Genomic DNA, 121,896 nt, shown 5'->3' with positions numbered 1-121,896 from the left:
CAATTTTAATTTCTAAACATGGTTTAGCCATACTATGAAGTATTATGCAACTGTCAAAAAGACAACATTTATCCTTTTATTGACTTCAAGGGATGTCCACATATTAAGTGAAAACAAAACATCAAAAAAAAAATCCACGTTTGACCTTGTACACACAAGCCTAGAAAACCTCCTCAAAGGATCAGGGGCGGTTAAGTGACAGAGGTGGAGAGCGTATTTTCATGTTTTTCTTATTACATCTTAATATTCTTCGATTTGTTACAATTTGTACGACTTACATAAGAAAACAAACTCAAGTAAAAGTGAGAAGAAAATCTAAACCTAACAGTGTTTGCCTACTGAGCCCTTACACAATAAACTTAGCTATTTCTACCATCAGGTGTTGGGGGTGGAAGAGGCGGGGCCTACACGGGCCACGCCTCCCTTACCCTGCCAGTCGTTTCTCACGTGTGCCCTGGAAGGCTCTGCTTTGACGCACGCGTACTCGCCTGAGTTTTCCCGGCCTTTGAGGGGCGCCCTGCGGCTTTGGGTTTGACCCCGTCAGGCTACCGTCGTGGCGACCGGAACGGCACCTCAGGTTTGCTTCCGGCGTCTTTTTTTGCTTCCCCTTCCCTCCCTCACGCTTTTTCCCCTCCCCCTGCTCCCTTTTCCCTTCGGTTTCGTTCTTTCGTACCGAGGCGGACCCCTGACTCGTGAGTCTGGGGTCTGGTTGGTGAGAAGAGCCATCGTAGCTGGCAGCAGGGAGGTGTGGGAAACACTGTTAATTGAGGTATTTGGAAGGGCTTGTCTGGAATGTTTTGTTTGTGGTAGGAGGTCGGGCGAGGGTGGGAAGGAAGTCTTCCCTGAGAGACTAGCGGGGGCGGGGTTGAGCCGGGTCTGCGGGTGGGTGGGACGCACCCCTAAAATGGGTAGTGGGGCGATGTGTGGGCAAAAGGAAAATGGAGGCGGTGAGAACTGGCGCTGGGGTCGCACGGCACCCTGGCATCAGTTTTGCTTTAACTGATCATAAAAGCAGTTAAAACCAATATATGGGGGGTATTTGAATTGTCGAGTTTAGGTAGCCACATTTTATTCCCAAATTGCTTTATTTCTCTTTATTTGGGGGAACCTCTTTGCTGCAAGCTTTTGTGTGCTTAAGTAATGTAGATTTCTTAAAACGTAAATTTCCACATGAAAGCAAAGTAATGCAAGGGGAAAAGTGAAAAAACAACGAATCAGTGAGTTACAGACCAAACCCTCCTCTCCAGGTGGGGATATGTGCTTAAATTAGGCATAGCGTGCAAATAAAGATTTATCTCATTAGTCAGTTAACGCAAGTCACAGAAATATTTTCCTCAAGAAAAATATTTTCCTCAGTTTCCTAAAACATTATTTTCGGTAGCTCCATGTTGCATAATATATGTTCTGCAGGCCCTCTCAAATTTTGCATTTTATTCAGGCCTACAGTCTATAGCCTACACGAGATGAGAACACTACAAAATCTTCACATTCAGATACTGGAGAATGGGGAGAGAGAACATGGAATCAAACTTAACTACGTATATTTGAATAACAAGTAGCAGAGTAGGGATGAGTTTTATTAGGGGACTGAAATTCTCTATTGTGGCTTTAATAACTCCAAAAGTAATTTTAGTTTCCTGCTCCATGTAGAGGACAACAGCATGTCCTCCCTCCCTGGGTGCATTGGTTTGGATGCAGCAACCGCTGCAGTGGAGTCTGAAGAGATTGCAGAACTGCAACAGGCAGTGGTTGAGGAGCTGGGTATCTCTATGGAGGAACTTCGGAAGTTCATCGATGAAGAACTGGAAAAGATGGACTGTGTACAGCAGCGCAAGAAGCAACTAGCAGAGTTAGAGACATGGGTGATACAGAAGGAATCCGAGGTGGCCCATGTTGACCAGCTCTTTGATGATGCATCCAGGTAAGAACCATATGGGAAATAGGAAATCTATCCATTGGCAGACATTTTTAAAGTATAATTGTTTGTGACATTTTGCACTTTATACTTTACAAGGTATAGATGTGTAGAACCTTACTCTTCCTCAAAGGTTAGGGGCCAAAATCTGACCTCACAAAAGCACCCATATATTATATTCATTCATCAGAGGCTAATATATGATCAGCAGTAGGGGAGTCCCAAGTCTTGAGTCCCTTTCCCTTCTTTTAGCCTTCACTCTACTTCAGAACACTTGTTTTGTTTTCTTAGTAGGCTCATCTAGGGAATGCATATTGTAAAGATCTGCTGTTTTATGTAACTATGAAGCATTAATAAGTTCCTGGACCCCGATTTCTACTCCAACCTGTAGAAGGTTTGTTTCTGAAGTCCTAGTTGTCACTTAGAACACATTTTCAAATAACAAGGTAATTACCTCCCTCCCCATCCCCAAAAAATAAAGTTAGGAAAAAAAAAAAACAAGGAAAATAATGAGGATAAGTTGAAAGGACCGTGCTTTGGGCTTATTTTTGATTTTTGAAGAGCTACTCTAGAAACCACTATTTAAACTTTTTTTTAATGGGAAAAGCATTTTAAATTCGAAACAGACACTTTGGAATATGTCTGTTTAAATTGAAGCCAGTGTATACTTAAATACATACAGAAATTCTAATGGTTTTTACATCTGCTTCTGCTGGCTTTAACCTTTTTTACATGTGTTCCAATATTAGGGCAGTGACTAACTGTGAGTCTTTGGTGAAGGACTTTTATTCCAAACTGGGACTACAGTACCGGGACAGTAGCTCTGAGGATGAAGCTTCCCGGCCTACAGAAATAATAGAGATTCCTGATGAAGATGATGATGTCCTCAGTATTGATTCAGGTAAGAGATGAGGCTACGGATAGGAAAGCCTCAGGACTGATGAAGTTGAAAAATCGGAAGATGAGCAGACAGGAGATAAAAGAAGAGAGGAGAAACCATCCTCACTAACTCCATATTCCAAATTCCAAATTGTTGGCCTTGTCTGTTACAGAAAAAAATAGAAGTTTGTTAGCATTGTAGATTTTCCCTATCTGCTACTTGCTGATTGAATTATTCTCCTTTCTCCATTCTGTGTAACCTCTATTCTGAATTCCCTTGCTTTTCTTTATAGGTGGCATTAGCCCCTACGTATGTATCTCAAAAGAGTTAATTTGGTTTTGTCTATTCTTTAATAGTTTTTTAAAGTATAATTTACATACTGTAGAATTCACCCACTTTAAGTGTACAATTTGAGTTCTAGTAAATTATTTATACTGTAGTGCAATCTTCACCACAGTCCAGTTTTAGAGCACTTGCATCACCCCAAAATGTTTCCTCGTGCCTGTTTGTCATCAGTCTCCATTATCATCCCTCACAACCACTGATCTGCTTTATTTCTCTAAAGTTTTTGCTTTTCTAGAAATTTCAAATAAATAGAATCACAATATGTCATCTTTTATATCTACCTTCTGTCATTTATCATAATGTTTGTGAGGTTCATCCATATGGTTGCATGTATCAATAGTCTGTTCCTTTTTTGTTGAATGATATTCCATTGTATGGCTGTACCACATGTTTTTATCCATTTCTCAATCTATAAACATTTGGGTTGTTTCCAGTTAGGGGCTATTATGAATAACGCTGCTATGAACATTTGTGTGTAAGTCTTTATGTGGACTTATGTTTCACATCTCTTGGATATTCCACCTAGGAGTGGAATTGCTAGGTCTTAAGGTAAGTGTATGTTTGAGTTTTTTAGAAACTGCCATTCTGTTTTCCAAAGTGGCCATACTCTTCTACATCCTCATTAGCAAAGTATGGGGGTTCCAGTTTCTCTATGTCCTTGTCAGTGTTTGATATTGTCAGTCTTTTATTTTAGCCATTGTAGTGGATGTGCGGCAGTATCACATTGTGATTATAGTTTGCATTTCTCTAGAGACATTGAGCATCATTTCACATACTTATTTGCCATTTATATATGTTCTTTGGGGAAATATCTATTCAAATCTTGTCTTAAAAAAATTGAATTGTGTTTTTATTACTGACTTAGAAGACTTACTGTATTTTAGGTACAATTCATTTATCAGATCTACTTTACAGACATTTTCTTCCAGATGTAGTCTTTTCATTTTCTTAATAGTATCCCTTAAAGAATAAAAATTTCAATTGAGGGTGGTTCATTTGTTTTGCTCATGGGTATCCAGTTGTTCCACCACCACTTGTTGAAAAGACTATCCTTTTGGTACCCTGGTCAAAAATCAGCTGGCCATGTATTTGAGGGTCACATTGATCTAAATGTCTATGTTTATACCAGCACCACACTGCCTTAATTACTGTAGCTTTACTGTGAGTATTAAAAATCACTCAGTGAAAGTTCTCAAAATTCATTTATATTTGTACATAATCCAAATAAATTTTAAGATCAGCTTATCGGTTTCTACCCCTCCAAATTTTTTTTTAAACCTGCTAGGATTTTTAATAGGAACTGTATTGAATCTAAAGGTCAATTTGGGCGTACTGCCTTTTTAACAATTACTGAGTTTTCTAATGCTTGAACATGATACATCTCTCCTAAGTATGTTATTCTTTTTTAAATGCTAATGTGAATGAGATTTCTAAAAATTTCATTTTAGGATTGCTTGTTGCTAGGATATAAAAATGTAGTTGATTTTGTGTGTTGATCTTGTAGCTTGTGACCTTATTAAGTTTACTTATTAGTTCCCGAAGTTTTTTGTGAATCCCTTAGGATTTTCTATATATTAGCCTATACTATCTGCAAATAAAGTCATTTTGCTTCTTACTTTCTAATCTGGATGTCTCTTTATTTTTTTCTTGCCTTATTGTACTTGATAGAACCTCCAGTATGATGTTGAAAAAAAGGTTTTGAGAGCAGACATCCTTGTTCCTGATCTTAGGGGAAAAGCTTTTGATTTTTAAGTATTACTTATAATGTGAGCTGTAGGTGTTTTGTAGATATCCTTTATCAGACTGAGGGAAGTTTCTTCTATTCCTAGTTTGCTGAGAGCATTTATCGTAACTAGATTTGATTCTAGATTTTGTCAGCCACTTTTTCTGTATTGTCCTCAGATAATCATATGGCTTGTGTCCTTTATCCTATTAGTAGGGTGTATTACAGTAATTATTTTTTGTACGTTAAACCAACCTTCTGTTCCTGGATTACCCTCTCTCCTCCAACGAACTTTGTCTTAGAGTATAATCCTTTTTATATGTTGCTGTATTGGATTTGCCAATATTTTGTTAACAATTTTTGAACCTATGTTTATGAGGGCTGTTGGTTATAGTTTTATTATGATGTCTTTGGCTTTGGTATCAGGGTAATATGGGCCTTATGATTTGGAAAGTGTTCCCTCCTCAGAGTGGTGTGGAATAGTATTATTGCTTCATTAAATGTTTGATAAATTCAGCAATGAGACCATCTTGGCCTGAACTTTTCCTTAATGGAAAAAAAAAATTTTAATAACCTTTTTAGTTGGAATTGTTTTAGATTTACAGAAAAATTGCAAAGATAATAGACTTCCTGCATACCTTTCACCAGTTTCTTCTAATGTTAATACGTTACCATAGCTGGGAGTGGGTATAGCTCAGTGGTAGAGTGCATACTTAGTATGCACAGGGTCCTGGGTTCAATTCCCAGTACCTCCATTTAAAAAAAAAAAAAGGTTACCATGTTATATATTGGTCAAAACTAAGAAACAAACGTTGGTGCATTACTCTTATTTAGACTCCAGACTTTATTCAGTTTCTGGACTTTTTCTGTTCCAGGATCCAATCCAGGATATCACATTGAATTTATTGTGGCGAGGTTTTTAATTACTGATCCATTCTTTTTACCTGATATGTGTATTTAGATTTTATATTCCTATTCAGGTTAGTTTTGTTCATTTGTGTCTTTTTAGAAATTACTCCATTTCATCTAAGTTGTCTAAATTATTGCCATAAAGTTGTTCATAGTATTCCCTTATAATCCTTTTAAATTTCTGTAGGTTCTGTAGTGATGTCCCTTTCATTCCTGATATTGGTTATTTGGATCTCCTCTTTTTTTCTTGATTAGTCTAGCTACAGGTCTATCAATTTTTGCTCTTTTACAAGGAACCAGTATTTCGGTTCATTGATTTATTTTCTGTACCGTTTTTCTGTTTTCCATTTCATCAGTTTCATCAGATCTTTATTGTTTTCTTCCTTCCACTTTCTTAGGTGTGATTTGTTCTTTTTCTAGTTTCTTAAAGTTGAAGCTTTGACTATTGATTTTAGACCTTTCTTCCTTTCTAGTATAAACATTTAAAATTATAACTTTGTCTCTAAACATTGCTTTGCTGCACCTTATAAGTTTTTATACATTTTATTTTCATTTTCATTCAGCTTACACATTTTAATTTCCTTTGTGATTTTTTTTCTTTGACCTTGGGTTTCATTTTTTACCAGGCTCTCCTGGGTCCTCTGTACGTATGCAGTTTAGCAGTCACCTAAGAATATATAGAGAACTTACCAAAGCCTGTCTGTGGCTCTCTCATTTTTAGAATCTCCTTGTTAAGTGTCTGACTGGTTTGCTGCTTACCCTAAGCAAGAGCTGCAGCCTCAAAGCTGCTTATTGTGTCATGGCTAGCTCCTCAGTGGTAAAGCTACAGTTTTTGCCTGGCAAGCTGGAGGTAGAGCGGGAATGGGAGCTGCCCCTGGGAAGAGATCCGTAGACTCCCACCTTTGTTACCAGAAACTTCAGAAGTTTTACAGGAATAAATCCTTCTCAAGCTATTGTTTGCCTTTGTTCAATTTCCAGTGCCCTGAAATGATTGTTTTTGATAATTTTCTAGCTTTATACTTATTTTCTGCATAGGAGAATTGTCCAACCTTTTCATATCACTCTTTTCATATACAGAAGTGCTGTAGTTTTGCGTATCTTTGAACTGTGGAAATGGAATCCTAGACTCTGTGTGCATTCTTCAGTGACTTCTTAAACATCATGCTGATGTGTGATGCTTGGTTCAGTTGCTAGGGCAGTATGGTTTTCTATTGTGTGGATATGCCACAGTTTATCTAGTCTTCTAACAGTTGACATTTCATTTCTTTTCAGTTTTGTTGCAATCATAAATAATACTCCAAACATTCTTGTACATGATTCTTGATGCACATGTACAAGAATCCTTTTAGGTTATATACTGTAAGAGTAGAGCTGCTAGTTCTTAGGATACAGAAATTTCAACGTTACTGGATAATTAATGGCCAAACAGCTTTCCAGAAGTGGTTGTGCCAATTTATATTTATACCACCAGTGGATGAGAGTGGCCTATGTTCCACATTCTTGCAAACACTTCTTGTGATTTTCAAATTAATTTCCCTGACTACTAATGAATTGAGAGTCTTTTCATGTGTTTGTGAGTCATCTGTAGTTTTTCTTTGAAATGTCTATTCATGTCTCTTGCTCAATTGTTATTTGTCTTTTTTTGGTTCATAGGATGTCTTCCTATTATTCCTATAATTATGTTGTAATTACTAGTCCTTTGCAGTTATGAATTGTACATATCACTCCAAGCTTATGGTTTGTATTTACTTTTTATGTTATTTGTGAATAAACAGAAGTTCTAATTTTAGCACTTTCTTTTATGGTCATTGCTTTTTGTATCCTTACTGCCCTGAGTCTAAAGATCTTCTTCCTTTGAAAGTTTCCTTCTGCCTTTGAAAGTGTCACAGTTTTGTCTTTCACATTTAAGTCTTTAATCCAAATGGAATTTATTTTTTGTGTAGTATTTGAGGTATTTTCTTTTCTCATATTTGTTATTAAACAATTTTTCAGCATCATTATTGAAATGAGTTCCCTCATGATTTACATTGCCTACTCTATCATAAATTATTTCCTTATGTATATGTGAGTTTCTTTCTGGACTTTTCTTTCTGTTTCATTGATCTTTCATTTCTTCCTTTGTCAGTTCTGTCCAATCACTGTGGCTTTGTAAATGTTTATATCTGCTTTTTCACATGTTAATTTTTTCTTTTTAATTGAAGTATAGTCAGTTACAATGTGTCAATTTCTGGTATACAGCATAATATCCCAGTCATACATATACATACATATATTCGTTTCCATATTCTTTTTCATTAAATTTTTTATTATAAGATACTGAATATAGTTCCCTATACTATACCAAAGAAATTATTTTTTATCTATTTTTATATGTAGTAGTTAATATTTGCAGATCTTGAACTCCCAAATTTATCCCTTCCCACCGCTTTCCCTGATAACCATAAGATTGTTTGCTATATCTGCAAGTCTGTTTCTGTTTTGTCGATGAATTCACTAGTGTCTTCTTTTTTCTTTTTTTAGATTCCACATCTGAGTGATAGCATATTGGTATTTTTCTTCCTCTTTTTGGCTTCATTCACTTAGAATGATGATTTCCAGTCCCATCCATGTTGCTGCAGATGACATTATTTTATTCTTTTTTATAGCTGAGAAATATTACATTGTATAAACATACCAGAACTTCTTTATCCAGTCATATATCTGTTAACTCTAGTAACCTCACTTTCTTAATTCTTTTTCACCTGTTGAGCTTATATTTATATTTGAGAGTTAACTTGTTATGTTCCCTACTTCTTCCCCCACCAAAAAAACCCAAAACCATTAACATTATCAAAAGATCAATTTAGGAATAATTGATAGTTTCATAGTATTTAACTCTTCCACAGAAAAATCATTTATTTAGTCCTTAACATTTTTTTTTAGTAAGGTTGATTAATTTTCTCCACAGAAAGCTTACACATCTTTTGTCAGATTTATCCCTAACTACCATTTTCAGTAGCCACAAAAAATATCTTTTTTAAAAACTACATTTCAGAGGGGAGGGTATATAGCTCAAATGGTAGAGTATATGACTAGCATGCACAAGGTCCTGAGTTCAGTCCCCAGTACTGCCTGTAAAAATGAGTAAATGAACCCAATTACCTCTCCCTACAAAAAATTTTTAAAATTTAAAAAATAAAGTCACCTAGAAAATGTAAAGAAAAAATAAATATTAAAAAAACCAAACTACATTTCTAACTAGTTGTTGCTGGTAGACATGTGGTTGACTTTTGCATGTAGATTTTTCTATCTGGCTATCTTACTAAATTTTATTTCTATGATTTCATTTAAGTTTTCTATGTAGACTATCAACTAAAAATAATTGCAGTTTTTCCTCCTTTGCTTATGGAAAATAAGTCTTTTGTTTTTCTTGTCATATTCATATTAGTATAACGTTAAATGGGAGTGATGATGGTGAGTTTCCTTGTCTTTTGGCTTTCTTTAAAGGGGATGTTTCCACCTTACACTGTTTAAGCTGATTGCTTGTTACAGGTTTTGGAAGCTGTCATTTGTCAGTTTATGACACTTGTGTTCTAAGTTTTCTGGGAGTTTTTATCATAAGTAGATGTTGATTTTATTGAACATGCTTTTTACATCTAGTAAGATGGTTATGTGAATTTTTCTTTAAATCACTAAGTTTTCTACTATTACACTAACCTTATAGTCCTTGAATGAATCTAGCTTGAATATGATATCTTTTTTAAGCATTGCTGGATTTATTGTGCTGATATTTAGGATTTTTGCATCTTCACTTCTATAACAGACATAGGCCTATAACTTTTTTTTTGGTACTACCCTTCTGTGAATTTAATATTGAGATTTTGTTGGCCTTACAGAACGGAATATGCAGTATTTCTTCTTTAATTCTTGGGAAGTGTTTGCAAAATTGCAATTATCTGTTTCTTAAGTGATTGAATTTGCCTGTGACACCATCTAGATTTCTGTTTTCTTTGTGCAAAGCTTTTCTGTTTCTTTGAGTCAGATTTGGTAACTTGTAATTTTCTAGTCATTTGTATTTCTTACGTATTCAATTTATTGGTATAAAGCTTCTGCTTATATTTTTAGCAAAGTTTAATATGTAATTCAGAGCTTTCATACAGTTGATCACTTTGAACTAATGTCTTCTATACTCTCCTACACTCCCTCTGAACTGTTCCACATGTCTTAACTTGATGACTTAGAGTTCTGGAGATGGATGATGGTGATTGTTGCACGATGACATGAATGTACTTAATACCACTGAACTGTACACTTAAAAAATGGTTAAGATGGTAGATTCTATGTCATGTTTATTTTGCCACAATAAATAAAAATGGGGAAGAAAGAATCAAGATTTATAGGCTCTGATAGGGAATATTTTCTTAGATACATTAAGTGTGAGGATAACAAGCAACATAAAAAATGCGTATTGAGTATGAGTAAAAGGAAGAAGGGGGCTAGAATACGTATGTACACTTGCAGAATATCTTTGGTTGCAAAAGATACTCTTAATATTGGTTATTTCTAAGGAGAGTAATTAGAAGTAGGGGTGGGAGGAAGACTTAATTTTCATTGTGCCCTTTTATAGTGTTCGAATTTTTTTACCACATGTGTATATTTAAATATATTTTAAAAGTAAAAATAAGAAGTCCCACAAGATTAACAGCTGTCCTTCCTCCTCAAATATAGAACGTGTGTTTTGAAGCCTTTTACAGTTGTGGAGTTCTGAGATAGCAGATGTTAATCATATGCCATATTCACAGCTCTTTGAGGAATGTGTGCACATGCACAGGTGTGTGTCTGTATTCTCTCCGAGGTTGTGTTCATATCAAATAAATAATTTTATATCCTAACTTTTAAAGCTTAGTATGTTATTAGCATTGACTTGTATTATTGAAGATTCTTTATGAACTTCATTTGGATCTGTTATAGTTTATTTAACCATTTTGGTTTTTTAGGTCATTTACATTGGTTTCCATTTTCGTTTGTTCCATATTTATTCCTTGCTACCTTTTCCCCCAGTTTTACTGAGATAGTTAGCAAATAATATAGTATTCGTTTACGGGGTAAGACATAATGGTTTGATACGTTTGTATATTGCAAAATGATTACCACCATTTCAGGGGAGGGTGTAGCCTCAGGGGTAGAGGGCGTGCTTAGCAAGCTTGAGGTCCTGGGTTCAATACCCAGTACCTCCATTAAAAATAAATAAATAAACCTAATTACCTCCCCCTCAAAAAAAAATTTACTAAGAAGTTACCACCATTGCCAAATGCATGTTATAAATCTCTAAAACTGTACTGTCCAGTAGAATAGCCACTATCCACATGTGGCTGTTTAAATTATGTGAAGTGTGAAGTCTAGTATTTTCCAGAACGTATAAAGAACTCTTAAGATGCAAGAATAAAAAAGACAAATATCCCAGTTGAAAAAAATGGGCAAAAGATTTGAATAAATGTTTCTTCAAAGATAATGTGTAAACTGCCAATAAATATATGAAAAGATGTTCAGCATTATTAGTCATTAAGGAAATGCAAGTCAAAACTACTTCATATGTATTAGGATACCTATAATAAAAAAGACAGTAATAAGAGTTGACAAGAATGTGAAGAAACTGGAACCCTCTAAATTGCTGGTGGGAGTGTAAAATGGTACAGCTGCTTTGTTGGGGCTTTTTTTCTTTTTTGCACCTCTGAACTAAGTATAGTCATCTTGGACAAGTCTCAGTTCCTCAAAAGTTTACCTTATGGCCTAGCAATTCTACTCCTAGCTGTACACCTGAGAGAAATGAAAACGTATCCCCACATAAAAACTCACATACAAATGTGCATATCAGCATTATAACAGCCAAAAAGTGAAGACAACCCAATGTCCATCATCTGTTGAATGGATAAGGAAAAATATAATATATCCATAGAGTGGAATATTACTCAATTATAAAAAGGAATGAAATGCTGATAAATGCTGCAACATGGATGAATCTTATATGAAGCACCACATATAATATGACTCCATTTATATGAAATGTCCAGCAAAGGCAAATCTATAGAGACAGGGATAGGAGGGAGGGTGGAATGGGGAGTTACTGCTAATGGGTGTTTTCATCACCCCAAAAAGAAACCCCTTACTCATTAATGGCGTTTCTTTTCGGGGTGATGAAAACGTTCTGGAATTAGATAGTAGTAAAGGTTATGAAGCTTTGTGAATATACTGAAAAGCCGCTAAATTAAATGTTTCAAAAAGGTAAATTTTTGGAGTGCAAATTATACCTGAATTTTTTTTTAAAAATTTTTTAATGAAATGTAAAATTCATTTCCTCAGTTGCACTAGCCACATTTCATGTGCTTAGTAGCCAATGTTAACAGATTGGACAGTACAGATACAGAACGTATCTGTCATAGCAGGAAGTTCTGTTGGACAGCACTACTCAGGATTAAACATTTTTGCCTAATTCATTAACCACAATTCATTTTTCAAATCATTCAAATAACCCATAAATATTGTTATGAGAATTCAAATATTTGAAAACCCCCAAATACCGTAGACTATCACCTGTCCCAGCACTTTATCCCCAGGTAAGCACAGCCATCTGTTTGCTGTGTATTTTTTTGGATGCTTTTGGTATTTGTACATAGATATGTGTACCTAGATCTAGTTTACAGTTGTTACCAATAATGTTTCCGTGATAATGCTTTTAAGTAGCTTAGTTCTTGATTTCTTGGAAATTCTTATGTGTAAGTCTCTTATACTCAGAGTTTTTCTCATCCATAGGGGATGCTGGGAGCAGAACTCCAAAAGACCAGAAGGTGAGTTGGGATGGGTAAGAGAAGGTTGAGAGATAAGAATATGAAAATGAGAGAAACTTTTGGCCTGACCATTCAGTCAATTCAGCCATCAACATATAATCATTTACCCTGCAAGCCCTGTGGGTTGCAGTCTTCTAACAGATGTTATAAGAATGCAAAAGTTCCTTATAGATGCAGGCACTGAGTGCTGTGTGAGTGTAGAATTTGGCAGTGATCGACTAGGTGAGATTAATCAAGGAAAGCTTCCTAAAGCCAATTTCTGAACCAGATTTGTAAGAAAGGGCAGTTCTGCCTGATAAAGTAACAAGCTTTTAAACAGAATTCATTCTATTTTTCTTTCTTAAAAGGCAAGTTCTTCCTGTCAAATTATTTCTAACCTATTTTACTATTTTAACACTTGTTTCCCTCGTCCCCTTCCTTAACAGCTCCGTGAAGCTATGGCTGCCTTAAGAAAGTCGGCTCAGGATGTCCAGAAGTTCATGGATGCTGTCAACAAGAAGAGCAGTTCCCAGGATCTACACAAAGGTTAGGGTCAGGAGGTACCTCAGTACAGGTGGGGCTGGATTCATACAGAGATCTCATGGCTAACTGGCTTTGCTTTAGCATTTCAGAGTCTTTCTCCACCTCTGTTGAGTTCTTTTTAACACTGCAAGTTTTCTTAGCTATCTCCTTAAGTCTTTTTGACTCCTGGTTTTCCACTGTGTGATGGTTTTATCCAAGTATATTTTTAGCTCCATGCTCATGATTTCTTCTCCCAGATGGGAGTTAGAGAGAGGGCCATAACTCAGACTCTTAAAAGAGGTCTAAGGGAAGCTTTGTTTGTAGAATGGGTCTGTTAAGAGATCCCCCTCAGGAAAATGTTTTATAAATGCTACATGGCATTTAGTGAGTGATAGTTAATGTTGTTATTGATAAGGAATTGGAAATATTTTTTTAAAGTGAGATGGTCCTGAATTGCATGTGAATTTCAATTATTCAGGTTTTTCCTTTTAGCATAAGTAGCTGTCAGCTGTGTCTTACATTTCTGCCTGTGGCCAAGAGAGCCGCAAAAGTGGCTGAGGATCAGAGATTACCCCATGTGCCCCAGTAACCCAGTACCGTCTTTGTATTTCCATTCTCTCCCCAACCTGTGCCGTATCTCTTTAGAGCAACTTTACTTTTTTCCTAGGAACCTTGAGTCAGATGTCTGGAGAACTGAGCAAAGATGGTGACCTTATAGTCAGCATGCGCATTCTGGGCAAGAAGAGAACTAAGACGTGGCACAAAGGCACCCTCATTGCCATCCAGACGGTTGGTATGTTCAAGCTAAAGGAAGAACTAATGAAAGACAAGCTGCAGGTCTCCATTGCCGATTGTTTCTTTTCCCCATAGCCTTGCCTTTTGTCTCTCAAATAGCAACCAGGATTTACACAGAAACTGATGGTTTTTTTAAAATGTTTGTTTATCTTTCCCTTTTACTCAGGGCCAGGAAAGAAGTACAAGGTGAAATTTGACAACAAAGGAAAGAGTCTACTGTCAGGGAACCACATTGCCTATGATTACCACCCTCCTGCTGACAAGCTGTATGTGGGCAGTCGAGTAGTGGCCAAATACAAAGATGGGAATCAGGTCTGGCTCTATGCTGGCATTGTAGCTGAGACACCAAACGTCAAAAACAAGCTCAGGTACCTGGACAGAGGGTGGTAAAGAGAGTGGAGGCCGGGAGCACAGCACCTGCCCTGTTCAAGCTATAGCCCAGATCTCACAATTAGCTTTTGTGTTCTTAGTCCCCAGTGGCCAGAAACCCTTTGTCTTTCTTTGCCACAGGAGTCATGTGGATGATTCTTTTTTTCTGCTCTCCCCACTTTTTTTTTCCTTTTCTCAAGGAGAAAACTAGGGAAAGAATCAGCAAGATTGATTAATGGTTAGGGGAATAGAGAATTCAGGTAGAGGGAAGAAATGGAGACGAGTATTTTTCGGCAGAGTAGGAATCTGATAGTGTAATGAGGATAAACAGCTTTTGGAAAAGTGGGAATATATTGGTTAGATTAAGGGAGAATTCTGAACTCTTGGGGTGGGAAGAAAGAGTAGTAGAAAGGAAGTAGTGCAGTGGCACATCTTCCCTGGAGTGTGTTCTGTTTATGGTCCAGAACAGTGGAAGCTATGAAAAGGTAACTTCTGTAGGTCACGTTAAGTAACGCAGCCCCCTGATCTTTCTACCGCCACTCTTTCCTTACAGGTTTCTCATTTTCTTTGATGATGGCTATGCTTCCTATGTTACGCAATCTGAACTGTATCCCATTTGCCGGCCACGTGAGTGTCCTTCCTTTCTTCCTTCATTCTGTTTCCTCTACTACCTTGTATTTCTTCTTAAGAGAACCAGTTGAAAAGCCCTAATGTTCATGGTGCTTTAGTATCAAAGAGCATAAGTTTGATTAAATGTCCTTTGAGAAATAGTTTTATTTGCTCATCTTGAGTACTAGGTCTTTGCAGCCAAAGAGTGAGACAACTAGAAGGTCATGACTGATGCTCGTAGATGTGTTTTGATTTCATTCCTAAGTGATTTAAGTTTGAGAAGATGTTACTTCTTTCTTAGTCTCATGCTTAGTCTAACATTTGTATAAGTCTGTAGTCTGCACAGTGCTTTCTGCAGAAGCTGAGTTAGATCGGGGCTTCATAGTGTCCACTATGCTTGCAGCTCTGGCTTAGGGACAGACTCCTACAGAAGCAACTGTTTTTAATTGCAGAAGAGTCAACTAACACTGCTGTGTTTCCACGTAACCTGGCAGTAAATACATTCAGGGTCCCTGATAAGCCTGATAGATTTGAGAAGGAAGGGCAGGTTTTTTTTTAATCAGTTTCATGGTGCTACCTGATCTTTTCTGATCTACCTTTAGACTTACATCAAGTTAGCAAGAATTTCCACTTGACTCTATCTAAGAAGAAATACCCATTTTTAGAAATGAGTGACTCACCTATGTTTGCATGTTGCTTATTTAATATTTACTTGGTTTGTTCGTACATTGACACATGAGGTTCAGTACTTTTAAACGGTCTTGGTTTTGCTTCCCTTGAGGTTATGATTTCTTCATTTATTTTTTCTCTCCCTCCCAACTTGAAAAATACCAAACATCTCCTTGCCAACCATTTTTCCCTATCAAGACATGCCCTACCTGCCCTCTCTCAGTCCTGCTTCTTCCTTGGGACAGTGAAAAAGACTTGGGAGGACATAGAAGACATCTCCTGCCGAGACTTCATAGAGGAGTATATCACTGCTTACCCCAACCGCCCCATGGTGTTGCTCAAGAGTGGCCAGCTTATCAAGACTGAGTGGGAAGGCACGTGGTGGAAGTCCCGCGTTGAGGAGGTGGACGGCAGCCTAGTCAGGATCCTCTTCCTGGTACTCTTCTTGCCTGGAGTTTCGGAGGCAGGGGTCTGGGTGGGACTTGGGAGCCCGAGAGGCAATAGTGGGATGATTTTGTAGCTACTCCATAGTTTTTCTCTTTCTTACCCTCTTACCTGTTCTCACTATTTTAGGTCAAATTTTGCTTTATCTTTTTTTGTTCCTCTGTGAGTGGTTGTTGAAAATAAATTCCCTGAATTTAATTCCAACACTAATCTGCATGATGATGTTTTTGTTTTTCTCTCTAGGAGTATCCACGATGCATTTAGGTACAGAGAAGGCAGCTATTCTGTTAGCCCAGGGTTAGGGCTTTGGTAGCAGAGTGGGGCAAAAAAGAACGGTCAAGGAATTGGAGGTCTTGGTGATCTTTCAAGGCCGTTAAACTCTTAGACCTCCTGTGCCTATCCTGTCCTCACCTCTCCTGCCTTTCTTAGAATTATGTCTTCTCTGAGCTATCTCAGCCCTCTGATCCTGAGGCCTTATGATCCTTGGTACGCTCTTTATACTCATTATAAACATCTGTCCCCTGTAATTTTTTAGACAAGGATTACGGTTTTGGTTTTTTTTAATATTCTTGATTCCTGTCTTGGAGCCTGGCACATAAGTTTATCGACTAGATTAAGGATTTCAGGACTCATCAGCGAGATTTTCCCCAAGGGAGACAGTGTGTATTCTTCAGAAGTGGCAGGATAGATTCTGGCCTTTAGCCCATTTCCCCCAACCCTTCTTTCCTCCCAATCCCTCAAGGATGACAAAAGATGTGAATGGATCTATCGCGGCTCTACACGGCTGGAGCCCATGTTCAGCATGAAGACATCCTCAGCCTCTGCACTGGAGAAGAAGCAAGGGGGACAGCTCAGGACACGTCCGAACATGGGTATGCCCTGAAAGATACCCTAGGGAGCAAAGAAATCGACAAGCCAGCAAAGGGATTTACGTACAGTGACTGTCCTTTGTTCGCCAGGATGACACTACTGACTCACTGGAAACAGGACACATGCCCTGAGTAGTTTCCAGTAGTGGTGATGGATCTGTGGTGCTGCCTCCACACACAGTGGTTCTTAGTTCTAAAAGCCACATAAAAATATGAAACAACTGGCTTATGTTAGGAGTATTGGTGATTGTAATTACCTCTGTTATCCTCAGGAGAATTATCTGCTGTATGTGTTATCTGTGGTCAGTTTTTTTTTAAGCCCAAAACTGTTTCTGTTTTTGTATGTTCCTGGCATACTTTCCGGTTAATTTTTCCTAACAACATTAGTTGATCAAAGAATGCATTTTTGAAAAATTTCACCAAACTATAACGTAATTAATGTAAATTGTCTGAGGCAGGAAGGTAAAATCTATGCCAGTATTCCCATTCATTGGTTTAAATAATGAGATCTAACAGTCTTAGCACTTGGTCAAAATCTTTCCATCGTTGTTTGTTCATATTACATAAATAGAGGATCAGGTGTATCATGAATATAAATGACACAGCTCTTCTCAATGGTCGATTTCCTTTTTTCTATAGGTGCTGTGAGGAGCAAAGGTCCTGTGGTCCAGTATACTCAGGATCTAACCAGTACTGGCACCCAGTTCAAGCCAGTAGAACCTCCACAGCCTACAGCCCCACCGTTGCCACCTACCCCACCCGCCCCACCTGCCCCACCTGCTCCACCTCTGTCCCCCCAGGCAGGTGACAATGAGTGAGTGCTATTCCTTCTCTTTTGCCAGTTTCTTTCACATTGTATTTTCTGTATCCCTTACTATATGATCTCTCATCTAGAAGCTTGGAAAGCCAGCTTGCCCAATCTCGGAAGCAGGTAGCCAAAAAGAGCACATCCTTCCGGCCAGGATCTGTGGGCTCTGGTCATTCCTCCCCTACATCCCCTGCACTCAGTGAAAATGCCCCTGGTGGGAAACCTGGGATCAATCAGGCGTATAGGTGAGAAAATCTCAGGCTCTCTTTTGGGGCCTTGGCAGTGTGGACTGAGTGGTCACTGTATAGGGAGGTTCCTTGGTGACAAGGGGCCTAGTTAAGATTGTGATCATAAAGAGTTTGGACTTGAGAAGAAAGCTTTAACCCTGGAAGTTTCCAAGAAACAGAACGTAAAAATAATTGAATTAGAAACTAGGTGCCTAAAAATACAGAATCACCAGAAAGTTATTTGCTAAAACTGCTCATTGAATGTGGTGTCATCATCAGTACAATAGAAAGGAAACTCTGTAGCCTCATTCTTTGAATCACGGGAGTTAGTAAGGACACTTACAGGACACGTAGCAGGAAAAGCAAGCGTTGGTAGGAAACTGGACTCTACCTCCATAATTCACAGGCAAAAAAAATGTTAGGAAAATGTACTCTGTTGAAATAAAGATACTGTCAGTGATGAGTAACCATGGTGTTTCATTGTCCAGGTTTAGTAAGGCAAGGGGAAATCTGACTTTCTTATATCGTCTTTAGCTTCAAGAATACAGCCTTTTGAAAGATTAGAGAAGTGGCTTAGCCAGCTGCTGGGCTGATTATACAACAGAGAGGTCCTATTGCCTTATCTGATCTCTTGCATCTCATTTGCAGATCACCTTTAGGCTCAACACCCTCTACCCCAGCACCCCCGGCTCCCCCAGCACCCCCAGCACCCCCAGCCTTCCATGGCATGCTGGAGCGGGCCCCGGCAGAGCCTTCCTACCGCGCCCCCATGGAGAAGCTTTTCTACTTACCTCACGTCTGCAGCTATACCTGTCTGTCTCGAGTCAGACCTATGAGAAGTGAGCAGTACCGAGGCAAAAACCCTCTCCTAGTCCCACTACTGTATGACTTCCGGCGGATGACAGCCCGGCGCCGAGTCAACCGCAAGATGGGCTTTCATGTTATCTATAAGACACCCTGTGGACTCTGCCTTCGGACAATGCAGGAGATTGAGCGCTACCTTTTTGAGACTGGCTGTGACTTCCTCTTCCTGGAGATGTTCTGTTTGGATCCATATGTTCTTGTGGACCGAAAGTTTCAGCCCTATAAGCCTTTTTACTATATTTTGGACATCACCTATGGGAAGGAAGATGTTCCCCTATCCTGTGTCAATGAGATTGACACCACTCCCCCACCCCAGGTGGCCTACAGCAAGGAACGAATTCCGGGCAAGGGTGTTTTCATTAACACAGGCCCTGAATTTCTGGTTGGATGTGACTGCAAAGATGGGTGCCGGGACAAGTGAGTTGGTAGGGGAATTGCTGGCCCTACCTCCAACTTTCTTATGATTCCCTTTCTTTTCATCCCTTCCTTTGCCTTGTATCAGCATTTCTTCCCCCCTTTCCTCACCTTCCTTTGTGGTTTTGTTGTTGGTACCCTAGCACCCTTTACCTCCTCCCTCGACTGGAGCTCCTGCTGTCAGGCCTCCATGAAAGCTATGAGAGAGAGGCCGAGGTCTGACATGCCCCACTGCATAACCCTGGGCATTATGTGTCTTGTCTTTCTTCCTCTGGTTCTCCTTTCCCTTTACTTCCCTCCATCCTGTTTCATTATCTATCTCTTTATCTTACTCTCACTCTGTCTTTTTTTACTATCTTCTCTTTTCTCATTTACATGTATGGGAGAAGAAAAAGAAATTTCACTACCCCGTCCCCATCCTTTTATTTAGTAGTGCTTCTTGTCTCTAAAGAAAGCCTCACAGCTCTTGCTGTTGTACTTTTCTGTTTTACACAGGTCCAAGTGTGCCTGCCATCAGCTAACTATCCAGGCCACAGCCTGCACCCCAGGCGGCCAGGTCAACCCTAACTCTGGCTACCAGTACAAGAGACTAGAAGAGTGTCTGCCCACAGGGTGAGTAGCCAGGGGAAACTGAAGCCCCTCAGAGACCAAACTCTTTTTTTCCTGTGCTTGTGAGAACCATCAGAATTCTAAAAACTGGAGCCCAAAATAGAATAACTGAAACAGACATTTTATCAATTAAATCTTAATTACTGAATTCTCAGCACTGTTCCCTTCTTGGGCTTTCCTTGAAATGAAGATAGATAATGACTGAATAGTATGTAGCAATTTTTGAATTGCAATAAAAGATGATCTTAATTTCATAGCTGTATGAATATCCTTAACAGATTGTGGTTTACTCTGGCAAGTGAGATGTGTTCAGAGAGGAGAGGTAGACAGGGACCTGATTATATAGGATTTTGTAAATCAGAATAAAAATAAGAATGAAATTCATGATGCGATAGAAAGCCTTTAGAGAATTTTAAGCAGGGAAATGATGTGATCTGCCTTTTAAAGATTACTGTGACTTCTCTATGAAAATTAAGTCTCTAGGGAAGCAAAAGTAGAATTCGGAAGACCAGTTACATAATTTCAGGAATCTGGGTGAGAAGTGGTGGTTGCTGGGGCTTGTACTAGGAGGAAGATGGCAGTAGAGATGAAAGAGGGTAGACTGAGGATGCATTTGGAGGTAGAGCTGCAGAACTAGAAAGGCTGACTGTGGAATGGGAGGGAGGGAGCAGAAGCAAGGACAAGTCCTAAATTTTACACTTGAGCGACTAGGTGAATGTCTGTGCTTTTTACCGAGATGGAAAACTAGACCTAGAGTTGCAGGTCTGAGTGAAATTCTGCTGCTTTTCTGGCCGTGTTAAATTCGAGGTGCCTGTCAGGCAACCCAAGTAGGAATGTCAGGAAGGCAGTGAGATTTCTGGAGAGAAGTGTGAGGACTGGACATAAGGAATTAGGAATCATCAGCACCAGAGTGATACTCAAAGGCTGGATGGGTTCATCTAGAGAGAACATTGATACTGGAGAAGAGGAGGGGCCCTCAAGTAAGCCCTGGGCTCTCCGCCTAGAGATGGAGCAGAGGAGGTGGAGCCAACACGTGAGACTGAGAAGAACAGGTCAGGGAAAGAGAAGGACAATGAAACGATATCATGTGGTAACTCGGATATATATGAATGTGGGGGCTAATGAGCTTAGTGCTCAAGATACATAATTAACGGGGAGAGCAAAAGAGGAGAGAAGCATCAGTGAAATAATTCAGATGTTTTCTCATAATGAAAGGGTCTCTATTTCCAAATTGAAAGGGCCAGTCAGGTCCTAGCATAATGAATGAAAACACATCCCCGCTAAAGCATTTTGATTGATCATTGTGTCCACAGAATACTGAGGACAAAAAGAAAATCTTAAAAACTTGTAGAGAAGAGTAGTAGACCATAAAAGATAAAAATTCATGGTCACTTTGGCCTTCTCAAGATAGCATTGGAAGCTAGATGGCAATTAAGGGCAATTGTATTCAGAATTCTAAGGGAAATTATTTCTAACCTAGAGTTCTGAACCCAGGAGAACTGTCAGCTATGGGTTAAAGTAGACTAAAGACACTTTTTGACATGAAATACCCCCAATTTTTCCATTATTTCTCTTCTCAGAAAATTACTGGAAGTGGTTAGTAAAATGAGGGGGGAAAAAAGTCAAGAGCCAGGAAGGCATACTGATCCAGGAAAAAGAGGATCCAGCTCAAAAGAGGAGTGAGGGGAATCCCAGAGATAGTGAAGTGAAGGGGGCTTCCAGGCTGACAGCTGTGCACCAGGTGTAGAGAACAGACAGCAGTGTGAGAGCAGGTCAGATTTACTGCAAGAGACTTCTGGGGAAGGGGGCTGGATAGAAAACCTGATGTGTCTGAGTGTCTTCAGAGGAGGTTGAGACCACCAGGGAAATCAGGACATGGATTTGTGCTGAATGCGTATTAAAAACTAAGGGAAGGAAAAGTTAATTATTAGCTTTAGTTGCGTTGTATCCTTTATGTTTTCATTATAAACAAAAAACTAAATCTTGTAACAATGTTTAGATTTGATAATGCTGGGTAGTAGATGAATGTTCATTATATCTTCTTTCCTTGTTTGTAATGTTTCATAAAAATATTTTCAAATACCACAAATAGGTCACTCCCCTGCTTGAAACTCTTAGCTTCCCATTACATTTTGGGTTTTATTCTCTTATTAATCTTGGATCAGATCAAAAGACAGTGTACTGTCTGGCCCCTTCCTATCTCTCTCCTTCCAAAACTGTTCCAAGCGCACTGATACTCTTCAGTGCCTGGACTCGGCTCACGCAGTGTTTGCCAGCCTGCCTCGAGAGCCTTTGTACGTACTGTGCCCTCTTCTTGGCATTCTTCCACTACTGTTTGCATAGTTATCTTCTTTAACCTTGAGCTCTCGGCTTAAATTTCACCTCCTCAGGGAGACCTTTCCCGGTCACTCTAAAACTAGGTCGTTTTCACTCCTTGAATTCTTGCATTGAGCATTCTGTTTGTGTCCTTTGTAGTATGTGCAGCAACTTACATTTACTTTGTTAACTTGTTTTTGTTTCCTTTTGCATTAGAATGCAAGCTTCATGAGGGTAGAAACTTTGTTTCTCTTGCTCACCATTGTATCACCAGCAGCTAATTCACCCAGTGTGTGGCGCGCGGTAACTACTCAAGACATTTTGTTGAGTAAACGAGTAATAGTATAGCTACTCTGAAAGTGTCCTATGGTGGTGATTAGACCTGAGTTCAGGTTCTGGCCTTGTCCCTTCCAGGCTGATTCTGTATCAGCAGTCGACAGAGGATATGAGTGCTAATGCCTTCCCAACCCCAGTGGGGTCTTAAGGGGCCTGGCAGAGGTGTTTCTTGGTATGGTACTGGCTGCACGGTGTGTTTAGTTTGTGAACGCTTATTGAGCTGTAGACTTACACGTATACTTCTCTCTGTGCATATTATGCTTTAGTATTTCCTTAAGTCAAAAAAAGATCTTTATAGGACTGTTTTGAGGATAGAATAAGAGAATGTATGTAAAGCATTGACATAGTGCCAGACACAGTGTATAAATGCCCAATAAATTGAAGCTGCTCTTACCATCTTCGTCCAGAGGGATTTGACTGATGTCATCAACTAACTGCTTGTACTGTTGACATCTTTCCAAAAGCAGTTGTCTTCCCTTAAATTTACACACCAGGAAAAAAGAAGCAAAATCCCAACACTGAGTAGATAGAGCAGAAACACTGATACCCGAAAATGAGTTTTCTCGGTGTAACTGTGTCGTCTTCCTTTAATGTTGACGTTTGCTAGATCTGTCTGATTAACTTCGGTAGTTTATTTTTTAAATAGTTAAGCTGTACCTTACTTAAACTAGACAGAATGCGAACTCCCCAAGAGGAGAGATGATGGTCTTTTCCATTATTGTGTTCCCAGTGTCTAGCACAATTCTTGGTGTCTAATAAATGTTCACTGAATAAAAGAATGAAAATCATTTTTATAAAAGCAAAAATCCCATGAACTTTAGTTCGTTTCTCCTCTGTAGTCCTTTTCAGTATCTGTTATGTGGGCTTCTGCTTTTCTTCTGTATCTTTCTTTTATGCATCTGTTTCTACAGATTGACATAGCCTGTCTGCTAATTTTAATGGCTTTCGATCTGTATTCGTGTCATAGTTTGCTTAGCTTTTCTCTAGGTGTTAGACAGTCTGGTATTCAGCGTTACTAACTGTGGTGGTGTAAACATCTGTATCAATCACCCTTCCCTCTTCTGAGTTATTTCTTTGGGCTATATTCCCAAATGAATCAAAGAGCATAGACAGTTCAGTAAGTCTGCTCATTTAGATCATTGCCTAATAAATGACGATACCTTAAGAATCATAACAGTTCTGTGGATATTAATGGATACTCTAGTGGTCATGTTAGGATTGATTTTTATTGTGACCTTCTCCCAGGGTTTATGAATGTAACAAACGCTGCAAATGTGATCCAAACATGTGCACAAACCGGTTGGTGCAGCATGGACTGCAGGTTCGGCTGCAGCTCTTCAAGACCCAGAACAAGGGCTGGGGTATCCGCTGCTTGGATGACATTGCGAAAGGCTCCTTTGTCTGTATTTATGCAGGTTGGTGATGAAATGAAAGGGTTGCTTTCTGAGGTTAGGACATGGTGGGAAGTTGAGTCAAAGACAAGTTAACATTAGAATAAGATGCTTGACATGTGAACTGGGAGAAAGAGGAGGCCAGGATTTTCTTTTGTAAAGAACATGAGTGACGTGCCTGTCTGGGTGGATCAGGAAGGGGCAAAAGTGCTTCATGAGGACGAGAACGAAAAGGGATGAAATTGTGGACATGATGCTTCAGAGGAGAGACATGATAGTAGAGTCCAGTGTATCACTTTTTCCTACATCACTCTACTCCACCCGGAGATCTTTTAGCATAACTCAAAAACTCTCTTTAGGTAAACAAAGTAAAAAGGAAGAATGGGAAGGCAGAAAGGGCAAGATTTAAAGCTATAGTGAGCTCCCCTTACTCTCATAGTTAAGACACTAAGGAGGAGGTACTGTCACACAGAAATGAGAGACCGTGATGGAGGTGATTTGGCTCTCTGTGCTGGTAGGCTGCATATTGATGGAATGAACCTTGTTCTTTCAATCTGGGAGGCCTTTCTCTTCATTTCCAGGCAAAATCCTGACAGATGACTTTGCAGACAAGGAGGGCCTGGAAATGGGTGATGAGTACTTTGCCAATCTGGACCACATCGAGAGCGTGGAGAACTTCAAGGAAGGATATGAGAGCGATGCCCCCTGTTCCTCTGACAGCAGTGGTGTAGACTTGAAGGACCAGGAAGATGGCAACAGCGGTACAGAGGACCCCGAAGAGTCCAATGACGATAGCTCAGATGATAACTTCTGTAAAGATGAGGACTTCAGCACCAGCTCGGTGTGGCGCAGCTATGCTACCCGGAGGCAAACCCGGGGCCAGAAGGAGAATGGAGTGTCTGAGATGCCTTCCAAGGACTCCCGCCCCCCCGACCTTGGGCCCCCACATATTCCTGTCCCTCCACCAATCCCTGTAGGTGGCTGCAATCCACCTTCCTCTGAAGAGACACCCAAGAACAAGGTGGCCTCGTGGTTGAGCTGCAATAGTGTCAGTGAAGGTGGCTTTGCTGACTCTGACAGCCGTTCATCCTTCAAGACTAGTGAAGGGGGGGAAGGCCGGGCTGGGGGAGGCAGAGGGGAGGCTGAGAAAGCCTCCACCTCAGGGCTGGGCTTCAAGGATGAGGGCGACGTCAAGCAGGCCAAGAAAGAGGTAAGCAATGGCAGGGAGCTCTGAGAACTGTGACTTCTGTGTAACTTCGGTTCAGTAACAAACTTCATGCCATCTCACCATGAGTCTTCACATGTACATTATTTACTTGATGGCTATTTCTGTGGGAAACCTGATTAATATCCCCCCTCTACCCCGCACATTCCTGCTGTTTGTTTAAAGAACCAAATTATTTTAAAATCAGCCTGCTGCAGGGAGAATGTCTGATTCATTCCAAAGCGAAGGGTTTAGAAGTAATTTTTTAAATTGCTATTTCATCACTGCTTTCTTCTATTGTAGTAGAAATACAAATAATTGGCTTTACATACATTTTTAATGACGTTGAAACTTACCACGTTACAGGTGGTGCCGTATCCCTCGTCCTTGTAAGATTCTGCTCATGGGATTTTCCGTGAATGTGTTCTAATGCCCTGTCACTGGGAAGTGTTCAAGACCCCTCCCAAGGGGGCTTCTTGATGAAAATGATTGTTACTGTCAAGTTGCAGAGGAGTTTCTCCACACACACCCTGCTTTAGTGTACCTCTCACTGGCTGAGGTCTTTGGAGGTCATTTGAGATGCAGACGTTTAACATGTTGATCACCCCTGTGGATCGAGTGCCCATGAGGAGACATGACTATCACCCAGATCTGGGTGACGTGGCGATCAACGTGTTAACCCTTCACTTGTTCTCTTTTCCAGGACCCTGATGACCGAAACAAGATGTCAGTGTAAGTGCCTCTTTTTTTTTGACCTGTTTCCAAATCTACCTTCTCTCAAGCCTACAAAAGTAACCTAAGAAACAGCCAATAACCCGACCCCTCTCATGTCTTCTTCTCTCATCAGAGTTACTGAAAGCTCTCGAAATTATGGGTACAATCCTTCTCCCGTGAAGACTGAAGGACTTCGCCGCCCACCAAGTAAGACTAGTATGCATCAGAGCCGACGACTCATGGCCTCTGCTCAGTCCAATGCTGATGTAAGTGACCTTTCTCGAGCTGTACCTCACCCAGTCTTCTGTTTTATTCAGAGTCTGAGCAAAGGAACGCTGTCCTTAGCTCGAGTCCTTCACCATAATTACTGTTAGGTCTTTCCTTGTTTCTTTGGCCTTGACTTCTTGCCTCATTTTCCTTCATCCAACATCTGATCTTACTCTAGTCTAGCTCCTTCCTGCCTGACCATAGGCAGGACTCAAAGGGGCCCCCTCCATTTACTCTTCCTTCTTTTCACCTTCTGCCTCCCCAGGATATCCTGACGCTGTCCAGCAGCACAGAAAGCGAGGGGGAAAGTGGGACCAGCCGAAAGCCCACTGCTGGGCAGACTTCAGCCACAGCCGTTGACAGTGATGATATCCAGACCATCTCCTCTGGCTCTGAAGGGGATGACTTTGAGGACAAGAAAAACATGTCTGGTAGTCTGGAAGAATTTGGGGGGTTATAGGAAGGAACCAGTAGGAAAGTTGGGATAGAGGATTTTTTTTAAGTAAGCTAAAGAAGTTGGGGGGGAAATTCAGATCCTAAGAGTTGAAGCATCTCTGGGAGGGCTCCCTGACTCCCAGCAAACTGTTAACCTTGTTTAACACGTCCCCTTCCTCTCTTCTTTCCAGTTCCCTACTCTACCCTCAGCTCCTTTAGCCAGTAGATCTAATCTTGCTTGAAAAAGCTGCCCCTTAGGCTCCTTGCCTTAGAGTGCCAGCTTATTGGTGTTATAGGGCTGCACTGGCATGGATGAAAACGCAAGTGGAGTGTCTGGTCATGAGGCAGGACGGGTCTAACCCCGTTCTCCTTCCTGTCTAGGTCCAATGAAGCGCCAAGTGGCAGTAAAATCAACCCGGGGTTTTGCTCTTAAATCAACCCATGGGATTGCCATTAAGTCAACCAACATGGCGTCCGTGGAAAAGGGGGAGAGTGCTCCTGTTCGTAAGAACACACGCCAGTTCTACGATGGTGAGGAGTCTTGCTACATCATTGACGCCAAGCTTGAAGGCAACCTGGGCCGCTACCTCAATGTGAGACCCCTTTCCTTCACCTTTATGTGCTGATTATCCCATGGTTCTCAAATTTCTAGTTCTTTTAGTGCAGCTATATAAACTCACCTCTTCTTGCCATAAGTTCTTGATCTCAGAGGATCTTAAAGAGGTGGCTTTCTTTGAAAACTTCTGTCTGTGATGTGGAGGATCAGTTGGCATTGTTTTCATCCAACTTTCATTCACCCCATAAAACCAGATTCTGTTTCCTTAGTTCTTACTGGATCCTGTCCTTAAATCTACAGCACAGTTGCAGCCCCAACCTGTTTGTCCAGAATGTCTTCGTGGATACTCATGATCTTCGCTTCCCCTGGGTGGCCTTTTTTGCCAGCAAGTAAGAAGGAGTCAGGAAAGGGGATGGTTGGGTAGGAAAAGCAGCCCACGGTTGGGAAGGGGCAGAACTACTGAAATTCTAAGGGCCCCTCCTCTATCTGTGATCCAGCTCCACCTGCACAGCTCTGCCACCCCAGGCGCCTGGGTTCTTTGCTGTCTTCACCACCCCCTTCCTTTTCTTCCTTTTCAGGAGAATCCGGGCTGGGACAGAACTCACCTGGGACTACAACTACGAGGTGGGCAGCGTGGAAGGCAAGGAGCTGCTGTGCTGCTGTGGGGCCATCGAATGCAGAGGGCGTCTTCTTTAGAGGGCAGCCTCCTTCCTAACCTGAACCCTTCCGGAACTGCCCTTTCCTCAGGAACTGGGTCTTCCTGACTGCTGAATTCTGACCCCCCCAACCCAAGTCTCCAGTCTAGCTATGCCCCCAGGTCCTAGTAGATAGAAATGGGGGTTCTGGATCAGGAGATCTCTTCCACTGTGGTGCTAGCAGGCAGGCCCCCTCCTCCACCTCCTAAGGCACCTGGGGTGGGAAAGGTTACCACTCTACCCTGGGCCTGACGTCCCTTCTGTCCTCCTGTTGCTCACCCTTCCCATCCTATCTTTGTTTGTGTCCATGCTTCTAAAAGACTTTATGCCTGGAATGAGGGCTGTATATTTTACTATCCCTGGTTTGTATTGTTTCTTGAAAGTCTTTTAACAAGATGTTAAAACTAAGATTGTGATTTGATTTCTCTCCCTCAGCTCCCACTTCTGGGTCTTTTGATGAGAGGCCTGTTTTTCCCATTTTTCCCAGTGGGCAGCTGTCATTAGTCTTGACCCTTCTCTGCTTTTCCTTATTGGCCATATGAAATTTTAAAATGTTACATAACCATTAGGAAGGCATGAGGAATACTACCTTAGTTTATTTAGTTGATCCCTCTTCTCGGTTCTTAATAGTCTCAAACACTTGTTGCCATGTTTTACTTAATCTTTAATATATTTTAATTAAAAAAAACCCATTAACAGTACATTTTGGTCTGAAGTGGTCCCTCTGCTGAAATGCCAGGTGCTAGCTGTCATTCTGGCTTTAAAACCAAAACCCCAAACATTTAATAAATAAAAATTAGAACTAGTTGCCATTCTACTCCAAACCAGCTAGCCTAGGGAAAGAGGCCAGAGAAAGGAGGCAGTAAGATCCTGGACCTGTAACTGCAGGACAGCTGGCCGAGAAGTAACAAGACTGAGTAGTCCCCAGTGTGGCCCCCACTTTTTGGCAGAGGTAGGATAAGGGTCGTGTGCACCCTCCTACACTCAATTCATTTGTATCTTAGGAGGGAAGAAGTTAAAGTCAGCTCAGCTTTGGTTTCTGGTCCGAGTTAGGGAGCTTAGAAAGGTGAGCCCTGGTCCAGCTTTGGCAGAATGAGGCCCACAGGTAGGACAGTAAGGCACGACCCTGGCTCTGGAGGTCAGGGAGTCAAAGGCAAACAGCTAGGGCCCAATTCTGAAGAATAAGGAATGTGAGTTGTAACCCCATCCCCAGCACTGAGGAAAGGTCTTGAAATAGAACAGACAATTTGGAAAATAGAGAGGAAAATAAGACCATCCCCCCTCTAACCAAGGATACAGCCGACCTCCCCTTTCCTGGGGGCAGGCTGGGTGGAATTTGGCTTAAAGGCAACTGGGTGACAGGGAAGCAGGGGGTGGGGGCACAGAGAAGAACACTCTCCTCTTCTCCTTTCTCCCCAGGGCTTAAAGTGACCCTGTGGGGAGGGTGGGGTAGTTCCTTGGCTTTATGCAGTAATCTGAGGGGCAGCAGGGACAATGTTTCAGTCATTCTTACGATGGTTGTTATTGAGGAGAGGGTGGCCATTAGCTAGGGGCCGGCTCTTTGCTCCTCCCCCGGCTGCAGCCTCCTCCCCCTCCGAGCTCTCTGTCTCTTCCCGGTCACTGCGTTCGTCTTCTACCAGCTGTGGAAAGGGTGGAAAGGGTTACAAACCCCCACGGACTGGCTCTATATATACTTTTTCCAGCTGTACCCAGAGCCCCACCGTAGTTTTTAGAGGGTTGCTGGTATGGGCAGGAATTTGGGCAGTTTCTGGAGTGGAGGGTAGTAGGGCCCACAAAATACGGAGACAGCCTTTACCTTTCCAGTTACGAACTTGTGGGCCATGCGCAGGATGAAGTAGGCCCAGAAGATATGCAGCAGCTGCAGCACTCCCATCATGAAATTGAAGAAGTAGTAGCCAAAGAAGGCGGGGTAGAGCTCCAGTGGGTACACCACAGTGCAGTGCAGGATCCTAGGATGGGAAGGGAGAGACCAGAGCTGTGAACACAGCAAGGAGGGGGTTAAGTGGAGAACAGATAAATAGGGAAGAGGGGGCAAGACTCCTGATTCCTTGAGAACCAGAGTACAGTCTGGCCACCTACTCACCAGAAGGGCAGGATGACCAGGCGGGTGATGATGAAGACAATGGCGAAGACGATGAAGATGTTGTTGCAGGTGTTTTTCCATCCCGCGTAGTTAAACATCTTGGCTGACTGCATAGATAGCCCCCACCTGTCATCATGGGCTCCTGACTCTCCCAGTCACATGTACAGCCCGTTACCACACTGGTTCTGTGCTGCCCACCGCCTTGGTCCCTGGAATGTGGAACCCCCCACCACCCCAAATCAAGGATAGAGGAACAGAGAACCTGCAGGTGAGAAGAAATGCCCAGGGAGCCTGACCTCTAGCAGGTAGTCAGAAGAGTCATGCAGAGCCATGATGAGAGTCCCTGCTCGGACATAATTGGCAAACCAGGAGAAGCTGATGAGGATGATGGTGGCCACATGGTGGATGATCTGTTCCTTGAAATCCTGTAGAAAAGATGGTCTCCTGAGGACTTTTTCCTGTTTCCTAGCCCCCATTATTCTTTTTCCTCCCCCTCACTGTTAGTTCCACTTATCCCACAACTCCATCCAAAGCACCCAGAAGTCAAGGGGAAGGCTGTTCATCCCAGGGCTTCATTTGGGCTCCTAGGCTTAATGGCACAGTCCCTTGACCTACCTTTCGCTTGACATCAGAGGCAATGCTGAAGAGCAGGGACCAGTAGAAAGAGAGTTCAATCATGTAGTACCAATACTGGGAAGGGATGGTGCTCTGGGAGAGAGGAAAGAGAAAGGTAAGGGACACCAGAGCAACTGGACGCAAGAGTCTCACCTCTCCAAACCCAGCCCTCTGGCCCCCGAGTTTGTGTTTAGCATCGTGTTATGACTCCAGTCCCTTCTGCCGCGTGTTCTGGAGATGCTCTCTTCACGAGGATGTGTATGTCCTAATCCTGTCCTACAGCGATTCTCTTAAATCCCCCCTTGTAAGGAATCAGGACCCATCTCGTACCTGTATGGGATATCCCTCCCAAACTTTCCTCATGTCATAGAACCAAGGTTTCTGCAAAGAGATGGTGAGAGGTTAAAAGAGAAGGGACCCAAATTCTGTGACCTCACCCCACCCTGCCAGAGAACCTACTCCCACCTCCCAGTAACCCCCACTCACGTCAACAATAACGGCCATGCCCACAATAAAAGCGATCAGGTAAAATGTGAATCTCCAGCTGGAAGAGGAAGCAGAAATGGCTGGGAGAGTGGGGTGGGAGAACCGCACAGCCCTGCAACCAGCCCCCAGGTACACCTCCCCCAGATTCCCACCTTTCCCTCCTCACCTGGGTGCAGTCTCTGCATAGAGCCACGGCCCACCCCTCCCAGGAGGACACATCAGACTTTACTCTGCCACCCAGCTTCTCTGGCCCCAACCTCCCCTACCTCGCTTCTCGGAACTTCTTGAGGAGACTGGGCCGGTCCTGGTTGCGGCGGCGGCGGAACCAGCGCTCCACCTGGCGGCCAGAGAGCCCGCTCTGCCGCGACAGAAGGTCCACCTCCGCCTGGGCGCAGTGAAGAAGCCCATTACGATCGGCTTCAGAACTCAGCAGCACCCACCCTCCACCCTCTACCAGTGATGACCCAAGTCAGGCCTGCTGTCGTCCCATCTCTTCACCCGCCAGAGCTGGCCTTCCAACCCCATCCCCTGCCCACTGCCCACCGGAACCCGGTAACTCCCAGACCAGAGTCTGCGGCTCACACCTGTTTGGGCTGCTTGCCGCTAGTCACGTAGAAATGCTCCAGAATGGGGTTGGAAGGTGCCCGCAGCCGAGTTTTCTCCTTTACGTTCAGGAGGGCAGCCAGCGGTGTAGCCACGTAACTGGGGGAGGGATGTGAGTGACAAATGTCTGGCTCTCTTGAAGCACCACAGTCTCCCGGTAGCTTCTAAGCGGGGTCGGGGGCGGGCAGGGCACAACAAACTGCAAACTCAGGCAACTATTCCTGGGCCTCAGTTTCCCGGCAGGCCCTTCTCTGGCTCCCTTGGGCTGCCCATGGCTGACAAAGCTGTCTGTGTTCACTAGTGACCAGGCGGGGTAGAGGGTGAGAACAAATAACCATTGAAGGAAAGGGCCTGGGGGTGCTGAGCCCTCAGAAAGACAATGCTGCCTTCAGTGGGGGGCACAGAGTAGGCTGGGACCTGGGTGGTGAGAATACCAGGGTCCAGGACCAATTAAACAGAGACAGACTTGAAGTACAAGAAACTGTGTGGCTGGCACCCACGGAAGGCATAGGGGCGGGTCGGTATGCTCACAGCTCAAAGAAGTATCGAACGATGAGGAAGAGCAAGGCCAGGGGTAGTGTGATGTAGAGGTCTGAGGCTTTGGCATAGACACGTCCATCTCGGTCTTCTAGATCAGCCCAGGTTAAGTTCGCAGGCAGCCACAGCCGTTCCCACCAGAAGTAGTCATACAAGGTCTGGAGCATCCTGAGGGAGGAGGGAAAGGTGGAGCGTATCAAAGAGGGCAGCAAGAGGGGAAGAGACAGATGAAGGTCTTCATGGTATAGCAAAAAGAACAGGGGCAAAGACGCAAGCCCTGGATTCTGGTCCTGGCCATGTAGGCAAATCAGTTTCCCCACCTACAATAAAGTGGCTTCCAAGTCTAACATTTACTATTTACATCAACCAAAGGTGACGCTAACACTACCACCACCCCCCACCACCCCCACCTGTTTCCCTAGATTTAACAACCCGGGGGTCTCCCCATCATTTTGCTGTCCTCACATGGAGGACAGACAGGATCTTGCCCTAGATGCTATAGCCAATAAATCTCAAGTCAGAGGCGCCCTCTCCCCACTACTCTCCAGCCACCCCTGTTATCCCCCAAGCCAACCTATAAATGGAAGCTCCCTTGCCAGGGAAGCCCAAAAACAGGTTGCAGGGCTGGGGCAAGCCCTTCCTCCTTCTTCCTTACAACCCAGCGGGGCAGCAGGTCCTAGGGAAAATTGAGAGGCCAGAGTATTATGCCCCCAACCAATGCTGAGCTCCAAGATAATCGATGGACATCAAACTCCTGCACACAAGATTAACACATATGCCAAGCCATCCAGTCCCTACACATCAGGCAGAAGAACCCTGTCTGAAGCCTCTTCTCAGAAACAAAATGAAGGCTAGGCTGCCGAAAGTCAGGGATTGGGAGACAGAAAATCGAGACAGCGACTAAGACATCTGGTGGAATTAGGAGCTATTTCTTATTAAGGCTCATCTGGAAAGTATGATACTAGCCTGCGGGGGAACACCTGTCACAAATACCTGCAGCCCAGGAAAGAGCGGCTGCTTTCCCCAGGCTCTGCCTTCCCTCCACTGCAAGACAAAGGCTCTACAGGGTGGTAGCAACCACTTAAACACTCAAATGAGGGAGGGGATGGTGTAGGGCTCATGTGGAGTTAGCAGCTGCTTGGGGCTGAAAGCAGCAGCAAGGATGAAGATTCAGTGATGCTGAAACCAGCACAACACCTGGCAGTCCTGGGACTCAGAGTGAACCCAGGATGATGGCAAGGGCGGTACCTTCCAGGCTCCCTACCCTTCATCCTCCCGGGAGGATAGATGAATGGTATCCAGACTGGCCTTGAGACTAAAAGCTGACACGGAAGAAAGGTGGTCCTCTCCCAGCCAGGGAGGACAGAGACTGAGGAGATCATTTTCTGCTGTGAACTGGAGACCAAGTGGTGCCGCTCTCCGGCTGAAGGTTGATCAGATCACAGCTGAGCTGGGCTGGTTCTCCGGCCCTGCTCCTCAGACAGCTCCGCCTCCACCCACCGCAGAAGCACTTGCGAAATCCCTCTCAGCCTGTCACGGGTCAGTATTCCAGCTCAAGGACTTTACCCTCTTGTCCCCACTCCTGGTCACTGCTCTCGGATGAAATCAGAGGTCAGCACTGACAGTGAAGGAGCTTCAGCTCCACCTTCCCCCAGTAACACACACACACATTCCAGGCCTCAGCTCCCGAGGGCACTGCCCCTACCCCCTCCACCTTAGCCAGAATAAATATTTAATTAGTTAAAGAGATGGAAGCCTTTTGAACCGAACAAAATTAAACATAATTATCCACAGAACTCTCTCCAAACAACCATGTACAAACATACACTTTTTTCCTAGAGAAAAGTTATAGAAAATCTAGTAGAGAAGGGACCAGGCAGAATGCCTGGATGTGGTGGCACACCTCTGGCTCTTCCTTTCCACCTTTTTTCCTTAGCCTGACTGGAGGTGAGGAAATAAACCTTGAACCAGTCACCTGACTGCTATGTCTCCTTGTAGTTCAACCTGTCCTCCACTGAGGTCTAAAGTCAAGGCTACTGACAGGGCTAGAAGTTGGGTCCCATCCCCACCCTGGTCAGTGGGAACCTGCACATTAGTATCTCTTGTCACTGATACTTTGAGGATTAAAGATTCAGAGAGCTGGCGGGGGTCCTGGAGGGTACAAGCAGAGTCCCTGTCCCTGACTCCTGGGGCCCAGGAATGTCTTACGCCAGTCTGATCCCTACACAAAGAAGGTGAGGAGCTGGGGAACTGGCAGAGAAACTGCCAAAGAGATGGTCAAGGGCAAGCGCCTGGATAGCGCAACTATCTCAACCCCCGGACGAGACAGCACCTGCCCTCCTCCTGCTCCACGCAGGGAGAGTGGAAGATAGCGTGAGCATGATGGGTCTGGAGTTCAGAAATGTAGGTTAATGCGGGCGCTCTCACACCTGGGTTTCAGGCTTTCTGCGCCCACAGTCCTCCTGCGCTGCCTACTGCCTCCATTAGCAGAGACGCAGCTACCCCGTCCCCGCCTCCCTGGCCCCAGGGCTGAGCCCAGCAGAGGGAGGCACCAGATTTGGCAGGGTCAGGACTTCTGACTTAACGTAGAGGGGGAGGGAAGGCAACAGGGGCTCCTAGCTGGCCTCACTTACACACCCCGAAGAACAGAACGTGCGAGTCTGCTCCCAGGGGCATCCCTGGCGGCTGCCTGGTACCAGCACACCAAGCCAAGCAAGGGATCCTATAAGCAAAAGGCTGGGGCAGAAAAGGGGGATGTGCCCTCGGGATAGGGAGACAATTTGGCTTTTCTTGGGGCATGCTGGCCCTCTGGACAGGTATTTGATTTTCTGGTGGAGAAAACCACACTTATATTTTTCCAATCATAGGATTTACTCCCCACCACACATGAAGAGACAATTGGGTGTGTGAATATGTACGTCTTTCTCACACACACCCCACCACACACACCTGCCTCAGAGAGGCAGACACCACTTTCTGGGACAAGGCTGGAGAGGGGCCAGCAGAGCAAGGATTTCATGGGCATTGGATTACCAGGAACTTGAACAGGGCTCTGCCTAGTCCCCACCTTTTGCCCCAACCCTGACAGACCCATCCCAGACCCTCAGAGTTGAAAAGGGGCAGGGGGTTCTCCTGGGGGCTTGTAGACCAGAGAACTGGGAGGGAAGAAGTTTGAGTCTGTGAGGAAGGGATCTCACAGACTCAATGTGATAACAGTAACAGTGGCTCTCAGAATTTGCAGGAATAATTGAGGAAAATATAGTTAGATCAGCAAGGAAGGAGACAGTGACAAAGAGAGGGTCCCACAGGATGTCAGCTTCCACTGAAGCCTGGGGGACACAAAAAAAGAAGTAGAAGAGGACCTGAATAGTCCTCCTCGTTGAAAACTTTTCCAGGCAGCAACAGCGAGTTAGGAACAGGCTGCAAGCAATGGATGCAGCCAAGAAGAGGTGGGTCATTGCTCCAGGCTGCAGTATAGGTCCCAAAATTTAGGTTTTTTTGGGGGGGGTGCCCCACCAGAGGCCCTAACACACCCCAATACTGCATAAGACTACAGCCCCCAGGAGCAGGGAAAGGGTGGCAGGTTGAAGAGGGGGTGGTGCTGAAACCGTAAAGGGTTAGCCAGCCTGTGGCCAGTGACGGAAGAGCGGAGGCCCTTTCTCCCAGGGGGAAAGCTGGCCAGAGGCCCCAGTGAAGGGAGTGGACTGTGGGTACCAAGGAAGACAAGGAACTCTCTTCAGGACATTAGAGTCAGTGCAGTGCACTGCATGATTAGGGCCAGGCCCTGAGGGAGGAGGCTGCTGACAAGTCCTTACCCTTAGAAGCCCCATCGCAAGTGCAGTCAGCCACCCACATTAGGCCCAGTCACCTGGACTCTGGTATGGGACAGTGACCCCTCCAACACAGATGTAGGAGTGACTGTCTGCTGGAGGCCTTCCCTGATTCAATGCCCTGGGAAGAAGGGCTCACTCCGTTCCTCAGGATCCTCAGAACCCTCTGAGTTTTGGACTTGGCAGCTCAGGTGATTGAGACCAGATTTTGATACCAAGAGCCTGGACTGGGGAGAAAATGAATCCCCAAGCTCAGGCCAAATATTAGTACCACACACCTGCAATTAACCTACTTGCCGGAGAGCCTCTGAGCCAGTAATTAACTAGGTGAAGCCCAGAAAACCAGTTTCACCAGCATCCTCCCCCCGCACCCCAACCCCCGCCCTCACTCCATAACGGTATAGGATCCTTAGCCTTGGGGGACCGGGACAGACACTCAGAGCCACTCCTTCCTGTTTCCCGTTAAGCACATGGACGCTCTGACCGCCCTCCCGGAGTGGGCACAGTGGGCGGGTAAGAAAAAGCGGCAAGACCCTCCACTCTCCTCCCACTCTCGCCACGGGCTGTCTGGGCCAGGGGCCCCGCTGCGAGCCGGCTGCCAGGCAGGGGGCTCTCGCGCAGGTGGCCACCGGGCTTGTCCACTCCCCAACAAAGGGGCGCCTGGGGCTCGGCCGTCCGCGAGCAGCCCCCGCGCCCGCACCTCCCGGCCCCTACCTGTTGTCCACCAGGGCTCCTCTGGGCTCGGGGCGGCGCGCCCGAGGACGCCCCGGCGCCTGGCCAGCCTGCCCCGGGGCGGCGCTGGGGGCCGGCCGCTCCCGCACGGCGCTCCGGCCCGCCCGCCCTCCCCCAGGCCGGCCGCCATGAGCGCGCCGAGCAGAGGCCCCGAGCCCGCGGCAGCGCCCCGAGCCCAGCGGCCCGCGGGTGTGCGCCCGGGCCCCCTCTCCCCTCCGCGGCCCTCTCCCTCCCCCGCCGGGCCCTGTGCGCGGAGCCGCGTCCGCGCGGCGCCCAGTCCTCCCAACTTTTCCGCGCCGCGTCCCGCCCCGCCCCTGCGCGCGGCGCCCCGGGGCCCCGGAGCGGGGGTCCCTACTCACTCGGCGGCGGCGGCGGCGGCGTCGCGGAGCTGGCCGGGCCGGGCGCCGCTGCTCCGTCTCTGCTCTGGTCCGAGCTCCGGGCCCCCTCCGGACTGGCTCCGCTCGCTCCTCTCCTCCCCCTTCCGCCCGCCCGCCTGCCCGCTCCCTCCCTCCTTCCTCCTCCTCCCGCCGCCCGCCGAGCCCGGCCGAGCCGAACGCGAGCCCAGCCAGCCCCGGAAAGAAAGGCCGCGAGCAACACCGGAGCCGGGAGTCTGGGCGTGGGCCTGCGGCCCGGCGACGGAAGGACAGACGAGGGCAGGCGGCGGGGCCTGCCGCCGCCCCCTTCCCGGCCCAGGGCGGGCGGCTGAGCCCCGGGACTCGAGCCCTCGCGGCGCCCGGCACTGGAAACACGGCACCGAGGGGAGAAGCCCCCGATGAGGGCTGGCAGTGTGGGGGGCTCTCCCAGCCTCAGGTCTCTCCGTTAGAGATGCGATGTAGTCTTCGGGGGACCCAGGACAGACCGGCTTGGTGCCCGAGGACCCGGGACGCGGAGCGGTCGGGCCCCCGCCTCATCCCACCCGCCTCTGAATGCGGTCCTCGACCTCCCCCCAGCTGCGGCCCCCAGGTCCCTCTGCCCGACCCATTGCCACACTTCCCACCGCCTGGCCCCCTGGGCAGCGGAGGGAGGAGGGCGCCCCGGCTCCCGACGGGCGCAGCCCCGGGGAGTCTTCCCAAGTGTCGCGCGTCGAGGCCGAGCGCCTCTCCAGGGCCGACCCAGGCAGCCGACCTTCCGAGCGCAGAGCCGGCGACCCCTAGGGCGACCCCCACCCCAGCCCCGCCGTAAAACCCACAGCGTTTCCACCCAAGTGCTGTAAAACCGACCCCAGAGGCACGTGTTCCCTACCGTAGTAGACCCTGAAAGAGCCCACCCCCAACTTTTGTTGTGTTGAAGGTATTTGCTTTCGATCTAGACTTTGGTTATCCGTATTCAAATTCATATTAAAAATGTTTTTTCCTTAGTCTGGTAAAACTGATGTTTCAGGAAGATGCAACATGTTTATCTTAGAAAACTGGCCTGGATTCCTAGCGTGGACAGAGTGTGACTAAAACGTGTTGGAGGGCTTGCTTAGAGAGCGCCGGCCAGGTAGGGGTAACTTAATTTTTCACCTTGATGAAATGTTGGCGTTCTTACACTGTCACGGTTAGAACCTCTGACAGTAGCTTGTTTCAAGGTTTATCTAGTCAAGTTCAGGTCCTTTGACAGTTCTCTTAAGAATGTGACCTCCCACCAATCCAGTTTGAGAGCTTGGCCCTCACTTAAGGCTTTTTCTGGAAAGGTAGAAACGCAGAAGTTGACTGACTTCCAAACTTCTCTTTTGCTCTTTGCAGTGGATCCCCCAGCCCAGGCCTACCACCAGGGAAATAAAACTGGTTTGCCCATCCTCTGGCCCCTGGCACCCTCAACTAGTCCCCAGAGGCGTCTTCAGCCTTTTTCAGCCCCAGACCTGCCTGATTTCCCAGTTCCCAGCAACCCCTCCAGCCCTTTGCTCCTTTGCCCCAGGCCGAACTCCTCCTTTATGAACATATCTTTCTACCCCTTTATTAGTCCCCTTCCCTCAGCCTTCCAAATTCCCTCTACTTTTCTTGAGTGCCCTCCCCAGATGTCCTCTACCAGCAGGATTCCAGTGTCTCCTCTTTGGACCCTGCTAACCTTTGGGTAACTCTCTGCCTCCTCCCTATGTCTGTCCTACCTGGCTCCCCTCCCTTAGTTTCTGAGCCCTTTTCTCAGTTTTCCTAGAGGCCAGGCTTTCCCAAGGTCCCCACCAGGCTTTTCAAATGACTCCTCAGAAGACTGAAAACCAGTTAACTTTTTTGTAACATAGCTGTGGGGAGGGGAAGTTTGGAGCAGAAGCTCAATAGTCAAGGCCTGAAAAATAAAGATAAGAGGGTGTAGCCCTCCAGGAAACAAAGAAGATGGATGGAGCAGGGGAAACTGGGCCTCAGACAACTTTAGAATGATGCCACCAGTGTAGGAAGATGCACACACACACTCACTCTGCCTAGCTTGGACCAGGAGGTCATGATCACCGGCCTTCTGACCATCCCCCACCACCCTGGGCTGGCACGGCCACACCCACAGTGCCTCAAGCTGCCTGTGTAGCCCTGACTCACTTCCTCTGTATGGGCTGCTGAGGTGTCTAGGAGGCAGAGGACACTAACAGGCCTTCAGCCTGTGATTTAGGTACCGGGGCAGCCTTCGGGGATGTGCAAAGACAAGGACCCAGCTGTGGAAAGTGAGTCTTGGTCTTCCCAGGTCAGGCTGGCTCGTGCAACACAGAAGCCTGTTTGGGTAAAAGAGTAGAGCTTGGCTAGTACAAAAGCAGAGGGACTGAGGTGCCAGGAATTATGAGGAGAAAAAGTTTCATAACAAGAGGAAATATAGATGGGGGGGTTCTATATATTCTAAAATCATGCAATGCAGAGTATTTGCAGAAAAGCAATATGAACTTAGAGTTCAACAAGTTTTCATGAGTCAACAGCTGAGTCTCCATTTACTACTGCTTGTCCTCCTGTATTCCACTAAGAGGAACCCCAAGTCAGCCACGCCCTCCTCTGAGTGACAAGGAAAACATTAAGAAGTTAGGAGACCTGGATTCTGGCTTCAACACCATGGCCTTTGGAAGTCACTCAGCCTCCTTGAGTCAGTAACAAGAGGGTGGTAGACCAGGTCATCCCTAAGCTCTCCTCCAACTCAGAACTTCTAAAATTTAGAGCATAGGGGTGGAAGGTGATTTAGTAAATCTGAAAACAACCTCAGTCTGGCCCTAGAATTGAACAAAACAAAATCCAGGGACAAAAGGAGTGAGATTCCACCAGTTTCAGTGGAGGCTTTGTAAAGGCATCAAACACAATCCTCACACTCCTAGACAACCAGGACTACTCTTCTGCCTTCTCCAAATTCAGGATTCAGCCTTGCAGTTCAGCCAGCAGTCCCTTGCAGAGGTTTGGGCTAGGGAAACAAGAGCCCTCTCTCTCCTTTCATTTCCCCCTGAGCCTGCTTGGAACATGTGCCCAAGAAGACACTCTAACAGGTGCAGAAAGCCAGAGGCAGGGAACCCTGGCTGTGGAGCCACTGTACTGAAGTAACCCAGCCTAGAAAGTCATCGTGTGTCCTGAGGTCTGTCTCAGTGGGGTCCCTTGAGTAGAGGTCTACCTGCGGCTTTTCCCCTGGCCCTGCCTGCCCACCAAGCCCACTGGGAACCTCAGGAAATCGCGCTTGCCAGCAAGTAGGCCCCTTGATATCTGCGGGTGGAGCCAGAGTCTGGGAGACCTCAAGTGGCCACCAGGGGGCTCGGGGCCCTTTCTCAGTGTTTTCTGATGCTCTCTTGTGGCCAGGTTGGGAATTGGCAAGAACAAAGTTACAGAAGAGAGCCAAGATTGGAATTCTTAAGGAGGCACTAATAATAGTTATCAGTATAAAATAACATTATAACAATACTTATTATAACATAGTGGTTACCATTTTGACATGTGTACTTACCATTTCTATACCCAGCCACTCTTCTAAAGTGCTTTACATGTATTGATTTATTTAATTCTCACAATAGCCTATAATATGAACACTGTTACTATCCCCATTTTGACAAGGAGGAAACTGAGCACAGAAAGGTTGAGGTAGTTGCGAACGTCACACAGCAGACCAGAATTCTGAGTCTAAGGAGTCTGGCTCCAGCACTTTTGCTTTTAATCACTGTACTGAATCTGAGTCCCTTTTTTCAGGTTGCCAGGTAAAATGCAGGAAAGCCAGTGAGGACCTTCCCAGGATGGGAGCATGGTAGAGGAGAGCAGACCACTCTCCGGCCTCTGCCCAGCCCCCACCCAACCTGTCTAGGGAGGCAGAAAGGAGACCGCTCCCAGGCCCTAGGGAGCTGGCTGTGAGGTCTGAATAATCACCTCCTCAGGGGCCCCTCGAGGCTCCCCAAGACTGTTCACCTGCTGTTCTCTGCACTGACAGCCTCCAGCCCAGCTGCTGGGTTTGTATCACCCGCAGCTAAACAGCACTAGCAGCCAAAAGGCAGCAGAAGGAGTCCGAGACACAGGGACCCAGGGAGCCTCCTTCATCTCCCTGTTGCTGCCTTTGGGGAGCGTGGTGCTTCTGTCTGCAGGGAACACCCTTGCGTTTTTCTCTCTTGGCCGCGGATCAGCTCCCACTTCCGGAATACCTGTGCCCTTCCTTCCCCAAAGGTATCACCCTCCCCACCCTACCACTCTTTTCCACCCACTTCCACTCTAATAAAGCAATAGTCAAGGGAGTTCCTGGGCCAGGACCCCCTCCGGGGTACAGGCTGGGGTGCCCTGCTGGTATGCGCCCCAACAGGTTTTTTTCTATCAGCCTTGAAATCACCCTGGAGCCTGTGTGACCTGCCCCCTAGGGAGCTAGAGTCAGAGGCAGTGCCAAGTCAGAAGCTGGACTGAGAGACCGGACTTCTGTGGTCCCACCTGGCCCCACAGAGAAAGCAACGCACAAAGCCTCCAGTGTCCGGGCCGAGCTGCTGCGAGGCCGGTGGAGTTCCCTTGCGTGGGTTGAGGCCCATTTCCTGGGAGGAGAGATGCTCAGTAGGTAGGGAGGTGTTTGCCTGTGGGACCCAGTACAGCCTGGTCCTCTCCCACATTTGGGAGGGGCCAGAGCTGGAGACAACAGCTGGGCTGGTCTGCTGGCGGGGTCATCTGACTGGCGGTTCAGCTTGAGCCGCACACACACCCTCTCCTGCAGCAGGCCACGCAGGAGCTGGTATCCACACGAGGCACACTGCCAGGCTTCGACGGCACCCGCTTCACCCCCAGCAGTTCTGGGTGAGCACTGGACCTGGGCTCTCATGCTGAGGGGATGGGGTGGGGGTTACTTGTTGATCACTTGGGGGAGGGAGAAAGGAGTTTTTCTTTTCTAACATGAGTGCCTGCTCCCTTCTTTAGGTACCCATGTACCCACAAGAACACTTACGCACGTCAGCTAAGAGAGTGCACCTGCTGACCTAAAGCTCCCAGCCAGAGCCTCAGAGGGTGCGAGGCAGACAGCGGAAGACAGCTCTGCAGGCGGGTGGCAGGGGCTTCCTTGTAGCTGGGACTGCAGGTGCTCCCACCCACATACTTAATCCTGCCACCTCGCCTCACGTCCCCACGCTGCCCCAGGATCACCCAGCCAGGCCACGGGCGGAAGGGACGCAGACCTCAGAAGGGGATCATCCACCTCAGACCAAGGCCTGGGGAAACTTGTGACCAGCCCTAGAGTCAGGGGGGGTTGTATGGTGCTGGTTTTAGCAGATCCCTGGTCAAACCTTGCTTCCTGAAGGAGGGTGAGCGGTGGGGAAGGTGGGGGCTCCCCCCTTACCCTCCACTTGGGCTCCCAAACCTGCCAAGCAGGTTGTTCCTTTTTCTGCAACAAGGGCAAAGGGAGGCCTGGGGGTCATAGAGAGACCCAGAGGGGCTGGGACGGTGCCTTGAGTTGGCTTCTGTTCCCCTCCCTCCGGGGCAGCCAGTCACATCATGTCTGTGAGCAGCCAGAAGACGGGACCATCCCTGACTCAGGAGATCCTCAGCCACCTCGGCCTTACCAACAAGGTAGGGGCTACTGGGATTGTAGGAATCTTTTGTTGTTGTTGTTGTTTTAATTATTATAGCTACCCAGGGACTGTGGAAGGGCCAGGGAACAGGAAAGCAAGAGCCTGCCCTGAGGCTATGCCGAAGACCTGGCTGGGACACTGGGGGAGGGGTGTGAGCAGACAACTGGTACCCGCCTCCCACCTTGCTTTTACAGACTGCAGCTTGGGGCACCCTGGGCACCCTCAGGACCTTCCTGAGCTTCAGTGTGGACAAGGATGTGCAGAGGCTGCTGAGGGCCATTGCAGGCCGAGGTGAGCCCCTTTCTCTCTGCACTTGGGAATCTGCCTTTTCAAAGCCTGTCTGTAGACCCAGAAGGAGCCAGGAAGGAGGAGCTGGCGATACTCAGTAGATGTTTGTGGAATGCCTTAATTCCTGTATATCAAGTACCACGGTAGGTATGTCGTCCCCATTCTCACAACGCCTCTGTGAGGCAAGACTTGCTATTTCCATTTTACAGATGAGGAAACTGGGGCTCAGGGAGCTAATGAGGCTTGTGCAAGATCACACAGCTCGTGGTGGCAGAGCTGGGACTCTGATCCAAGACTGTGATCCCAAAAAGCTACTTCCCCCACCACCCTAGGCCACCTTTACCTAAATTTGAGTCAGACTTGATGCCATCTTGGCATCTTATTTGCATCTTCTCTGAGAGCAAATGGAAGTGTGGGTGACGCAGCCTTTTCTAGAACTTATCATTGCCTTTTCCGGAGGCTTCAGCTCCATGGAATAAGGGTGTCCTGACCCTGTGAAGACCCTACGTGGGCTGTGCCCAGCTCACAGCCCAGCACTCCTCTTGGTTCAGGTGTGGACCACAATGCCATCGTGGACGTGCTCACCAACCGGAGCAGAGAGCAAAGGCAGCTCATCTCTCGAGCTTTCCAGGAACGCACCCAGCAGGTGAGACCACTCTGACAGCCCCAGAGCAGTGGGCTGGAAGCCTTGGGCCACAGCAGTAGCAGTGGAGGCCAGCTCCTGCTCCCTGGCTAACCCTGGTGGAGCAGGGGGAAGCCTGGTGCTCAGGCCTGAGATGAAATCCATCCAAATATCCCCAAACCTTCCCACACATCTGGGACCTGTTCCTCTGCCATGGGGACCATTTCTTGTAGGATCTGCTGAAGTCCCTGCAGGCTGCACTCTCTGGCAACCTTGAGAGGATTGTGGTGGCTCTGCTGCAGCCTGCAGCCCATTTCGATGCCTGGGAATTGAAGACAGCCTTGAAGGTACCAGGAGAAGAGGTTTACCAGGGTGCCTGGGCGCGAGGACATGGTTGAGGGAAGGAGAGGGTTGACTGCCTTGCCTTTGCCCGCTCCAGAGGAGCGGACATGGCAGAAGCCCCCTTTAAGCAGCCTGTGCTGACCCGTAGAAGGACGAATAGTCAGCGTCTGCTCTCTGCTGTTCTAGTGACATGGCTCAGTCTCAGAGTGCCCCCCTGCCAATTTCTTGTAGGACTCAGGTTCTCCTGAGGATGTGGCCGTGGAAATTCTTGCCACCCGAACCCCGCCCCAGCTAAAAGAGTGCCTGGCAGTCTACAAGCACAGTAAGAGCGGGGAGGGGGCTCAAAGAACTGGAGAGGGATCTGCAGGACAGGTCTCTCCTCTCCTGCACTCCCTGCAGGCCCTCTGGAAGCCTGTCTGGTTCTATTCCCTTGGGGTCTCTCCTCCACCCACCCCTCTGCCAGGGAGAGAGTCAGATGTCATCATTAAAGAAAGAGAAGCAATGATTACCCATCTTAGTCCGGGGCTCCAGGGCGGACTCCAAGGTAATGATAACGTTGAGCCCTGTGACAGTCCCAAGGGCACCCATGTCATCTTCCCAGCCCCTTGCTGATTCTACCATCACAGCACATCCCAGCTGAGTGGAGCCTTGCGGCAGCCAGGGGGAAAGGTGGGGCCTGCTCTCTAAGTCACAGGTGTCAGTTCTCAGACCCCTGGCTGCTGGCCCTGCTCGACTGCCTCTTGCCTCACCTGCTAACTCGTAACCAGCTTCTTCTCATCCTCAGCCTGACACACCCCCTCTTGGTCTTGCTTTCCCCAGGGTTCCTTTGATGTCCAGTCTCAGCCTGTCTTCGTCACCTTTCTCCTACCTCTCTCCCTTCTGGCTCCTGTTTTTCCCTTTTCCCTTCCTCTTCTCTCTTTCCCACTCTTTCCCTTCTTCACTTTCCACCTGCCACATTACTCTTCCTTGCCTCCCAGGAGGGGGGGCCAGGCTCTAGCCATCCTGACTCAGAATACGGGTTTCCCTATCCTCTCTTCACTGTCTGACCACCACTCAAATAACAGGTGCCTCCTCCCTCCTGCCTCCAGCAGGTCAGCATCTGGAGATGAGGCCATTCCACAGTGCGTGATCCCGCAGCACATGGGTTACTCACAGTTTAGGGATGTTTTCGGGGTGACCACAGGGGTGCTTCTGCCTTACATCCTGGGAACTAGGAACCATCAAGCAGGGAATGGCAGGATTGACAGAGCACAGGCATTTGGCAGGCCCTGAAGTTGTCCTCATTGGGAAAAACCAGGAGGATTCAGAGAACTCCTTACCCCACTCCAGATTTCCAGGTGGAGGCCAAGGAGGACATCAAATCTAAGACCAGTGGCTTCTTTCGGGATCTGCTCCTGGCCCTGGCCAAGGTGTGGAGGGCTGGCCTGTGGGGGATGGGAGTTACCCCACCGGGGAAGGAGGTGGGCTAGAGTGGGGAGCATTGCATGGTATAGTGAACAGGAAAGGGCTTTGGGGGCGACCAGGGTTCGGTTTGTAGACCTGGAGATAAAGAGCTGCCCCTCAAAGAGCCTTCCTGAGAGAGCTTCTCATCCTAGGGGTGCCGGGAGAGCTACTCGGGGGTCACTGACTATAACCTGGCCGAACAGGACGTCCAGGTGAGCGGGTGCTGGGGAGTTTGCACAGCCTTGCACACGAGACACCATCCCCTAGAGCCAGTGACCCGTGTACCCACTTGTCCTGCAAAACGGTCCTTGCCTGGGGGTAGGAGTCCTCAGTGACATGAGTGGGGCATGGGGTGTCAGATAGTGTCACGACTGAAGGCTTTTCTCGCAGCTAGCCTCTGACTCCAGAACTCGCAGATTCTCCTTTCATGGGCATTTGGGTGGACCCTCCCTTGGGGATTATTGACTTCCTTGAGTGCCAGGATTTTCCCAAACTGGGGAATGAAGCTGTGAGGGCAGAGTCCTCTCACAGCTCTGTCCTTTAAAAAATAAAATCATAAATAGACAAATAAATGCAGCTAATTTACAGGTTAAAATAAACTTTTCCGCCTTGATGGGTTCTGGGAACCCCATAACCATGGCCACCCCAGGCTCTAACCAGTGAACCTGATCTGCTCCGCCCTCCCAGGCGCTAATGCGGCCTGCGGGACGCAGCACCGAGAGCACGTGGGTCCTTGTCTTCACACAGCGAAATCCTGAACACCTCGTCCGAGGTATGCGTGAGCCTTCCTGCCTTCCCAGCTTGCTTTTGGCTGAGGAAGGGCTGTCTTTCTCAGTGGTAGTGAACCCCGCCCCTTCCTTCATCTTTCTAACTCCTTCCCACGTGCACCACAGTGCTGGACCAGTACCAGCGGTACACGGGGCATGGGTTTGAGAAGACTGTCCGGGACCGTCTCCACGGAGCTGCCCAGGTGGCTCTGCTCAGCCTAGGTAAGGGCCTGCTCAGGACCTGGGGGGTAGGCATCTCTCACGGAATGGGAGCTCCCTCCCTCCATCTCGCCCTCTTTGCTTCCAGCCTCCGTGATCCGGAACACACCGCTGTACTTTGCCAATAAACTTCAGCAAGCGCTCCAGGTAAGAGGGACACCCCTTTTCCCTTTGGAACAGAAATTGGGAGGAGACCCCTCCTGGGCAAGACCGAGGAGGTTTCACACTGCTGCTCACATAGCAATCTCACATTACTTTGTAAACATGAGCAGCTGTCTTTTTCAGGTTTACAAACTGTCTTGTCAAGAGTAGGGGAGTGCGCTCTGGTTAGAGCTGAGTTAGCTGACCCCAAGGGCACTTCAGTCAAAATTTTGACCAAATTAATGTCTGGGTGGCCAAATATAGATATGAATTTGTTCTGTATGACAGTGCCTTGTCCTGTTTCAGGTGTTGCCAAAATGATGATGGATGATGGTTAGCTAGAAAGGAAGACGAGAGAGTCACCGTTTCTCAGGGGATCACTGTGTGCCAGGGCCTATGCTGAGCCCACTACACGTTTCAATGAATCCTCTTATCCACACTCCATCCTTGATTTTTAGATGAAAAAACTGAAGTACAGAGAGGTTAAGTACCTTGCCCAAGGCCACATAGCTATTAGATCATATAGCCTCCCTAAAACACACATAATGGTCCTATGGAACATTTCACTGCCCCGGGCCTGGTCTATACCGTAGGTGTTGGTCTACACGGTAAGCCATGTCCTCAGTGCTCCGGGTCCACCTCTCTCCACACTGGGCAGACTTTGCTGTGTATTATCCGAACAAATGGGTGATCTTGGTTTGAATAATTTTATAAACAGAATCCAGTCATTCTGCTCATTGAGCTAGGTCTCCTATTAGTACAACTGTCCCCCAAAACCTATAAATAAAAAGCTCACCCCAAAATTTAAGGACATAAAAGTAGTTATCATTTTGGCAGATGGAATAGCTTTCTGTATACTGGTGGGGAAACCACCATGCCTTACTAACAGCTATTCAAGACAGTACATAGAAGCACTTACGTTACCATCCAGAGATTTCCATTTTGACAGTAGATTATTGTGCTTATCCAATAAAGCCTGTACTGTTATAAGTGAATGCTAAGATTCATTTGAAAAGTTGTGGGTATCTAAATTCCCGTCAGAAAAACAAACTTGTATTCCAGCAGTAAATGATTATAATGTATTTGGCTTTCAGGACTCAGACTCTTGGATATAAATACCAGGTTTATCTTAAAACAATCTAGGCCTGCTTTTCTGAAAAATAATTTTTAAAAAGGAAAACTTGATCAAGACACTTTCATATTATGATTTTATGAGAGATACGTGAAAACATAGATTGTGAGAAGTATTTATTTAGAAAAATGAACATTTAGTGATGGCTGATTCAGGATAAAGTCAGACCAAATTGAACCATAAAGTGAATGTTCATTGTAAAGATGTGAGGGCAGTGTGAGATGCCAAGTACCTGCTCAAGTAACAGGACTGGAATTATGTTTGATGTAGGTTTGTGCGGAGAGTGCCTGTGCACCCCTGGGAATACTCGGTTAATAAGTGACTCTTGCCCCAGTTCTACAACCGGGGAGTAACAAGAGTTGGAAGAAGAGAAGAACGGGTACTGGGGAGCACTCGGCAATCTGTATCACAACACAAAACCGATGAGACGGGCAATTTAAAATACAGTAGCCATCAGGCCCACTGACAATTAGGTAATGAGTCCAAACGAAATATAGCATCCTGTTTTCACTTCATCACTCTCTTTTGCTTCTTCACAGGGGTTTATGGTCTGTGGGGATGCCGTAAGTGTGGGTTTCAGGCAGCTCTGGGAAGGGTCTCTTGAGTCAAGTGAAGGAGGAAACTCTGAAAAAGAGGATATTAGGAAATAGTGACAGCACCAGTACCCAGCTCATGACACAAAGAGGATTTCTGCAAACAAAATATTTTATTTAGAAATCTCTCATGAGAACATTGTTTATTATAATCAATTATAGCTCATGGCTTGATGATGTCCTATACCTGTATTATTTCCAAACTGAACCCTCCGTTACCATCTTTAACCAAAAGGCAGGAGGCCTGGTGCGGGTATAAGTGATGCTGAATGTCAGGGGTCCAACCCGGAGAAACCGGTGTTATCAGAATGAGAAGTCACTTGACCCTCCTCTCTCCTAGGACATTCACTAACTTGGAAGTTAAAAAGCAGTCTTCCTGGCTTTCATGCTGGAAGTCTTTAGGAAGCAAGTCTCCTCTAACCTTCCTTCAGTACCTGCTTTCAAGTGAGATTCTAAGCTAGTGGGAGGGCCAGGAAAGGCCTGGAAGGAACGAGAAGTATTCCAGCTGCCCCCACAGCAACTGGTCCTTCCTGCCACATCATCCTCCATGAGAAAGGACAAAGATAACTTTGTCCCTAGACAACGTGCACTTCTCTTTTTCCTTGACTCTCGCCTCACCAGCCCTCCCTAGAATAATTCACCGTGCAGTCCAGTCCCCACTCTGTGAGAATGTTACTACCACGACCTCCCCATTCTGTTTTTCCCTCTATCAGGAAACTGAGCCCAATTACCAAGACCTGATGCGCATCCTTATTTCTCGAAGTGAGACTGATCTTCTGAGTATTCGAGCTGAGTTCAAAAAGAAATTTGGGAAGTCCCTCTACTCTTCCCTCCAGGTGAGACTTGGCTGGTTCTTACCCTGGAGCCTCAGAGCTTCACCTCTGTGTGCACCTGCGCACAGCTGAGCATATTCATGCCCTGGAGAACTCAGGCGTCTTTGGTTAATTTAGTGCTGGACTCCAGGCACCAAACAAGCTCTGGATCAGCATGGGGGAGGGGACGCTACCTGAGCCATGGTGACGATGGGTCTTTCTAACACTCTGACTTTCTTGTCCACAGGATGCAGTGAAAGGGGATTGCCAGTCAGCCCTACTGGCCCTGTGCAGGGCCGAAGACCTCTGAGACCTCTCTGCCCCCATCCCCACATGACGTTCAAGGATCTGAGATTCCCATGTTTGGCTGAGCCTGCAAGAGACCACCTGGGCCTCCAAATAAGATAACCCCTCACTGAGCATCACATGCTCCAGCTTCTTGTTGAGGCTGGAACTCAAGGTTCTTTTAAATCCCTTAATTTCCCTCATTTCAAAGTGCTGTCTGCCCCTGGGTCCCCTCGCTCTATCCTGGGTGTGGAGTAATGGGCTCTCTCTGATGGTTTCTGCTCTACCCATCCCTCCCATACTCTGGCCAGAACATCTCACTGATACCTGAATTCTTTTGGCAAACTTCACTGTTGTTTGTGTTCCCTGATTGAAGTTTGGGTGGAACAGGACATGGGCTGGGAGGAGGCCCTGAAATTGGAGGTGCCTTTGATGTGCCATTATCAACAACCACCCCCTCCTCGGTGTCTCCCCTCACCCCCATTATTCTCTCTTCCTCAGGAAATTTCAGGCAAAATAACTGAGGAACCAGAACGAGGTCAGAAATGGTTAGAGGTAGCAAAGACCATCTGTATGATGGGAGACGTAGGCAGAGGATCAATCTACCCGTCACCTGCCTGGGAAGACTGGGGTTAGCAGGGAGCATAACCCGAAATTCATCTGTCCAAAGCAAGGACCTGGAAACCCACCTCCCAAATTAAAGTACTATTTCTCAAAGAAAACCTATTAAAAACAGAGAAACAAAAACAAAACAAAACGGAAAATGCAGGCTTTGGCTCCCCCTGCTGGCCCTATTAAAAATGACAGGCCAACCCTCAGGCCTCTACTCTCCCCCACCCTGCCTTTTGCATTCCTCAATTGGGTCAAATACTTAACCCCATAGCTGCAGGGTAAGGCAAACAACAGCTCTCCGGAAAGAAGTTTTATTTCCAAACCCCTAGGAAGGCATTACAAATAGTGGCTATAGAAACCCAAACCAAACCCTGAAACAAATGGATACGGAGGGGCCTGCAGGACGGCCAGGAGGACTCCACCAGTCAGGGGTAGGTAGTAAGGAAGATGCATTCCAGACAAGGACCTCACCCTGGAGCCTGAGTCTGTGTATTAATGTGACTATTCTGGTGAAAGGGAGTTGGGAATCAGAAATCCTCACCCCATCAACCCCAGTGTTGCCCTGGAGGGCTGGGAGGAGGAGGAGGCAGCACTTGAGGGCAAGGACGTCACAAGTCTGACCTTGGCATTTACTGCCTGCTTTGATCCCCAACAGTCCATAAATAAGTTACCCTGAACATCTCAAGTTGAGCTGGGGGAGCAAGCCACAGAGCCCCAGCCTCCGGACGCAGAGGCCAGGCAGCCTGGCACTGACGGCGCTACAGGAGGACACAGTCGGACTCTTGCTTCGGTCTTTGCCGACGCTCGGTGGCTGGGCGTCCAGATGTGGCTCCTCGCCCCTGGATCAGATTTAACAACTGGTCATCCCTCAACCGTGGAAGAGCACACGGACAGAGATTCTAGGTGGAAGCAGGGTCAGGATTGGGAAGGGCAGTTCAGGGAGAAAGACAGGAAGGGGCCCAGGGGAGAGGAACCCAGGGGAGAGGGACCCAGGGGAGAGGGACAGACAGGAGAAGGGCCCCTGCCCTGAGGAACACTCTGAGGGGACGTTGGCAGGAATAAGTGTCTGGACGAGGCGAAGCAGGGGCAGCTCACAGGAGATGCGGGAACGCTGGAGGGGCGGCGCTGAGGGCAGGGCGCAGCAGGCTCACCTGTGGTGGCGACGGGGCCCGTGCTGGTGCGGGCTGGACCGCTTGGTGCTGTTGGTACTCCTCTTGCTGAAGCTGCTGGGCCAGTTCCAAGTCACTAAGACCTAACGTGCCCTGCGGCTGCTGCTGCTGCTGCAGGGACAATGCGATCAGGTAGTCCTGGAGGGAGGGGAAAGGACAAGTGTCGGTGGAGGCGCTGGCTGGGGCAGGGGGATACCCAGGCTAGGTTTAGGTTTAGGTTTAGGTTTCCAAACCAGCCGTTTCTCTTCCTTCAAATTCCCTAGCTCCTTCTCCTCCAGAGCAAAACACACAGCCAAGTGTATTACCTGTGGTGCCAGAGAACACACACCAAGTGCGGAGATGTTCCAAAGGTAACAGAGAGGAGAAGGCCAAGTGTGTCATATGTTACAGCCTCTAGATGATAAGATGCAGGCAGCTGGCCTGTGGCAAAGAGCTCTCTGAGGCAAATGTGCCCTCTGCACCCTTCCCAGAGGCCCCACACACCTGGTCCACCTGCCGCTGCTTCTCTGGGGAGCCGCTCGCACTTTCTGCGCCAGGCCCCTTGCCCAGGGAATGACTCAGGTGGAAGTCAGAGTCACAAAAGCAGCTGTCTCCGTCCACATTGTGCAGGCTCTCCCACACCACCTGCTCCTCCTGTAGAAAGCCCTGGTCAGTGACCAGTAGGTATAAGTGACTCTGCAAAGAAGAGGACAATGTTAACTGGTAAGATAGACGACACGGAGGCAGTTTATGGCCAGAAATCATCTGAGATGCACAGAAACTATTTGAATCAATTGGTATGCCAACTGGAATATGTGAGCAAAGTGGATCTTTTATAAAAATGCATGGCTGTGGGAAGAAGGCAGGGCTGTCTGAGGGCACGGCCACCTGGGTGTGTGGATGGCGGTCACTGTGGCCAAGCATGGAGTCCTCGGGGCTGGGTTCCACCCAAGACACTGCTGCCTACCCTACCTCCCCTGGTTCTCTGGGCTCACCTGATGGCTATGAGGGTAAATCCTTCTACTCAACTCAAGAGCTCAGACAATTTCTAACTTTGGAAAACTGTAGTATTGTTCAAAAACTCCACTGCCACTTCCTGGGAGAGGATTTTTACTTTCCTGTCCCATTGACGGCAGGCTGACTCCTCAGGGCTTACTCTGGCCAGGGAGGGGTTAGCAGGACTCATGTGTGTCATTTCCGGGCAGAAGCCCTAAAAGCAAGGGCCTGGTGTCCCTCTGTCTCTTTTAACTCCTCTATTGCAGATAACGGCTGTCTTGTCAGCCGGGGTCCCGGAGTGATGATGCGGGACAGAGCTGCAGCCAGTCGGCAGTAGACAGGCAACATGAGTGAAAAACAAATCTTCATAGTGGTAAACCACAGAGATTTTAGGGGTCATTTGTCACCACAGCTTAATCTACCCTATCCTGATGGAAACACTGACCCGGAAGAAAAAGGCAGGAGGGAATGACAGCCCTGCAACCCCCACGCCTCCAAACCCTCATCACCTTGTGCTTAGTCATTGTGCTAAAGTGGTTGTTCCGGAAAAAGACGCTAAGTTCGCCCTCCTTGGCAGCCGCCGTCAGCTCACACAGACCATGGTAGGTCAGCTGTGCGGCCGTGGTCTCCAGGAACTGCTCTGCAATCAGGCCTGGCAGCAGGGCACAAGAAGGGGGAAGGGGGGGGCTTAAAATCCAAAGTCCACAGTAGGAAGGACCATCCAGAGAGCCCCCGCCAAAGAGCAAGGGGTCAGTTCCACTTTGTGAAATCCCTTCCCTGAAGCCTGTATTCATTCATTCAGCAGATGCTAACTGAGCAGCTATTTTGCCGCCAGGCACCGTGTGAGGGACTGGGGGGTGAAACGATGAACGAAGCAGGCAACCCCCTAAACTCACTCTCATGGAGCTTTTATTCCAGTGTGACATGGTGGGGGGGACAGTAAACGGTAAACCGAAGGGGCCATCATTCCCTCCACCGAAGACCCACAGAAGAGAAGGGAGGGATGGCACCTTCTGTCACCAGGCTGGTGTCGCTGGAGTGCTTGCAGGTGATGATCTTCTCCACCAGCTGGTTGTAGCTCAGTTTCCCAACCGCGCTCACAGCCTCAGGACTCTGCAGGGGCAGTGGGGTGGTGCAGAAAAAACTGAGATCTTTTTTAGGAAGGAAATGAACCAAGTCCACAGGCACTGCAACCCTACGACCCAAGCTTCCTGAAACTCTCGACCTTGAAAAGTACCGACCTATTTGCCTGTGGTTTGCTTGCATTTGAATGTTTCTCCCACAAAAAAGGTGAAAGTTAAAGGAATTCTGCACTGGACCCACCCTTTAAACCTTAATCCCCTCCCAAGGCAATCTGCTCCCTGCCTCCCTCACCCCCAGCCCATAAAATTTTTTTCTTTCTCAACTTGAGCTGGTTAAGAGTCTCATTTGGGCTCTCTCACTCTCACCTGTGGATCAACAAGCCAGCCATGGTACAGAGGTATGCCTAGTAGGTCAAAGATACTGCACTCGGGTGTGTACTCAAAATCAGAGACGCCTGTGAACCGCACATTGACATCCAGCCCTGTGGCCAGCTTAGGCAGCACTGTCATTGCATCGTCCACATTCTGGGATAGAAAACGATGGACAGAGCAAATCAGCACGTCGTACATCTTAAGCTTACACAGTGTTATATGTCAATTACATGGCAATAAAGCTGGGAAAAAAGAAAATGATGGCTATCCTAGCCTCTCCTCCCCCCACGCCACTCCCACCTCCAGAAAAGAAATCTAACCTTGTTGCTTTTCTTCCCCGGTTCCCTCACGAGCCACTGCATTCCTCCCTTGCATCAACCCTTCTTTATCTTATGTAAATAGACATACTGTCTAGGACAGAGGTACACCCTCCCCCTCCTGCAGAAAGAAATCACAGTTCAAGGAACCCTCTCGAGAAGTGTCAGAAAGGCCCCTCTAACAGCCCGCCTGTCCCCTTATAAACCTGCAACCACTGCGTCCACAGACCTTTCACCTCACCTGCTGGAAATTAAGCTGAAGTCCCTCTGACTTCTCCTGGGGCTTGATGGACAGAAGGCAGTCTCCTGCAAGACAGGAATCCTTATCAACTTACCCCACCAATTGTCCCAAAAGCTGCTTCCTCTTCTCCTGGAGAGCAGGGATGTCACAGAACCACAGATTTTCAGAGCTACAAGGGGCCTTAGAATCTAACACAGACCTTTCATTTCTCTGAGGAAGAAACAGGCTCACAAAGGTGAAGGGCCCACCCAGGGTCACACGTGAAAGCCAAGGGCAGAACTGGGGTTACGACTCAGGACTCCTGACACCTTCACTTTTGCTTTTCATCCCCCAGCCCTGCAGAGAAGCCCCGTAGACCTTTACCTTCCCTGCCACAAAAGAGCCCCGAATGGGGGGGTTCCCTCAATATTCTGGATTTCTGGCTGAGTGGATAGCACTGGAACCTTTTGGGTAAGTCCTCTTCAAGGCCCAGTCACTCACCAAGGTGGGCCATGAGCTCATCTGATGTGATCACTTCCTTCTGAGGTGGCAGCTTCACCTGGGGGCAAGGAGTGATCAAAGTCAGCCATGCGTGTGCTTTCCTTCAGGCAGCACTGAAGGAGGAACCCACAGAAAGGCAGGGGTGGGGGAGGGGGCTGTCCAGCAGTGGGGGGTGGGGTGGGGGTGGGGAAAAGGCCTTGGCAACTGGAACAAAGGACTGAATGTGAGATACTGCAAGGCATTCCCATTTGCTAGAGAGTAGAAGACACAGGAGCAGGACAGATAATTGTTTTGTTTTTACGAATATCTTATCTCATTTGTTCAAGCTGGAGGAGTAGGAAGGATAATCTGGAAAGTTTTGACAGGTTTGGGAAAATCAGAATGAGCAACATTTCCTGAGCCCCCCTTCCAAACTCTCTCTCACCTTCCACTGAAGAAGGAGGATGTTCATGATGGCGAGGAGAGGGCACGGGCCGTTAGCACTCTGGGTGATGATGGGTGTCCGTTCTCCCTTCCAGGGGATCCACTTTACACAGTAGAAGTCTAGCTCAGGCTGTCGGGCTCTGGGGGACTGGGGGAGCTCCTGCGGCCTGGAGCAGGCCCCCACCGTCTCTACCTCGGGCTGCGTCCCCTGAGCTGGCCCCAGTTGGCTTGAGCTAGCATCAGGTGACAGGGGCTCGAGGTTATCCTGGCCCTGGGCCAGCGGCAAACTTTGCTCGGCCAGCTCCTGTTCTCCAGCTGCCCCATCAGCATCTTCGGCATCCCTGTCCTGAGGGTGCTCCTCTGCTTCTGACGGGACCGCGTGGTTCTCTGGGCTGACTGCGTCTGCAGTGCTGTCTTTAGCAGAGGCTGGATGCTCAGGCTGATGGTCTTCCATGGTCAGCGCGGGGCAGCTGAGGGGTCCCAACGGGCTTTACTGTCCTCAGGGACTGACCTAATCCAGGCTCGATATGCGAAAGAGAGAATGATCCAATAAGAAGGAAGTCATCAGGCTGGAAAGCAACTAGACCCAGAAAAGTCTTGGAAAACCAGCGTAGCGTGGAAGGCGTGGCTAGTGTCTGTTCAGTCCCTCTGGGCTCTGGGCAGTACAGCTCTGGGGTAAACAGAAAGGCCCCAGGCTGAGCTCTTTCACCTCTAACTTGCTGTGACCAGGTGGGACCAGCGCAGGTGCAGGGCTTCCAGGCTTGGGAGGGATGGTTCCAGCGGGAGTGAAGACATTGGGTGGAGTCAGCTTCCCTGAAACAGTAAGGACAAGGAAAGGAGGAAAGGCAGAGAGAAAGGAAGAGCAAAAGGAGAAAGAAGGGAAAGAGATGGAGAAAGAAATGTTACAACTATACTAACGGTTATTAAGAGCACGCTCTTTAGCTCATCCTGTGGTTGGCCCGCCGCAGCCAGGACAAGAGTCCTTCCTCTGTCCAAGCCTAGCCCCTCCCCTTGGCTGTTCAGGGCTTGTACCTTTAGGGCTACCTCTCTCTGCCTCACCCCAAAGGCAAAACGATAAACACTCATAGAGCGTTTGGGGTGAAGAATGAAACTGCAGAGAGCCAATATCATGACCCTAGAGGAGAAATACCAGCGAGAAAGCAGTCTTTCTCCACCAAGAACTCCACTGAACTTTACACAATCCCAAACCACAACAGAAAGATCCTAGGAGGGGCTTCCTGTAGGCTAAAGAGGGGAAGTGTGCGCCCTGGGGATCTGAATCAGAGATTGGTTCCGATAAGTAACTTCAGATTAGAGGCACCAAAACCATCCCCCCCCAAACTCTTCCAGGAAGCTTCCTTAGACAGCTGGAGCTGGAATAGCAACTTCTCCTCAGTTCTCTTTGCTCCAAAAACTACCCAACCCAGAGGTACCCTCTTGCCCACTACATGAAATATGAAAATGCTGATTAAAAAAAAACTTTTTTGAGGAGGGAGGTAATTAGGTTTGTTTATTTATTTATTTTAATGGAGGTACTGGGGATTGAGCCCAGGACCTGTGCATGCTAAGCATGCGCTCTACCACTGAGCTATATCCTCCTCCACCCTGATTATTGATTTATGTAAAAAAGTGCTCCCTCTACTGTTGTGGGACACATCGTGGCCAGTCGGTAGGTAAGCCAGTGACACGTGGGTTGGTAAAGGAATCTACCAGAGATTAAGTATGGGAGTGGAAAGGAGTTTATTAGGGAACACTGCCATAGCCCACAGTGGGCCACACAGACGAGAGGGGCCTGCTGAGCCCCGAGGGCCGGCTGTTGGGGGGTTTTATAAGGTCGGGTGGCAGGATGCCTGATCGGCTTGAGGCCAAGTCTGACTGATTGTAGGTGAGGTAAGAGGTTTAGGGTCCGCTAAGGGCTGTGGGGTTTATGACTCTGATAAGGTGGGCTGAAGCAAGCTGGCCTGAGCTGTTGCGAGATTAGGCATTACTTAGGGTTATTAGTTTGCTAGGGGAAACACGCCCAGTAAAGAATGTACTTTATCTGTTGACAGGGACGGCAGGCAGACACCTGAGAGCCCAGGAGTGGGGGTCGTTGGACTTTGAAGGACATCAGTTGGCCCAGCATCTTTGTTCATCTACCTGTGCATATGTTCTTCCTGTGTATTCCTACCTAGGTCATTTAAGATGTCAACACTGGACCTGTTTAACCTGCTCTCTGTCAGCACTAAGCGTAGATAGACATTTTATTAACACCATGGGCTGTTAAAGATATAAAGCCACGAACCCCCCTGAAAAACATCTCCCTGCAACCTCCTTGCTCCCTTCTCCACCTTGCTCTCCTCTCCCCCTTACTCAGGGTGAGAAAAGGGGAGAAATGAAACTTGTTAGAAATCATTTCTCTCGCTTCCTCTTAACCTGAGACTGTCCTCTTGCAATCCAGCAGGAATTTAGGGCTAGGTAAAGCCTGTGGATGAAGTTGAGAAACACAGAAGCCACCGAAATAAGCCTAGTCACTCAAATCGATCATCCTCCTGATTCAAATATAATTTATGCTAGCTGCATCTCATTTACATGTTGTTAACTTAGAATTAGTGTTAATTTCAAAAAGAAAAGAAAGAAAGAAAGAAAGAAAGAAAGAAAGAAAGAAAGAAAGAAAGAAAGAAAGAAAGAAAGAAAGAAAGAAAGAAAGAAATAGAATCAAAGCAGCAAAAATTGCCTGTAGGCCTTACAGGTTTTGTTTTTTTTTTCTCTCTCTCCTTTTTCCCCTCCCTTCCCAAATGACACTTAGAATGAGCCTGGGGTGGGAGGATATAGCTCAGTAGTGTGCTTGCTTAGCATGCACGAGGTTCTGGGTTCAATCCCCAGTACCGCCATTAAATGAATAAATAAATAAAAATAAACCTAATTGCCTCCCCCTACCAAAAAATAAAAACGAAAAAATAAAAAAGAATGAGCTTCAGAAGCAGAAACCAGCGCCTGGGTAAATTTTTTAAAAGCTTAGAGAAAAGCAGGGCTTATTTCTTATCTTTTCTGTCAATGCCAGAAATGATCAGTAATTAAGTGGGGGCTGGGCAGCTAGCTGGCTGGAGGGCTGAGCCAAGAGAGGCTGGACACCGGAGGGAGCTGGGCCTCAGAGACACTGGGCAAAGCTAAGGGGCTAAGGCTTCAGGAGAGGGGCAGGAGGCACGGTGGAGGGCTTCCCCTCTACAAGGCGCTCACCAGATGGAGTATCAGAGCAGGGGAGGGCGAAGGGAGTGTCCTAGTCAAACAAATCAGGATTTCATTCTTTTCCTCTTTTCTTAACTCAAGTTCTACATTTTCTCTCCGGCTGGAATTATCCTCTGGGGATGAGTGAGGGGGTTAAAACAGCCCCGGCCCCTCCCCAGCCAGTGGCAGTAAATCGCCAGAAGTTGGAAGAAGCATATAAAACAGGTATGTAGCTTTAATGAGACATCCCCTCCCGGCCCTTCTACACAGGAACTTTACTTTCCCCTCAAGTGCTTTGCTGTCCCACCTTAATCTCCTTCTCAGTCAGACCCAAGTCTGCTGTCTACTGGCCAGCAAGGGAGAGGGGGAAGGTGTCATTAAAAAGAGGAAATGTAGGGACCAAGCAGCACCTCTTTTACATTTTCCTCCTGCCTTAGTTCCCCTCGAAGTCCAGACCTGTAGAGACCCAAGGTGGAAGGACAAGTCCGTGTCACCGCCCCAGATCTGGAGAGGAAGGGGAGAACTGGGGGTTAGGAGAAGAGGTGAAGAAAATGGTTAAAACAGTTTTTACCTTAAAGAAGTGGGTGCTGTTCCAGGACTTAGAAGGAGGGTTCAACTCTGGCCATACGATGGGGGAGGAGGGTACAGTGAGGGGCGCCGCCACAGTCGCAGCTGCCTCCCAGCTGTCAACACCAGAGCTTATACGGGTTTATGAGCGGCGGTCCTGGCTGGATCGTGGCCACTTCCGGACTCACGCCCACGACCCGGGCACTGGAGGAAGGTGGAGGCGGGCAGGGGTGCCGCCAGGTGCTACCCGGTGGCTCAGAATGTCTTCAGGATTTCTGAGTCGCTGAGTCAAGGGCGTGCGCTCCAGGCCCTGTCCATAAGCTGGTTTTCAAAGGAAGTTTGTGGTTTTTCTTTTTTCTTCTTTCTCTCTCTCTCTCTTTTACCCATCGGGACAAAGAAAAATCAGTCAAGGACAAGCTTCCTGGAGGAGGAGGAGCCTGCCCAGCTCTGGAGGATTTCCATTAGGGCTTTCTGACCTGGTCAGCAGCTTGGTGATCAGCAATGAGGGAGAGAAACAAGGAGAGAAAAACAACAGACCCTTTCTCTTCCCTTCGCCTACTGCTGGAAGGGACGGAGCACTTGTGCCTCTCTGGTGAGAACAGGGAAGAGCAAGTGCCCTTGCTGAGGGGAGGAGCAGGGCTGGACAGCAGCAGCTTGTTGGAGCCGGGCTTTCTCCCTGGGTATGGCAGTGCTTTGCTCTGGATCCATAGAGGCAGGGACAAAGAACATGGTATTTGCATATTTACTCATTTAAAGTGAAAAAAAAATCCTGCTCCTTTCCAAGTCCTTACTATATCATGTTTTAAAATCAAGAAATGAAGCTGTTTGGGCTGTACCCTGGTAGTGCAGAAGGTGTGGAAGAAGCCCCAGGCTCTGGGAAGAGTGCAGTGGGGAGAAAATTAGCTGCAAGCCGGAGACCCAGCACCCCTGTGCTCTGGTCCCTGTTCCCACCACAGGCCCCAGCTCTCATCTGTCATGTCCTCTCCATTCCTAGCGTGGGGAGCAGGAAAAGCTGGTGGTAGGAAATAGAAGGATTCATTAAAAACGAGGGAACATTTGATGATGAGAGTGCATTTATGTGCAATACTCTTCATTACTCTGGGGCTGGAAGGTGGCAGTTAAAGGAGGTTGGAACCCAACCCTACATTCTGAAAGGCCCTCCAATCTCTACTTACAGGGCTGCCGCAGGATGAAAACTTTAAGCAACTCTGAAAGCTGAAATGGGCAGTCGGAACAATTAAGGAGGCAGAGAGCAAAGAACCCGGGTTACAACAGTCTAGGAAAAGAATGAGGAGACATTTGCCGTCGCTATGAAAAACAGGATAGAGTTGTGAAAGAAGCCAGGAGTTGGCAAGAAACTAGGTGTTAAGAAAAAAAAGAGAGGTCAGGGATTATTCTAAAGTTTTGTAACACAGAAAATCACAAAATTGGTGGCAATGGGTCAGTTTGGTTAAGGGGAGCATTCGAGGAAGGAGGTTGAAGGGCTGTTCTTGCCCAGTGTAATTTAAGATGTCAACCTGATGGCTGGGGTAACATATGGACAGATGCTACATTTAGCCTGACTCGAGAGGGCGCGTTCAGATGCCACAAAGATAGGTTAGGTGACACCTGTACATTTGGGTGTCAGATAAATGATCTCAGAAAATTCTCCTTCCCTCGGTTTTTCGGAGCTTCTGAACTACATTTCCCAGGATGCCCTGCACCACGCCCCACTTCGCGCCTCTGGAATGGCGTCCCGTGAGTCCCTGGGCGCAGAGCTCGGCCTCCGCCGCTGAGGGAGGGGCGACGACGGACTCCCTGGGCGCCCGATTACGCACTTCCTCCAGGGGTCAGGGCCGCATCGCGGTGTAGCGGGTTCGAGTCCCGCCTCCTGACTCTCGCCTCAAGCCCCTGAGTGCGGGGCGGGGCGCATTCTCCGGGTAACCTCTCCGCGAAGAGGGGCGGTGGCACGCCTTGGGCTTCACCATGGAGGACTACCTGCAGGGTTGTCGAGCTGCTCTGCAGGTAAAGGACCCCTGTCTGTGATCGTAAGGAATGGAGCCTGGGGTTCAGGAAGGACGAAGATGTGGGATCCGGGGGAGCCCGAGGGTGTGTGTGGAGGGATCGTGGAATTGTGGGTTGGGGGCTCGGGATCTGATCAAGCTTAGGGCCTGAGAAGTGAGGAGCGAGAACCTACCCCTTGAGAGTGGGAGTGCTGCTCGGTCACCCCGTTTGGGGGCCCCTGCCTTTGGGGTCCGCCCGAGAGCGGGGAGGAGGATGCATGGGTCTGGGTCCTGCCCCTGAGCCGCTGCTGGCTGTCGCGGGTCGGTTCCGTCAAAAGGACCGGGCTGCGCTGCCGCGAGATGTATTTGTCCCTTTCTCCCCGCCCCTCTCTCAGTTCTCCGCTCGCGAGGCGGCCTTGGCCCACTGGCCTCCAGGTGAACCCCGGGGGGACGAGGGAACCGGTGCCCACGGCTTTGCTGCCTCTGAACGGCGGTTTCTGTCCGGCGGGCCTGACTCATTCTACATTAGGGGTGGTGGTGGTGTTTTACTTTAAATCTGTTCTTAAGGTAAACATACACAATACAACAGGCATGTCTGTTGACCCATAACCTGCATTCCTTTGCCTTCAGTTTTCTTCCTTGGCCTTAACACACACAAATTGCATAAAAATCCGTGGCCTGGACGGGATAAGCACAAAGTGTGTTTGGAATCAAAACTATAAACATGACTCCTGAATGCCTTGTGGCTTATTTTTGTACTCTCTGAGCCGGTTGGAATCGCCCAGCCATGTTGACTGGTCGTGTAGCGTTAGGCTGCTGTTTTATTAGCAGCAAAAAGCTGGCTAGAGAAAGGCTCCAGGAGATCACCTGGCCCCCCTACTTCGAGTTATATTGTCCCTGGAGAAATCTAGACAGATGGTTGGCTATTCTTCCTTTTTGAGTATCTTAAACTCTACAAATTCCCCTGGGTGATAGATTCTGGTCTTTAACAAATCCTAAAATTTACCTAATTCCTCCTGCAGACTCAGCTGCTGTCATAAATGAATATCCTCACCTGAAAAATAGGGGTGAAGTTCAATTTTAACATCAATTACACCAAAATTTTTCCTTGTGAAATTCAAATTTTGGGAAAGTTGTTTTAATGCATAAGGTGATCTGGGGCCAATTCGTTTTGGCTACCTCTGACTTCTGTCACAGAGAACTCATTGGAGGACTGATACAGCCTTTGTGGCACCATTCCCAGTGCTAGGCGGTTGGATTTTTTCCCCCAATAACCCGAATGACCAGTCTCTTTTTCACCATTTGGTAAAGAGTCCTTGAACCTGAAACCTCACCAGATAACACTTCATGGCATGCATCTGTTCTGCAGCATCCACCCTCCAGAAATACCCCCAGGTTAAGAGTGTATCTTCCTCAGGTGTATGAAGCTGAAAAACACTGGATTTTTTTCAGTATTACTGGTATCGTGGTGACCTTTCTTTGCCAGCATTCATCCCCCAAGGAACAAAATCTAGACCTTCCTTTTTCCAAACTTGTGGAGTTGTGAAGGCGAAGTCCTGTCTTGGAGCTCTTATCATCACCACACAGCCTATCCAGTGCCAGGAGAAACAAGAAAATTAGACACTGGGAATGTCAGCCAGTGAACATGGGCAGCAACAATTTAGATTGCTTTTAATTATAGAAGTAGTAAATGTACATAGTGAGAAAATTTTAATACAAAAAGGATATGAAATTAGAAAAAAAGATCATTTTGTTCTCTCTCTCCAGTTCCCCAGTGGCCACACTGTTGTTTCTTGTGTAAAGAAAGACGTGATTTAGACAGAGACACTGTTAAGTTTGAGTGTTTCTGTCGAATTACAGTATGACTTTTAGGAAATTGTCAACTTTTACACAAGATAGAAACAGCTGATAACCCAGCCAGCTCTCCTGTTGGTACCATATTTTCAGCATTTGATACCAGAAAAATTTTCTCCAGTAGCGGCCACAATAATAGTAGGTTGTTCCACTGAGAAGAAATCCTGTTTAACTAAATGTCCTATTCATGGTGAGTCATCTTGCACTTTTGGTGAGGAAAAAAAAAAATCTTTGCTTCAGGGTGGGGCTGCATTCAAGTTTAGGTGTTCATCCAGAAGCCTTTGGATAATCTGTGTTGTCTGCACTTGTCAGCCTGAGGCCAGAATCAGGAGTGCTGATTCTCCTTAGAAATTTGCAGTCCTGGCGATAGTGTCAGTCTGTCCCATTTTCCCTGCTGGGAGGGCTTCTCTATCTCTGGCTCCTTGTCTGTTTTTTTTTCCTCCCATTAACTATTGTGTAGAGTAGGCATCAGGCCATATTCAGCCTGAGAAGGGAAGTGGTTGGCTTTGCCAGCCCTAAAACCCATCCCCTCTCTCCCGCTGTTGAGGCTACAGAGAACATTAGGACATAGTCATTTCAACCAGTGGTTTTCCTTTTTTTTTTTTTTTTTTTTTTTAAGAAAAGAAAACTTTATATCTGCTTGTGGCTCTCAGATTGTATTTCTTCCATTGGCAGCTCAGGTTTCCTCGTGCTCTAAGTGTAGCTATATTTGCCCTGAACTCTTCGTCTGATGGTCAGAAAACAGAGGCTGTTTGGCTTGCGCTTTCAGCTGGTGGCGGATAGGCTGGGGGTTAAGAGTTACACGTATTTTCCCTCAACGAGGAGGGGAATGGTGCCTTGTAGGTTAGGCGTCCATACGACCGGCTTGCCCAGGACAGTCTGAGTTTACTGAGGTATAATCATTCATTGCATCCCTTCTCATTCTCAGAAGTGTACTAGTTTGAACAACAAAGTTTACAGGCACCTAAGTGGTAAGCAATGTTAAGGATTTGTGGTACATGCCCAGGAAAAGATGGCAAGCTCCTTAAGGTGGTAGTTGAGTTCCACATGAGAACCCCAGGAGCTGGAGCTGGACAGGAAGAGGTCGCTTTGGCCTGGGTGGTCAGGGAAGACTTCAGACAGAGGGGGCTTTAGATAAGGCTTGACCAGACAAGGAGGGCCAGAAAAAGGAGAAGATGGGAAGGAGCTCATCTCTGTTACTACAGGGCAGGCTTTCATGTGCTGTCTTACTCAATCCTCATAACAGCTTGCTGAAATTGGTTACGGTAGTATCCTCATTTTTATATGAGAAAAATGAGGCTTAGGCCAACGTCCCACAACAAGTAAGAAACGGAGCTGAGAGTCAACCCCAGTCTGTGGTCATTTCTGCTGCTTTCAGACAGAGAAGAACAAATAGTGCAGAGGACAGAGCTGGGAACGTGCACATCGTGTCGTGTGGGTGGTGAGTGGGTCAGTCAGGCTCAGTGCTGGTGGGTGCGACAGGGGAAGGGAATGCCGCCACCTCCCTCGGGTGCTCCTGTTCCAAGATTTGCTAAAAATCCCAGCGTATTCCTTTTGTACCAGTTCCTTTTGGTTGCCGTCTGACGTGGGCTGAGCACAAGGGGTTAGTTGTTCACCTTCCTCTGGAATCATTTCCTTTCCCTTTAGAGCCATGAAGTTGTATTTGGTCCCTCCTTTGTGCTTAGCCTCCTCTCGGTGCTGGGGAGCTGACTGATTCTTATTTGGCTGCCACTCGGAATGAAGCAGCACTGATGTGAGTTTTGGAAAGGTTCTCCGAGGGCCTCTTTGTGCCCAGAGATAGGCCTCTTCCCCTTACTCTGCCTTTTCTCTGTTCCTCTTGCCTTTATTCTCCAGAGTCAGGGCAATACGGCCTCTCGTGTTTGTATAGTTCCCTGTCTAGAGAACATGGTGCCCTCCCTTACTGCTTCAGTGAGCCAGCTATCTCTGCAGCCACTTATCTCAGGTGCTTTGTTGTCACTTTGGTCCACAGCCATCTGGGCAGTTGTTGGTATCCAGGAAACAGAGGGGCCTTCTCTGGTATCAGGAGGAGGAATTGCAAGTCAGAAAAATTACTCTAAGACTCGGGTCTTGGGTACAGAATTCTCACGTTGTGTTGGGAAAGAGTTTAATATCGAAAAGAATCCTCCCTCTCCCAGGCTGCTCAGGGCGACCGGCTCTTGGCGGCCACCCTCTCGAAACAGGCTTTGAGAAATGAGCACAGGGGAGAGCTTAAGGGCAGGCCTTCCCCAGAGGTCCTTTGCCCCAGACCTCGACAGATAGCCTCTGCCACTTGCCCTTCTCTCTAGCAGTGGGAGTGGGAGATGGGGAAGAGGGTGGTTTAGAAACAAAAACCTATCTAGTTACTAGGTAGCACAATTAATTCCACCAAAAGTCTTCCTAAGTTGTCCCTTTCTGGCTGTGGCTTCTTGGGGTGGTGAGGGGCTGGGGTGACACCAGTACAGAGAGGTGATTCTAGGCTCCCCTCGATCATCTTCTCCCCTGAAGTTACATTACTTGTTAAACTATTCCTTGTTACGTTTTGTTCCTCTGAACACCTTTTGCACTTTTCTAAACTATTCCATCTAGCAAATCGTCCCTGATTGAAGAAGCCAGATTGGATTTTCACCTTTCCGTAACCCAGTAGTTCTCAGCTAGGGGTGAGCTTGCCTCCCGGAGAACACTTGGCAAGTCTGGAGACATTTTTGATTGTCGTGACTTGGGGTGCTCCCAGCAACTAGTGGGTAGAGTCAGAGGATGCTGCCAAACATCCTCCAGTGCACAGGGCAGCCCCACAGCAAAGAACTATCCAGTCCAAGATGCCAGCAGGGCTGAAAGTGAGAAACCATGTGTCTCATTTGTCTCTCTTATCCCCTCCTCTCTCAGAAGTAGGCCGAGGAGGCTCTGCCCCTCTAGCCAGCAGCGGAGGCAAACAAGGAGGCTGAGACAGGAATTCAAGAGTAAATTGGGTAGAGAGAATCCTTGTGCTCTAAGCTGAGCCGTGGACTTTGTGGTCTTATTCCACCTGGCCAAATGCAAACAGTTGGAATGAAATAATAATTCTTAACATGCCTACCTCTTCGGATTGTTTTGAGGGTTAAATGATTTGCTCATGCACATAAAAACATTAGAACAGTGCCTGGCACACTCAATACATGTTTAAAACAAAACCCTTGTCTCTGCTATTGTGGGCACCTGTAGGTTTAAATGTATTTTATTTAAAATTCTGATAGGATGCAAGGGAACAAGGTTAATAATAGCACATATGCCTCCCTCCTCAGAGTTCCCATCAGCAGCTGGACTTCTCAAAGCTTTAAAAATAAAACTTCCAGCAGTAGCAGCAACTGTTCTTGCTTTTATCTGAACCTGCTGGGGAAGGTGTCAGTTTCTTGGGTTGTGAGCATATATTGGTTATATCTGGTTATCACTGAAGTGCCTCTGGGTTGGGAGAGTTTTCATGGACTAGATTTCTGGATGATGGACTAGACCTTGTTTTTAACCTTTCTTTTCTTTTCTAAGCTGAAGTATAATTGATTTACAATGTTGTGTTTCTGCTGTACAGCATAGTGATTCAGTTATATATATTCTTTTTCATTATAGGTTATTGCAAGTTATTGAATATAGTTCCCTGTGCTGTACATAGGACCTTGTGTTTATCTATTCTGTGTATAGCAGTTTGTATCTGCTAATCCTAAATTCCCAGTTTATCCCTCCCCCACCCCCAGCCTTTATCTTCAGAGTCTCTTCACCTGTTCTCGTGATCTAGAAGTGCAAGGATTCTTTTCCCTGTTTTGAAAATGGAGAAAAAACAAACCAGGGTTGATATGGTTTGAATACATCAGCTACCCCAAAGGCTCTACCTTTGACTTCTCCTAGAGCGCCCAAAGAAGCGCAAGGAATCAGAGAATTATTTACTTCTCTGTTCGTCACTAAGTTAACATTCAAGGAGATAGTGTAGGAGAGAGGAAGGAGCACTTTCCCACTAACTAGGCACGTGTGGAATGCTTAAAGCTAAAACATATGCTCTCTCAGTTAATATCGTCATGAAACAAGGACCCATAAGACTATCTGACCTACCCCCTCTGAAGATCAGAGAGGGTGTGCGTGCAGCCCTACTTAAATATAAGGAAAATGGAAATGAATAGAGATACTTTCATTAATTTCCCATTCTCCTGTATCTTCAGGTGTCCCGACCGATACATGTTGTGCTGGGAAATGAAGCCTGTGACTTGGACTCCATGGTGTCAGCTCTCGCCCTGGCTTTTTACCTGGCAAAGGTGAGTACCTAGGAAGAGTCCCTTAGAATGAAAAGATTTGCATTTAAGACCCAGCTCTGCCACTTAACAGCATTTAGCCTTGAGTAAGTTAAATCCCTTGACTGTGCTGAGACTCATGTCACCATCTGTAAAATCTAAAATGCTAAGGTTTTGCAGTGTTGCTATGAGGATCAAATGAGCAGATGTATTTTGAAGAATTTGTAAACCATAAGCAACATTCAAATAGTTAATTACTGAGTTCCTTATGGATATCAGTGATCTAGGGTATAATCCTCAGGGCCATGTCAGCTCTTGAGGACCGATAGTCCCTTCTCTGCAACATCTAGAACTGGGTCTTTTCCAAGCGTTATCTTGTTGACCTTCATGTTATTGCTAAGAAGGAGAGAAGGCAAGAGTCGTCCTTTTATTTTGATAAGACTGGGCGATTGCAGCTTTGAGAAGGGCAGTAACTTATCCAAGGTCGTGTCTCCCTTGGTCCCAATAGTCTTGTTACTTTTCCTGTCCTGTGACATAATATTGCCATACCTGCTTTTCACTTTTCTATCCAGACAACTGAGACTGAGGAGGTCTTTGTGCCAGTTTTAAACATAAAACGTTCTGAGCTACCTCTGCGAGGCGACAATGTCTTCTTCCTTCAGAAGATTCACATTCCAGAGTCCCTTTTGATTTTCCGGGATGAGATTGACCTGCATGCATTGCATCAGGCTGGGCAGCTCACCCTCATCCTTGTTGACCATCATGTCTTACCCAAGTAAGTAGAAGGAAGCTAAGCTGATATTTGTCATGTGCCATGGGCTGTGATGAGTAACATATAAAGAGAAGAAAGAATGTTTGCTGTCACAGGTCTCACAGGCTAATTGTAGTCACTGGGTGATATCAGGTATAGAAAATCAGCAAGAAATATTGTCGGTCCTCTAGTTACACAAGTAATAAAAAGAAATAGAAACACAGAGTTCAAACTAAAGGATAACTCAGAAATAACTTAAATCTACCTTTGGCATCATTATTTTAAGGTTTCGTGGCAGATTTATTGTAATAGAAACCTTTGAATAGTGGTTGCAACTGTATTTGTAGCTTTTAAAAAGTTAGCAAAATTATTTGCTACATAAACCAGTATTTCATTAGTACCTGTTTAACAAATGCACACCTATAATAATTCCATCCCTAATTTAGGACTGGAAAAAACTGCCAGCAAAGCAATGTGAATACGAAATCTTCCTAGATCTGCCTGGCTCCTGCTAATACTAATGTGTATATTTTTCCCTTGAGCACACTGGTTATAGTAGGACAGCCGAAGGGCACTAATCCATCTATTCACTCAGTCATTAATAAACTTCTGTTTAGAGGATGAAGGTAATATGAGTCTCTGTTTTCAGGAAGCTGTCAGTCAGGAAGAGGGAACTAGGCAAACAGGTCATTGTAATGGGTGTTAGAGGTAAGTGTTAACTGTCACTCTAGGGACAGCAGGTGCATGAAAGATGAGGTAGTTAAATATACTAGAGGGGAGGAAAAATCGTGCTCTACACTGGGATGTGACACAACATTGTAAAATGACTATAACTCAATAAAAAAATGTTTAAAAAAATATATATACTAGAGGGGAGTAGGGGGTATCAGGAAAGGTTTCCTAACAGTGTTGACACTGATCTCAGTCCCGAAAGAAGACTAGGTATTTGCTTGGTGGATGGGGAGGTAAGGTAATTAGGAAAAGCATCCAGGCAGAGCTGATAATATAAGCAAATGCAGGCAGGCCTGAAATAGCATGGTGAGTTGGGGGAACTGGGATTTGATTTGCATGACCGGAGCCCAAAATATGAGGAAGAAGGACGACATAGAGAAAGACAAGACTGGAGAGGTAGTCAGGGGGCTACATCATGGAGATCTTGTAGGCCCTGCCAAGGAGATTAGACTTCATTTTAGGGCAGTGGGGAACTATTGTTAATTCCATTTATTCCAGGTCCTAGCAGAATCAAATTTGCATTTTTCAAATGGTCATTCAGGTAGCGTATGAAGGACAGCTTAGGAGAGCCCTGGAAACAGGTATTTGGTTAAGTATCTATTGGAATAATTCAGATGAGAGAGAGTTCAGAGAGAGAGGGCCTAGAATAAGGCAGTAGCAGAAAGTTGGAAAGGAGGGAATGAATGGGAATTGAAATAGAAGCCACAGGATCTGGCGATCTGCATGGAATTTGGATATTAAGTGAACTGAGGGAACAGGAAAGATTTAGATGCTGGGTGTCCAGGGTGTCAATTGAAGAGTCAACCCTAAAGGATATTAGATTATGTGGGTGAGATATTGGTAGCAGATGCTTCATCAAATTCACTTATACACTCTTTAAAGATGACTTCAGTTGTAATATTTAAGAAAGAGTTGAGAGGAGCGAGGCAGAGGTAGAAGTGAGCAAGGGTCTGTTTGCCTAAGATGTCTGTATTTGCTTCACGAGCGAGGTAGAGATTGACTGAAGCAGCCGGAGCGCCCCTACCCATCTTTCTTTCTTCCCCCCCACACCCCCTTCTCCACACAGAAGTGATGCGGCCCTGGAGGAGGCAGTGGCAGAGGTGCTAGACCATCGGCCCATCGATCAGAAGCACTGCCCTCCCTGCCATGTTTCAGTTGAACTGGTGGGGTCCTGCGCTACCCTGGTGACGGAGAGAATCCTGCAGGGGGCACCAGAGATCTTGGACAGGCAAACTGCAGCCCTTCTGCATGGTGAGGGCGGCTTGGGGGTTGGGGACCTGTAGTTTCTCTATTCCCATCCCAGAGAAGGGAGAGTGGAGAAGTCTAGACTCTTCCAGCCTGACCATACCCTCTCAAAGCCATTTAGTCCATAACAAAAGATGGCATTCTTTCAGGGCAGTTAGGCATCAAAAGGCTGTAGGAGGCTTTGTCGATTAAAGGCCTGCAGGATACTTTGTCAGAGAAAGCAGAAAGGAAGCCCAGAACAGCAGGCCTAGAAGCTGCCTATTAAGAAGCAGGAAATGGCGGGGGAGGGTGTAGCTCAAGTGGTAGAGCGCATGCTTAGCACGAGGTCTTGGGTTCAATCCCCAGCACCTCCTCCAAAAATAAATACATAAGTAAGCCTAAGTACCTCCCCCCACTCCTCCTCCCGCCAAATAGAAGCAACAGCAGCAGCAGCAGCAGCAGCAGGAAGTGAATTCTAACACCGTTTCTGCCCAGGAGCTAGTTATGTGACCTTGAGCAAATCTCTTAACCTTTCTTGTTCTTATTTTCTCCATTTGTTAAAAAAAAAGGAGAGAGAGAGAGAGAATTGGCCTTGAACTCGGCTATCTCTTCCAGCTAGAATTTGGCCTACAGAAGAGAGGTCATCTCCCTCTGACTAGGTTCCAAAATCTCTAAGGATTGAGGAGCTCACACTTCCTTTCTGCCTTTTCCCCATTTCCCTGCCTGCATTTTAGTTTGGATTTGGGATATCTTGCTCAGGACGTCATCCCAGTTTCTTGTTTTGTTTTCAGTGAGTTGCCCTACAGTCTCCTCTGTATTAGGTTAGAGGGTATGTGCATCCTAGTGGTCAGGAATGGAGGGCCACAGGATTTGAGTTCTGCCATCTTCCTTCTCTACAGGAACAATCATCCTGGACTGTGTCAACATGGACCTTAAAGTTGGAAAGGCAACCCTAAAGGACATCGAATATGTGGAGAAACTGGAGGCCCTCTTCCCAGATCTGCCCAGGAGAAATGACATCTTTGATTCTCTGCAAAAGGCAAAGTTTGATGTATCAGGTATGGAGTGTTAAACTGGTGGACAGGAGCCTTGTTCATTCAATACCATCAAAACAATTGCAGGGCACGCATGATGATTTAAACTGTAAACCAGAAAAAACTAAGCAATGTGCAAGCCTGAGCATGCACTAATCAGTCACTCACTAGATTGTTCCATCCTGGCTGTTGGGAGGATGAGAAGGAATATATTGCGTCTCAGAGGTTTCCAGTCTAATTAGAGAATGTAGAGACATAAAATATGCTGAGGAAATACAGGTGAGCCTTGGTGTCTGTGGGGGACTGGTTCCAGGAGCTCCCACAGATACCAAAATCCTCAGACACTCAAGACCCTTACGTAAAATGACGTGGTATGAAGAATACAGTCGGCTCTCCTTATTTAGGGATGTGAAACCCATGGACTCAGAGGGTCAACCGAACTGCATTAGTAGAGTGAGGTCTAGATGACTGGTTAAGGAAGCAGAAGAAACATTTAGGGTGAATATACAAAAGACAAAGGAAGAGAACAAAAGAACTTCCATAATTTTTTACCCAGCTACTGCCTGTTGACATTAAAAAAAAAAAAATGAAGGGTCCCACATGTACTTTTAGAAAGGTGAAACAACACAGAAAGGAGAAAAATCAGGTGTGAAAGCCTCTCTTCTTCCATTTACCCTTCTCCCCAAAGGCCCTTGCTCTAAAGGTAACTATACCGTGATCCAGTAATTTAAAGTAAATTTCTACTATATAATTACCTCCTGAGTTGTCAGCTCTGTTCATTGCCCCAAAGAGAGGCTGTGTTTTTCCTCTTCCTTGACCTATCTCGGTGTCTGCACCTTCCTGGTCTTAGGACCCTGGGTTCTTTGGGTTCTCTTGTGTGACCCCTAGTCTCACATCTACTTTCTAGGACTGACCACAGAGCAGATGCTGAGAAAAGACCAGAAGACCATCTCTAGACAAGGCACCAAGGTGGCCATTAGTGCAATATATATGGATTTGGAGGTAAGAGCAAGATGTAGATGTGGGTAGAGAGAAAAAACCTTCAGTTTTGTATGTAACCTTGCCCCTCACTCTTGGCTCACCTCCAGAATACATCTTGTACCTGTCTGCTTTTCTCCATCCCTACTGCAACTCCCACAGTCCATCTTCTCTCACTTCACTGTAATAACCCCCTGCCTCCACTTTTGACCCCTACAAATCATTCTCACAGCAGCCAGAGTGAACTCCCTAAGATCATATCGGCCCCTTCCCCTTACTGCCCTTTCATTGCATTTCTGATGAAATCTGAAGGCCTACTGTGGTTTGCAGGGCCTTCCTTGATCAGGCGTTCGTCTTTCTGTCTGACCTAACCTCATTCCAGCCTCATGCCCGTAATCACAATACCGCAGCCATCCTGGTTTTCTTTCTGTTCTTCAGAACCATTAAGCTCACTCCGAACTCAGGGCCTTTGCACTTGCTTTTTCTTTTGCAGAGCTGGCTCCTTCTTATCATTCAGGACTTAGCTCAGGTGTCTCCTCTTTTAAGAGCTTCTTGTGACCACCCTAACTAATGTAATATCCTCTGTGCCCAAAATTTCTAAAAATTATCGTACTTTGTTTTCTTCTTAGCACTTAACACTGAAATAATCATGTTTCATGGTTTCCTTGTTTACTGTCTATAACACTTTGCTAGTTTATCAGCTCCACCAGAGCAGGGACCCTGTTTTTGCTGTATCTCCAGCACCTTTGACAGTGCCTGGCACAGAGTGGATACTCAGTAAATTTTGTCGAATGGGTGAATGACTATAATTTTCATAAAGTATTTTAATACCTGGTTCCATGTCATATTGGTTTAAATCATTCAACAATCTGATCTGAACACATGCTGTCATAGACTGCACAGATTTCTACTAAATAATAATGTAAAGAATACTAAATAATTAAATAAAACAAAATAGCGTGACCTCTTCCCTTGCGACTCATAATCTAGTTTGGGAGCCAAACATAGGAGCACAAAATGTTTGCCAAGTATCATAATCACAGTACAAATTGGCTTGTTAGAAATGCCAAGGATAAAGAAAAGCCCTGATCTTAAGCAGCTGGTGCTATTATTCATTGGAGGAAATACTGCATAAAATTTTGGAGAAGAATATAAATTGACAAAGAATGAAGAACCAAGGATGCAGTGGTCACGTGTCTGCACTTCCTTGTACGCGCCCCTCCTTCTCTTTTAGAATAAAAATACCCACAAGGCAAAGACCTTGCTTGTTTGATTGCAAGAGCAGGAGAGTTTTGCGCATGCCAAGCACATAACACACATTATTATTTTTTAATTCTTAAAACAATCATGTTTGGTACATGTTTTACCCTTGTTTTACAGATGAGGAAACTTAAGTCCACGGATCCTTGATCATATAGCTAATAGGTAATTGAACTGATTTTCAAACCGGTTCTTTCTGAACCCAAAGCCTGTATTTTCCCCATTCTGTATATTGCTTTCCAGCCATAAATAGCACAGAGTAAATACTAGATACCTTTTGTATGGAGTACAGGTCCCAGGTTAACATGCAAAGACACCCTTCATAAGCATTTTCTGTTGCTGGTGATAAGGGGGGGTCCAGCTGCAGCCCTCATCCCTGTCCATTTCTTCTCTTCCAGGTCTTTCTGCAGAGGTCTGGCCTCATCGCAGACCTCCATGCCCTCTGCCAGGCTCACAGCTATGACGCCCTGGTCGCCATGACTATCTTTTTCAACACTCACAATGAGCCAGTGCGGCAGTTGGCTGTTTTCTGTCCCCACGCAGCACTTCGAATGACAGTGAGTCTCTGTCCCCTCTCCAGCCTGAGGGCCCTGCAGAGCTCTGCCTGTACTCACTGCCCTGTGCTGAAAAGGATCTCTCCGTGGTTCTTGTATTTACGTAGGGATTCCTTGATCTATTTCCAGAGTCTCTCCTCTCTGCTTTTTTCCATTCAATATATATATGAGTATCCTTACTCATACTGTTGTTGAGAAAGGGAGATTCCAAAAAGAATTAGAGACATAGTTCCTACTTAGAAGGAATCGAAATTGGGTTAAAAAGACATATTTTAAATCTAGAGTTAAAATTTGATTCTTGGTTTAACCTTTAATTCCTTACCCCTGAAAACTCCTTTTTACCTTATTGCCTTGAAAATTAGAAACACAAGAGAAACCTTTTCTACTGCTTAGCCACGCAAGGATTAAATAATCTATATTTGCAAAGTAGAGAAGTAATTCAGCAGCGGGTTTGTTTTTTCCCCCCCTCATCTTCCATTTGGCCACCTCTCCCACCTCCTCCCCTTTCTTTTCCTCTGTTGGTTACTGGTAAGATCAGGGAAGAATCTAGAAGTGGACTTAAGGCAGTCCAGGGATTCTTTGGGTTTCCTAGCTGAGAGGACTGCTGAAGACTGGTCTGAATATAGCCAGATAATCTTTCGTGTCCATAAAAGGTATGTGCATCCTTTCCCACCTCTCTTTGCCTTTATCTTCTCCTTCAGGAACCAAATGTAATTTCATTCAGTGGAAGGTAGTTTGAACTGCAGTTTTGAAAGGCAGATAGATACGCTTTTCTGTCCCAGATTTGCCACTTACTTGCTCTTTGACCAAAGGCAAGTCGGTTGACTTCTGAGTCTGTAAATGGCAGAATACTACCTACTGATTAGTCTGATATGACCATTAAACATAGTATCATGTGTAAAGTACATTGCTGGGCACAAAGTAGGCTCTCAGTAACCAGGGGCTGTTACTAATCATGTCATGAAGGAAAGGGCGCTTTGGCTGTAAGAAGTGCCTCTACCCACCTTCCCAAATTTCCCCGCCACAGTCCCTCTGAAACTCTGTAGACGTCTGATGCCTCTGCCGTTGCCCAGGCTGCCTCCGTGCTGGGAAACGGGCATCCTCTTCCCACAGCCTGCCCTGCCGCTTCCTTCCTTCCTCCTCTGTTGGGAATAGTATAATATAGTAATTGAGAACACCGGCTCTGGTGACAGACCTGGGTTCAAGTATCAGCTTTGCTCCATTCAGACTTGACCTTTGGCAAGCTACCTTATCTAGCTGAGCCTCAGTATCCCTACCTGTAAATGAGGGTAATAGTAATACCAACTTGTAAGGCAGTTGTAAGGAGCAAATGAGCTAATATTTGTAAATGGCCAGACCTGGCACAATGCCTGGCATACCTGCCACCCTGACTTGATCTATTCATTCCTTCTGTCTCTGTCCTTCCCCTGACCTCAGTATAGATACTCGTTCCATCTCAGCTAAGGGCAGAGTTCAAGTTTTTGAGCACAGGAATACACTTGGAAGCAACACTAGGTTAGGAGCTAGGGGTTCCAGGTTCTGGTTCAGAGTCTCCCATCATCTACATTATCTTGTTCAAGATACTTAATCTCTCTGGATTTTGGTTTAATTATTAATAAAATAAAATATATGATCTCAAAAGTTTCTTCTGTTTCTAAAATACTACGTATATTAGCGGATGTATAAAACAACTCTGGATGACTTAATTGAAAAAACAACTTTGGAGGGGGAGGGTCTCCTCTATAAGAGAAGTGTCTAACTTAGAAGCCTCAGCTCTTTGCTTCACCATCTTATGCACCATCTACCCGTCTTGTCTCTGCTTTAGATCTGTGGAGTCCTGGAACGCTCCCACTCTCCATCCCTGAAGCTGACTCCGGCCCCGAGCATCCACCCTAACCTCCAAGCCTATCTTCAAGGCAACACCCAGGTCTCTCGAAAGAAACTTCTGCCTCTGCTCCAGGAAGCCTTGTCAGCATATTTTGACTCCGTGAAGTTCCCTTCGGGACAGCCTGAGACAGTGGGTGTATCCAGGGAGCAGGCGGACAAGGAATTGGACAGGGCAGGTAACTCCCTGATTTCTGGATTGAGTCAAGATGACGAGGAGCCTCCGCTGCCCCCCACGCCCATGAACAGCTTGGTGGACGAGTGCCCTCTGGATCAGGGGCTGCCTAAATTCTCAGCTGAGGTCATCTTTGAGAAGTGTAGTCAGATCTCGCTGTCAGAATCTACCACTGCCTCCCTGTCCAAGAAATGACTGTTGGGAGGGGAGGGGAAAGTGAGAGAGGTTGCTTGAACCACCCTGAATGCATGTTTTGAGATGTTTCAGCAATTCTGTCTTTATTGTTCCAGGACCTGGTGTACTGTTCTCAAACCTAGGAGGAGAAAGACGTGAAAGAAAGCTGAGCTGGCTTTCTGCCTTTTCCCCACAATCTCTACCGAGCAGACAAATTTTATTATTTAACTTAACTCTTTAAATCCGCACTGGCTCACCTCTATTTCATTTACCAGGGTCGTAATATAGGAACATACACAGTTCCAGAAAAGTAGCACAAAAAGTATGCGTACCCCGAAAGTGCCCGCAGGCAGGCTCTTTAACAGAACCAGTAGTTTCCATTGGAACCAAACATTCATTTTCTCCATGTATTCATTTATTCTCTTATTAACTCAAGTATTTATTGAATATAGTACCTACTTTAGGCTTTGGAAATTCCTTTTCCAGTTTTCAGCCTTTTGCAGATTTCCAGCTCCACTTTCTGCCCCCAGTTAGGTCATGGTGTCTGATTCCCAGATGTCTAAATTTCTGTTCTGAGTTTATTGTAACTTTTTCGGAATTGCTTGGGAGCAGACTGGAGACCTTTATCTTCCGTTCAGGTCATGTGGTGTGGCTCTCAGTTTCTCTGGATCCCTCTGACCCAGAGCCACAGGGACCTTGAAGAGACCTAGAAAGACCCCTGGCTCTTGAGAGTTCAGGAGACACCCGGGAAAGCCTTAAGACCTCACAGGCACTCTTCCCAAAGACAGCAGAACTACAGTGAGCGCCCTGGCTCTGTCCCCTGCCTCAGCGGGTCGGTCGGTTTCTTATCCATCTAATTCTCTTTTTGCTAACAGTACAAGGGAACGTGGAGTTTCATACCGACTGCTGTAAACTGTGTGTGTTGTCAAGACACTCACTCCTCTAGGTCTCATTCCCCCATCTATAAAACTGAGGGTCTGGATTAGATGTTCCCTGATTTCTGAGATCTGCCTCTTGCCACCGTCCTTTCTCGCCTCTGCTTCTGTTTTTATTTTTGTTTTCCCTGGGAATGCTCAGGGTCACTGCATTGTCTGTTTATGTGTGATTGTACCAAGGTACTCAGCCTCATGTAGCATGTACAGGGGTATGATTCATACCATAGTGACCAGCAAAGGGCTCCCTCCCACTGACCTGTTCTGCATGTGTAGAGTCTCCCTTTCTTCTTCAGACCAACCTGTTGCCCCTTTTCCTCCCCCGTAGCTCTATTCCCTGTAAGTTGTTGACAGTTTTGATGAACAGTGGGGTATGTGATGGTTTTGGCATGATGTCTTCATATGAGGGGAACAGTCTGGCTTCACTTTGAGGGGATGATGTTTGTAGTCATTGGAAGGTAAAATAGTGGTGTGATTACTGAACCAAAGGAATTTATGTTTTGTAACTTGGGTACTTTATTTTGCATTTTGTTAAAATATTAAATACTTTTTTCCTGTTTGGAGTCTTATTGTCTCTTTTTACAACTAGGGTCAGGCCTTTCCCCCTGATAATTACTTTAATCTCCTCAAGATTCATTTCCCTTCTTTCTGCTGAACTTAATGTCTTCCTTCTATTGACTCTTTTTGGGAATAAGGAGCAACAATCTTCTATCTCCCCCATCCTCAGTTTTTCCTTTGTTTCTTCTTCCAGAACCCTGCTTATGACATACTTCTGTGTCCTTGATTTTCCTTATGCTCAAGAAGTAGGCCCAAGATAGTCTTAAAATGGTTTCTACCATTGTCTCTCCTTTTGTTTTTTTTTTTTTTTAAAGCAGATTCCTGAAGGTTTTAAGGAATCTGGAAAATTGCCTTCCTAGACTCACCCAAGACTAGGCACTTTAGAAAATGCACTCTCCTCCCCAAAACCCGCCCCCACATAGGCAGGTTTTTTCTTTTGGGCAAACCTGCTTCTTGGGAAGGGAGGTGGCCAAACCTGTTTGAAGGGGAGGTTACCTCCTTTCCACATCTCCCTCCTCCTTGGAGGCAAGAGCAACAAACAGTTGAGACAGAGAAAAAGCGTTCAGAAGTGTTGGGGAGCTGGGATATTCAGCTCCCCGACAACTCTCAGTGTTTAAAGAAGGAGACAGAGACCCGCGAAGATGGGAACTCTACAAGAGGCAGGAGAAAAGGCATTAGATCCTGGGTGAGTAAGATCTTGGCTAACTTGGTTGGAAACAAGGAGTGAATGGTCTTGGGACTTTCCCACCATCCAGCTCTTACCAAGTCAAATCTCAAGTTCCTAGAGGAGACAAGAGTTAATTTGCAGAGAAGGGATGGGGGTGGTTCTAGGTAGGAAATGCCAGTGTCATATGAGAATTAGGGAACAGGGGATTTCAGGATAGTTCCTACTGCTTTTTTTTTTTCAAGGAAGCTTCCATATTATGCCCCTGTTCTCTGTTTTCTAACAAGCCATCCTCCAGAATGGCCATCAGGAAAGCTGACCCAGAACCAAGTTTATGTCCAGGTTCTTTTTCCCAGCAAATCTCCCTTCCCCCTTACCTTCTTCCCCCACCCCTCCACCCATGCCGTGGTTTCCCCTAACCACTCCCCAGTGTGGTCGAGGAAAGGCAGGCCTGACAAGGTGCCATCTTCCCCAACTTTGTGCAGTGACAGCTGGGCAGGTCTGTTGGGTTCCAGCCAGCTGTAATGTGAAATACCTCTCACCCCCACCGTGCGGGTGGAGCAACTGCCACACAGGTAAAAATAACTAGCTTGACATTCCGTGCTTTCTCCGCTCCTAAACCCAACAGTAGGGGTGACCGGTTTCCAACAAGTGGTGAAGGTGGTAGAAACATCTCAGCGACGAGAGATCTGAGTTCTTTTTAAGGCCTGCTCTCTGTCCTGTTCCTTAATTGTTTTTTTCTTTTTTCTTTTCTTTTTTTAATTGAAATATAGTTGATTTACAATGTTGTGTTAGCTTCTGGTATATAGCATAGTGATTCAGTTATACATATATATATTCTTTTTCATATTCTTTGTCATAATAGGTTATTACAAGCTATTGAATACAGTTCCCTGTGCTGTACTGTAGGACCTTGTTGTTTATCTGCTTTGTACATAGTAGTTTGTATCTGCTAAACCCAAACTCCTAATTTATTCCTCTCCCTTTCCCCTTTGGTAACCCCAAGTTTGTTTTCTATATTTTTTTAATCTGTTTCTACTTTGCAAATAAGTTCACTTGTGTTCTTTTGTTTTTTAGATTCTGCATATAAGTGATAACATATGATATTTATCTTTGACTTACTTCACTTAGTATGGTAATCTCTAGGTCCATCCATGTTGCTGCAGATGGCACTATTTTATTCTTTTCTATGGCTGAGTAGTATTCCATTATATATATATATATATATATATATACAAACATACATACATACCATTTCTTCTTTATCCAGTCATCTGTTGATGGACATTTAGATTGCTTCCATGTCTTGGCTATTGTAGATAGTGCTGCTATGGCTGTGCAACAAAAGCTCATTGATAGTATCTGCAAGTTATTTTTTAAAAATCACCAATTCATAAAAAAAAATAGTGCTGCTATGAACATTGGGGTGCATATATCTTTTCAAATTAGTTTTCTCTGGCTGTATGCCCAGCAGTGGTACTGCTGGATCATATGGTAACTATTTTTTGTTTTTTTAAGGAATCTCCATACTATTTTCCATAGTGGCTGCACCAAATTACATTCCCACCAACAGTGTAGGAAGGGGTTCCCCTTTCTCCACACCCTCTTCAGCATTTATCGTTTGTGGACTTTTTAATGATGGCCACTCTCACTGGTATAAGGTGATACCTCATTGTAGTTTTGATCTGCATTTCTCTGATAATTAGCAATACTGAGCATCTTTTCATGTGTCTATTGGCCGTCTGTATGTCTTCACTGGAGAAATGTCTGTTTAGGTTTTCTGCCCATTACTTTGATTGGATTTTTTGTTAAGCTGTATGTATATTCTGAAAGCTTAATTACTGTTCTTCATCCCAGTGTTCTCACCTACTATCCAGTTCCCTTAAAACACTGCCTCGTTTGTCTCATGATAATCTCTTCTGGGGGACTATCAGGGTCAGGGAGAATGCAGAAACAGCAGGGCTAGGAGCATCCCTGAGACTTGGGGAACTGGAGCTGACGGAGGAATGGCAGGATGAAGAATTCCCCAGGTGAGGAAGTGTGAGGGAGGTTGGGAAAAGGGAGGGTTGGTCACAAATGGAGGGCAGGGAAGGTAAACTAAGACTTGAAGGAATGAGCTGGGGAAAAGAAAGAAGAGGTGATAAAATCATGGCGGAGAGAGAATCGATACCTGTCTTGATGCCTTTAGCCTCTGTTTCTGCTCCCTTTTAATCTTTTCCCCTCTAGATTGCTTCCCGAAGAGGCTGACCCTTCTGAAGATCCTGTTGATCCTGAAGGAGATTCACAGGCAGGTAGGTAAATCAGAACCCAGGCTTCAAGTTCTTGATTCTAGTCCAGGGAAAGGTTATGCCATCCTGTCCCTTTGTGGTTCAACTTTTGTTTTTCCAAACGTCCCTTGTGTTGGTCATTCTTTGGAATTCAACCCATATCGTCACTTACATATACAGGAATTCTAACCTCCCCCACCAACACTCATACATGTTTCTCTTCTTTTTTTCCCCCTCCTTCAACCCCAGGTACCCCCAGCACTTTAGCCCTAAGTGGCCATCGCCCCATGCGTAAGCGTCTTTCTGCCCCAGAGTTGCGACTGGATCTGACCAAGGGGCCTGGAGATGATGGGGCGTCTCCCACCCACTCTGATCCTTCCTCCTCCGAGGGCAGTTCTGACCTGGAGATGGACGAGTTGGAGACACCTTCAGACTCGGAGCAGCTGGACAGTGGACATGAATTTGAATGGGAAGGTGGGAAAGAAAGCTGAGGACTGAGCTGGCTGAAGTAGAGCCCAGGATTAAAGACACTCAGAATGGATTTAATGGGACTGAAGTTAGAACCAATAAGGTGGGGACCACGAGGCAAGGCCAGCAAAGTCTCCTCAGGATGGAAAGGTAGAGCCCATGGGTCCAGTGTGAGGGTAGTCAGCAGGTGGGGGGTGTGCTTCGTTTATTAAGGAAAACTTTTTTGAATAATGGTTATGTGCCATCACTGAGCTAGAACCGGGTTATAAAGATGAAGAAGACAGTCCCTATCCTCAGGGAATTCTCTGTTTAGTATGAAATAAACATGTATAAAAACGAGTGCAGTTACAGGTTGGGATCTACACGTGCACAGGGTACTGTGTAAGCAGGGAGAAGGCAAAGGTCCGCTCTGCCTGAGAGGTGCTGGGGAAAACTCCACAGAGGAGGCGATGCTGAGCTTGTCGGGGGTTGGAGACGCGTTCCAGGTGGAAGCAGCAGCTTGGGCGAGAGCATGGCATGCTGGGAAATGCAAAGTGGGAAGCATGACTTTAAGTATTAAGGGAAATTTTGTTTCTTCTCTACTCACAACACTTAAGACACCTAACGTATGGGTTTTCCCTACAACAATCAATTCTCCAACTCTCCAGGCACAAACTGGGTGTCCTACAGTTCAGCTGTGACACTTACCTGGAGCTAGCACAGACACCTCAGGCTAAGGGCTCACCCATGAGACCGCCCCCCAGACTTTAGACACCTGTCACATGTCCAGGTTCTCACCTGTGCTTCTAACCAACAGGCTATAAATCAGAGGTTCCCACTGCTCCCTCCGCAGGTTTCATATTTATCAGAACATTTCACAGAACTTGGGAAAACAGCTTACTTACTAGATTACTGGTTTATTTTCTGAGGATACAGCTCAGAAACAGCCAGAAGGAAGCGATATGTAGGACAAAGTGTGCACGGAATGGGGTGAGGAGCTCTGTGCCCTCCCCAGGGGTGCACGCCCCCCAGCACCTCTATGTGTTCACCAACTCGGAACCCCTTCAGTTAGGGCTTTCTATGGAGGCTTCATATGTAGGTGTGATTGAATCATCGACCACTGGTGATTTAGCACAACCTCCAGTCCCTCTCTCCTCCTCAGAGGTCAGAGGGTGAAAGTTCCAACCCTCTGATCATGTGGTTGTTTCCCCTGGCAAGCAGCCACCCATCCGTGGGAGCCTTCCAGAGTCACCTCATTAACATAAACTTGTGTGGTGGAGAGGGGCTTGTTATGAACAGGGAAAGATACCACCTTGACCTTTATCATCAGGAGATGTCTCAGGAACTAGGGACAAAACCAAGCTATATTTTATTCTGTCACAGATAGGAAGGCCTGGGAGGTGAAGAGAGACAAAAAAGACAGTGCTGTGTTAAGTAGGCAAGGGGCAAGTCATGAAGGTCCTTGCTGCCGCACTAAGAAATTGAGGTTTTGTCCTGTAGGCAGTAGGGAGTCTCTTGAATGGTTTTAACCAAGGGAGTAACACGGTCAGATTTAACAGCTTTTAAAAGATTAAAAACAGCCTAAAGTTCCATCAGTAGGATATTCTGTTGTGACACATCCGTCCATACAGTGGAATACTAAAGACTAGGCATTTATTTTTTGTGGTGAAGCAGCTCTTTCTATTGCTGTGGAAAGATCATGCAGAATTAGCGGGTATAGTATATTATCCTTTGAGTGAAAAAGGTAGAGGAGAAAGGAAAGCTTGCTCTAGCAGTGATGCAAAGGGTGGCACGGAGGAGAACAGACAAGAGGCAGGGAGACGAGTTAGGAGGCTAGGACTAAGGCCAGGTGACAAAGGCTGAGAACCTGTACCAGGACAGCAGTAGCGGAAAGAATGATATGAAGGATGTAATGGAGGTAGATGGAGGAGGACGTGGGTCCATCTGGCTCAAGGGCTGATAGAGAAGAAAGCGTCTCAGGAGATACACAGTTTTCTCTCTCAGGCAGCTAGATGGATGGGCTCATCAAGAAAGGAAATATGGGCGAGAGGAGGAAGAGGATGAATTTGAGTTGCACTTGGAGTCTGGTGACTTGGAGATGATAGAGAAACACGAAATAGAGACGTCCACTCTAGCCATTTAGGGATGTGGGTCTGGTGGTAGGAGAGAGGTCTGGGTTTGAGAGGAATCATCACCTTATGAGCAGTACTTGAAGACAGGGGAATAGATGAGCTCACCCAAGGAAGGAAAAGCATGAGAAGAAAGAAAGAAAAAATCAAGAGTAATGACAAGGGCTATCAACCTGCCATAGTGCAGTGGCCTCAAGGCCATTATATGTTCTGTCTTGTTGATCCTCCCCCATCCCTCTTTTTCAGATGAGCTGCCCCGGGCAGAGGGTCTAGGGGCCAGCGAGGCAGCTGAGAGGCTGGGCCGGGGTTGCATGTGGGATGTGGCTGGAGAAGATGGTCATCACTGGAGGGTGTTCCGAACAGGACAGCAGGAGCAGCGAGTGGACATGACTGCCATTGAGCCCTATAAGAAAGTGCTATCTCATGGAGGTACTGGCTGGCCTAAGTGGAGGGGTGAGAACTCTGACTTCTTGAATGAAATGCTAAGCTGGAAACTCAGTTATTGGGTTCAGAATGACTTCCTGCAACTTTCAGAGACCCTCAGAGTCTTTCACCCTAAACAGATGTACTGTCCGTCAATACTTACTTGTTGACTGAATGAGTTCTCCCCTTCACATCCCCAGGCTACCATGGTGATGGCCTCAATGCGGTCATCGTCTTCGCTTCCTGTTATCTGCCCAGAAGCAGCATCCCCAACTACACCTACGTCATGGAACACTTGTTTAGGTGAGGTGGGAGGCCTGAAGGGCTCCAGGGTGGATGTCGAGGGAGGGAAAAGTTGAAAAGAACCCTTCCTATGATCAGTAACTGATTATAGAGTCTACAGTAATGTCCCCCTCAATCCTCACGATTCCAAACACATACCTTCCTTGACACTTTCATCTCCTCAGGTATATGGTGGGGACTCTGGAGCTGCTGGTAGCTGAAAATTATCTGCTGGTTCACCTGAGTGGAGGCACAAGTAGGGCCCAGGTTCCATCTCTGAGCTGGATACGCCAGTGTTACCATACTCTGGACCGGCGGTGAGCCTCTAGGGCAAAAGAGCTGCAGCTCTCTGTCTTATCCTTTTCTTTTCTAGCTTTCCATGCTTTCTTCTTCCTTCAGTCTCTTCCGCTTTTCTCTGTCCCTCTGCATCCCTCTTCAAACCTTTCCTGTCTTCTGTCCTTACTTGGAGTCACGGAAATCTAGTTTCAGATCTTGCCTTTGTCATCTACAAGCTGTATGACAAGTCACTTAACCTTTCTGGGACTCAGTTTCCTTCTGTGTAAAATGGCGATGAGAATACCTTTTGCCACTGGGTATTTGTGAAAATCAAGTAAATCAACGTGGCACATTGCCTGGCATGTGGAAAACCCCCTTCCTTTTCTCACAGTCTTGCCATTTATTTCACTTTCCACATCTCCATTGCTTTCTTTTCTTCTTTTCTTGTCTGCCTTCATCCCTGACCCATGTGTTTTTTTTCCCCTGATGTTCCTTTTTTTTTTTCTTTCTTCCCTCCATCTGCCATTGCCATTTGCACACTTCTCTCGTTCCTTTTCTTTTTTTCCTTCTCACTGGTCTTCTTTACCTGGAGTTTTATAAATCTTCCTGGTCATGGGGTGATGGAGGAGTGTACAGAAGGAGCTGTGCAAAGGTAGGGCACAGAAGGAAGTGGGTAGAGGAGACCAGGCTAAGGGATTCTGAGAGAATTTCCTAAAAATGAGGAGGCTAAACAAGATCAATGGAGCTGAGACTGCAGTTAAAGGAAGGGAGATGAGACCCAGCTGCAAGAGGAAGTCTGGAGGTTGGAGAAGTGAGAGAAGAACAGAAGACAGCTCCACCTGATCTTCAGGTGTGAAGGTGGAAGGAGAGTGGGACGGTCTCATATTCTTCCGCAGGCTCCGGAAGAACCTGCGCGCCCTGCTGGTTGTCCATGCTACGTGGTATGTGAAGGCATTCCTGGCGCTGCTTCGGCCCTTCATCAGGTACTAGCTTTGGGGACAAAGACCCCCTTCCCCGTCTCCCTGTTTTCACAATCAAGATTAAGAAGTTCCTTAAAATAAAATTTTTATTTAATTCAAAGATTTTTTAATTAAAAAAAGATTAAGATGTTCTTGCCCCACCCTGACTCTTTCTAGCCTTAGCCACTCTCCACCTATTATGTTTCCCTCTGTAAGGGTCTCCAGGAGCCCTCCTCCCGGTATAAAACACACTTGGTTGATCCTCTCTTTTCAGTTCCAAGTTTACACGAAAGATTCGTTTTCTGAACAGCCTGGGAGAGCTGACCCAACTCATCTCCATGGATCAGATCCACATTCCGGAAGCTGTCAGACAGTGAGTCCTGAGCTTAAGGATAAAAGTTTGGGATGGGATGTGTAAAGCCACTTCCCACTTTCTTAATGTCTTGGGAGAGATACAAAGGAACTAAAAGACCGAGGCCCTGCTTTCAGATACTTCAGTGTATCCGAGAAAACTCCACACACCCGGAGAGGAAATTAAAGACGCTACTGTATCCAGCAAGAACAAATGAAAAAATTATTCACATAAGTGATCAACGAATAAAAGAGTAATCACAGCACAGAATTTAGAGGAGATTCAGACTAGCCCTAGAAATTAAGGAAGGATACGTTGGCAGCAAATAGGAGAGAATATCCAATGAGGGGAGGGTGCTAGGGAGCAAAGGGTCCTATATGATGACCGACCCAACCCAAGCATCCAATCTTCTAGTTGTTCCAATTCACCTGGCCTCTCTCCCTAAACACCTGAGCAAGACCCAGGTCCTGCTCCTGAACCACTTTCTTTTCCTCTCTTTCTCCTAGGCTGGACCAGGATCTCTATGGCTCAGGCGGGATCTAGCAGAGGACTGGAGTAAAAGGACCTCATAACCAAGCAAAGATAATTGATCTGCCTACACCCTAACCCCTGAAACATCTGAGCTGTCTTGTAAACGTCTTATCCTCAACCCCAGTATCGTTGGATCTTCACACCTCAACGAGACGTCATTCATTCCGTGACCTTGCCTTCAGAGCAGGCTCTGAGGTCCAGAACCTGATCTGGTGGGTGACTTCCCTTTCAGTTGGAGGGGTGCCTGTGGTGCCATTTTGTATAGGAAAGTGCAAAGCGGTGCTGCTTTAGCTGTAGAACCTTGGGCAAATTCATCTCCCTGAGTCTGAGATCCTTCGGTTCCCCCTGGGGTCTTCTAGCAGTCTGTGAAGGTGAGGGATGAATGGGGAGGGCGGGGCTTGACCACAGCCAGCCTGCCTACTGGGAGTCCACAGTCAGTGCCCCAAATGCTAAAGAAACAGTCAACAACGAGGTTACCCTCTCTCCTTTAGTAGTCACGTCTGTTGCCTGTGAGCCTGGGGAAAGGTTGTTCTCAAACCTGTACTTTTGTCCTCTTTAATAAATTCAGATCTGTAGCGGTTAATAAACTGTGATGAGAGGTTTAAGCTCTGCTCCGAGGAAGTGAACTCCTCTTCCCCAGCCCCTTACATCACAATCTGTCCGTTCTGGCACAGGGTTCACGCTACAGGTTCCCTGGGATTTTTAGCTGAGTGCCTGGGCCTGCGGGGAGAGGGCATGGGGGAGGGGTCTTGGGGAGGGGAGGGGCGCGCGACGGAGCCCCGCCCCTCCCCTCCCCCGCGGGCCTCGGTTCTAACGACCCCGAGGGTCGAGAGCGGAAGGGAGGGAGAGAAGGTGGGAGCCCCGGCCTTCCTCGCTGGCCTTCCTCGCTGGCCTCCCTCCCAACCCCACACCGTCCAGCCCCATGGTCCCCGCCGCCGGCGCACTGCTCTGGGCCCTGCTGCTGAGTCTGGGGGCCCGGGCGGCGGGGGCCCAAGGCCTGACTTCGACCGCCGCCGCCACCGCCACCGCCACCGCGACGCAGCGGGACACTTTCCGCTTCGGGGGCCCTATGACCCACAGCTACCGGACCACTGCCCGGAGCCGTGTTACCCAGAAAATAAGGGTAACAATGGAGGATGAGGATGACATTGTGGCCGCAGCCGACCGCATGGCAGGCCCGGCTGCTGCCGAGCTCTTGGCCTCCACGGTGTCCACAGGTAGCCGGTCGCGTTTGGCGGAGGAGGAGGATGGGTCTTTGGAAGAAGGAGTAGTAATTTACACCAGAAAGAATGACACTGGCTCGGAGACTTCCAGTACGATTCCCACCCGAGGGTTTGCAGCGAATGGCCATGATCCTGAAAACACTATGAGTTCCAGCCAGCCGCCCTCCACTGGGAAGACCGCTGCGGATCAGCCGTTCTCCGACGGCACCCGGAGCCAATGGTCAACAGCAAGGTCCTCCTCGAACCCGTGGCCACCGCCCTCGCCCACAGCCATGCCAGCTCCCGAGGATCTGCAGCTGGTGCTGGGGCCCTGGGGCCCGTGGCACTGCCACTGCAAGTCAGGCACCATGAGCCGGAGCCGGGGCGGGAAGCTGCACGGCCTTTCCGGGCGCCTCCGCGTTGGGGCCCTGAGCCAACTCCACACTGAGCACCGACCTTGCACCTACCACATATGCCCCTGCAACCGGCAACGGGAGGAGTGCCCCCTGGACGCAGGTCTCTGTCCTGACACCAGCTGCACCACTCAGACCACCACTAAGGCCACCACCACCACCACCACCACCCCCATTCCTCCCCTGGTCACCAGACTCAGACCCACCCCCTTCATCCCCAGCCCCAGCCCCAGGTACAGCTCAGCCCTTGCTTTTTGGAAACGGGTCAGGATTGGGCTGGAGGATATTTGGAACAGCCTCTCTTCAGTGTTCACAGAGATGCAACCAGTAAGTGTTTGGTGTTGAGCCAGGATCTTTGTTAATGGATCTGAAAAGTCCTGATACCCGAAACCCTGCTGCTAAGCCAGCCAGTGTGTCTGCATGAACTATTACTTACCTGTTTGGTTATTGATTCATAATATGCATTGGTTATTCACATCATTAGCCACTGATTCCACCTATCATTTTTTAAGCAACTGCTGTTAGCCTATTAGGCAACATGTATTGTTGGTCATCAGATGATTACTGACCAAATTGTTAAGACTGTGGGTATATAAAGAATTCTTGATGCACAGGTAAGTAATGGATATGGAAGATATTAATAGCTTGCAGTTTACTAATACAACTTAACAGTTACAGCCACCAATATCTGAGGTCTTAGCATGTGCACTTTACCTGGCTCAATTCTCACAACAACCCTATGGTAGAATTATTCCCACTTTAGAGATGAATGGGGTTTACAAAGCTAGTAAGTGACAGAGTCACAGCAAGATTTAAGCCAAGTCTGTTTTACAGTAGTCCCCATGCTCTTCACCACCGCCGTCCCTTAGAACTGTCCTTCTGGGGTTATTCCCAGAAACCTGAGAAGTCTCAAGGAATGATAGTCCTCTACTTTACCAAAAGAGCTAGCAAAGTTTCTAACTGACCTGATAAAATATCCTCAAGGTCTCAGGATGACAGGGCCCTGGGGAGAGGGGAAGGACAGTAATATGTCTACTTGGTCATTTCAGCAGTTTGTTTCTGTCCTCCTTGTGTGTCCGATACCATTATTCAATATAAAAAAGCAGCATAAATAGTGGGCAGTAGTGCTGAGGGAATGAGTGTTGAGTTTGTGGGGAGAAAGAAATGAAGAAGCAAGGAAGGGAAAAGAATATAGATGTGGTTATAATATTTTCCCTTTTCTCTATTTTGTTTCCTTACTCAGATAAACAGAAATCAGAGGTAATGGCCACTTCGTCCACAAGAGGAGGTGTCAGCATCTCTACCTCTCCTCCCCTTTCAATCCCAGCACCCACTGGATATTTTTAGTACAAAAAAACAAAACTAGGAAAAACAAAAACCAAAAACATTGTTTGTTCTTTTTGTGTCTTTTTACAGTGGTGTCTGAGAGAGAGAGACCATAAATCCCTGGACTCTTAGAAACTGAACTGTGTAGCTAGCAGCCTCTGGCTTGGCCCCTTCCCTGTCCCACAGGATAAAAATGTTGATGCTGCTCATCTTGCTCATTTCCAAAGTTGTCTTTAAACAAATACTTCTTTTAAAGACCCGAAAAATCCCAAATGAATGCCAAGAAAAGGGAACGGGAATGACGAGCTAAGCCCTTGGAAGACGATGGTGGGCTTCCTGCCTTCATAACACTTAGCCTTCTCTCCTCAGAAAGGGCAATGTCGGCACAAAATTCCCTGACAGCCACTTCCTGGGAGTTGCCTTCATTAACCACGTCTATCCTTTAACCCAACAACACACCTATAGTGATTACTCTGCAACTGTTTTGCTTAAACATTTTTTATTTGAAAATGTATTTAAAAGTCCAACAATTTTTAATATAAATTATGACTCTCAAACCCATTCCCATCACTCTAAATATTGTTAAAGTGATGGTAGCATACACATTAGAGAAGGCAGCTGAAGGTGAGAGAGCACCAAAGAAAAGAAGATTGTGTCCAAAGAGCAGGCATTAGAATAAGGCTCAAGATCAGGATGACCAGATTCCAGGAGGCCCCCACCTGTCTACCCTATCCTGTTAACCCCTTAGATCTAGTATAACCCTCAGGCTTTTGAGATAATTTAGGGCAACAAGGTGAGCTACTTTCAGAGCAATTAGCTAGACTGGAACTGAGTAAATTGGGAATGTATTTCTATGACCAAGCTTAGACACTAAAAACCTGCAGGAAATACACAGAGATTCCAAAAAATTAGAGCCTCAGTCACTACAGGAGGGAGTGAACTGGATGGATAGTGGAATCAGCAGAGTGGATCCTAATTCCCACATTCCTGACCCCCACTACCATCAGACAGGATGCTTCCTGTTACCAAGCTAATGAGACCACCTTCTCACGGAGCAGACAGAAGCTCATCTGCCCTGTTCTGCCCCTCAGTCACCCTGCAAGGAAGGGGTCAGACAAAAAACACCTGAGAAAACTGAAAGTGCCTAATGACCCTGCTCCTACATTATTCTCCCACTTAAAGCAGACTCTTTAGCCAGGTGGAGAGTGGGACCTGGTCTTCAGACAAAACTCCCTGAGTCTTACTTGTGTCTGGTTCTAGGACTACGGCACAGATACAGAGCTTAAAATTTGGGGAGGATAAGCTGGGGTATCTGCAACTCTACCGCTTTTCTCTCCTTCTGTTCCACAATCCCACGATATCCTGTTCAGGCCTCCACCCTGCAGGAACCCCTCCTCCAGAGAGCATTAAGAATGGAGCACAGTACATATCCATCGTAGAGACATGAACCCACGCAAGCACAGGCAGCACACGGAATAAAGAAGTTTGGAGATTATGTGCGGCCCCCTGAGCCTACTTTACAAGGAACCCTAGTTCATCCGTGGCTCAGGCTTAGGATGAGTAAGTGGAAATCACTCAAGAGAAACATACCTTGACTCTAGAGCAGTGGCTCTCCCCTAGGGGTGATTTTGCTGCCTTGGAGACATTTGGCCATGTCTGGGGACATTTTTGGTTGTTATAACTAGGGTGGGCCAGGGATGCTGCTTAACATCCTATAATGCACAGCATAGTCCCTCACTACCAAGAATTATCCAGCCCAAAATGTCAAAAGTGCCTAGGTTAAGCAACCTTACTCTAGAGGTCTTTCTGCTCCCATGCTGTAAGGATCTTAAGCTCACTCAATGATTGTTGTCAACCCGTTTATCTCACCAGCCCTCCCATCCTCAGTGATCAATAGTACACCCTGAGACATACCTCCTAGTTTGGCTGCGTTCTGGGTTTCTCTCCAGATCCCTCTTCCTGCTCTCACTTAGGCCAGCAAGGAGGTTGGCAGAGGGTAGGCCAGATCCTCAAAACTTACATGGAATGTCTTCAGGTTAAGATCCACCTCTTAGCTTAACTCTTATCCAGTGGGAAACAGTAAGGTTCCTAACAGGGACAGGATTAAGGAAGAGGTAGTAGCAGGATGGGGGTAATTAAGAGAAGTCAAATTAAAAAAAATATTTTTTTGTAAAAAAAGGAAAGATCTTAGGGAGCTAGCTATGCTACAGAAACAGGGTTAGAGGCCTACCTAGAAAAAGACCCTGGTATTGGCAGAGAGCTGCTGAGGGACTGTAAGTCAGAGATCTAGAGAGAGAGAGTAGACTAGCCAGTGGTCACCCGCCCAGCCCCTGGCTGACGTCTGCTTCAGTTCATTCCAGGAGGAAAGGGCAGGGAGGGAGGGAGCTTCTCAGTAAAGCCGGCTTCAGCTTCCATAATCTCACTCACCCACCACATTTAAGGAGTTTCAGGTTAAGAGTTTAAAAACATATGGCACCTAGACCATCATTCAGGAGAAAGGAACCCATTCCAGATTCCCAGAAAACTCCTATCTCAGATCTGAGAGTGTCGAGGCCCCAGCTGAGCTCCTCTGGCCAACCAGTAGTCACCTGGTCAGTCCTGCTGCCTTGACCCCATCTCCAGGAGGGGCTATGGCCAGAGGGAGGGGAGGGAGTCCAGCCCCCACGCCTTGTGAGGCACTATTAGTCAGGGAAAAGAGGGGCCCTGGGGTCACTGATTCTAGAAGGGCATCTGGTGGGGGCAGCATCTCTTCTGGGCTGGACAGGGTGGAGGCTGGACACACAGTAGAACCTGATTTTAAAAAAAAGAAAAACAAGAAAGATTAGCCTCGAAGAAAACCTCCAGCCTCAGGCAGAAGGCACCACCTGGTTTAGACTCTTAACTATTTCTACATTATGCTCTTTTTTTCTATTTCTATTTCTGCCTGCACATCCCTTTCTCTCTGCCCTTCTGGATCCTACATTCTTTTTTTTTTTAATCAATTGACCAACAAGTTTTATTATACTGATGGGCTTACAAAATAGTTACATATGTTTAAAGATGTATTTTTATGATTAACAATTTGAAATACATGACACTTCCAATTAACTCTTCTCTGTAGGCAGACAATTTTTAATTAAGTAAACTGCTAAAAAGCCTAGTAAATTGGTAATAACTATTAAATTGAATATGTTTTCAATTTAGAATTTTACTTATAAATTTTATCTTAAATATGTTCAAGTTCAAAGATACTATCTTTTTCCCCCCTCAGTCAAAATTAACTTGACAGATTTATTTTAAGAAACTTGTCAACTAAGTTGTCCTTATAACTTTTTGTTTCACCAAATTTAGTTGCAGCAAAATCATAGACCTTCTCAATTTCATTCCATTTTATAGAACATAAATTCATCCAATAAAATATAGGGGCTCTATCAAGACAATCTTCTTTTGAGCTTAAATATCTGGGGTTCAATTATTTAATTCAAAATTAAATACTGGACGCATAGTTTATTTTGTTCAGTTCTTTTCTCACTGTTATATGGACCCTACATTCTTGCCTCTTCTATTCTAATTCTTTTTCCCTCTGTTTACTTCCCATTCTTGCAGGGGATCAGGGTTCTGAGGCAGGGAATCACAATGTGCTGGCAGGAGGCTAGAGGCGTAAGATGGGTTTCTCTAATCACTCACCATTCCTGCTGGAGCTACAAGCCCCTAGAATTGCTCCACGGCCTGTCTCGGTTTCCCTTGGATCTCATCTGCTCCTGAACGGCACCTGTCTGTGAAAAGGCACATGTGAGACCCTCTCCCAAGTCTCCATATGGCACAGTAAGAGACCTCCCCTGCGCCCTCCAGCAAAGATGAGACGTGACTCCAGCTCCTTGACCACAAAATCAATCTGAAAAGGTAAAAACTAACCTCCATTCCTCCAAGGGAAGTCTCAGTGCCTCCCTTCACACTGACCCTCATGAGGATGAGATAAAAAGGGTCTTTTACTAATAAGATCGCCTCACAAAGGACTCTCTCATATTTATCTGAGTTTCATAATTGGTGAAAAGACTCCTTCACTAGCTCCGAGCCCATTTCCCTTGTTTTGAGGGCAGAAATGCATACGAGACATCAAAGGACAGAGGTGCTCAGACCTTTTCCTGTCCCAACACTCCCGAACACAATACAATTTACTGTGGTGCTGAGATAGCAGTTTTTAATTAATAGGAAGGTTAGGGTTTTTGGAAAAAGCCCCCCAAGTAAATCTTAAGACCGTGTATCTCCCATCCCAGTGAAGAGCAATCTGCTAAGCGTAAAGACAGAGGAGCCTAGATCAGAGACCTGAAATGCCAGGCCTCAGATTTATGCAGCCTGCGACCGCGACTAGAATCCTAGCTTCTTGCTTCCCATAGAGTATTTTGCTATGCCTCCAGCTTGAACTTTCAAAAAGGGGCATAGTTCAAGGCCACAATCCCATATCAACCTCTCCCCATTCCCTTGTTACCATGGCAAGTCCATCTCCGGCCCCCATCTCCCCAGAGCCAATGTGAGTCAGGTGGACAAAATTCATTGGTTCCCCAATCATGGTCCGGTCAATCCGTCTCCTCTTCTTCTTCTGCTTGGAGAAGATAGGGGAGTTATGTCTGAAATCCCTTCCTCCAGTCACAGGGAAAAGAGTCTTGAAAACCACTAAGGGAAGAGCTAAGGGCCTGGTGGGAAAGGGGACAGGGCACTGTAATAGGGAAATCACTAGGGTATGAAGGACAAAGCGGAACAACATAAACGCAGAAAGGGCAGGGCGGTAAGGGCAGTGGCCTGTACAGGGAAGACTGGACCAAGAAAGGACATGTCAAAGTCACCTCTGGCTGATGAGGAAACAATGGGAAAAACTGGCAGGCATTAAGCTCTACCTACAACTCCTGCCCAACTCAGAATGGACAAGAACAGGAGGTGACAGCTAGGACCATTTACTTCTTCCATCACCCAGGCCCCTTTATCCTACGTACACATCTGCCTGGCCACAGAAGCCATCCTGACAGACAGGGAGGCAAGGAATGTGCTTCATGGACGGCAGATCCTAGACGGCATGTCTGCTTCACAGTGTCTGGTACCTGGTTTCTGTGTGTTTGGGGTGGGGTTGGGGACACTTACCGGCTGGGGTTTCTCTACCACACAGCAGCCCAGTTTGTGCCAAAATTCACTCATGTTCCCTGATGGTTCCAGTTTCACTCCTCTGCCTGAGGCCCTGGAGGGCTCCTGCTCTGGTGCCGTGACCGCCCACTCCTCACTCCCCTCAGCTCTAACAACACCCTGGGTTGCCTCAGCTGGACAGGTCTGGAGAAAGTAGTCCTTGGAGCCCTGAGCTGAGCAGTGAAGGTCAGCGTCTCAGATCCTGAGAGTAGGGTGGGCAGGCAGGCACAAGGTTATGTCTTCCACAGACTTGGAACCCTGGATGAGCAGAAAGTAAAGAGAGAAGAAAGGTTAGTAAGAACTCCCTGCCCATCTCCTGAGAAGCCTCCTGATGAGCCCACACCTTCCTGCTCTCCCTTAAAAGCCCTAGTCCTACACCCAGCACTAACCTGCTCTGAACATAAGCACCTCAAAGCCTGACTCTCAGACAAAGGAAGAGAACCAGAAGGTCACCAAGGGGTTAAGAAGCAGCAGCTGCTGGTACCAACTGGAGCTGAGCAGGGCTGGGGCTGGAGCGAGGATGGGAAGGGACCAGAGGACACCGGCAGAAATGAGCAAAGTGTCGGGGTGCTACCAGCTCCACCTCCCTTCTCCCTGGGTTCAGGGCAGAAGGGGAGGGACATTTAAATGACTCTGAAGAGGAAATGGTGGTTTTTCGGTCTCACAAACAAGAACTCCACCCCGACCCTCCCTTTTTCCTTACTTTACCCTGAACACCTAGATTTTTTTTAAGACCAAGAGAAGCCTTGACTACCTAGGTTCTAGGTGACTGACTGCAGCAGGTCGGAACTCAAGACTCTGCAGTGAGGAATGCTTCCCTCTCTCTTCCCTGCCCTTGTTCCTCCTCATTTCCCTCAACCAAGATCCAACTCCTCCCAGAAGCCATTTAACAGTTCCTTTATTATTTAACCTTGAGATTCCTCCTGAGGGCTGTATACACTGTTTATCTGTGTTCTGTATCAATGCACTCTTGTGTGTGCACCTGTCTGCACATACGTGGCACAGCCACATCCCTGCGTGTGCGTCCTGCATAGATCATCTGTGAGCAGGCTGTAGGTACATGTGCCAGTATCTTCTGTCCCATGAGGAATCTTTTTCCAGCCTCCCCACCCTCTTCACATGTCCTATCGTGCCGCTCTGCTCTGCCTCACACCCCACAGGGCCTGGTCCTCCCTCTCTTCCTCCGCCCCTCATGCTGTAACCTGTCGTCTCTTCCCTCACCATGTCCAACCCCAAGCTTCAGCAGCCAACCAGACACGAGGAATTTTCCAATAGCATTAGTGTCCAAAGAAGAACTTCCTCGCCTTTTCATTACTGCCAGCCAGCACAGGGCACAGATGGGTTTCCTCAGTTGTCACCGCACTCCCCCAGTCCCATAAAATAGGCAACCTCAAAGATTCCAAACAGGGCAGTTTCACGAACATTACACTTTAGCCTGAACAGTAATCTCCCCTCCCTCCAGGACTGGAATCCTGATGCTCTGACACCCCACACTGATCTAAGAACTGAGAAGGCTTTTTAAAATCAGCCTTGAGATGAGATCACACAAACACTGAGATACAGTGGGGGAAAGACGCAGGAGCCTGGGCTTTCTCTTACTTCCCTTCCCACCACTGGAGGGGAGGAGTAATGAGACAGAGCGGAAGTCAGAACACAGCTGTCCAGAGAGGGGAGTTGTGGTCAGTGGGGAAGTCAGTCGGTCACAGGGTTTGTCGTGCTGGTGGTGATACTGGGTGGTAAGGGTTAGTGGGGTGGGAAGGTTGAAGAAAACAATGAAGAATCAGAGGAAACCCCCCAACACTACCAGACAGGCTGTTCTGAGACTGGATTCTCCCTCAACACCCCCCTTGCTCAAAGCTGAGTGGACAGAAGCGGATGGTGGGAGGGGAGAGAAGAGAGCGAGAAGGGAGAGAGGGAAAGGGGCAGTGGAGGGAACAAGGACGTTTCTGTTCCTTTTCCAGGGACCTGGCCAGAGCTGGGTGGAGGGAAAGTGTGTGGGGGGGAGACTTGGCATGAAATGACCAATGATGATGAGAAGTGACCAGGAAATTCCATTCCCCAGGACACAGGACATAAGGGTCTCTGAAACTTGGGGGTGGGGTCAGCATGAGGAGAAGACTGGGCAGGGTGAAGGTGGTGGTGGTGAGGGAGGAGGGGAACAAGGCCCGGAAAGGAAGTAAGGGTGATTGGCTGCCACTCTCCTTTAAAATATCTAGAGAAGAGTGGGTTGAGGAAAAACGAAGTCCTGAACCCACTACCCACCCCTCAGCGAAGGGAAAGGGGCCGGGTAAACAGCAGGAGGGACCAGGATTAGACTGTGTAAGGCCATATCCTGACAGCCAAGCAGTGCTGAGAACTGGGCCCGAGTCCCAAAAAGGAAGGGTGAAATACAGAGCTGGGAGAGACACCAAGGTCATAATGGGGCTTAAGAGCTTTAAAACTACTGGGGAGTGAGCAGGAGAACGGACGGGAGAAAGGTTCCAGGGAGGAAGGATGTACAGAGGCAGTTCCCTGGTCCTGTTCGAGCCCCAAACCGGTTCTCCCGGTCCCGCTGCCTCCAGCCCCAAGGCCTCCAACCCGCTGCCTGACAAGCCTTCACAAGAAGCAGCTGGAGAGAAAGAGAATTGAGAGAATGGAGTGGGCAATCCTGGCTATGCGCCCAGGACTGCAGCTGGTCCCCGGTGGAGACCTCCAGACGTGGAGGGCTGCTGCGGAGCTCTAGAGAAGTGGGGCTGGACCCCACGTTTCAGTCAAGTGACAGGCATTTGCCCCAGGACCAACGTGCCCTTCCCCAGGAAAGGTCTTGTAGAGGCTTAAGAGGAAACAGAGCTAGGCCTAACCTCTCCCTCCCCAGTATATTCAGTCACATAGACTCCATTTCTGCCCACCCCCCAAATCTACCCAGAAACTCTCTGCCCTTCCCAAGGTTGAACTGGGACTGAGACTTCTCTGTAAACCTTTCGGACTTCGTCACTGTCTTCCGTGGCTGCCTGGCTCTGATTTAGACCTTCCCGGACCAGCTCTGCTTCAGTTTGTTGGCACACGCCCCACCGAGGTCGGTGAGTCTCAAAAGGGACCTTCTCCCCCTCCCAGCTTCCCCCAACACTCCAGACCCTCTTTCCCTTCTACTCTTCGGCGGCCTCACCCTCGCACGCCCGGGAGCGGAGGGGCATGATTACTCACGGAGCGCACCCCTTTGCCACCGGCCCAGCATCTCGACAGCCCTGGACACCCTCCCTCCCCACCCCCAGCATCCGGTGCGTCTCCGCCTGGCTGGGCAGGCGGGGCGCACGGGCCGAGGGACCGACTCCAAGGCGTCACCTGCTCTGCTCCGACATCGAGGCGTCCGGTGGCAGCTGGTGTGGGGGGCTCCTGCCCGGCGCCCGCCAGAGTGGGGCTCCTGGGCTCGCTCCTCGGCGCGGTGGGGGAGCCGAGGGCGCGCCGGCAGAGGTGGGGCTGGCCGAGGGCGGAAACGGCCGCGACGCGCTTACGAAAGCCGTCCGGCTGGGAGCCCTGCGCACCGCTCGCCTGCGGCCGGAGGTGGCGCTGCGCGCCGGAGGGACGTGGGAGGGGCCTCGCGAGCCCCCGAGGCCGCAGCCCCTGCTGGGAGGACCCGGGAGAGTGGGTCCCCGTGGAGGGCCAGGCACCCTAGCTAGCCGCCCCCCACCCCGAATCGCGCGCTCCCCTGGCGCGCCAGGCGTTGCGGGGCAAAGGAAGCGGAGCCCCCAAGCCCCCGGCCCCAACCAAGTTCAAAGATTCGGAGAAGCACACACAGCCCCCAGTCTTCTTGTGCTCTACCCCAAATGGAAAAGGACTAGGTTTACCCATTGCGAGGGTAGGGAGGTGAACTGGGAGGAGTAAGGATTGAACGGAGGGATGGAGAATTTTTCTGATTCTCAAAACCACTTCGTAACCTGAAATTCTTAAATTGGAGAACAAAGGAACACTCTTCCATCACTGTCTACAGTTAAGATTTTTAATCCATAAACCCATAAAGCCTAAAATTAAAGGACAATTAACTGCTCGTTCATTTGCACCCTCAGTCACCATGGTACTGATGGAAGAGCTCGGGAATCACAGTGCAGACCAATGAGCCTACGGAGACGCTTTAATCCTGTCTCCCTGCCCAAAGTGTTCTGGAGCCTATCACTTGAATTAGCCGAGTCAGGCAGGGAGGGGGCGGGGAGTCCTTCCGCCCTTCTTAGGAGGGGCTGCATTGCAGGGGGAGGCTGAGCAGACTGACTCAGTCACTGAAGAGAGAGGGAGAAGACAAAGCCGTCAAAGCCCCAGTCGCTCTTTTTCTCCAGCCCAGAGCAGACAGCGGAGCCCTGAGGTACTCCCTGCATCTTTGGAACACGCTAGTAATTCACTGGTAACAGGTAATCTAAACTGAGGGAGGGGGGCAGGGGGCTGCAAAGATAGAAGAGGTTGAAGACCCCAAATGAGGGTGAGGTTGTGGTACAGTTCAAGAGGAGAGAAGGCAGCGCTGTGAACAATGGGTAGTTACTTGTTCAGCGTTTCACATCTCTGCTAAAATCTCCATCCATGCCTTACAATCCTTCACACAGACGTTAATTTCTAATAATTTACATGTAGTTATCATTTTTCAGCATTTATCTCCTTTATTTCAGTTATAAATTGGCCTATAATTTATTGTCCTGTGTATTTTATTATCTTCAGTCTTGTTATCTATATCTTCCTTCTCAAGCCGTAATTTGTTCTACCAGTTTTTTTTAACATGTTTTATTGATGATGTTCTAGCAGTTTTTTGATGAATCTGTAGTCCTACTGGGTCATTCTAGCCTCTACTTCCCTATATTTCCATTTTTTTCCTGTCATGTTCCATTGATGTGTCTACCCTCACTCCAAACTTACTTGTCTCTGTAGGAAGGAGTTTAGGGGGAGAGATATTCGATAATATTGAGATTAATCTTGACCTTTCTTTGAACAGTCTCCTCCCATTGTCAAACCTTTGCTCCAAAAAAAGGGGCAGCTTGAGGTATGAAGGTAGGGGCCTCTGTGCTGGAGAACTGCCTGATTCCATTTGAAATCAGTACAGACCACAAGAGCTAGGTATGGGGGCAGATTCTGGAAAAGAAAGGCTTATTTGCAGCTCAGTGTAATAGGTGGGGGAAGGACATGGCTAACAGGAAAATCCAAGCCCAGAATGAGACACATATAATGAGATGCCCGAGAGGTTCTATTCCCCTCCACCACCATCCCTTGTCCTTCCCTCTACGATGGCAGCATGACACAGCAAGGCCCTGTTGGGTAGGCCCAGAATTTCCCACAGAGGGTCTGGACAAAGCGTATTTGGGTGTGTCTGTGTGGCTCAGAGAGAGCCACTTGATACTATGTATTTGCTAATTGTGTCTCTCTAAGAATAGACAATGATATTTATAAATAAATTACCTTTGCCTAAAATATCTGAATAATTTAAAATGAATATAGTGGGAAGCATTTATTGAGCATATATTGTGGCACAAGTCACTGTCCGAGTCCTTTAAGATAAGTAAATGAGAGATATAAAGATAGATGAGGTACGGGTAGAGAATATTTGGGGAAGAGAAAGCTAATTGAAAAGGGACTTTGTGTAAAATTTGGGTACTTGGGAATTAAATCCATACTATATTAAATTTAAAATTTTCACTACTAATGTAAAGGGTATTTTTAGCTTCAATTTTCTGTATAGTCAGCATTCTTAATTTGATATTAAATGCCATATATGCTTGATTGAGAGCCTTTCTGAAATGCATTTGGTATTCGGTACATGTCTTTGAGTTAATATTTTGTAAAATTTCCTTTAGCTTTTTTAATTGCAAGAGAAGTTCTGTCAGATATTCAGAATTGTTTGGGCAGTTTTTATACATAGCTGGATGTAAGAAAAGGAGTCAGTTTGTCAGAGAGATTTTTCCTTTTCTCAATCCCAGCCTGCTCTCTTCTGCCTTTTGCAATTTCACTATTCAGATCAGAATCACAGGAACAGTCAACACCTAACCCACTGAATATCTATTCTTCAGGAACTAAGAATTCTTGCAAATTTTGAAAATATTGGTATAAGATTATATAAAACTGCAGGCAACTATCTATGTACAACACATCAAAAAAGGACCAAACTGGGGCTTAGGAGACACTATCCAAACTAGCTGGATAATTTCTAAGATGTTTTCTAGTTTTAAAATTCTATGATTTTTTTTCTCCCTATGATTCCATTTTTTAAAGAGTCTATTACATGCCCAGCATTTTATTAAGCTCACTCTGGAGGGGACTGGTAAGGGAGGGGATGTAAAAGAAGCCAGCTAGGTAGACAAAAATGGCAATTAGTTTTAAAAAAATCCCTTAAGAAGACGTCAACAACACTGTTGGTTCCTAAGGTTTGCTCCTTAGGATCTCAGTAGTCCCAGACCTAAGCCAGAGTTGTTTGGTTGGTTGATAGGGACATTTTTTTGTAGCTTTCTGTGTACATACCTCTGCAAATTACTGTGGAGATGATCAGGGCTGAAGATCATGGACCGATGACCTCACCTTTCCAACATGCTCCCCCACCCTGTTCCAGTCCCCAAATCACTCTCCTTCTAAGCAGCTTCTCTGCTGAGTCAGTTCCCAGGGTTTATTTTGGAGCCTGAACCTAAGAAGAAAGAAAGCAACTCAGAATCCACTTTTAACATTAAAAACATCCTAGTCTACCCACTCAGCATTCCTAAAGCCCCTACACTCACACGTGACTGTGTTCTAGATTAAAGTCTACTCTTCCTGCCACATTATTTAGGGGCATTTTGGAACCTCTTTAAGGCCACTATTTAGGAGCTTCAAGGCCTGGTGAGAGCCACTGGAGTGTGCTGGAGGACAGCCTTTTGAGATGGGTTCTATTTTTGGAGGTAGTGGAATGTTCTTTCTGCTCCTTCGGGAACATTTCAACTAATGCTTCTTGTCCCTTCTTTTGGCTTGTAAGCAGCTGGATGGAGGCTGCAGGGAGATAGAATAGTCTAACATCAGGGTGTGGGTGGGACGAGAAAAGTTGATAGAAGTATTCATCAAAATATAGAAAAGTACCTAATTCTATTAAAAGACTTTCTTCTTCCAATCTATACTTTCCTTATCTGGAATTTCCAATCCATTTGCTCTATCATCAGGTTATTCTAGCATTGAGATCAGAGGAAAGAGATCCTGCTATAGCACAGGAAACTTCTTTTAGCACCTGGATCTTGTTCTGAAGGAGAGGTAGGCTAGAGGGAAATAGGCTGTTAAGGTTTATTTGTGGGCTTATAAATGGGAGTGGCAAGGTATTCATTGTATTAAATAGTGAGGGAGAATTAATCAGCAGCCTTGAATGTCTTTGGTTTGCAAAGCCTAGCACTTGTGAATAAGGTACAATACAGACTGGTTTTTACTCTTGGGGAAACTCTCAGCCCCTTGAAGAAGATAAGATTATCTCTATACAAAACACATAAGAGTGATCTGTAACCCTAAACTGATACAGTCAGGTAAAATTATACAGGTGTTGGGGGAGATGCTGGAAAAAGTAGGGTTGATGGAGCTGAGTAAGGATGTAAGTAAGGATGTCCTCCTGGAAGAGGGGAGTTTATAGTGGGTTTAGAAAGCAGGGAGGAAAACAGTAAGCAGAAATGTTATAGCAGCCCTTTGCAGCGGTACCATGACCTACTAATCTAAAGGCAGGAAGAAATCAAGTCTTTGAAATATGAGTTCAGGGGAAAGACCCCTCTAAGGACTTGAATGGAGTCTTGAAACTTGGGTACTATTTTAAGATGGAGAGTGGAGAGAGTTAAGCAAGACATGAATGAGCATAGCTGTAGCAGAGGATGTACTACTGCTAGGAAGAATGGAGCCAGATTCTGGAAGCCATAAAACCAGGCCCAAGCAGTAGGCAGTAAATAAGTCATTCCAAGATGAGTAGGAGTTAGCAAATGGTTGAAAGCAGTAATAGAGGAAGAGTTCCTGAATCTTGTCCTAGGGAATTTGGGTTATGTACAGGGGCAAATGGGATATAAAATTTCTCAGTAAGGAAAGGCCATGGGCCACAAAGAGGTGGCTATAGCATGAAGACTGACAAGTGGTTTCTTTTTAGGAAGTTATGAGGGACCCTGTGAGTAGCCAGTACAGCTCCTTTCTTTTCTGGAGGATGCCCATTCCAGAACTGGATCTGTCAGAGCTGGAAGGCCTGGGTCTGTCAGATACATCCACCTACAAGATCGAGGACAGCAGCGTTGGCAAAATGACCGGGCAAGCAACCGGAGCAGAACAGGAGAAAAGCCCTGATGGCGATGCCCTCCTCGAGTACAGCACCTTCAACTTTTGGAGAGCGCCCATTGCCAGCATCCACTCCTTCGAATTGGACTTGCTCTAAGCCCAAGACCTCTCCCGCCACCTTGCCCTCATTGTCTGCCCTTTCAAGCCCCTTACTTTCCACCCTTTTCCCCTATTAATCTTGCTCTCTCCCCTCTATTGTGTTGAGGTGGTGCTGATGAATCTGCCAGAATTGTGGTTGGTTGGTTGGTCGGTTTATTTATTTATTTATTTACTTACTTATTTATTTATTATCTGTCTATCTATCTATCAGTTTCTCTCAAAAGCCTATCTATCTATCTTTCTTTCCTATCGGTTTCTCTCAGAAGCCCTCAAGCCACAAAGTAAAGGGTTCAAGCAATGGAGTATTGGATCACAGGGAGTCCTCCTTTCCCTCCTCCAGATGTTAATTCCAGAAAACAGGCCTGGTGAGGGCACCCCAGAGCGGTATAGTAGTGAAAATGGAGGACTGATTTTTTTACTTCTTTTTGAACAGCTTCAGAGATTGCTCAAACCTTCCTAATTTCTTGCTCCAGGCTTGTGAACAAATATTTCTTCAAGGGTTGGTAAAAACCTTGTAGTTTTTAATTTGAGATTATCTGCTACAAGACTGTGGGATACTGTAGAATTTCTAAAACGCTAAGGTGATAAGACTCATTTTTTTAATTCTACTTCTTGTAATACACTTTTTCTCAGAGAAAGGGGTAGTTCAAGGTATAAAACAAGAGGAAATAATACATCATGGGAAATGACAATAAAGGAAAGCATTGAATCATGTCAGAAATAGGCACCCTCTCTCACAAAGGTGTTCCTTCTTCAAGCCTACTCACTTTACAAATTTTCTTCTGTGGGTTGAAAACTCTAACAGAGGAAAATCACTCGGATTTCAAATATTAAGATGCAGTCTTGCTGACATTATGATAATTTGTAAGGTTTTATTCAGTTTTGAAAAGGCATAGGATTTGGTTGTAGTGTTTTAGTTTTGCCCTCCTGCACTTGCAGTGTAGAATACTAATCAATGGGCCTCAGGCACATTTCCTCAGCTACCTTGAAACCAATGAAATGAACAATCACACTGACCCTACACCTTGTCCCCAGTCCTTCCAAAATTACTGCTGCTGATTTGTGCTGCCATTTAATCACTTCTTTAATAAAGACATTCAATCCCAGACCTGGATTCTAGTTTTCTCTCTTCACAGGGGAGGAGTGTACATTTCAACAATTAGCCTTGCTTTCACTTTCAGCTTATGTATTTTATCTTTCTAATACTCAGTTTTGAGGAAGAAGGATTTGAGTAGCCTTTACACATTAAAATGATGAACTTCAGGTTGAACAGATAAGCAACAGGAAAAACCGGGTGAAATCAACTTAAAATTATTTAAAGTATTTCGGGAGAAAGCTGTAACCAACCACTTGTGCTTGCCCATTGACTACCAACATATTTGAGGTAATAGTTCTAGATGGCAGTAAATCTGCTCTTCATTATCTCAGCCTTGGTGCCTAAGAAAATAAACGAATTAACTAAAGTATGTTATCTGCTTAGTTTATAACTCGCCTCATTAAATTTAAAAAAATTGGATTAATTGACAAATAGTTTATGAAATCCTACTATATGAAAGGCACTGAACCAGACAACTAAGTGGATGTAAACAAGAATGAGACAAGATTTTGACCCTCAAACTTAAAAACGGATGCCATAAATACCAATTTGGCAGTATGCTGTTAAGTCCCCTGAAGAACATGAACAGGATCTAGAGAAGTCCAGAAAAGGGGGAAGCACATTAATCTTCCCCGTAGGTGTTGAAAGGCCCACCATCAGCGACAAAAGCCTAAATCAAAGAATGGAGCAGTAACGTGTCCTTTTCGATTTTTTTTTTAAGGTCTTCTCGCTGACCTAAAGAACATGTTCATGTCCTAAAGTTCATGGCGAATGGTGGTGATGGTTATCAACTGGTAAATAAAGTGCCTAAATGAATTTGCAATCTCCTACTCCGTGCTCTTCCAGGCCCCCACAGGGAAATCACTTCCTTGTTTGTTTCACTGCCCGCGCTGACAGCTTGGTTCTGGGGTCCGCACATTCACACTGCAACTAGACGTAGGTCCTTCGGGTACCAGAGCTCAGTTCACACGCAAAGCCAGGAACGTCGCAAATATCTTCACCCGAGGTGGAGACTGGAAAACAAGTTTTCTCATCAACCCTAAGGCTTGCCCCCAAGAAGCAAGCAAAACGGTGCAGGACCTCTGCTGAACCCGATTTCTCCTCAGCAGTCCTCCGGCTTCTTGGCGCCAAAACAAACCTTCGGGTCCGTCCCCTACCGGGACTACACGACACGTAAGACACGTAATCGATGATCCTCCGCCTCGCTAAATAGTCCTGCCTAAAACGTCTGGGAGATACACTATTTCACCTCAGAGGGCCTTCGAAGGGTAGAGATGAGGCTGAGAGGTGTATAACCCTTTTGTTCTAATGGGAATGTGGGTTTTCTAATCATTTTCTCTTCATAGATTCCTCCGCCAGAAATTATATTCGCTGTCTTCGCTTCCGGGTCCGCCATTTTGTTGCCTCCATTTCTCCACGAGGGGGGGTTAAAGGCCCCCAAAATATGCATATATGAAAAGGCCAAAAAGTAACCGTCAGTGACAGGGAGTCTTAACTAGAGAAGGAAAGAGGACCAAACTGGCGGGCTCGGTGAAAGCGCAGTCGGCCGCGTCCCGGACGAGGAGGTGAGGGGGAAGAAGAGACGCGTGGACTCTGGGGGGCATCAGGGCTGGAAGGGAGACTGCGGTGAGAAGTTGCACCTCTTCCCCAGCCCAGCCCCGGACTTCTGGGTGCAGATGGAGCGGCGCCCCTTCATCCGAGCCGGGGCAGCTGGGGGAAGGGGACGAAGAGGAAGGGGATGCTGCCGGGAGGAAGGGGAGGGGACTGGAAGGAGGTGAAGAAGGGGGTGGGTGTAAGACCTGGGGCTCGGGAGCTGGACCGCGGGAAGCCGAGGCCGCAGAGGTGACCACGAGGGGGCAGCGCGGAGCCCGGGCCGGTGGCCGCCCGCTAGGCTGAGATCTGGGCTCCCCGCCCTAAATTGACTTCGTCTAGAAAGACCGAACGTCGCTGTGAGGGACTGGAGGATTTGTGATAGAGCAGAAAGCGAGGACCCTAATTCTCTGACCCCAGCAATAGCCTAAAGATTATTAGTGAGCTCAGTAATCTGAGCAAGAGCCGTTAGGGCCCCGCCTCCAGTTCTTGCACTGTTGTTTGTACAGCTGGCGGCCCAGTGGGGACGTGTGCAATAGAAAAAGAAATAAAAAGGTCGTCAGATCATGGATTCTTCGATTCCGTTTCTCCTTTCCGTTAGCTTTCTCCAATTGTCACAGATTTCCTTGAGACAGCACACACCATCCCATTCCTCCCCCCTTTCCCAGAGGGACTTTCCCCTCTCATCTCTCTTTTTAAAACGTGTTTGGAAAAGAACATTCTATGACTGACCTTCAACAATTTAACATTTTTGGCCATCTGGGACCATATTTTCATCGTACCATTTGACCCACCCGTAGTACAATAGAGATGTTCTTAAGCATCTGTGTTCATTCACGCTTTGGTAACAATGATTGAACAGCTCCACCCAAATTCTTACATCAACAAAGGAAATTACTCTCTGATAGAGTACTTTGTTGTTAAGAGCTCAAGCATTTCATCAATTATTAAAACACACTTACTGAAAATTCTTGTATGTTGGTATGGGAGGGGAAATGGGTGCTCCTGTTATTCATCTCCAAAATCCTAGGAGGCAAGTTAGATCAGATTTTGTTTCTGAACTTTGTATATAGGAAAAGTGGAGGTACATCCAGTAAGAGAGAATGTTTTCCTTTTGTTTTTAGTAATCAAGGAGATAAGAAGGGCCTAGACTGTCTCATTCTTAAGCTACATTTCTTATCTGGTAGGTACTGCCAGTACGGGATGTGGATAGTATGTGGGAGAATGGCACATCGTCTCCCTAAAATGCTGTTGTTTTAAAAATACATTTTACTTTAGATAGATGCTTCAGGTTAAATTGAAAGAAAAGAGTAACTGAGAATAGGGAGAGAAAAGAACCTTGAGGAACACATTCTAAGAGACTTTTTAAATGTCAGGTGATTAATATAACAGATTATTTACATTCTAATCCCAAAGTTTAGCTACAGTATCTTTGTATAGTAAAAACTAAGCCTCTTGATGGCCTGTATAAACAATGGAGATGAAACATTTGAGTCCGTTGCCATTTAGAGGTACTGATACACATACTCACAAATATGGTTAAAGAAAAGTGGTAAAATTAACATAAATATGAAGGCAGACTACAGTGAAAAAAATTGATGGCTCAAAAATATTTTGCAGGAGTTCAGGTGCTGAAGACACCAGTTGCAATGGGATAAAATCAATCTAAAGGATCTTGTTTTCCAGAAGTTGTCAGCTTCCCGCGAATGTGAAGCAAACCAGGTTTTTCCTTAAGCAGATACCTCAGCCTGCCACTGAGTATCTTTTGTGGTAGAGAATAGAGCTGAAAGTTAGGTTAATTTACTCCTGCTTCGTGCCAGCCATTTATGAACATCCCTGTGTAGGGCATTCTTTCTCTTTGTGATCAGTTATCGTAGAGGTGTTTAAGCCTTCATGATAACCTTTTGTATATAGTATAATCTGAGAAAATGTGAAGGAGTCATTTCTGCTAATGAGTCACCTAAAATTTTGTTCTTGTTATTAATAAGATAACTAAATTGAAAGGAAGTTTTGATATTTTAAGAGAATGATAACCATGGAGAAATGCAAAGTAGCAGTTTTCTGTAAGAAGGTTATGCTTTCATTTTTTTACTCTAGCATTTTCTTAAGTTGTAAAAACTGACACTTAGAACAGGTTATAAACTTTCACACTATTAGAATTCATCCTCTGCTCCAATCAGAGGACCTGGACTAGAGCCTCAGGTATATATGCATTTTGAACAAACTCCCCTGGTGGTCTCTTGGATTCCCACGTTTGAACACAGTGTTCTATAATGTAGATTGGAATGTTAAATCACATAGTGGCTAAATGATTTGCCTAACCCAATGATTCTCAAGTTTTTTGGTTTCAGGACTGATTAATATTCTTAAAAATTATTGAGGACTCCAATGTGTTATATCTATTGATATTTACTGTTTTAGAAATTAATTTTCAAATGTTAATTAGAATATAATAATGAATCCATTACATGTTAACATAAATAGCACAATTTTATGAAAAATAGATATCTTCCAAGTTAAAGAAATAGAAAAAAGAAAAAAAGAATAACAACAACAACAAAAAAACCCACAAGCAAGAAAAAAATAGAAGAATGAGATTGTTTTATATTTTTGCAAATCTCTTCAATTTCTGGCTTAATAATTTTCACATCTATTTCTGCATTCAATCTGTTGCAATATGTACTTGGAGAAAGGACTAGTTTTTAAATAGCTTGTTCAGGTAATTGTGAATATTCTTTGATGTTACACAGAAACTGGACAAGTGGCAATTTCTTAAAAGTGAGTTGCAGTGAAGAATCTGAAACCATGTCCGTGAATTTTTATATTCCATTACTTTAAAACCCATTGATCTGCTTTCATTTTGAATCAGTCTTTTTACCTGTGCATGATTTTGTAACATGCGTTGGTTATTTGAAAAATATTGGTTCATCCAAAAAAAGAAAAATATTGATTCAGCAAATAATGCAGATCATCCAAATATTGATGCATTTTATTATACAGTATAAAAAATCGCATTCATTAGTATCACCACTAATTTTATCAGAAAAGTTGTAATAAGCTGTTAACTCTTGGTGGTGAATAATAGGTTCCCCAAAATTACTGTTTTTTGCTTCAAAGCTGAAATTAAAATTGATAATTGGCAGTAAATACTGCTGTTTGTCTTCTTGAAGTCGCAGACTCTCTTTGTTCATTTTGAAAAAATGTCTGCCGTGTACCTGAGTCTCACTCTCCTTGGTTTGTCTATTCATTCTTTCGTGTAACATACTATTTCTACCCATGGTTGTTTCAGAGGGATAAAGTGCTGTTTTATTTTTTCCTGAAGCTAGAAAGGTGGTAATGTGTTTCACATATTTCCAAAGTATTTCTCTGGAGATTGAAAGCGAGGGATCCGTGGTTTGGGGCCTGAAGCTTTCCCCAGTATCTGTGTTAGACGCGGTGGGAAAGAAGTGCCTTCCCTGGGAGTCGGCTTGGGAAGTGTGTTACATGTGTTCACGTACAAGAGGTCTTTGAAAACACTTTACAGGCAACTTTCCTTATGTTTGAATTATAGCTTCCTGAAAAATTGTGTTCCTATGCATAAAGATGTCTTTGGTGGACTTGGGGAAGAGGTTGCTAGAAGCAGCAAGAAAAGGCCAAGATGATGAAGTGAGAACACTGATGGCAAATGGCGCCCCGTTCACCACAGACTGGGTAAGCTCTCTGAACGGCTCCCAGCGTGTGCTGTCCCCAGACTTTTTCTTAAAGGCTAAGCAGACTGTGTTGCTTTTCCTTCATTCTGTTTTTGCCTCAGTCTCCCTACAAGAGTTTCATGTTCTTTGACTCATCCAAATATGTGGTTTTCTTTTTCTTTTAGTTTTCCAAATTGAAAGAGTCTCCTGTGGATATATAGGTGGTAATTGTAAGGTATTATATCCTTGTGGTCTTCGATAATGTTGTTTCAGAGTATTTTCTAAAGGTTTACTTCTCCCTGGAGTGTAATTGGGTTGTAGGCTTCTGTAATTAGCTAGAAACTAAACAAAATCAGTATACTAAAAGTGCATTTCTCAGCTAGTAAACCCCTTATTTCCTTTCCTCTGCAACGTCCTGGTTAATAAGGAGTAGTTTCGCCGTTTTGCTTCCTTTCCCACTGTTAAAAAACATTACAGAGGAAGGTGTAATTTCATGACTTCAGCCAGCCAGCTTGGAGAGCAGAGCCACAAGATCCAGGTCTCAGTTATAACATGGGCTTGCTTAGTATTCATAGACTTTGTAAGTGTTGCCCAATTTTAACAATTCGATGAGCAGTGTCCTCTGTTCTGGGGTGCTTAATTCATAACTTCAGAGGCCAGCAGTTCTTAGCACTTCACAGAAAGGAAGAAAGGAAACCCATGAGATTAGCATTTCTAGAAATAGACCTGAAAAGAGCAGTGTGAATTAAATCCAGTCAGGCAGAGACTGAATATATGAAAAGCAAAGAATAAACGAAATAGGCTTAAAATAAAGAGCATAACACAAAGAAAGGAACAGATCTCTGGCCAAAATGGATGCTGATAGATAACTCTTAGAAGATTTACTTTGAGATGATACAGACTTGCTTATTGCTATTGACACACCATTGCTATTTTTATTGTTACTTTTTGGGGTACTTCGTCGGTCAGTCTTTTTGCTTTACTTCACTGTGGTAACAGACTTCTATTTCAACCAATTAAATTTGCATCCCAAGTTTCACATGCAACTTTCTAGACTCTGCCCTTTTCCTAAGAATTATTTTGAACCTGCCTATCCTTTCTCTTACCCCTGACTCAGAATGCTCTTTTCTATCCATTTGTTTTACCTTCTTCTAAGTCCTATTTAAAAGCATGTCCTTTAGGGAATTTTACCTGGTAAGTCCACCTGACTTAAATCCATTATACTTAGCACTTATTTAATTGGTGGTATATTTATTTGCCCATTAGTATATTGATTTTAATTTAAGCCATTTCTTCAGCCTATTTGCCCAACCAGATTCTCTCTCCAAGAAAGGAGAGAGCTTCACCTCTTGTTCATTTCTGCCCCTCCAGTAATGATTTAGGACCCTGCACATAGTTGATATTCAATGAGTATTATTTTCCCACAGCTTGGAACATCACCCCTCCACCTTGCAGCCCAGTATGGTCATTATTCCACAGCAGAGGTGCTCCTTCGAGCAGGCGTTAGCAGGGATGCCCGGACCAAAGTGGACAGGACCCCTTTGCACATGGCTGCAGCTGACGGACATGCACACATCGTGGAACTGCTCGTTAGGGTAAAGCAAGAATAGTGGTGGCGGGTCTGTATTATAAAAAAGACATACATCTCCCTGTTTCCTTACTTAAACAGGTGGTAGGAAACTAGGCTGGGAAAGATTAACCCTAGAACGGTTATAGCATTGAGTTGCATCTCTTTCGCGTGTCATCATGGCTGTGAGGATTTTGTTTTCTAATCTGTTAAAGGCTAAACAGACTATATTCATTTTTCTTAATTTTTCTTCTGCAGCTGTTCTCTGCTTTTATGCCTGTTTTTTCAGGCACTCAGCTTTCTGTTAATAAATGCAACAAAAATCTGTTCTTTTCCCCTTCCTCTCCCATCTGTTGTAATTTCCCAGTGATGTCCTTAAAGGACCCACTCACTTAAGGCATTATGTCTGTCAGAATTCAAGAGAATCTGAGAAATGTTTTTCCCTTTGATATTTTTTAAACATGATCTAAATTTGAATATGAGTAATCTCTCTAGAAATCCTCTATATTTGGTGATGGGATGTTGTACCTGTGCTACTGTAACCAGTGTCTATTTGAAAAAAATTACTTTTCTGTGACAGAATGGTGCAGATGTGAATGCCAAGGACATGCTGAAGATGACAGCTTTGCATTGGGCCACAGAGCACCACCACCGAGAAGTTGTAGAGCTGCTCATCAAATACGGAGCTGACGTCCATGCCTTCAGCAAGTTCGATAAGTCTGCCTTTGACATAGCCCTGGAGAAAAACAATGCTGAGATTCTGGTCATCCTTCAGGTCTTGTTATTTGTATACCACTAGAGTATACTTCAGATGAAGTTAAGGATTTTTTGTAGGAGCTGAATCAAAACGAAATCTTCCCTATCTTATCAAAGTAATATTTCCAGTATGTCTCAGTCTTGTGACTCACTGAGATTAGTATCTTTTTAAAAAATTCTGTAAAACCCTGAATTATTCATGGTGATTGAAGAACAATGTTGTGGTCAGGACAAAAATAAGATTATTTGGCTTTAGAATGTTTTTTTCCTCCATGAAAATTTCCCTTTGTAATTAAACTTGACTTGGGACAGTATTAAAAGCCTCTTTATGTTTTATAAATATGCATCAACTGATGTGAGATAGTACATAACTACAAAGCATATTGAGTCATAAGGAAGCCATCTCAGAATTAAAAATCAGCTGTGATAATTTCATCCATGGATTTCTTAAGCCAGCACTTGTATATCAAGAAATAACAGGATGAGGGATACAAAGGTTAATTGCCCTTGGAGTGTTTACACCATGATGAAAGTAAAGACAAGATATAAAGTATTACACTACTGTGGTGATAACAGGTACCTAGTAAGTGTTACAGGACTGCAGAGAGCGAGTATTGATGATACTTAAGGTAAGGATTAAAGTGTATGTAGAATCTGAACTGAGTTGTGCAGGAGAAGTAAGCAGAGACGTGAGAAAATGATATCATAGGCTAGAAAAAGCAAATCAAAGACACAGAGGTGTGAAAGGACATGGAATGTTCAGGAACGAGTAAGTAATTCTGTGACTAAAGATCGGGCAAGGGAAGCAGAGTTTGGGAGTGGCAGGAGTGAAGGCTGAGCGTTAGGCTGGGTTCTGAGCATAGGGGAGTTACATGGCTTGCAAAGAGTGTGGACGATTTTGTGGGCAAGGGGGATCCAATAGAAGCTTTTAAATAGAGGATTGATGTGATTAGATTTTTTTTAATGATTGTTTGGGGTCTGGTATGCAGACTTGAGAGAAGACAGTTCATGAAAGTCACTATGTGTTTCTTCAGCATTAGGCCAGACAAGAGCCAATGAGGACTTGAATTAAGGAAGTGATAATAGACTGTAGAAGGGGCAGATTCAGTAAGGAATTTAACAGTAACCAGAGAATGGATGATCTGTTTCAATTGAAGCTCTTAGTCAAGGGGATAATTATCTGTAAAAAATAGCCATTTCTGCTGCATTTTCAGTGGTTGGTTGGTTGGTTGGTTGGTTGATTTACTTTCTGGCAGTTCCCTACACACTGGTTATCCTCTTCAACTTTCAATTCCTTGTTTAGGGTCCTTGCCTAATTTGACTTCTTTTTAGTAGTGATCGTGTTTGTAGAAAACTGCTTATGAAAGTAAAAAAATAAAGTAAAGATAAGCATCTTTACACCAAAATTGTGCAAATATCCCTGGAAGCAGAAGTGCAGCATATGGAACTAGACATTAAAATCTGGCACACATTTATTTGCTTGTTATATATTCTCTTAGGAATTTCTTCAGTGGCAGAATAGGATAAGTAGCTGGACAAAACTCTGGAGAATATTATTCTCTGTAGATTATCTGCAGGGATCTCCAGCTAGCGCACTGTCTTGTAGATAATTGATCATAGGATATTAGTGCTGGCAATTATTTTTTAGGTCACCCCTTTCATTTTTCAAATTAAAAGACAAGATTCAAAGAGGTTAAGTAAGTTGTCTAGAAGTTTTTGCAAGTAATATGCCTTTTTTTTTCCTAAAGTAGAAATAAGTTTGGGAAAGCAACCTAACATCTTTGTTGCTCCGGTCTTAAAAAAAAAACAGTAGTCTTAATGAGAACTCTGAGGTCCCTGGGACATTGTATGCCGGAACTAGTTCTGCTTGATAGAGCATTGTGGGGGATTAGTTGTTCAGTAACTGTATAACTAAGGCTAATAAGTGTTCTGATTTTGAGATACTCTGCACTGTTTTGTAGGAAGCAATGCAGAATCAGGTGAATGCTAATCCCGAGAGAGCCAACCCTGTGACTGTGGCCACCCCATTCATCTTCACATCAGGAGAGGTTGTCAACCTGGCAAGCCTTGTTTCTTCAGCCAACACCAAAACAACCTCAGGTAATATTCTGATAATGGGGCATTTATTTTAATCTTAAAATGAACAGAATCTCAGGTTTTCCTATGACATGAATAGATACTGTCTCTGATATCCACTCCTTTATTAAAATATTCCCAAAATAGAAAATTTATAATAGATTTTAAAGCTAATGCACTTACTCTTTCTGGGGAAAGGGAAGATCATACATTGGGGTTATACGTAAGTGCTTACTGTGTTAAAAGTAATATTATTCTACAGCTTAATCTGTTGAAGGGTTATATCTGACCCCAAAATGAAAATATAAGGGTGCTTCAGTATGGTCGTGCTAAGGAAAATAGTTAAATATTTGCAGCCTAAAGCAGTAAAACATAAAGCAGAATAAGCTTACGTGGTTGTTGGAGCGCTGATCCAGGTACCTGTGGTTGTTTGACTACAATATGAGAGGCTTGACTTGTTCTGAGAGCGTGTGTAACAATAAAATAGCAAAGAGCAGCACTTGGTATTGAGCTTTTGAGACTTGTATGTTTTTAACAAAAATATTTATCTAAAAAGGAGCAAATTGAGTTTATTTTCAACATCTCTTTACAGATACTTGCTTTACAGTGAGGGAACTTGTGTCCTCATTTAAATAAAATTTCCAATTGACTCTTGGTTTCTTTTTCTGTTCCTGACTTTCGTTTAAAAATAAGCAACTGTATTCATAGTTAAGTTTGTAGAATATCAAAGGAAGATCTTAAATGAGGTATCATTATTGAGAGGCAATGTGATAAAATACACACTTGTACACGCGTGGAATTTTGCATTCAGAACTGCTTTCAAATACTGATGTGTTAATTGACTAGACGTTTGACCTTGGGAAAACTACTTACGTCTTCTAGCCTTCTTTCCTTATATGTAAAATTGGGACATAATAAGACATATATCATGAGGTTGTTATGAGACTGAGATTTTGTATTTCAGTGCCCATTTTATAGGAGGGCTTCAATAATCAGTGTTAAGTGAAAATACAACTTCTCAGTGAAGGTTGACTCCATCATGCCCACAAGGGGGCAGTAGTGACCTTCATTTAATAGGCTACCAATTATTTAAAATCACTGTACTTTAGTTTTTAGCTGATTTTTTAAAATTAGCTTACATATACGTGCACATATAATTAGAGCAGTCACAGTCATTTGGATTTGTTGTGGTTCAGGTGACACTGATTAGAAAAGTACTTTTACAATCCAAAAGTTTTTAGAAGCCAATAAAATTACATGTTCACGAACATGTGAAAAGAGCTAGTTAAGTCTTTAACTGTTGAAATTCTCCAGACTTTGATCTAGAATGATAAGCAAAGTTGAAGACATTCAGGGTAGAGATTCTTAGCTTTGATTCCCATGGACCTATATATCACGTTTGTCATGCTGCTTTTGGCAAACCTCTTCATCTTTCTCTCTTGTGTGTGTTGACAACTACAGATTGAAACTGCTGAACCCTCACGTGATTAGAGCCGATCTCTCCAATGGCGTCTCACTCATGAAGTGTTTCTACCAGCCTTTTTCCTTTAGGGGACTGGCCTACCTGATGCTTAATCAGTGCAGATAAAAGAAAGGAGAAAAATTATAAGACAAATTCAGGCTGTGTTATTCAACTGAGGTAAAGGATTTTCTTTTCCTGAATGGTGGGGCAGCCTCTTGTTTCCCATCATCCAGTAATATTTTTAAGAATTAACTGAAAGTATCCTAGGATTATCATTTTGGTGGATATTTTTGATATCAGAAACCAGATTACAAAGTTTGCTTTTAATTTTCCATTTTTGATTAAAAATATCAATCATCATCAGTGAAACTGCAGTGATTGGGAACACAGACTAATTTAAACATTAATCAGGGTAAAACAAAGTTGTGAAGATCAGTTTCCTATTTCTGTAGAATCATAAGATGCACTCCAAAGTCAAATATAAATTGCTCTGTATAGGTTCATAAAGACTGTATTGGAATCTAATGAATTAGGTTCTAATCTGGGCTCCGGTGTTTACTTGCTGCATGACCTTGGGCAAAGTAGTTAATTTTTCTGGATCTAGTTTTCACTAACTTGCAGAGATTACCTAGCAGACCCTAGCACACTCCCCTAAATCCTGGTCTGAAGAGTTTATTTACGTAAGCCACATTCTGAGTAGGTAATGGGTTGCCACTAATAATGCCATTCCTTTCCAAAAATAACAGCATCCATGCACATATCACTTTATTTGATGTGGGATCTTATATAAAGGATAACGAAACAGTTAACATTATTTAACAACAAAGTACTTTATTTTCCTAGACTTCCCTGGGTAAGTCTAAAGAGGTAATTTGCATCATCTTTTTTCAGTTTCAGCTATGTATGTCAAAATACTAAACCTAATTTTTTGTAAGTGTTCTTTCTTCATTTTGCTATTGAGGGGATGCTGGGTAAGTCATTATGTTTGAATCAAAGGGAGAGCACCCTTACGCTGGAATCATCATATGCTAAAAGGTGTAACATGCCTTTCTTATGGAGCAGTTCTAGCTAGGTGTTGTCCTTTAGCTTGGTGGCCTAACTGATGTTTGTCCCACTTGAACTTTAATCGTAACAGCCGTGTGTGTGTGTGTGTGTGTGTGTTTTAACTGTGGTAAATAATAACAGCCTTGTTTTTTTTGCTAGTGACTTATTGTCACTCTACGAGAGAGATATCTAGAAATTGCTTGTTCCTTGTCTATTTCATTTGTGAATTCTTATGTCAGCATTTGGCTGAGTGATGAGAAAAGCATGAACTAAACAGGAAAATTAGGGTATAAGCTATCACTGACTCTTGCTCTTACGAAGTCATTAGATAGACACAGACTCCTTTCTAGAGGTCAAGCACTGTGTTCCACTCAGACCATTTGGCTCTCTGAGTATTTTATGAAAGAATTAGAATAAAATAGGGATATCATTACTGTCTCCACTCTCATCTCCATTCCCATAGTCATCATCTAAAAGCTGTGATTAAGATAGTTTGCAATGATGAAAAATCCACATTTTGGGGGAAAAATCTTCTGAAATTTAAATTTAAATCAGTTAGGTTAGCTAATTATATCAGCAAAGGATCCCTTGCTCTGTGGAAGGATTTATTATAAGGAGTGTTAAATACTTAAGTTCATTAAGTGTTTTTAAATATTTTACAGAGAATTGACTTTTTGATGGAAGAAAGACTGGAAAGAATCTTTAAGCATAGGTAGTGGGAAAAGTTGAAAATTAAGAATACATTTAAAAAGAAAAGTGTATCAGTCACATTTCAGTCAGGAGGCAGAACTACATGGTGACTTGTGTAATTTTATCATACATATATAACTTCTAAATATATAATTTATTAACTTATAAACTTAATTTATAAAGAATTGTTAGTAACAGTGGACTAACAACTAGGAGGTGAGGAGAACTCTAAAGAATACGGGAATAGCCAGTATGGGGAGCTACTTCTATATGACAGAACTTAATCTCGTGCCAGGTGACAAGAAATAATTATGGGGTCCAGCTTTAGTACTGCAAGGCAAAGCAAAGAAGGGCAGATTTGGAGCCAAGGACAGTAAATTCACAACTGGCACAATAAGTATCTCTGAAATTATAGTGAAAGACTTAGAGAAATGCAATTCATTTTATAAGTTTGATTTACACAGAACTGTTGAGTAATACTTTCTGTTCATAAAGTTAGGTGTGCCTGTTGCCAGATCTAATGCACTTCCCTGTTGGAACTTAGCTGCAAGAATATCACAATACAAGATTAAAAGGTTTTGAACGAAGTTTTTTTTTTTAAAGCACATCATGACCTAACTAAAGTAGATAATTATTATTTTTTTAGGATTAATTGTACTACCCTTTGACAGTCAGTATGTGAAACTTAAGGTTTTTAATGTCCTTGCACTAGAGGTCAGTCCTGGTCTTCTCACCTCTCTAGCTGACGCACAGAGGTAGCCTGGCTGAGTAAAGCCCGGGAGGAACCTGTGCCCGTGCCGCTGCTTGGCTCTTGGCTCGGCGTGATGTGCTTTGTGCGCTTCCTGCCTGCTGCCGGGGAGAGCTCTGCACCGCCAGCCTAGGGAGTGGGCGGCACTCTTGGTCTGCTCAGCACTGGCAGTGCTGAGAGAACAGTCAAGTGAGGGGAATGTAGTGGCCCTATACCAAGCATATTACCTTAAACCCTTTTAAAGGGAGAACTTAGAAGAGTTTTAGCACCATGATAATTGGTTTATATTAGTTTATGTTAGCGAGCAAGATTAAGGACATCAGAGTGAAAAGCTGCAGTTTTGATTTAGTAAGCCATTCTTAGTTCATCTCCATTTATTCTCTCCTCCAGACCTCATTTGCCTTTTTTACCAAAATAGGTGCTCCCCATGCCTCCTCAGCAGCACACTTCTCAAATTCTACCGCCTCAGTGCTGGCCACCCTTGCAGCTCTAGCTGATGCATCAGCCCCCCTCTCCAGCTCACACAGAGCCGCAGGTAGGTGAGGGATATCTGCTGGGTGAATCACTATTTCTTCGTTTGCTTTTAAATCTCCAGCAGATTTAATTTGCATGAAATGTTAAAGAATTATGGTTAGAGACAGCTAGGAAAAAGGGATGTAGAATCATTGAGCTTCCGAAAGAGAAAAAAAAAACCCAAGTGATGTAATCAGCCAGCTGAACAATGTCAGAGAATGACTGTTATCCCTTTGTATTTTTACAGCTTCAAGTTTGTTTCCCTTGACTCCAGTTGCATCAGATTGAAATATTTAGTCTTATATTAGCAGAGGTTTGGAAATGCTCTGTGTTATGTTTTGACTGATGCTATCATAGAATGATTGAAAGTAGAGGCCTAGATGTCTTGTGTTAAAGCATCGAAACACGGGGGGCTGCTGTCACTCTCGTTTGGTTATATCCTGTGTAGCTCAGGTTGGCTTGCTTTTATTTTCACTGGACATGTTATTTTGGCATTTCCAGTGGCTTTCCACAGATATATTCTGTATAGTGCCCTTTAGATTTTAAATCAGAAAGGTTTCAGGTCACTTAGCCAGAGCTAGTGGCTCATAGGGAAAAGGCTTAAGGCTGCTGCTGCTTTTTTTTTTTTTTTTTGGCTTGAGGCTTCTTATAGGTAGGAGCAGATAGTCATAGGTAGGGCTAAACAGTCATCTAGGAATCTTTCTGGAACCCTCTGGCAGTCTGCTCCATCAGAAATGAAAGCAGATTGTTGATTTCTTCCTGGATTGATATCTGAGCAGTGAGAATATTCCTCCAATCCTGTTTTTCCGACTGGAGGTAGTCGTAAAGATCTCTGCTCAGATGTGTGTGGCAGGGGGAAAAGCAACGTATTAAACTTCTGCTTGTTACTCTTTTGATTTGCTCGTTGACGTTGGGTAAATCTCTTAACTTCTCCAGGTCTCAGTCTCCTCGTCTCTGGCGTGGTGGTTGGACTAGATTACCTATCAGGGTCCTTTCAGCTGTAAATCTGACTGTTCTTTGTTTCTGAGAGGTGTGAGTACTCTTTTTCCATTAAACTGCCTGAATGTGCCGCATATGGATAGTCCCTACCTCACCTGTTGCCAGTTTCTACTAGGGACTCTAGATACAGAAATCCCAAAGTGCCAGGGGCTGGTTCCCCTGGTAGCTGTTGGAGATATTGACTAACTAGACTGAAAATCTGTCTTCGATATAGTGCGCGCACAGCTCTCAGAAAGGCGCCTGCGCACAGTGAGCAGTCAGCCTTAGCTGCTGCTCCTGTTCCTGTTGATCTGTCAGATGGGAGAAGCCAGCTACTGTTGTTGGCCATCAAACTTCAGTGCTTTGACTTCTTGACATATTATTTTATTAATTCACTCTTAAGTGTCTTTATTTCTTGTAGAAATAGATCTACTGTAATTTATAATTATTTTTCTAGGCTCCACAGATTTATTTGGACTTTGAAGATACTTCCTGAAAAAGGAGTTCCAAGATCAACTATGTTGGGGAAATTCAGCATATCTTTTTCCCTATTAGAGAATCACAATGTTCATTAGCTTATTGGGGTCTCTGATACTTCCTACAAAACAAACAAACACAAAAATTTAAGCATATTTAAACCAGTGTTTTGAAGACGTATTTGTACATAGAATCCATCTTTAGTGAAAGCTAATATGTCAATGAAGAAGTTTTAGTAAATACTGTTCTGATGCATTCCCTGTTTTCTTTTTCCCTCTGACTTAGCATTGTTTACAAGAGCTTTTGTGAACAATTAAAGCTACATTTTTTTTTCAAGTTTTCCTAGCCCTGGTATCAATTTCAAGGAGGCTGAAATGACTATACTCCTGTTTCTAAAGTGAAATTTTATATTTACTTTTGTCTTCTCTAGCTAATTCTGAGGAAATCATGGAGGGAAATTCTGTTGACTCATCAATCCAGCAAGTGGTGGGGAGTGGAGGCCAGAGGGTCATCACCATAGTGACCGATGGAGTCCCTCTGGGTAATATCCAAACTGCAATCCCTACTGGAAACATTGGTCAGCCATTTATTGTAACTATGCAAGATGGACAGCAAGGTGAGTTACCCTATTTAGACACTTGTTTATTAAAAGATATTTTAGACATCCAACACACCTCTAAAAATGAGGCATTAGGGCAAGTAATAGGAATGGGAGAATGCCAGATGCCAGATGCCAGATGTGGCAAAGAAGCTCTGAAAAAGAAACAGAAACCAAGCTGGCAAAGGCTGATTCCCCTAATGTATATAAAATCTGTGAGTAACACCAATAACACTAGTAGAAAAAAGAGCAAATAATGTGAACCAATAGTTCACAGAAAAGAAAATACTGATGGCTTTTAAAAATAGGAAAATATATTCAACTTATTTCATTCATAGCAAGAGAAATACAAATAATAAATACTACACTGAGATACCATGAAAACACTGTGTTGTCAAAGGTATGGGGAAACAGGCACTCTTATAAATCACTGGTGAGAATGTAAATTAATGCAGTCTCTGAAGAGCAAATTGTCAAGATATATCAGTATTAAAGATGCACATACCTTTTGGCTGGAAAGTTATTTTTCTATGAATTTATGTTCGCACACAGAAATGATATACATACTAAATTATTCATTACGGTATTATTTGTAATCATCAAAGATTTAAAAGAACTAAGTATTAGTCATTAAGGAACTGGATAAATAAACTATGGTACACCCTTGTAACAGAATACCATGCAGCTATTAAAAATAAGAAAGTTTCCTATACACCATTATGGTCTGACCTCCATATTAGGTGACAAGAGCAAGATTGAAGAGGTGTGTAGAATATGCTACATTTATATTTTTAAAAAGGAGGAAATATGTGTATATTTGCTAATCTATTCATAGACTGTCTCTAGACGCACATTCAGAAATAACATTGATACAATTTTTCCCTTCTGGCAGGGCACCTGGGTTGCTGGGGATGGATGAGAAGCTTTTCAATGTATTTGCTTTTATAACTTTAATTTTTGAACCATGTGAATGTATTACTTACTCAGAAAATACATAAGTAAATTTTTTTTGAAAACAAAGAAACTAATCATTACAAATTTATTCCTCAAAAATACTGGAGGTTGAAAGAGGAGGGTTGGTATAGTTACCTTTTTTTTTTAATTAAAAAAGTTTTTTTTTATTGAGGTATAGTCAGTTTACAATGTTGTGTCAAATTCTGGTGTACAGCACAATTCTTCAGTCATACATAAATATACATATATTCATTTTTCTTTTTCACCATTAGCTACTATAAGATATTGAATATATTTCCCTGTACTATACAGTATAAACTTGTTTATCTTTTTATATATACCAATCAGTATCTGCAAGGTATAGTTGCCTTTTGTGTTACCAAAATTTTGACTTGGCCTAAATAATTATGGGGATTTCATAATTTTCAAATTATTTGAATTGATGGATCTTTGGCAGTATGGGAAGGAAGAATAGGAATTAAATCTAAGCTTTGATATCATAAGTTCTTATTAGTTTTATTTGGAAATAGACTACTGATGTTTTTGTGAACATGATTATCATTTAAAGTTTTGGGGGGCTCATTGGTTAAGTGAGAGACTGCTTATAACGGAGTTAAGTACACAGGAATGGAGTTGTTTTAAGGAAAAAAATAAAATGTGAGGCTTTGCCTAGATAAACTGGACTACTTCTTACAAATGTGTTTAATCCAGCCCAAAGAAGGAAAGCTGAGATTTTGCGAATTATCTGTAAGAAATTTTTAATCCCAGACAGAACTTCCATTTCCACTTAGCACATATCTAAACTGCTTCCCACTGGCATCAACAGACGAGTACTCAAGGAATACAAGCTAATTTTTAAATCAACCAAACTAGATTAACTAGGTAAATCTTCTGCTTTAAACAAAAAATCAAAATGCATCCTAAACCCTAAATATAATTTTAACTTTAAATTTGAGATGATCACAGATTTATTCTTGTACAATTGTAAGAAATAATACAGAGATCCCATGTGCCCATCACCCAGTTTCCCCCAAGGTAACACTTTGCATAACTCTAGTATAGTTATCACAGACAGGAAATTGACCTTGATATAATCCACCAGCCTTATTGAGATTTTTTTCCAGTTTTATATGTGTTCATTTATGAGTCTGTGTTCTGTGCAGTTTAGTAACTTTGTAGATTTGTATGAGCGCTGTCAGTCAAGACACAAAACAGCTCCACCACAAGGGTCCCTTGTGCTGCTCTTGTGTGTCCTCAGCCACTTTCCTTCCCACCACATTCCAAACCACTGGCAACCACTGGCTCATCTGTTCTCTATCTCTATACTTTTGTCATTTCAAGAGTGTTATATAAATGGAATCATGCAGTATATAGTCTTTTGAGACTGGCTGTTTTCTCTCAGCATAATTCCCTTTAAGGACCATCCAAATTGATGTTTGTGTCAGTAATTCATTTCCTTTTATTGCTGAGCAGTATTCCATGGTATAGATATACCATAGTTTGTTTAATCATTTACCCACTGAAGGACATTGTTTCCAGGTTTTGGCTATATATGAATAAAGCTGTGTTGATCAATCATGTCCAGGTTTTATGGGAACATGAATGTTCAGTTTTCTGAGATAGCTATCCAGAAGTACAATTGCTGTGTCATATGGAAAATGTGGGTTTAGTTTTGTAAGAAACTGCCAAAGCATTTTCTACGTTCGCATTTTACATTCCTACCAGCGGTTTATGAATAATCCAGTTTCTCCACATCCTTGCCAGCTTTTGGTGTTACCACTTTTTTAAAATTTTAGCCGTTCTGATTGGTGGGTAGTGCATCATGTGTGTTGGGTGCATATGTGTGTTAACCCTTTCTCACTTATCTATGAGAATAAAAATAATTAAATTAGATACAGTTAA

The 121,896-nt window shown here is 45.4% G+C and overlaps 10 protein-coding genes across 37 annotated transcripts in view; 7 read left to right on the top strand and 3 right to left on the bottom strand.

The window, feature by feature from the left end:
- The first annotated feature begins 436 nt into the window (after positions 1–436).
- On the top strand, positions 437–28,096 carry SETDB1 (SET domain bifurcated histone lysine methyltransferase 1). 4 transcript variants are annotated; one of them, XM_072946622.1, is made up of 22 exons: positions 437–577; positions 1,651–1,921; positions 2,665–2,816; positions 12,562–12,596; positions 13,022–13,121; positions 13,765–13,890; positions 14,059–14,260; positions 14,815–14,888; positions 15,785–15,975; positions 16,726–16,855; positions 17,492–17,666; positions 17,750–17,905; positions 18,536–19,168; positions 19,661–19,777; positions 23,672–23,841; positions 24,399–25,027; positions 25,725–25,753; positions 25,869–26,001; positions 26,268–26,433; positions 26,819–27,030; positions 27,294–27,382; positions 27,572–28,096. In XM_072946622.1, the coding sequence occupies exons 2-22, from the start codon at positions 1,662–1,664 to the stop codon at positions 27,687–27,689; spliced, it is 3,897 nt and encodes a 1,298-aa protein (XP_072802723.1). In that variant the 5' UTR covers positions 437–577; positions 1,651–1,661; the 3' UTR covers positions 27,690–28,096. The 4 variants fall into 4 exon arrangements, with proteins under 4 accessions (XP_072802723.1, XP_031544790.1, XP_015105625.1 ...); XM_031688930.2 differs by having other exon boundaries at positions 17,747–17,905; XM_015250139.3 differs by lacking the exon at positions 437–577 and adding an exon at positions 610–769.
- A 232-nt stretch (positions 28,097–28,328) lies between these two features.
- Positions 28,329–37,084, bottom strand: CERS2 (ceramide synthase 2). Of its 2 annotated transcripts, none has more exons than XM_072946623.1 (11): positions 36,955–37,084; positions 32,028–32,201; positions 31,478–31,595; positions 31,160–31,278; positions 30,894–30,951; positions 30,738–30,788; positions 30,408–30,500; positions 30,089–30,217; positions 29,793–29,899; positions 29,505–29,658; positions 28,329–29,328 (listed from the first exon to the last, which is right to left on the bottom strand). In XM_072946623.1, exons 2-11 carry the CDS (start codon positions 32,198–32,200, stop codon positions 29,188–29,190), a joined length of 1,143 nt encoding a protein of 380 aa, XP_072802724.1. In that variant the 5' UTR covers position 32,201; positions 36,955–37,084; the 3' UTR covers positions 28,329–29,187. The 2 variants fall into 2 exon arrangements, with proteins under 2 accessions (XP_072802724.1, XP_031544795.1); XM_031688935.2 differs by lacking the exon at positions 36,955–37,084 and adding an exon at positions 32,608–32,713.
- Positions 37,085–41,393: 4,309 nt separating this feature from the next.
- On the top strand, positions 41,394–49,440 carry ANXA9 (annexin A9). Of its 5 annotated transcripts, XM_072946610.1 has the most exons (15): positions 41,394–41,554; positions 41,708–41,787; positions 41,908–42,064; positions 42,467–42,552; positions 42,749–42,845; positions 43,394–43,488; positions 43,698–43,811; positions 44,038–44,128; positions 45,136–45,215; positions 45,402–45,461; positions 45,937–46,021; positions 46,143–46,238; positions 46,324–46,382; positions 48,815–48,937; positions 49,161–49,440. In XM_072946610.1, the coding sequence occupies exons 4-15, from the start codon at positions 42,478–42,480 to the stop codon at positions 49,221–49,223; spliced, it is 1,038 nt and encodes a 345-aa protein (XP_072802711.1). In that variant the 5' UTR covers positions 41,394–41,554; positions 41,708–41,787; positions 41,908–42,064; positions 42,467–42,477; the 3' UTR covers positions 49,224–49,440. The 5 variants fall into 5 exon arrangements, with proteins under 5 accessions (XP_072802711.1, XP_072802714.1, XP_072802712.1 ...); XM_072946613.1 differs by lacking the exon at positions 41,394–41,554 and having other exon boundaries at positions 41,589–41,787; positions 41,908–41,994; XM_072946611.1 differs by lacking the exon at positions 41,394–41,554 and having other exon boundaries at positions 41,589–41,787; positions 42,471–42,552.
- Positions 47,608–73,093, bottom strand: MINDY1 (MINDY lysine 48 deubiquitinase 1). Of its 5 annotated transcripts, none has more exons than XM_072946604.1 (11): positions 72,983–73,093; positions 58,487–58,580; positions 54,871–55,682; positions 54,447–54,504; positions 53,967–54,031; positions 53,403–53,561; positions 52,965–53,067; positions 52,464–52,606; positions 51,463–51,654; positions 50,962–51,117; positions 50,108–50,649 (listed from the first exon to the last, which is right to left on the bottom strand). In XM_072946604.1, exons 3-11 carry the CDS (start codon positions 55,321–55,323, stop codon positions 50,569–50,571), a joined length of 1,410 nt encoding a protein of 469 aa, XP_072802705.1. In that variant the 5' UTR covers positions 55,324–55,682; positions 58,487–58,580; positions 72,983–73,093; the 3' UTR covers positions 50,108–50,568. The 5 variants fall into 5 exon arrangements, with proteins under 5 accessions (XP_072802708.1, XP_072802705.1, XP_015105622.1 ...); XM_015250136.3 differs by lacking the exons at positions 58,487–58,580; positions 72,983–73,093 and adding exons at positions 58,648–59,130; positions 60,820–60,944; XM_072946607.1 differs by lacking the exons at positions 50,108–50,649; positions 58,487–58,580; positions 72,983–73,093 and adding exons at positions 47,608–48,132; positions 58,648–59,064.
- On the top strand, positions 59,117–76,986 carry PRUNE1 (prune exopolyphosphatase 1). Of its 3 annotated transcripts, none has more exons than XM_031688933.2 (8): positions 59,117–59,235; positions 66,661–66,753; positions 67,302–67,504; positions 69,279–69,463; positions 70,336–70,494; positions 71,378–71,472; positions 73,107–73,265; positions 75,088–76,986. In XM_031688933.2, the coding sequence occupies exons 2-8, from the start codon at positions 66,715–66,717 to the stop codon at positions 75,514–75,516; spliced, it is 1,269 nt and encodes a 422-aa protein (XP_031544793.1). In that variant the 5' UTR covers positions 59,117–59,235; positions 66,661–66,714; the 3' UTR covers positions 75,517–76,986. The 3 variants fall into 3 exon arrangements, with proteins under 3 accessions (XP_031544793.1, XP_006217023.1, XP_015105623.1); XM_006216961.4 differs by lacking the exon at positions 59,117–59,235 and adding an exon at positions 60,404–60,647; XM_015250137.3 differs by lacking the exons at positions 59,117–59,235; positions 66,661–66,753; positions 69,279–69,463; positions 70,336–70,494 and having other exon boundaries at positions 67,306–67,504.
- A 483-nt stretch (positions 76,987–77,469) lies between these two features.
- On the top strand, positions 77,470–88,317 carry BNIPL (BCL2 interacting protein like). Of its 3 annotated transcripts, XR_012062867.1 has the most exons (11): positions 77,532–77,670; positions 79,584–79,679; positions 79,876–79,940; positions 80,166–80,390; positions 82,739–82,921; positions 83,116–83,218; positions 83,383–83,514; positions 84,370–84,456; positions 84,707–84,805; positions 85,291–85,527; positions 88,174–88,317. XR_012062867.1 is itself a non-coding variant. In XM_006216962.4 (10 exons), the coding sequence occupies exons 1-10, from the start codon at positions 77,627–77,629 to the stop codon at positions 85,325–85,327; spliced, it is 1,071 nt and encodes a 356-aa protein (XP_006217024.1). In that variant the 5' UTR covers positions 77,532–77,626; the 3' UTR covers positions 85,328–85,920. The 3 variants fall into 3 exon arrangements, 2 of the variants coding, with proteins under 2 accessions (XP_015105638.1, XP_006217024.1); XM_006216962.4 differs by lacking the exon at positions 88,174–88,317 and having other exon boundaries at positions 85,291–85,920; XM_015250152.3 differs by lacking the exons at positions 79,584–79,679; positions 88,174–88,317 and having other exon boundaries at positions 77,470–77,670; positions 85,291–85,920.
- On the top strand, positions 86,095–88,317 carry C21H1orf56 (chromosome 21 C1orf56 homolog). Of its 2 annotated transcripts, none has more exons than XM_015250075.3 (2): positions 86,095–87,257; positions 88,174–88,317. In XM_015250075.3, exons 1-2 carry the CDS (start codon positions 86,238–86,240, stop codon positions 88,192–88,194), a joined length of 1,041 nt encoding a protein of 346 aa, XP_015105561.2. In that variant the 5' UTR covers positions 86,095–86,237; the 3' UTR covers positions 88,195–88,317. The 2 variants fall into 2 exon arrangements, with proteins under 2 accessions (XP_015105561.2, XP_072802709.1); XM_072946608.1 differs by lacking the exon at positions 88,174–88,317 and having other exon boundaries at positions 86,095–87,033; positions 87,152–87,261.
- A 419-nt stretch (positions 88,318–88,736) lies between these two features.
- Positions 88,737–93,504, bottom strand: CDC42SE1 (CDC42 small effector 1). 2 transcript variants are annotated; one of them, XM_072946621.1, is made up of 4 exons: positions 93,372–93,504; positions 92,725–92,838; positions 91,923–92,011; positions 88,737–91,046 (listed from the first exon to the last, which is right to left on the bottom strand). In XM_072946621.1, the coding sequence occupies exons 1-3, from the start codon at positions 93,423–93,425 to the stop codon at positions 91,937–91,939; spliced, it is 243 nt and encodes an 80-aa protein (XP_072802722.1). In that variant the 5' UTR covers positions 93,426–93,504; the 3' UTR covers positions 88,737–91,046; positions 91,923–91,936. The 2 variants fall into 2 exon arrangements, with proteins under 2 accessions (XP_072802722.1, XP_006217025.1); XM_006216963.4 differs by having other exon boundaries at positions 92,725–92,835.
- On the top strand, positions 92,847–101,912 carry MLLT11 (MLLT11 transcription factor 7 cofactor). Of its 9 annotated transcripts, none has more exons than XM_072946616.1 (4): positions 92,847–93,327; positions 96,337–96,465; positions 97,633–97,743; positions 101,497–101,912. In XM_072946616.1, the coding sequence occupies exons 1-4, from the start codon at positions 93,307–93,309 to the stop codon at positions 101,773–101,775; spliced, it is 540 nt and encodes a 179-aa protein (XP_072802717.1). In that variant the 5' UTR covers positions 92,847–93,306; the 3' UTR covers positions 101,776–101,912. The 9 variants fall into 9 exon arrangements, 8 of the variants coding, with proteins under 8 accessions (XP_072802717.1, XP_072802718.1, XP_072802716.1 ...); XM_072946617.1 differs by lacking the exon at positions 92,847–93,327 and adding an exon at positions 93,633–93,700 and having other exon boundaries at positions 96,337–96,469; positions 97,633–97,789; XM_072946615.1 differs by lacking the exon at positions 92,847–93,327 and adding an exon at positions 94,608–95,729 and having other exon boundaries at positions 96,337–96,469; positions 97,718–97,743.
- Positions 101,913–104,183: 2,271 nt separating this feature from the next.
- Positions 104,184–121,896, top strand: part of GABPB2 (GA binding protein transcription factor subunit beta 2) — an 18,924-nt gene continuing 1,211 nt past the window's right edge. Inside the window, exons 1-7 of one of the 2 annotated variants that reach the window (XM_015250154.3) lie at positions 104,184–104,438; positions 108,014–108,153; positions 109,559–109,726; positions 110,279–110,473; positions 112,416–112,554; positions 116,893–117,009; positions 118,873–119,058. In XM_015250154.3, coding sequence (XP_015105640.1) covers positions 108,046–108,153; positions 109,559–109,726; positions 110,279–110,473; positions 112,416–112,554; positions 116,893–117,009; positions 118,873–119,058 — 913 coding nt within the window. In that variant the 5' untranslated portion in view covers positions 104,184–104,438; positions 108,014–108,045. The remainder of the gene's footprint in view (positions 104,439–108,013; positions 108,154–109,558; positions 109,727–110,278; positions 110,474–112,415; positions 112,555–116,892; positions 117,010–118,872; positions 119,059–121,896) is intronic. The other variant, XM_015250155.3, reaches the window with a different exon arrangement.

The sequence above is a fragment of the Vicugna pacos genome, chromosome 21 (assembly GCF_048564905.1).
Source record: "Vicugna pacos chromosome 21, VicPac4, whole genome shotgun sequence".
Classification (NCBI taxonomy): domain Eukaryota; kingdom Metazoa; phylum Chordata; class Mammalia; order Artiodactyla; family Camelidae; genus Vicugna; species Vicugna pacos.
This window is presented reverse-complemented; position numbering and strand designations above follow the sequence as displayed.

Coding starts and splice junctions, on each gene's coding strand:
- CERS2 (XM_072946623.1), bottom strand. CDS start 32,200: ATGCTCCAGACCTTGTATGACTACTTCTGGTGGGAACGGCTGTGGCTG. Junction 30,789..30,893: donor GCATGGCCGTTATTGTTGAC/GTGAGTGGGGGT, acceptor ATCTCTTTGCAG/AAACCTTGGTTCTATGACAT. Junction 29,659..29,792: donor CTGGTCATCCTGCCCTTCTG/GTGAGTAGGTGG, acceptor TTCCCATCCTAG/GATCCTGCACTGCACTGTGG.
- CDC42SE1 (XM_072946621.1), bottom strand. CDS start 93,425: ATGAGTGAATTTTGGCACAAACTGGGCTGCTGTGTGGTAGAGAAACCC. Junction 92,839..93,371: donor TGGTAGAGAAACCCCAGCCG/GTAAGTGTCCCC, acceptor ATCTTCTCCAAG/CAGAAGAAGAAGAGGAGACG. Junction 92,012..92,724: donor CCGGAGATGGACTTGCCATG/GTAACAAGGGAA, acceptor GCCTTTTCACAG/ACAGGTGCCGTTCAGGAGCA.
- PRUNE1 (XM_006216961.4), top strand. CDS start 60,609: ATGGAGGACTACCTGCAGGGTTGTCGAGCTGCTCTGCAG. Junction 70,495..71,377: donor GGCAAAGTTTGATGTATCAG/GTATGGAGTGTT, acceptor TCTACTTTCTAG/GACTGACCACAGAGCAGATG. Junction 71,473..73,106: donor CAATATATATGGATTTGGAG/GTAAGAGCAAGA, acceptor CTTCTCTTCCAG/GTCTTTCTGCAGAGGTCTGG.
- BNIPL (XM_006216962.4), top strand. CDS start 77,627: ATGGGAACTCTACAAGAGGCAGGAGAAAAGGCATTAGATCCTGG. Junction 82,922..83,115: donor GAAAGTGCTATCTCATGGAG/GTACTGGCTGGC, acceptor TCACATCCCCAG/GCTACCATGGTGATGGCCTC. Junction 83,515..84,369: donor TACCATACTCTGGACCGGCG/GTGAGCCTCTAG, acceptor ATTCTTCCGCAG/GCTCCGGAAGAACCTGCGCG.
- SETDB1 (XM_031688930.2), top strand. CDS start 1,662: ATGTCCTCCCTCCCTGGGTGCATTGGTTTGGATGCAGCAACCGCTGCA. Junction 13,891..14,058: donor CATTGCCATCCAGACGGTTG/GTATGTTCAAGC, acceptor CCTTTTACTCAG/GGCCAGGAAAGAAGTACAAG. Junction 26,434..26,818: donor GGACAAGAAAAACATGTCTG/GTAGTCTGGAAG, acceptor CTTCCTGTCTAG/GTCCAATGAAGCGCCAAGTG.
- C21H1orf56 (XM_015250075.3), top strand. CDS start 86,238: ATGGTCCCCGCCGCCGGCGCACTGCTCTGGGCCCTGCTGCTGAGTCTG. Junction 87,258..88,173: donor TGTTCACAGAGATGCAACCA/GTAAGTGTTTGG, acceptor TTCCTTACTCAG/ATAAACAGAAATCAGAGGTA.
- MINDY1 (XM_072946604.1), bottom strand. CDS start 55,323: ATGGAAGACCATCAGCCTGAGCATCCAGCCTCTGCTAAAGACAGCACT. Junction 54,032..54,446: donor TGAGCTCATGGCCCACCTTG/GTGAGTGACTGG, acceptor CCTGTCTTGCAG/GAGACTGCCTTCTGTCCATC. Junction 53,562..53,966: donor TTCAGCTTAATTTCCAGCAG/GTGAGGTGAAAG, acceptor TTTCTATCCCAG/AATGTGGACGATGCAATGAC.
- ANXA9 (XM_072946610.1), top strand. CDS start 42,478: ATGTCTGTGAGCAGCCAGAAGACGGGACCATCCCTGACTCAGGAGATC. Junction 42,553..42,748: donor ACCTCGGCCTTACCAACAAG/GTAGGGGCTACT, acceptor TTGCTTTTACAG/ACTGCAGCTTGGGGCACCCT. Junction 43,489..43,697: donor TCCAGGAACGCACCCAGCAG/GTGAGACCACTC, acceptor CATTTCTTGTAG/GATCTGCTGAAGTCCCTGCA.
- MLLT11 (XM_015250092.3), top strand. CDS start 95,517: ATGAGGAGAAGACTGGGCAGGGTGAAGGTGGTGGTGGTGAGGGAGGAG. Junction 95,730..96,336: donor AGGGACCAGGATTAGACTGT/GTAAGGCCATAT, acceptor GCCCTTCCCAAG/GTTGAACTGGGACTGAGACT. Junction 96,466..97,632: donor TTGGCACACGCCCCACCGAG/GTCGGTGAGTCT, acceptor GCTGCATTGCAG/GGGGAGGCTGAGCAGACTGA.